The sequence below is a fragment of the Serinus canaria genome, chromosome 4A, assembly GCF_022539315.1.
Source record: "Serinus canaria isolate serCan28SL12 chromosome 4A, serCan2020, whole genome shotgun sequence".
In the NCBI taxonomy this organism is placed as follows: domain Eukaryota; kingdom Metazoa; phylum Chordata; class Aves; order Passeriformes; family Fringillidae; genus Serinus; species Serinus canaria.
Genome location: NC_066318.1, coordinates 15,687,926 through 15,824,792, shown reverse-complemented (window position 1 = coordinate 15,824,792; position 136,867 = coordinate 15,687,926). Strand labels below are relative to the sequence as shown.

The following is a 136,867-nucleotide window of genomic DNA, read 5'->3' as shown; positions in this document are numbered from 1 at the left end:
AAATTCCCAGACAGAGTCCCTTCCATATATCTCCATCCCAATCTTCTGGGGATGCAGCTAACTAATGGATCTTTATGGGACCTAATGGATCAGATCATAAATTCTAATTTGTCCTCCACTCTTTTTCCTCCCCCCCACCCCAGTTGTTTCTGCAATTGTTCTATTCACAGAGATAACAGCTCTTTTTGTCACTTTCTTTGTTCAAACTCCTCTTGTAACATTCTCATTTCCTTTTCTTTGTATTCCTTACAATGACACGCTGCTTCCAAACACATTTTACAACATCTTGCATATTATTCCTTTTTCTTCACCATTTTTCAGTTTCTCCCTCATGCAGTTTAACTGTTCCTCTGTCTTTACTCCAATTATGCCAATTTTTGGACACTCAATCCTCAAAAAGCCTTGGAGAAGATCTTATTCCATGCCAATAATTTAATCTGCCACTCTACTGACTGTGGCAGTTTTGTCACAGGAGAAGAGCCAGAGGCCACTCAGGTGGATCTGAGCTGGTGGTTAGTTTATGGAGTTCTAATCAGCAGATTTAGGTGTGCAAATCTCAGTCCTGCCTTCCACCTGCATGCAGCAGAGCAGCCTCAGAGGCTGGACCATGGCCACACCACCCAGTGACAGGAGGATTTTGTTCTTACCCAACCAGGCTTGTCATTACACTGGCAGCAACAGTCCAGGATGTCTCCAGAAGCTCTCTGGAGACAAAAACCAGGGGAAGAGGAGTGCAGAGGGCACCCCATCCCAAGTAAGGCTGTCCTTTCCTGCCCACACACATCCCCAGAACCCACAGCTGCTCCAGAATGGGATCTCCAGGTTTGGGACCTTCCCAGCCCCAACCATGGCCCAAGGAATGCAATCCCATTGCTGTGCTGATCCCAGAACTCTCACATTCCATAAAAGCAATGGGATTCACTCCCATCCAGACCCTGCAAAACAGAAGTACCTCCAGCCAGCCCTTTGCCATCCCCGAGGTTCCTCCAAGTTCTCCCCTGTAGAGAAGCCAAACTCAGCACTAAAACCAATCCAAAATCCCAGAATTCCAGCTGCCCTTACATCCTTCAAGGGATTGTGGATCATTCTTGCATCCCACTGGATAAGGAAGGGAAAACGGGAATTCCAAAATCAGGAAATAATTTAGAACCTCAGGACACCAATAAACCCCTAAAACAGGAGCCACACCTTGCTTGGAATTCCTTTCCATGGACACAACCTTTGGAAAATCCACCTGTGCCTCCCAAACCCCAGTGCTTGGAGGTTTGGGAATCCCTTCCAGGTGGCAGCAGCTCCACATCCCAAATCCCACCTCTTTTCCAGAGGATGGATTCCTCCCCAAAGCCACCTGGGACACCTCCCACCCCACAGAGAACACCAGGAGGTGACAAATGCTTCTTCTCTTTATTGGGATCATCGGGACATTCCCAGAGGACAGAGCCTTTTCCGGCACATCCACAGGAGCATTCCCAGGGATGTCAGGCTCAGCAGAGTGGCTACTGACAGCAGGAGCCCCTGGATCACCACAGGAATTCCACCAGCAGCACCTGGAAGGGACAAAACCCTCTCAGCACTCAGTCATTGGCTTCCCAGCCTCCAGCCAATCTTTGGGAAGGATCCCACCAGGCAGCTCTGGGGGATTTTTCCAGAAAAACCCTTTGTGAAATCCCTGGGAACTCACAGTGGGAACAACCCCTGGGTGAGGCCTGGAGACACAGCCCCACAAAGACCCCACAGAGACCCCCCCCCACCCTACCTTGGGGGGTGTTCCCAGCTGATCCTGGACTTCCAGAGGGGCTCATAAATCTCTGAGCAGGCTCCAGGATTAGGAGGGGTCCCACAGAGACATCAGCCTCAGTCAGCCCTGAGGGCCCACCTGGAAAAAATAGGAATGAGTACCCAGGAGAGGGAATCCCTGCTTTGGGCTGGAATTTGGGAATTATAGGAAGATGGACACCAGAAGAGCAGAATTCCAGGGGTTTTAAATTCAAGGACACAGTCGGGATAGAATCATGGAATGGTTTGGGATGGAAGGGGCCTCAAAGCCCATCCAGTGCCATGGGCAGGGACACCTCCCACTATCCCAGGTAGCTCCAGCCTGGCCTGGGATGCTTCCAGGGATGGACAACGGTGCCAGGACCTCCCCACCCACACTGAATTTTTTTCCCAATAACTCCCTCTTGCCGTTGAAACCCCTTCCCCTACGGACACACCAGAAAGGAGCCAGGATTGCCCTTAAACCGTACCAAAACCCCTCTGCCCCGGCCCGAGGGGCCCTGGGGACACATTGGGGACACACCTCTCTGGCCGGGACTGTCCCTCCTCAGGCGCCTGCCCATCCGTGCGGCCGGAGGGCGGAATTCCCGGGAATCTCCTCCTGGAGAGGGACAGCTGCCGGTGTCACAGCAGCTGCAGATGGCCGCGGTGCCCTCCAGAGGTGCCCACCTGGAACAGAGGCACCTGTGAGCCCTGCCGCGGGCTGGGGACGGTCCCCTCCCCGCGGCAGGGACACTCACAGCCCGCTGGCTCTGCTGAAGGAACAGGCTTTATTCCAGGAATTCGGGGCTTCACCCGCCGGGGACACCCGCAGGTGGCAGCTGATGTAGAGCTGGCAGGGGAAGGCAAGGAAAATTCAAGTTAAACAAGCTTGACTCATCCCCTATGAGTCAAATTAATCTTGGAGACTTTACGGCTTTTTTATTTTTCCATAGATAAACCGAGAAAGGAGGCGGGATGGCAACCTCACCAAATTCCCGGCGTCTCCGGCGAATTTAAAGGCATCCACCAGGAACCGCAGCGACTCCGGCCGGGGCCGCGGGGCCACGAAGGCTGAGGCGGTGTCCTCTGCCCTGCTGTCCACCAGGCACCTGGAGAAGAGCAGGGGAATCACCGGGATCCTCCCGAGGAGTGCGGGATCCCCAGGCAGCCCCGAGCCCGGCCTTACCCGCCCAGGTCGATGAAGGCGTAGCGGGGGGACGAGCTCCGGTCCGGGCTGGCGGTGGCCACGCACTGGTCCACGAAGAGCCGCAGGGGCATGTGGCCCTCCGAGGTGACATCGGCCTGGAAGCGGAGGCTGTCCCCAAGCTGGAAGCCATTGGAGAGCCTCTCCCTGCTCCAGCCGTCTGGAATGCAGATCCCAGGGAATGGGGTCACTTTGGGCAGTGTGGAACCTCTTAAACGCGCGGCAACCCCCGTGCGGTGGATTTGGCTCCATTGGGGCTCCCAGGGTGTCCCCGGGAGCCACCAGGAAGGGGGAGCTAAGGGACACGAGGCCACCAGGGCTGCACCCACCGTCCATGAGGCGCAGGGAGAACCGGAGCCGCTCCTCGGCCGCCACCGTGGAGCGGAATGGGGCCCACGTGGGGTGCACGGCACCGCTGCTCACGTTGCTCCTCCTAAAGGGAAGCGATGGGAATTGCCTGGGGTGGCACCGGCACCTCAGGGCCCTGGAAGCGCGGGGACAGCCGCCGCCACTCACCTGGGGTAGTGACACTCAATGGGGACCTCGGCGGGGGTGGCCCTCACGATAAGGGGGTTGCCAGAACGGGAGGGTTTGTAGAATAGGGTGGTTCTGTAGATCAGGGAGTCCGGGGTCACCTGAAAAGAGGATTTGGGAGAGGAAAAAAAAAAAAAAAAATCAGGAAAACCAACTCGGCACCAGTAGGGACTGTGCCATGACACAGAAGCCACATTCCCGATCATGCAGGACACCACGGAACCTTGTGCTGCCATCCCAACAAGGCTCCAACTTGAAGGAGGTCACAGAGCCTCCAGGATTTGGGCACAGCACCTCAGGACTCATCATCCTATCACTTCATTAGTGTGTGCCTCATCCAGGATATCCACACCCCAAAATCCACCTCTGCTCCAGGCACTCCTCACCCCAAACCCGCCAGCACCTGCACCAGGGCACCTCCAGGGCAGACCCTTTACCTGGCTCCGGTGCCACTCACCTGCAGGGTGCTGCCACACTCGTGCAGCGCGGCCACGAAGGTGACAAAGGCCTGGGCAGGGTTTGGGGACAGGGGCGGGCAGGAGGCCGTGCCCAGGCTCAGCTCCGCTGCCCGCACCGGGCGCCCGGTGCCAAAGAGATCCCTCCGCACGGTGACCGCCAGCTGCCCCTCCTGGCAGCGCACGGCCACCGCGGGGCGCGGGGACAGTGCCCGCAGCTGCGACAGATCCACCCGCGCCCAGGGCTGAGACCTGGGGGAGTCACCCCGCAGCCGCCACATCCCGGAATTCCGCGAGGGAAAACCCCAGGGATCGGAGGATGCGGCCAAAGCCAACACCCAGCAGAGCAGAGCGACCCCAAAGCGGCTCCCAAACCCCATCTCGACCCAAGGAAAAGCAGCGCATGGCAAAGGGGCTGCTCGGGAGCTTTTTATGGGAGCAGCCCGGGGGATTTCCCCGCCGGGATAACGGGATCCAGCTGGGCATTCCACTCGGGATAACGGGATCCAGCTGGGCATTCCACTCGGGATAACGGGATCCAGCTGGGTCCATCCCTCCCCCTGCAGCCGGGCATTGTCCCGTTTGTCCCATGTCCTGCTTGGCTGCGGTGTCACCAATGTCACCCGTGTCCCCCTCGCGCCCTAAGCCGGAGCCGATTTTGGTCAGCGAGGCGCTCTCGGACATTCCCAGGAATTCCCCAAAATGAAGGCGGTGCATTCAGAACTGGGGATGTGCCAACCGCTTTGGGATCGGCCCGTGCCCGATTTCCCTGGAATTGCGCCTGGCTAATGAGAGCACCATAACGAGTTCATTTGCATGGAAAGCAGCGGGGTAGAGCCGGTCAGGGACCGGCAGGCGGCATCCAGAGATTAATTAGCCTGCGGGTGTTAATTGCGCTGATTGGCACCGCCACTGGTGGGCACAGGAGGGTGACAATGGCCCTGGGCAGCTGCAGAAGGAGCTGGGGACACTGAGGACCCCGTGCCCTGCGGGCTTTCCCAGAGAATTCCCATTCCCCATTCACAGAGATAGGAGAACTGGGAGGGATTTTGCCCTCGGGATTTACTCCTGGTGGGGTTGTTTACCGGGAAACCAGGCTAGAGCATTTACCCTCCCTCTTCCAGGATCTGTGGGATGGGTTTGGGATGAGGGGACCCACTCGGGTCACTTGTAGGTGATGAGCCAAGCTCTCTCCCAGCCCGAATTCCTGGTGGAAATTCTCCTGCTGTCCCCTGCAGCATCTGTAATGTCACTCACACATTCCCACATCCCCCTCTGGCACCATGCCTGTGTCCCAGCATTGTCCCGGGTGCTTTTAGGGATGGTGAATAAATGGTGGGACACAGAAAACCTCTCCAGGCCTCTCCATGAATTCTGCAGCAATGGGGCAGCTCCCAGCCTGGCTCATCCTGAAGTTGCCCGGGATTGTTTTATCCAGGGGGATGGGCCTGCTTGGGGGACTCCAGAGGGATGGGAGGGGATGTTCCTGCATCCAGAGGTATTCATGGGGATGGGAGGGGATGTTCCTGCATCCAGAGGTATTCATGGGGATGAGAGGGGATGTTCCTGCTTCCCACAGCCCCACTCCCCATCCAAATACCAGGAATGGCCCTGGAAATCCAGGATTTGATCCACCCAACCTCTGTGGGACCCAGGTCTCCAGGGATGGGTGCCTGCTCCCAAAACCCCTCATGCTACTCCACAGGGGAGGATCCAGGATCCCAACGAGCCTCACACAGCCCCATCCCACACTTTCCCTCTCCAGCATGGATTTCTCAGCCCCTGGAACAGCTCAGCACTTTGCAGGTGAAGGTCCCAGCCCTGTGGCTCACTCTGTGGCCAGTGCAACAGCCCTGAGAGATCTCCCCCCTGACCGTGCCTCCAGAGCAGCCATCCCTGCACCGAGGGCTCACTGGGGTGGCTGCAGTGCAGGAGCAGTGCTCTGCCCTGCATGAAAACATCGCAGCCCTTTCATCTCCTGCAAACCCAGCTGAGCCCAGCAGGAGCCCAGCCCTCCCTGAGCCCTGCTGTCCTCCCAGCCCAGGGCGTTTCTGCCCCGCTGCTCCCGGCCCTGCACTGCCCAGTACTGAGTGCTCTTCCTTGTGGGTGTTACACTCGGCTGGCCCTCGGGAGCCCCACGAAGCCTCTGCACAGCTGCTCCTGGTGCAGAAGGCCGTGTGTGGGGCGGCAGTGAGGCAGGAGACCATATGCTCCAGCACGGGGACAATGAGCCACTCACTGAGACAGCGCGGCTGAGATGAGCCATTGTCATGACTGATGGCACCGGGACTCTGGGGGAGCAGATTTTCACAGCAGATGAGCCCTAATGAAGAGAGAAATAACTTCCCGTGATGAGGGAGATGTGCAGAGCTCCAAAAGCCACGGTCCTGCGGGGAAGGGAGCACTTGATTGCCAGCAAGGCCACGGAGCAACACCCAGTGCTGAGAAAGTGCATCTTCCTGCTGGCCTGGAGAGCAGGGGAACGGGCCAGCACTTCAGTGGAGGAGGAGGAATCAGAGCACAAGGGGTGGTAGTGGAGCAGAGCAGGCTCACAGGGCTGCCCTGCACACCTGCCCTGCTGCAGAGAGAGCCAGAAAACTGCAGCTAAAACACATCTCCTGCAGCACCCAGAGTCCCCTGCAGAGGGGAAACTGAGGCATAGAGCCAAGGAGTCATTCCTGCAGAGCTGGACACCCCTGCACTAGGGAAAAGAAAGCTTTGAAACTCAGTATTGGTCTCTGCAGCTCACAAGCTGCTTCCCAGAAGGAAACTCTGTCACCTAATATTGGCTTGGGCCCATGCCACAGCTTTCCTGGGAGGAAGCTTTGCCACAGGAACTGCTGCCTAGCCACCTTGTATTAGGATTTACTACAGCTCTGCCTGGAAGCCTGCCCTGTGCTTTCTATTTTTAGCTGCAGGCAGACCTATTCATATCAGTCAGTGCAGAAACTCAAATCCTTTCACAGCTCTGGTGCAGTAATTCAGGCACATGCATGAAGCCTGGGTCTCAGCTCTGAGGACAGCTCACCAGGATAAATAATAAACCCATGAGCTGAGTGGTCTCAAGGCTGGGGGAGACACAGGGTGTGCTTTGCTAAAGGCATTCTCATCACACACATTTATTCCACAGGATCACACCACTGCTTAGGTGAAGAGCAAAGCAGGGACTGGAATGTGATTTACCAGCTCATAAACTGCAAGGAAAGCAGGAGAAATGGCACGAGAGAAAGGAAAGGTCCAGGGGAAGTGGAAACAGCTCCACAAGGTTCCACACTGGTGGTGGTTTCCCTGCCTGTTAATTATTTTATCTTAAAATGCTTTTAGAAGGGAGGAACTTCATTAGTGCTCAACACAGGCCAAGTAAAAAATGTGTGCTTTTCCAGCTGGCCACAGTAACCATATGGAGGGTAAATCTCAGAGGTCTGCAATAAGTCAGGGTGATTTGAGTAAACCAGTGCAGCAGCAAGATACAGATGTTTGGGGATGGAGCTCCCAATCAGCCAGCCCTTGCTCTGATGACACTTCATCACGCTCCCTCCTTCACGTGCATGCCAGCACGTGCCAGATCTGCTCAGGTGACTGACAGTGTGCCACACAAAAGCTCTCAGCAGTGAGACTGGCACACACCTCCTCCCCGAGAGCCTGACGTTGCCCACTGACATCATCACTACACTCCATGGCAGCTAAACTCAACCTTGACAGGGGACACCTGAGCACACAGCCAGCCCCAGGGCAGGAGGAGAGGCACAGCCAGGCCCTGCCAGTCCAGCTGACAGCCATCTGTATGGGCAATACCTGGGGGTTTGAGCCCACCAGTTTGCACAAGAAGGAAGCTCCTCACAGAGCAGTTCAGTGGGATTCATCCTTCCTGCTGCAGTGCTGATTCCTGCTCCTGCCTGCAGCAAGCAGGGAGCATGAGGCCCTTCTGCAGGGTGCTGCAGAGGTGCCAGGAGGGTCTCTACCCTTGCACACACTGCTGGTGCCCGTGATTGCCCTTGGTCACTCAGTGTTGGAACCCAGGACATTCCTCTGGCTGCCCTGGATGGCTCAGGACCCTGGCAAGGGGCTCAGAGACCTTGGCACAGAGTCAAAGACACCTGTGCCTTTGATTTTAGCCCTTGGAAACAATTACCAACTTGGTGTGAGGAGTTACAAGCCACAAGGGTTTGAACAGAATGATAGTGAATTTGTCACAGGGTGGAAATGTAGAATTGAGGGGTTTTAGAATGGGGGTTCAGGAGGCAAGATGGAGGAATCTGGGCATGTCCTGTCCTTCTTCTTCCTCTTCTTCTTCTTCTTGGCCTCCATCTTCTGCTGTGATGGTGGCACTTTTGGATTGGATTAGAGTAGAGACAGACTGTCTGACATAGGTGATAGGTATTGGGAAGTTATTGTAAATAAAGCACACGTAGTTTTTAGTATAAAAGATAACACCACCCCAAGAGCAGGGATTGTGCCTCAATCAGACCTGCCAGACAGACTTCAGCAGGTCAGAGTAAGAATGTTATAGATAAGAAACAATAAACAACCTTGAGAATGAGAGCCAAGGAATCCTGACTCCTCCTTTGGTCTCAGGGCTGGGAAAAAGAGACTTTCTAACACCTCGGGGTCCTCTCGACCCCAGAGACCCCGTCAGCTCAGGATGGCCCTTGCTGAAGGCAGCCCCAGCCCTCCTGCCCGAGGTGTCAGCAGAGCCGGTGGAACACACGGGCAAACGCTGCTGCTCCCATCCACGCACTTTCCAAGAGAAGCATGTCAAATTAATGGACAGAAAGAGCCCAAAACAAAACAACAAGGTGTGTGCGAGCATATTAAGTCCTTTTCCATCCCCACTTTATGCTTGAGCTGCTACCTTGAGGCTGACACAGAAGCCAGTGTGCCATTTGCTTCACACAGCTCCTGGGATCTCCGTGGCACTGTTCACGCTCGGGTAACTCCACTTCTGGAGGCCATTAGGCAGGGTAATTTCACCAGTTCCTGAGCAAATGCCTGGAGGGGTCCTTGCAAAGAAAGTTCAGCACGGCTGAAATATGGAGGAAATGTTTGTTTGAATCCTAAGGAGAAATGTAATGACTGCTTTGTAGTAAAGCACATTCAAATCAGCCCCACTTTGGCTGATCACGGCACAATCTCATCAGCACTCTCCAAGAAGAAATACTTCTGATGCAGAAAGTGAGCTTAACATCTCTGTGGAAGAATTTCATCAACTGACAACACCTATTTTGGGAAAAGTTAGCTCACAGCATAACTCAGGTGCAGACTTTAAAACAAGGGCTTTTTTTCCCCCATTTTTCCCCTTTTTTCCTTTTTTTTTTTTTTCCTGTTTGAAAAGGCACTTTCCATTTGATGGGCCCACCTCCACTGAGATGCCAGCTGGCCAAACATATCTGGGGGCTGTGGCCTGTTTATTCATGGATGTGTTGGTGAAAACAGGGCTCTGCAGAGCAGCTTCCACATCTGTGTATGGGTGCTAACCAAGGTGGTTGGGACTGATTTTGGTTGCAGGGATCAGGAAATTGGGAGAAGCCCTTGAAAAACATGGAAGTAACAAGGCCCTGGGTCATCCCAGTGCAGCATGGAGGGCAAAACCATAGAGCAATCATTCTGGGACCAAGGAACCAGGGTAAGTGCCACTGGTGCCACCAGCTCAGCAGCACCTGGAGGAGGAACCGAGAGAGAAACCCAAAGGAAACACTCTGGGTTCACTGGCAACTTGTAAAGCAGGTGGGAGAAACAGTCCCAGGTGGGGTGTCTGTGCTGATGTCCCCAGAAGGACACAGGTGTCAGGAGGGATGGTCCCCAGCCCATGCTGGGTGACAAAGCAGCTCTGGAAGTGGCAGTAGCTGGAAATGTGTTGGCTCTCACTGTTTTGAGGTGCAGGTCCTCCTCAGCAATGTTTCACCCAGGAGGATGGGTGTGCTCCTCACTCTGCCTCAGAAAGGGGAAAACAGAAGCAGAGAGCTGCAGCAAGGGGTAAAAACAGCCAGGTTCATCCCATGGCTGATGGATCCAAGCCTGAGCCTGCAGGCTGCCTCCTCCAGCTCCATACCTGTTCCTGTGCCCAGCCAGGCACCTGCAAAGCCTGCTTTCCTCTAGTCCCACCTCTCCTTTCCCACCCTGGCTCTGCCACCTGTGCCAAGCAGGACAGGAGGCAGGTGGCTTGTTAGAAACTGTCCCTGCGCCATCCAAACATGTGACTATGCAGTGTGCATTGCATTTTAATAGATGGCAGGGACCTGACAGGATTAATTAAAAGAGGAGGAGGCAGGACGAGTATGAGAGGTGCCTGTGAAGAGCAGCAGGCCAGGGTGTACCAGCAAAGGCTGAGGGAGATGCAGGAAGAAAGCAGGGGGCTCTCAGTGCTGCCATTGCTGTCTTATCCAGGCACAGACTGGTACTTGGCCCTGGCAGCTGCCAGCACTTGCCTGCACTCCCCTGAGTGTGTTCCTGTGTGTGATGGCACACAGATGTTCAGAGTGTCAGTGCTGTGCCCTGGGCCTGCTCAGGCAGAAACACCTGCCAGCAGAGAGCAGGAAACAAACCCCAGTAATCCCAGTTTCCTCTGGCTGCAGGACAAAGTGGGGCTGACACACTGGGTCCTGCCCAGTGACCTTGGCTGAGTGTCCCTGCAGAGGAACCTGTTCAGGTGGAGGCATCACTCCAGGTATCTGTCCATGCCTTTGAACAAAGGGTTCTATAAAAAAAAAACCCTTCTATGCAAGTTTGGGTGGAACTCAGAAATCCCTGGTCCTCTCCAGAAAGGAGATCCTTTCACTGTCTGCCCCTGGCAAGCTCAAACCCCTGTCCCCTCCAGAAAGGGGATCCTTTGCCCCTGGCAAGCTCAAAGCCCTGGTCCCAAGCAGTGAGTGAGGAAGGAGGACTTGGCTCCTCACTTAGATCTCCTCTCCCAGGGGCTGTGCTGTCCCCAGCACAGAGGGGCTGCTGGTACTAGGTGGGGAGCTCAGCTCCCAGCTCCAGGGAAGGCACAGAGTGTGATTTGCCTTTGGTAACTCCTACCTACCTTCCCTGATGTTTAGGGGCTGCTTGATCTGCATGGGATTTTTTCATCTTCAGCACCGACAATCCTCTGATAGTGCCTGTGCTTTTCTTTGACTCTAACCAGAGCCCTGAAGTTGTTTCTCATATCAAACGCTCCCAGTCAATCTGATTTTTAGAAAACACAGCGTGTCTGGGGAGAAACCTGCAAAATATAGAGCACATTCCCCATTTGCATCCCAATGTTGAAAAACCCCATCACTCCTCTATGGCACATCATATCAGCACTACACCCGCCATGAAATATTCATGGCCATTTATTATGATGCTGTTTATTATCCTCATAAAACTCTCCAGCAATCAGTTTCTTTATTTGCTCAGCCTGCAGCATGGATGGGTGCTTTTTGTGTCTCCTTCAGTGTTTGAATTAATCCAGGGCCCCTCTCAGCATAAGAACAACACCACTGCTAACCCAAGCTCAGTCCATCCCAGGCTGCTTGTGGCATCCACAGAGCACTGATTAGGAAATGTAGGGTGACCATGATATACTCTGCCTGTATTAGGGTGCTGGAATGGAATGAGATTCAACCCAAGATTGACTTCTTGAGCCCAGTGGGACAGCACAGGGAGCAGAGGAAATAAACCCAGTCCTGCTTGGGTTGGGAGGGCAGTGGGACACGGCCCTGCTGTCACTGTCCCTGCATCCTCCCTGTGAGGTTAAAAAGGAGAAGGGAAGCACTCGGTGAGGACAGCTCCTGAAGGTTTTATGGCAGCTGCCAGATTAATGTTAATGGAAGCTGCTAAAAGATTTTCAAATGGATTAGTTCTCCATTTCCTCCTCGGCACCCTGAGGGTCTGGTGCTGGAAGAACAGACCTGGATCACCTCTGCAACCACAAAGTTCCCTCCTGGCAACACAGCAGAGGCCAGGGCTGGGCCTGGAGGGAGCCTGTGAGAAAGAGAGGGACACGTTCTGGAACAGATTCAGTTTCTTTATAGCACTTCTTCTTTATAGCAGGACACTTTGTAAGAGTGCCCATTCTGCAAACCTCTTATTCCTCCTGCCAGAGCTTGCGAGCCCTGCCCTTTCCGTGAGGAGGGGAGTAAAAAAATATCTCTGGGGACAGAGAGAGCAAGAACTCTCCTTTCACAGGGATTGCAAAGCTGAGTCTCAGTGGAGTGACCTTGATACAACCTCTTGCTTCAAGCACACAGCAAACATTTCTGTGTTGAACAAACTGCTGCGAGAGGATTCAGGCTCCTCTCTTGCCAATGCACTGGCACTGCTTTTCCCCAGAGCACAGTGTCTTCCAAAAGCAAACTGCATCAGGCTCAGAAAAATAAATAAATCTACTTTTCACATCATTTCATCTTCTGATAACAGTAATGAACTCAGTCTGAGGCATTACTGGGAATTAATGACTGCCTGCCTCCTGACTCACCAGCTCTTCCCAGGCTATCATAAATTCCCAGGAAACATTGTGAACGACATATCACCGGTAAGCTGAAAATAAAGACCTTGTCCAGAACCCTGGGGCCAATATCCAACGTGCCAGTGCCACCTGCAAGCCTGGGAATGGAGATGAGCTCCCAGATAAACACCCTGCTCTGCCCTGATGGCTGGCTGGGGCAAGCACCCTGAGCTGCTTCCTGGGCTCCCTGCAGGATCCCAGCCTTGGCTCTGCATCACTGCTGCCAGATCAGCCTGGCTGAGAGCAGCACACCACCCTTGGTGAGCACAGCAACCCTTGGGGAGCAGCACAGCACCCTTGGGGATCCCAGCCTTGGCTCTGCATCACTGCTGCCAGATCAGCCTGGCTGAGAGCAGCACACCACCCTCGGGGAGCTGCTCCTCTGGGTAATTAAACTCACACTGCATGCCTTGCCTTTAACCTTTTTTCCTGGCTAACTCTCACCATGCTCTTGTCTGAGAGGTGAAGGAGCCTCTCTGAAGCTGCCCCTGCACGCAGACACTTCCACACTGTTTCACTTCACCTCTAACCTGCTCTTAATAAACTAAAAGAAGATGCTTCATTACTGAAGCTAAGCTCTGCAGCTCACACCTGCTTGGCAGTAGAAACCATCATGTCACATACATCAAGCCTTTGGGACTTTGTGCCTTTCAGAACATGCAGCTTGCAGTGGGGAGAAGAAGAGCTGGTAAAATTGGCACATCTATGTATTTATTTAAATATTGAGATTTCCTGCTCTCGCAGTTGCAAATGTAAATTTTGTGTACTTAGATCCAGTAATTAGGGTTAATGACTAAAGAGCATTTGGAAATTGTGCAATTTGTGAAGTCCTCCATCAGAAAGGACCAATTAGGTTTGCTTCTCCTTTTGAAAAACACAAATTTCTGTCACCAGCTGTTCATGGGACATGGCTGTCTGGGCTGCTTGTCTCAAGAAATTTAATTAAATTGAGTTAAATTTAGTTAGATTTAGTTATCCTGTATTAATTACAGGCCATGCTCAGATTTCTGTGAGTTCCAGCATTCCAGTGGCAGAACAGGTCGAGGCATGGCCGAGAGTGGAATATGTTTTAATCTGGAGGAAATACAGCTGCTAGATCAAACCAGAAAGCTGAGCAGCTCCACTCCAGCCCATAGCTGAATTCATTTCCTCTTGGGTCTCACTTTTGCTGGAGTCATCCATCCAAACCATTTATTCTCCAAGGACAATTGCTGTGCAGCGCAGGCCAGTGCAGGAGAGAGATTTCTCTCCTGACAGATTATCCCCAGGGAGAAGCAGAGCAACGCTCCAGGGCCTTGGAGAAGATGAGGTCTGAAAAATAATTCCGCACTACAAACGTGTTCTTCTTCCCCTCCACAGGCACCAGCCCTGCCCTTGGGCCCCTCTGGGCAGAGCTGGGCACACAGGGGCTCCCAGAGCAGCTCCCACCCCTCTCTGGGAGCTGGGTCATGGGTGTTGGTCAGCCCAGGGGCTGTGGCTCTGTCCCTCCAGGTGTTTAATTAAGGCACTCGGGCTTCCCAAGCAGTGGGGTGTGAAAGCAGCACCTCATAAAAACGTCCCAGTCCCAATAACACTTCTAAATCAGCTCCTGGGATGCAGCTGTAAGAACCCCCCTGGAGGAGCTGTGGCAGCGCAGGGAAGGTTTTATTGGCCCTTAGTTATGAGCTTTGGCACCGAGGAGCACTCCAGCACTGCAGCTCCCACTGCTCCCACACCTGCCACACACCAGTGCAGACACTGCAACACCTGCAGCTCACTTTTAATTCTCCAGACACCCAGAAATCAAAAGTGTCAGCTCTTCCTCTGCTGTTTTCCTGGTGGTGACCTGTGTACAATTGATTGCAGCCTCCTGACACGCCAGCTGCTCCCAGGTTCCTTGCTGCAGCCTTCAGGGAAGTCCCACAGGTCAGGTCACACACCTAAGAGTTGCTGAGGTGAACAAGTCCCTGGAGGGGGAACCTCATGATTAACAGCTCTTTAAGCCAAGTGAAGCCCTGCAGGCTGGATATGTTCAGGAAGACATGGTTAATTGTGGGAGCAATTAGCCTCTGCAAGAATTCACCAGGTCCACGATGGATTCTCTGTGCCTGGAAGTGTTTAAATCTCAGTGGAGGCCTTTTGGAAAGATAAGCTTCTGTCTGACCAGGGCGGACAGGCTTCATACAGGAATAGCCAATTTTATGCAAGAAGAGATGAACAGAATGGTCTTTTGAGCTGGAAAATCTCTAAAATCTCTGAAACTATTAAGAGAGAGTGAGACATTTCTAGTGGGTTTGACAGCTAGATGACAAATCTGTGTTAAATTCCACAGGATCCAAAGAAACTACTCAGCCTCGTTTTCTGATATCCTCCAAGGGGTTTCCCAGTGGGGGATTTTAGCTTTCCATTTTTTAGCTCCAGAATAATTTTCTGAGTTGGAAAACTTCTCAACCTCCCCTCCTCTCACCTCCCCTGCTCCTCCATCCTCTCCTGTGTCTCGGAGTAGGTGCCAAGCTGTGCGTGGGTGCACCCCTGGGAGAGGCAGCAGCAGAGCCAGCCCACATGTGTGAGGAGCAGAGCAGTGGGCATGGGTGGGAGAAGCCAAACTTTGCACTTTCCCAGCCCAGAGTGATCTCAGAGCCTGGGCATCACCCCCTTGCCAGCCCTGGAGAAGCCCCACAGCACAAGGAGAGAGTGGCTGCACCCATTTTGCTTCTCCAGAATAGTTTGGGTTATCAATATTTCCCTTTTAACTCTGCCCTGAAGCCTGATCTTCCCAAATCTATCAGAGCACAGCAGCTGTGCTTGGGGCTGGCTCATCCCCCTCCAATAATGGAAGCAGTTGTGAAGCTCAAGGCATGCTGCAGGTGATTAAGAATTAATAATTGCTTCCAAGACCAATTGTTTCAGCTAAGACTGCTGAGTTTGGGATTTTATATGTGTTTGAAAAAGATGGCAGATAATTGAAGGTGCAGAGTAACTCCCAATCAGTCATCACCTTCTGTGGACTTCCATCCCCACCCAAATAGAAACCTCTCACTCAAACATGCTGCACCTTCCCTCCCAGCCTTGCTCTGCTGGGCTGGCTTAGCAGGGAGACTCTTCAGGAAAGCCTGAAATACAAGTTGTGACCCTCTCCAGTTGTTCCTTCTCTGTCTTCAACTCAGCAGCTCCCTAGCAAGATCAAGGAGGAAAAAAAACCAAGGGTCAATTGAAAGTGGAAGAAATGAATGAAAAGGTGGCTAGGCCCACCAATATTAATTTAAAAATATCAATATTTAGGCATTAAGTGTAAAAGCAGTCAGCCTCTGAATTTTGGTGGGTCTTCCTGACAGGCATGACAGCAGGAGCCTGTATTGGAAAAATCTGCTCTCTTCTGAGGCTGCCAGTCCTTCAGAGAGCAAAGAGGTTAATGAAATAGAGGCAGAAAAGATTGCAATGTTTCCTGCACTTCCTTGTAATTTAAATGTGTGGTAAGTACTGCATTCTTCCAGAAATCCCAAGTGGAAGAAGTAAAATAACAACCACTTGAAGGATTTAACCCAGAAGTCCCCAGCTGAATTCATATTTAAAATAGGGAGTTTGTATAAACCTGTGGAAAGCTTGGGGAAAAAAAAATACATAAGCAGCAGCCATTGCTGAAACTTCTGGAATGGAGTAATTTGCAGAAGAACCCAGGACTTGGTCAGGCCTTTTGAAGGTGACAGTCCCCCTCTTCTCAAGGGGATTGTGATCATCCTCTGTGCACAATTCACTGTGCAGCACAGCAGGGATGGTGGGAAAGGGGGCTGGGGACACGGAGCAGGATTTCAGAAGCCAGGAAGGATTTAGCCCTTGGATCCTGCTGTCCTGCCTGCCCTGAGCTACCCCAGGCTGGCTCAGGATGGGCAGGGCTGTGAGGGTGCTGAGCCAGGGAGGAGATCAGCTCAGGGAGGGCAGCCCAGCAGCCAGCCTGCTGCAGCAAAGGTCATGGAAATGATCTCAGCTTTGGGCCCTGCTGAGCTGCACTGGGAATGGGCACCCTGGGCATGCAGGAGTGAGCAGGCAAGTCCACAGGGCACATCAGGGGAAACATTGCTTCAGAGGCCATTAAAATCACCCCCTAACATCTCCACACGTGTCTTGAGGCATCTTGTGGGGCAGCCCAAGGTGAGAGAGGCTGAGAGGTGACCTCCTGCCTTAAGAGCACTGCAGAGCACCCCAAGGTCTCCTTGCCTGTCTGTGGTTGCCTTCTTTGTGCAGAGGGCACCCAGAGGGTGCTGTCACTGCCCATCTCCTCTCCCTGCCCAGCCCTGTGCAGCTGGCACACGCTGGAGCTGCCAGGCAGAAGCTGGCTCTGCCCACGAGCACAGCCAGCAGTGCTCTGGAAACCTTGCCTCCCCTCCTCAGGAGATGGGTGTTGTCAGTGCACTGACACAGCAGGGCCAGAGCTGCTCTCTCTTATTCCATGGGATCTGTTGCTGCCCCAAGAAAGAGCGGAGGTGAACACCCAGACACAGCAGGGCAGGAGGAGGCACTTGCACACACAGCTCCCAGAGAGACTGTCGTGCTCGAACTGCAGCTAAGATGTTGGTTTGTCCCCTGGCAACACACTGTCCCCTCCTGTCACCCCCTGTGCTGGCCCTGGCAGCCCTGTGGGATGCCTCTGCCAGGTTCTGAGTGCCACAAACACCCTGGGAATGCTGAGCCAGCCAAACAAACCCTGGCTGGGCTTCTGGCTTTGCCCACAAAGAAACTGGCTGATACTCACGGAGCTGCTCACAGGCAGCAAAGCTGTTCCATTTGGTTGGTTTTTCCTTCTCTTTTTGATTTGTATCTTGGTTCTTAACTGGTTCTGAGCACAACCAAGAGCCTGCAGGAGGGGCCAGGCTGCAGTGGGTGCATATCAACACAGCCTTGCTGATTCAGAGTGACCAAGCATCTGGCACAAATCCTCCCAAATCAGCAACGTGTACTTGGTGACCACTGGCACTGCAGAAGTGGAAAGCACGCAGAGAGACCCTCCAGATGTGATTTCTCATCCCTCTCTATACAGCCTGAGCCCCGGAGCCACAGTGACAGGCAGCCCTGCCCAGCACTCCCAGCCACATGGAGGCTGAGGTTAGGGAAAGGCAGGTGCTGTGCCATCTCCCTCTGTCCCAGCAGGAGCACAGGACCCTGTTTCAAAGACAGCAAGAGCTTTGGGATCCTTCAGGTCACTCTGGAAGTGGCATTTGCTTCCAGCTCAGCTGGTCCCTGCTGCCTCAGTGATGGAGCACTGCAAGGTTTGTAGGGCACTTTCCTCTGGACAGCCCAGACCTTCCTGTTCAGCTGCTCATGCCTTTCTGGAAGCTGTTCTTCCTTCCCCCAAGCTGAGTTATAAAGGATCCAACACCACAAAACCCTCCAGGTTCCTATAGCACTCTCAGTGATGCTCCTGGTCTAACAGAGCAGATTTCCTTTCTCCAGAGAAGGCTACAGAAAACATTGCTGTTCCATGTCCGTCTGTCTGCTCTCCCTCTTGCCCACTAGCTGTGAACAGCTTGCAAGGGAAAACATGCCTGAAAGCTCAGGTGTGCTCCTGACCTGTGGCTGTCCCTGTAAATCAGGGCTTTGCTCAGCAGATCCTTCTGGCCCTTCTTCTTCTCCTGCAACAGCAGCAGAGGCTTGGTTGTCACCACATTTCTCTTCACAGAGAAAAGCCAGGCACAATTCTTCCTAAGAATATTTCTGGGATTCACATTCTCTGAACCTCAGAGAAAGGAAAAACAATTCTTATCTCATTTTCTGTGCCTGTGTTTGTGCAAAGTAGAATGCAATATGGAGATTGTGTACCCAGAGTGATGGGGTTTTGTTTCCTTGGCCTGTCAGGGCCAGGTGTGTGTGTGTGTGTGTCAGGACTTTTGGGTGACAGTCACGAGATTCTGGGCAGTGTGTGCAGGGTTGGGTGCTTGGCAGATCCAGTTTAGATGTAATGTAATACAGTGTAATATAATATAGAATAACTTAGTATAATAAAGTAATTAATTAGCCCTCTGATAAGATGGAGTCCTCCTCATCATTCCTCCCTGCCACGGGGGTCCCTGCAAATACAATACTTGGTGGAGCTGTTGAGGCAGCAGACAGGAAACCCACAGGGCACTCCTTGCCTTGGGTGAAGATTCATGGCAGTGTTCTCTGAAGGTCAGCTTCATCTGCTGCAGGCAATTAGGGATAATCTATGGCTCCTGCTGCTGCTCCAGCCCTGGCCGTATGCTCCTTGTCAGCACCAGACCATTGGTCAAATAAAAGTCACAACTGGTCAGTGTCCTGGAGAGATGCTGTGCCCAGAGCAGGGAGTTCCTCAGGGATGGGCTCCCAGAGATCTTCCTTCTCTGAGCAGCTGAGGACTGGCAGAGAGGGACAGCACCCCACAGCTTCTGTCTCATCACAGAGCTCACAGGGCACCCTGTCTTGGTTTGGAAAGCCAGGTGTCTGCTAAGGAAGGCAGGAGCCTCCCCTGAAATGGAAATGTAAAGCCTCCCACCCCTCCAAACTGCTATAACTTTTAAATTAAGGGACTCTCAGGAAAAAAATATGGGAGCAGGAATAACAGTTCTTTAATAGGGAGAAAATAAAAAGACAAACTAAACAGTGCAGTGAACTAAACCAACACTGACAGAGCCAGAACCCAGCCTGACACCCTGTGGGTCAGGGGGCTGGCTGCAGTCCCACTGGAATTGTGGCTCAGCCCTCCTGCAGTGCCAGGGGTGGTTCTGCTGGAGCAGGGATCCTGGAGAAGGGTGCACTCTGCCTCTGAAGGTCCAGGGGAAGAGGCAGCTGCTGTTCCTCTGGGAAATCCAGTGGAGAAACCGTGCTGGTGTTCCAGAATCTCCAGATTATATCTGGGTAGGAATGCTTGGCTCCTCCCCCTGGGCTCACATCTCCAATGGGATGCTGTAGCTCTTATCAGTCAGACAGTGACATTCAATCCCTGTTATCAGCAGGTGTCTACTGGAGGGAGGAGTGGGCGTGGGAGAGATAAGGAAAACTGCCCACTGAGCAGAAGCCAACTGCCTATAGATGGCAAACAGAGCACAATTTGCTTGGCAATCCAGGACACACCCATGCCCTTTGCTCTCTCCATTGCTCTCTTATCTTTCTTATCTCCTTTATCCTTGAGACTGCATCACTTGCTCATCTTCCCTGCCCTGCCTGGTCCCTTTTAGTTTTTTTTCTTTTATATATTTTCTGTATTCTTTACACATATATCTTCAGCTCTGTAGCCTATTGTTGTACCTCTGGCTAGCTTTCCCAGTACTTATCCCCACCTTTTTCCTAAGCAGAAAGACAAAACACATTCCAGAGCCCCTATTTTCATCTACAAAGTTTAGTCCCATCTGAGAGAGGAAGGATTTAAAAGGGGCTTGAACTGGAGGAGGTGGAATTGCATCGCCACTTGTGCTCCTAACTGGTGATTTTTGTCAATTATGCTAATTTGCTAAACTTACAAAACTGTATTCCCCCTGTGAGGGGGTGGGCATTTAGTGGACATTTTCCATATCTGCCCCTGGAGGCCTCCAATAAAGACCAACCTTGATATTATCTCCTATACTAACATAATCTTGAAAGTGTGTTGTTGAATTTCTAAGTTCTTTAAGGCATCAATGCAATTCCCTCCTTGGCACACTGGACTTGGAGGACCTCAGGGTTTGGGGTGGCAGGAGGCAAAGAAAGGCTGCTCTGAAGTGGAGACACAGGGGCAGGGAGAGGTCCCAGATGCCTGACAGACCCCAGGGCCACACTGAGTATGCTAAAACCTGGATTTAGGAAATAACTTTGAAATCTGAGCCTGAAACCCTTGGCCTAAAGTTATTTTCTCATGGTTGCTCACACGGTGGCATCTCTAAGCATGATCTCTGCAGTCTGCAGAAGGGACCTTGGGATCCCACATCATTTATCCCACTGAAACCAGCATCAGAGACAAGGCTACAGCCCTGACCTGCTGACCCCCAGCTGGGACCAGAGTCTGAGAATGCCCTTCCAGGGACTTTGGGTTCTGGGATTGCAAAAATCATCACAAAACAGCATATCCTGCAAATGAAGCTCACATTAGATTTACAAGAGGTCTCTTAAGAAAGCAGCCCCAGGTGGTGCAGGCAGCTTTTCACCAGGGACTGGCAGCCAGGCCAGTGCAGGGGCAGTGGGAATGAGGTCCCTGCTGGGGCCACTGGCAGCAGGGGAATGTCACTGTCATATTTTCTGAAAAATCCTCTTTGCCCAGGATTTTCTTCTGGGAAGCTGAGAAGAAAAGGTTCTCCTGTGTTTGCTGCTCTGGAATGTGTTCTGGAGATTGCTTATCCAAACATGTGAATTGTTTTAACTGAATGGCCAATCACCATCAGCTCTGAGGAGTCAGTCACGAGTTTTTATTATTCATTCTTGTTAAGCCTTCTGTCTGTATCCTTTCTCTTTCTTTAGTATAGTTAGAATAGAATAGAATAGAATAGAATAGAATAGAATAGAATAGAATAGAATAGAATAGAATAGAATAGAATAGAATAGAATAGAATAGAATAGAATAGAATAGAATAGAATAGAATAGAAAATCAGCCTTCTAAGAACATGGAGTCAGACTCCTCATCTCTCACCTCATCCTGGGGACCCCTCACAACCACCACAGGGGAAGGATGAAGGGATGGCAGATATGGTGACCTAGGCCATGCCCCAGGAGCTGGTCCCTCCTCCCAGGCCCAGCAGGAAACAGGAGCATGTTCTCCCTCTAAGTTCTCTCTGTGGGAGGAGGAGGTGCAGAGTTTCCAGCCTCCCTGGCCCTGTCTCTCCCTGTTTGTCTGCTTTGGTTCTGAGCAGCCCTCAAGGCTGTGTTTTGGAGAGAGGGTTTCATCAGGCAAAGGAAAGGTACAAAGATGAGTTAATGAGAACGATTATTCAGTGACAGCTGCTGCCACTCACCTCCTAACGAGTGCAAGGCACAGCCTTGCAGAAACAAGCCTTTCTCTGATGCTTATGTTCAGGAGATTAATTTAGGAAACTCTGCTTAAGACCCGTGGTGATCTTATTTGAAATCTAGTCAATGAACAGGCAAGTGTAGGGGAAAAACATCCCTTGTTTAAGGTTCAATTGCTGGGAGCAGACATGCTGGGGCTTCTTCCTTCCCTTCCTTCCCTTCCTTCCCTTCCTTCCCTTCCTTCCCTTCCTTCTTCTCCTTCTTCTCCTTCTCATTTCCTTTCCTTCCCATTTCCTTTCCTTCTTTCTTTCTGGACTGGGGCAGAGCAGAGCTGTGCAGTCCTGTCTCTGCTGTCCCTGGCACGAGATGCCCAGGCTCAGCACGTGCTGCCTGCTATTTAATGTCCCCATCAAGGCACAGAGAAACCAAATGGACTGGAAAACTGGCCCAGGATCAGTGCTTGCCTTCCAAACTGGCACCCAGGGAAGGCAGGACTCCTTTCCTGGCATGCCCAGCAGCCCCCTGCCCAGCTGGCCACGGCCAGGGACAGCAGCACTGCCAGGGGCACTCTGCCCAAGCTGCAGAGGGTGGGACAGGGTGTCCCTGCTGCGGCCAGGGTGTCCCTGCTGTGTCCAGGGTGTCCCTGTGGCCTGGCACAGCTGGCTGGGGGGACTGTCCCTGCTGCCCAATGCAGGCACAGCTCTCAGCTCCTCTGGGGCTGGCATCAGAGCCCTGCCACCAGCTCAGACAGATGGAGAGCCAGCCCAGCTCCATCTCCTGGGGCTCTCTGGCCACTACAGAGAGCTGAATTGGGCTGGCAGGTGTCCAGACCCCAAATGCAGACATTTGGGCAGGAGTGGCTGTGAGCCCAGGGGATGAGACTCTGTTTCCCCCCGAGGCCAGGGAGGGAGGGCTGCCCCACAGCAGCTCCTGGGACTTCCTCACCTGGAGACACCAAATCTGATGCTCAGGAGCCTTCACAGGCTCCTCCTCAGCTGCATTTTGGGCATCCACACTTTCTGCCAGGGCTGGTCTCGCTCCCAGGGCAGTATCCCAAAGTATTGGCAGTAGAAATCTGCATTTCCCTTCTGGTCTCCCTTTGAAACCATTCTCTTTGATCTGTGGCTGTTCCCCCTCAGCTCCAGGGCCCTGATGTGCTCTGTAGGGAGCAGCCAGTGCCACTCAACCCCTGGTTCTTTTCATAAAGCTCTGGGGGTTTCCTGGTGTTTTCTAAGGGATGTCTTTCAATTCTGCCCCTTCAGTGCCCCCTTCACACCCTCTCTGTGGATGGAGGAGCACATGGAGGCTCTTGGAAGGGCTGCAGGGGTTTCACTGCTGTCTTTAATTCCCAAGGCTCAGGAAGTGAAACCAGTCTTTCCCTACACAAGTCTGTAATATTCTTTGCACATAGCCAGTGCCTGTGGCAGTAAAACTCCCATCACTAATCCATACTACTCCCTTCCTAGAGAAAAGAAAGGAGTGGGGTAACCATGCTCTCAAGGGATGATAAAACCCTTGTGGTCTTCTCTATAGACCCAAAAGAAACCTTTATCAGCCTGTGTTTTGGGCCAGAGGTCTGCAAAAAGCCATGCTCTTAAAAATGAAATAAGCCTTGAAGAATTTTTATTTGCTATCTCTGCTCACAGGGAATTAGAGGAGCAGGACGTGAGGTCTGGTTTTATGTGGAGTCCCTTTCTTTCTTTCTTTCTTTCTTTCTTTCTTTCTTTCTTTCTTTCTTTCTTTCTTTCTTTCTTTCTTTCTTCTTGCTTTCTTTCTTTCTTTCTTCTTTCTTCTCTTTCTTCTTTCTTCTTTCTTTCTTTCTTCTTTCTTCCTTCTTCTTTCTTCTTTCTTCTTTCTTCCTTTCTTTCTTTCTTTCTTCCTTTCTTCCTTTCTTTCTTCTTCCTTTCTTCCTTTCTTCCTTTCTTCCTTTCTTCCTTTCTTCCTTTCTTCCTTTCTTCTTTCTTTCTTTCTTCTCTTTCGTTCTTCTCTCTCTTCTCTTTCTCTCTTTCTTTCTTTCTTTCTTTCTCTTCTCTCTCTCTTCTCTCTCTCTCTCTCTTTCTCAGTTTGTTTTAATTGCATACCTCCTGTACCACAGAAATGTGTCTTGCATGAGAACTAAAGGCAGAAAGAACACTGCCTCCATAAAAAGTCCAATCAATACTGCTGGGCAGCCAGAGCCACAAACATGTCAAAAGTGAGCTGGGAATTCAAAGAAAGTAGCAGATGTCATTCAGAACCCCAGGGTGTGACAAAGGGCTGAGTCCTGCCCTGCCTGGCTGAGCAGCCCTGGCAGTCTGGGAGCTCTGGGACCAGGGAATCCCTGAGCTTTGGGCACCAGGGCCAAGGCTGGGGGAGCGATGGAAAGCACAGGAGCAGCAAGAGGGGGAACTGCCCAGCCAGCACTGGGAGTGACCCTGCAGCAGGAGAAACGGGAGGGATGGGACACCAAGGGCACCACTGTCAGTGGCACATGGAGGGGGGGACAGCAGGGATGTCAGGGACCACAGGGCGAGGGCAGCAGGGGGACATCACTGTTGGGGAAGATGAAACAGGAAAGCCTTATAAATACAATTGCCTGGCAAAAGATTTTGAGAATATGGAAGCTATAAGTGAGATTGGAATGAAAGCAGCTTTGAGATCCCTCAGTTACTGAACACCTGGAAAACAATGGTGTGGCCAGCTGAAGGTAATGCCCTTTGATGAAACAACACCCTCTGCTTGCAGACAGCTCCAAGGGGCAGAGCAGACCCTGCTGGCTTGGCAGAAGGGCCCAAAGAGGAGGTTTTGGGATTTAAAATGTAACACAGTGTGGTGATGTAATGATTCTTATAGGCTGGATGTAAATGCTATAGGATTTGTATCTTGTACTAGATTGGTTAGTGAGAATTAGAATATTCAACACAGGAGAAGATTTATGGTATTGGAACGGGAACTTCTCTCTCTTTTACTCTTTTGCTCTCTCTCATCCTCTTTACCACACTCTCGCCTTCTTTCTCTTTACCCCCCTCTCACCCTCTTTGGGGCTGCTCTGAGCTGTGGCTGGCAGCTCCCAGCAGGGCCCTGCACCCAGGCCCTTGGCAATAAACCCCAAATTCCAAGCCTTGGCTTCAGAGATCTCTGACTCTGTCCATCCTGAGCATCCCACCCCTGCCTCTCCTACACATCACCCAGTGCTGAGCCCAGAGTGGCCCTGCTGGGGGAGAGCACCGAAAGGGGAGAGCAGAAGGATTTATGGGCACAGCCATAATGAGAGCCAGGTATCCGTGACCATCCTAAATCTCGTCAGAGAGGGGATGAAGGGACGTCTCCAGCGGACAGGCTGGAAGATTTAACACCCCCGTTCCGTTTGTGTAACCACAAAATGAGTCCCCGTGCTGGCAGCTACACCGGGGGACAGGGACTGACTCCTCCCAGGGCCAGACAGGGCTGAGCCACACCTCAGACAGGAGAGAGGGAGGTTAAATAACGCCAGAGGCGCTGCAGAGAGGCACAGCATCTCTCCCTGACCCCAGGGAGGGTCAGGAGGCTGCCAGCATCTCTCCCTGACCCCAGGGAGGGTCAGGATGCTGCCAGCATCTCTCCCTGACCCCAGGGAGGGTCAGGATGCTGCCAGCATTTCTCCCAAAGCCCAGGGAGGGTCAGGATGCTGCCAACATCTCTCCCTGACCCCAGGGAGGGTCAGGAGGCTGCCAGCATCTCTCCCTGACCCCAGGGAGGGTCAGGATGCTGCCAGCATCTCTCCCTGACCCCAGGGAGGGTCAGGATGCTGCCAGCATCTCTCCCTGACCCCAGGGAGGGTCAGGATGCTGCCAGCCTGCTGCAGGTGCAGGATGCACTGAAAGGCTCAGGTCCCAGGGGCTCATGCTGGCCCTGCCCAGTGGCACACACCAGCAGAGCCACACAGCCATTCTCCCACAGTTTTTATTAATGACATTAATAAAACATTAATTACACATTAATGAACATTTATTACCACCTTTCCAGCCCAGCTGCTGCAGCTCCCCTTGTCCCAGGCACAGGAAAGAGGAGCCAGAGCAGAGAAACCCAGAGGCTGTCACCCTGGGTGACAAGCCTTCTGATGTTTACATTCTTGTAATGAACTTCCTCACACACTTTCTGTAAATAACTTACTGGCTTGCATTCTTTTATGGAGGAGGAGAAATTTGATGGACTGTTGGTTTGTCCAGTGTCATTGGAGAGGTGGCACTGTCACCCTGCAACCCACTGACACTTTTGGAAATCTATAAGTGCTGGAGTCAGAAATTAAAAAGTCTCTTTTACCTTGAAAAGGTAAAAAGCAGCGTGTCCATGTTGTGTTATTTTGTGTCCTGTAGTGACAGGGGCCTCCCCCCAGCCTGGGGACATGGGTCACTGCCACCTCCCATGGGACATGGGGCACAGGGGACATGGGGAGAGCAGTCACAGCCACTGCAGCCCCCAGACCCACAGAGGGAGGCCACGGGAGCTGCCTGCCTCCCCCTCTGCAATCAAGCAGCCTCATCATCTGTCCCCAAGGCAGAGAGAAATCAGGTAAGCAGTGTCTACGAGCCCATATGGATGGGCTGGGATGCTGCCCAAGCTTCAGCTCAAAAAAAAGTGCACATTTGATGGTATAAATATTTTGGTTTGCCTCCTCCTCGGCAGCCCACGGGCTCCAGCACAGGAAGCACAGCAGCAGCCCTCCACAGAGCAGTCTGGCAAGAGGCTGATCCCCACAGCTCCCAATGTGTGCCGCAACAAAAACCCACACACACTGACCTGCCTGCCCACATGCCTCCCAGGCACTGCCACCAAGGAGAGAGGCTTCTGGCAGAGTGAAGTGGGGCTTTCAGTCCCTGGAAGGTGCTGCTTCCCAAAGAACCTCAGTGGCTGGCACATTTAGGACCAAGGAGATGCCTCGTGACACCACCCAGCTCTCGTGGAGCTGTTTGGTACCTTTTGTTGCTCCCATGACAGAAAAGAGCTGATTCCCTTCCTGTCAGCAGCCTGAAATCACAGAATGGTTGGGCTGAAAGGGACCTTAAAGCTCATCTCATTTCACCCCCTGCCTTGGGCAGGGCCACCTTCCACTGTCACAGGTTGGTCCAAGCCCTGTCCAGCCTGGCCTTGGGCACTGCCAGGGATCCAGGGGCAGCTTGGGAAAATACAGTGGGAATTTGGTGCTGTGAAAATGTGTTCATTTGATTAAACAGGAGTGGAGAGGAAATCCATCAGGGCTTTTCTTCACCAAGTCCTCCGGGAACAAGAATAAGAGAGGGAAAGTGTGGGAGTGCCAGCTGTGGGATTCCCTGGGTCTGGACTGAAGGCACTTGAGGGGGTAGTTCATGTTGGGACTCAGGTGTTCATTATTTCTTATCAGTACAACAGTCTCACTGCTGGGAGTTCAGCAGCTTTTCATTGGAAGGCACAAAATGCCCAACAATCTCTTGTTCCAAGGTCTTTTAAGACTAAACTATCCTATTAGGAGCTGACACCTGGATTATTTTCCCTTTTAACCCAATAACTGATCCCACAGAGCCCACTATGGGACTTTTCTGCCCAATTACAAAATGCCACCCAAACCCATGGAGAAGGAGGAAGAAGAAGGATGAAGAAGAAACCCAGGACCACACCCTGTACCCTCCACCTTGCTTCCATCCACAACACACTAAAAATCCCAAAACCTCAATTTCTCACCCAGTGACACACCCACACTGCTCTCTGTAATCTATTTCACACTTTTGTGGGTTCCAGTCTGTCTTGGAGACTGGGAAACTTTCTCCATGGATGAGGGTCAGAGTCAGTGCTCCCCTGGAGGTCAGGGCACCCCAGAGCAGACACAGAAATATTCCCTGTGCTCTGGGTTTGCTCAAGAAGGAGAATTTGTCTAAGAGTATGAAAAGCAGTTTTTCAGCAGTGTGCACTCTATGGCTTTTAATTCTTGAGAAAGGGCTTTAAGTCCTGCCTCCCCCAGGCCAGCCTTGGTTGTGAGCACAGCTGGCCAGAGCCAGCCCCTCACCCTGCCCTGCTGGCCCTGCAGGTGCCCAGGGAGACCCTGGGAGCAGCTCCCCACTGCTGGATTGCTCTCAGACCCCCAGAGCAGGACAAGGAACCTGCAGCTCTCACTCAGACAGTGCCTCCCTGTGTGTGTGTGTGCTCCTCAGCCACACTCCCAGAGCCAAAGCTGAGCTGGGATCTGCACTTACCTGGGCAAACATTTGTTTTGTGCTCTAACAGCAAGGTGAGTGTGCTATTCCCCTGTGTAAACAGCAGCTCCTCAGACATAAGCACTGCTGAGCTGAGCTGCACTCCCCTCTTGAAACAGCCACTTTGCCCATGAAATCTGCTGCACTCTCCTGTGTCAACAGAGTCGGTGCTCCAGGCTGTGCTGGGCTCCTCTGAAATGCCTCTTGCCTTGCATGGGAGCAGTCCCAGGGTGTTTATTTATCCATCTGTGGATGCACTCTGCTCCCTGTGCCATCTCAGTGGGGGGGTCTGCAAGGCAGGAGCAGGGAGAAAGGGGCATCAGCAGCACAGACACAGGAGAAAAAGGGCTAAACACACTGGGTGTGTCCTGCCAGGGTAATGTGGGAGCTGGCTGAAAGGAAAGGCAAAGGGATAAAGCAGTTTTCCCTCTCTGGCCTGAGTGCTGGAGCTCCCTGGGAGATGGTTGTGACAATGTTCACAGGAGTCCCAGGATGAGGGAAGAGATGAGAAAGTTGACTCCCTGTTCAGAAGGTTTGGTTTATTATTTTATGATATATATTACGGTAAAACGATATTAAAAGAATAGAAGGAAGGATTTCATCAGAAGGTTTAGCTAAGAATAGAAAAGGAATGAATAACAAAGGTTTGTCTGTGACAGAGACAGTCTGGACAGCTGGGCTGGGATTGGCCATTAATTAGAAACAACCAGATGAGACTAATTACAGATTTACTTGTTGCATTCCACAGCAGCAGATAAGAAATTTTTTCTCAGGAGGAAAAAATTTTAAGGAAAGGATTTTTCATAGAACCTGTCGGTGACAATGGTGACCAAAGCAGGAACGTGTGGGGAGTGGGAGGACCCAAAAGCAGCCCCAAGAGAGTCCTGGAATGGGAAGACTGAGGCTGGAGGAAGGTGCCAGCAGAGCTCCCTGCAGGGCAGGTTTGTGACCCTCCCAGGGTCTCATCTGTGACCTGGTGCTGGTTTTGGAGCTGGTGTGGGGCCAGGAGGGGCAGAGGGAGCTGCACAGCCCAGCAGCCAGCCTGGGACAGCCTGGAGCCTGCTGGGAGGGGAATGAGGAGCACAACCTGCAGGGCTCAGGAGCTTGGGGAGGGAGCAGCTCCTTCCACTGCCCAGCAAGGGCTCATCCAAGGAAAGGGCCAAGCAAGAAAATTATCTGAGCCAATGAGCCCAGAAAAGCTTTGATAAGCCCTGAGTGTGACAGAACACCCGAGGAGAAAATGTCTGTGGGGTCCAAATGTCTTCTGAGACACTCAGGAAACCCCTTGGGGGCTTGTGTGGTGTCCCTTGTGTGGCACCACACAAGCCCCCAGCTGCTGTTTTCACTGGGAAACATTTTCACCACGACTTTTCCCCCTGGTTTGAGGCTCCTGTCAGGACATGTCTGGTGATGTGGGGGTGAGCTGTCCCCACCCAGCCCACTCTGGAGGCTCAGCTGGGTGCTCAGCTATTCTGAGCTGCCTGCAGTGGTCTGGGGCAGGACTGGTGGCTCCATATCTCTGCTGTTTATGTTTCTGTTGAGATGGAAATGCACAAAATACTGAAATGAGCCCACATGAGGAGCTGGGCTGGGAAGGGGAAATCTCCTGTACCTCCTACAGCACCTAACTCACCCCATGCCACAGGATGGGGGCTGTGTGGGTAGGGAAGCCAAAGCAGGAAAAGCAAAATGACCTGCCCAGGATCACTGATCAGAAGGCTCTGCACATTCAGGAGGGTTCAAAAGGAGCAGAGAAGGGCACCTGAGTGAGCTGGTGAATGGAGGACACATGGTATAAAAGCTTTGGAGAAGAACAGAGCTTTATTAGCCTTGATAAAGCAAACTGGCAGTGATGTGATTTTTTTCTCTATAAATACACCTGGAGGCCAAACACCAGGGAGGGGGGGAAGCTATTTAAGCTGAAGGACGATAGTGGCACATGAAAACATCCATATTTATGCCTGAGGAAGTGAAAGAGCAAGTCTGGGGAGAGGGAAGGGAGAAATGAATGGCCTGAAGGGTAGGCAGAGGAGATGCAGGCAGGGGCTGCCTCTCCCAGAGGAGGATTCCTGTGGGATCAATGGCCTTGCAGAGCTCAGGGTCCTCACCCTTCCTGCAGGATTAGACAAGGAATTAGGTGGGAGAAGGGAGGGGAAGCAGGAGCAGGGCTGTGGAGGAGAGGAAGGGATGTTCAGCCCTGTGTGGTGTTCAGGGAGTTTATCAGGGTGTGCATTCCCTTCCCATCTGTCAGAGCTGGGCAGCTCTCTGCTGTCCATGGGGCAGTTTGTTCTTTATCTCTCCCACAGCCCATCCTCCCTGCAGGAGATCTCTGCTGTCCATGGCCACTGAGTGTCCCTGCAGGGCTGATCAAATCCCACCATCCCATGGGGAGATGCTCTGCCCAGGGGAGGAGCCAAGCATTCCTACCTGGATCCAATCTGCCCTGGGAACAGCCCAGCAGCCTTTGCCCACTGCATTCCCAGAGGAGCAGCTTTCTGCTGCCCTGCATTCCCAGAGGGAGAGCAGGCCCATCTCCAGCAGCCCTGGAGCTGCAGAGGAAAACTCCCCCCTTGTGCAGGATCCCTGCTCCAGCAGAACCACAGCTGGCACTGCAGGAGGGCTGAGCCCCCCTGGATGGCCCTGGGATGGGACTGTGCCACCACCCTGAGCCCCCTGGGATGGGACTGTGCCACCACCCTGAGCCCCCCTGGGATGGGACTGTGCCACCACCCTGACACACAGGGGGACAGGGCATGATCTGACTCTGGCAGTGGTTTTGTTTCTTTGTTTGTACTATTGCATTTTTTTTTAATTTTATTTTTCCTAGTAAAGAACTGTTATTCCTATTTCAAAACTTTGCCTGAGAGCCCCTTAATTTCAAATTTGTAACAATTTGGAGGGAGGGGGTTTGCATTTTCCATTTCCAGGGAGGCTCCTGCCTTCCTTAGCAGACATCTACCTTTCCAAACCAAGACACCGGGGAAGAAGGTGACTGCCAAACTGCTCCCCAGCGTGAGCTTCAGGAAAACACCTGGCTGGGCTCACAGGAGGAGCTGGTGCTTCATCCTCTCATCCCCCAGGCTTTCCACACACACTTGGCAGGTGCTGGCAGGAGTCCTTACATCCCACGGGCCAGGAAGGGGTACAGACCCCCCCAAAATGTCCCCACACAGCAGCCCCAGCACAGCCCTGTGCTCTGCTGTCCTCCTGGCTCAGAAGCAGAGCCAGACACTGCTTCCTCACCCCTGCTTCCAGGAGCAAGCTGGGATTTCCATAACCATTAAAAACAAGCCTTTGTTATTAGCCCTGTGAATTATTTATCCTGTCATAATTAATGCAGGACTGTGAAGGGCCGTGGCAGAGCTCCCCTGGCAGCAAACACCAGCCCTGCTCAGCACTGGGGCATTAAATATGCATTGGGGCTGATAGATGGCTCCAGCTCCTGATCACTGCCAGGCTGTGAGCCAGCAAAGGGCCCTGGGCATGGACACTTCCCTTGGGAAGGGCTGGATGAGCTGGGGGTGGCAGGGGAGGCAGGCAGCTCCCAATTCATCCTGCCTTGCAGCTCTTCCACGAGCAGAGACACCTTCCTGGGGTGGGATCTGAGCCATCCTCAGACAAATCCCTCCCCTCAGGCTCTGGGTTCATTCTGGCCCCTCTGTTTTCAGGTGGGGTTTGGGGAGGATGAGCCCCTGCAAGTCCTCCTGGCTTTTCAGAGGTGCCAGCTGGGCTGCAGGGCACCAGGACACTGAGCCCAGAGGGAGATGCCCACCCTGCCTGGGCTCCCAGGACCATGCAGAGAAGGGGTGGGCTCCTCTGCCTTGGTGGTTCACAGGTTTTAATCAATTGCCTGCAAAGAAGGAGGGAGATGGGGAATAGCCTAATTAATAAAACAAGAGGAAATCAACAGCTGCTATGGAGCTGCTGAAGTCTTTTGCTCATTGCTCAGACCAGCCCTTAAGAGGAAAAGCAATTCCAGAGTCTGAGATTTCTCAAGCCCAGCAGGCTTTTAGGCAGAGAGCTGTGCTGGGAGCCTGGGGAGCAGGATCCCCTAAGGACAGGGACCGCAGGACACCAGAGGGGCTCTGTAACAAACTCACTGGCCAGCAGGCTGGTGAAAACAAACCAAATCCAGACCTAGTGCTACAAGTCAGGCTGCCAGGGATCAACACCTGGGTGCTGATACTCCTCACCCCACCAAAACCCCTCCCTTTAACTCCCCTCTGTCAGGCTGGGTCCTCCAGGACACTCTGTACCTCAGCACCCCAGTCCTGCTTGGTTCTACACCTTTTTCCTTTCCCAAAACTCCTTATGGATGACAGTGGCAGGGTCCAGAGAAAAGCTGGTCCCAATTACAGCTACATTGATTTAAATCCAATATATGATACAGAGCACATAGATTTGATCAAGAGATATATATGTCAGTGCTCAGGCATGTATAGCTGTAAGAGCAGCAGTTTTGCAGCCTGGCCCCATAAAATTGCTGAAAGCAGCCTTTCCCTGGCTATGGTGGTGCCTGAGAAAGGATTATTCCAAAATATTCAAGGAACTGACTCTGCCACACAGGTCTGAACCCACTGGCATGAGTGGAGATGCTCCCATCCCACCATTTAGGAGGTTTGAACCCAGGAGAGGAAAAAAAGGAGCATTAAAACTTATTGTGGGGGCTAATCCTGGCCCAGCAGTGAAGTGCACTCAAAATGACCCTTCTCTCATTTGGTGTTTCTCTTGTTCGAGGATCTTTCTGGCTCCAACATCTATTTCTCTGTCAACAGCCCTCAGTGCATCTCTCTTGCTATCTTTAGGCTCAGTTTATTGATCCCTCATTCCTATCTATCCATCTCATTCTTTTGTGCTCATTCCTGCCTGTCACTCCATTTACTGCAGGACGCCTGTCCTGGTTTACAATGTGCAGCTCGTTTCAGCCCCTTTTTTCCACATTTCCCCTTCCCTGGTGAGGAGATCCATGAGGCAGGGACCTGCTGGGCAGCCTGCAGTGCCCACCCAGCTGGGAGATGAGCAGACAGAGCTGCTTTCTGTGCAGGAGCAACCCCCTTTGGCAGGGCTGGAGCATCCCCTCGACCTCTCCTGGGAGGGAGTTAAATATAAACCAAGCACCAGAGCTGTGGTGTCAGACCTTCTGCCCTGCAACTCCTGCTGTGACACTCCTTATCTGAGGAGATTAGTCAGAACTCTGTCCTAAAGCTGCCTCTGCATCCCAAACACCAGCCATACCCTTGGAGATAAGGGCATCAGTGTCAGCAGCCTCAGTGCTGCACATGCCGGATCACAGCAGAGCAAGGAACAGGGAAAGGCAGGGGAATGGAGGGGAAAAAAAGGCTGAGAAGAGGGGAAGGATGAAGGTGTGCCCTCAGAGCTGCTCTGGTTTTGTTTTCTTCTTTCATGTCTGGAAAGGTGAGCTGGGGAAAAGAGAGGCCAAGAACAAAGCCCTGTCACTTAGCCTGGCTGGTTAACTCATTGTCCCTAAGGTGTGCCATGCTGTGGCAGGCAGAACGAGGTGAAGGAGAAGGGTTTTCTGTCTCAGAGCAGGGAAGTGAAGTCCCTCCCTACCCAGCAGACAGCCACTTTTCAGAGGGATGAGCTGAGGGATGCCCAGAGTGGGCAGACACCCCTCCCCAGGGCTTGGCAGGGCTGAGAGCCTCCCGAGGAAACCCAGCTTCCCCAAGGATGGTGAGGAACTAAAAGCACCCTGCCCTGCAAGAGGGACACACAGAGAGTGGAACCACCTGGAAAACCAGCTGAGAGGCCATGCCTCAGTCTGAATGAGACTGAGACCTCAGAAAGTGTCAGGGAATCCCCAAATCCTGAGCTCACCAGGAGTACAGCGTGGAGCAGCGAGAGGGGCTGAGGGGGAACAGCAGCTCCATCAAAACCATGAAAACAGGGCAAACCTGACCCCTCTCAGGGGATACAGGGCAGTCATTGCCATCAAAGCTCAGGGGTTTGCACTGAGGGTTGTGTCCACGGGGGCACAGCCCTGCAGATGATCCTGAGTCACAAAAGCCTCGTGCAGCAGAAATCTCAGGGCTGAGCCCCATGGCCCAAAGCAGCTGAGGGGCAGAAAAGCTGCTCCCTCCCTCTCTCTGCCTGAACCACCACACTGCCCCTGCTTGGGCAAGCAACATGCAGACACTGCTGCACAAACCAGGTGTTGTCCTCCTGACAAAGCCACAAAAGAGAGAGATGGGGGAACAGCCATCCATGGCAGACAGACACTGAAGAAGATTCATGCCCCCAGTAAAAACTGTCTCCACATTGTAGTCCCAGCAATTCAAATGGAAATTGTTTTTACAGAAAAAGGACAGTAACAGGGAGGCTGCAAGGGCACATCCTTGTTTAAGGAGTCCTGTTGGGTTCTGGGGGAGAAAAGGAAAAAGGGATGGGATGCTCTGGCTCTGGGTAAGACTGCAGTCCAGAGCCTCACAGCCAGGAGTTCAGATTACTCCCAAGCTCTTGGCAAGCTGGTGGCATTTGAAGGTGCATGCTTGCACTTCCCAAGCAGGAGTGTCCCCCCAGTGTTGAGTTTGTGAGGGCCCCAGGATGAGGTGAGAGATGAGGAATCTGACTCCATGTTCTCAGAAGGCTGATTATATTATATTATATTATATTATATTATATTATATTATATTATATTATATTATATTATATTATATTAATAATTATTTATATTATATTATATTATATTATATTATATTATATTTATATTATATTATATTATATTATATTATATTATATTATCTTAATAATGATGCTGTACTAAAACTATACTAGGGAAAGAGAAGGATACAGACAGAAGGTTTAACAAGAATGATGATGAAAAACTCATAACTGACTCCTCAGAGTCTGACACAGCTGATGGTGATTGGTCATTAAATTAGAACAATTCACATTTAAAAAATCAAACATACACGTGTTGAGAAAAGGATCTCCAGGCCACATTCCAAAGCAGCAAACACAGGAGTAGCAATCAGATATTTATTGTTTTCATTTCTCTGTGAGGCTTCTCAGCTTCCCAGGAGAAGAAATCCTGGTGAAGGGATTTTCCAGAAAATGTGACAGTGGCAGTGCTGGAGGCAGGTGTGAGCCATGCCTGGGCCCAGGCAGCCCAGATTTATCTCACTGAAGGGAAGGGACTCAGCCTTAATTCATCTGGTGCTTCCTCTGAATTTACAGAGAACATTAGCAGTATGAATACAACTCATTTGCTGCACAGCACAGCCATGAGCTGCCATGGCAGAAGGCAGTGCAGAGCATCCTGGCTGGAGCCAGAGGATGAGCCCAGTGGGTCAGTGCCCAGAGCTCCATCAGCAGCTGGAGTGCTCCCCAGCCCAGGCAGGGCTGGGTTTGGAGCTGGCAGCTGAGAAGTTTCCTGTGCTCAGGAGACAGCACAGCCTGTGCTGGTGAGCAGGCAGCAACACCTCAGCCTGAGGGGTGCCAGCAGCAGAGCCCCACCGTCCTCCTGGTGCAGGGCTGAGGCTGCAGGAGGGAACAGGAACAGCCTCCATGCAAACAGGTCTGTCAGGCTGAGCTCTCCCAGCAGCACAAGCTCTCTGTGTGTGACAGAAAGCAATCTAGCCAAGGCCAGCTTACAGGCAACCTTTGCCATTGCTTTGCAGTGGAAAGATTTCCATAAACTGCTGCTTTGGTTGTTCTTTTCATGAGCCATTTTGTCTCAATCTGTCTTTCCCTAAAGGTCATTCTCACAGACAGCAGCCCACTGGCGCCCATCAGTCAGGGGCTCTGACAAGCCACAGGATCTGTCAGACCACAGTTTGCCTCCCAGCCACATTCAAGGTTTTACATTCAACATTTTTAATTCCCCTAATGGAGTTTTCCCTCCAAGGCTAGCACACTATCAGAAAGCAGGGAGCAGCAGCACGAGGCAGGAGCTGGCACAGGAGAACCCTTAAAATGCACTTTACTGCCAGGGAAATGCAGGCTGCCACAGCAGGAGAGCTCCAAGCAGACTTTAGGTAGGAGGGCACAGAACAGCCCCAGGTTTGGGAGCATCCAGGTGAAGGTGAGCTGCACAGGGACCCCAGCAGCTGGAAGAGAGTCAGACTCTGTGTGCCAGGTGAGCAGGCTGGGGAGGGCATCAGGAGGTGGCAAAGCCTTGTCTGGAGCAGGGCATGCCTCTGTGTCACCTGCTGGCTGCAGAGCTGGCAGGAGACCCTGTCACAGGGTGTGGGCTCCTCCTCCAGCCATGAGAGTGGTGAGGGGACTCCACAAGAGACTTGTCCTGCCCCTGCCAGTCCTTCTGGAGGGCAGCATTTAGGCAGGGGCTGCAGCTGGATGCCCAAAAACCACACACATGGAAGCACCAGCTCCAAGAAGAGCTGTGTCACACAGCATGAAGTGTGACCATTTCCACTCCCTTCTGGGGAGGTGCTGTGTGGTGTTTCAGGGGTTTTCATGATGAGGTGAGATGTGGTGCTGTTCACAGGGGTCCCAGGGTAAGGGAAGAGATGAGAATCTTGACTCCATGTTTCAGAAGGCTGATTCATTATTTTATGATATATATTATATTAAAACCATACTAAAGAATAGAAGAAAGGATTTCATCAGAAGGCTAGAAAGGAAAGGAATGAAATGGAATGATAATAAAAACTTGTGACTGACCTGAGAGTCTGGACTGTCATTGGCCATTAATTAGAAACAACCAGATGAGACCAATCCAAGATGCACCTGTTGCATTTCACAGCATCAGATAATCATTGTTTACATTTTGTTCCTGAGGCCTCTCAGCTTCTCAGGAGAAAAAATCCTAAGGAAAGGATTTTTCATAAAATGTGTCTGTGACAGTGAGAGATGAGTGACTCTGACTCCATGTTCTTAGAGGGCTGATTTATTATTTTATGATATTATATTAAAGAATACTATACTAAAAATATACTATAGAATAGAGAAAGGACACAGACAGAAGGCTTAACAAGAATGAGAATGAAAAACTTGTAACTCTCCAGAGCCTTGACACAGCTTGCTGTGATTGGCCATTAAGTTAAAACAATTCACATGAAACCAATCAAACATGCACCTGTTGGTAAACAATCTCCAGACCACATTCCAAAGCAGCAAACACAGGAGCAGCAATCAGATATTTATTGGTTTCATTTCTCTCTGAGGCTTCTCAGCTTCCCAGGAGAAGAAATCCTGGTGAAGGGATTTTCCAGAAAATATGTCATTGGCAGTGCTGGAGGCAGCTGTGAGCCATGCCTGGGCTCAGGCAGCCCAGATTTATTTCACTGAGGGTGGCAAGGGTGGCTCTGGATACCTCAGGACAGCGACCTGGACCTGGTGGGAGGGACAATGTCTCACTGTGGGGTTCAGCACCAGACAGTTCAAAATCATGATGTAAATAAATGATTTAAAAGCTGAGGCAGGGTGAACCCCCTAAGCCCCACAGTAAGCTGCAGAGGCAGCATTATGAGCTGAGTCTTGAAGATGTGGGCAGAGATGGTGTGGGACCCCCACGGCTCAGGGATGGCCATGCACACCTGAGAGCTGGGCAGAATTCCCCTCAGGGTAACAGGAGCTGTCCCCTGGATGTGCAGGGATCAGGTTTAGTCAGATGCCACGAGAACCTGCAGACCAGTGGAGAGGGAGAGAGCATAAATCCTGTTGAAAAATAATAACACCTGTCCCAGGTGGATTCCAGGAGGAAGAAGAAGCCCCCATGGTGAGTGGCCCAGTGCTCCTGGCTAAGAGCAGAGGAGGGTGATGGCTTCTGGTCCCTTCTGGACCCCAGGGCACCTGGGGGAGCCCAGTGCCAGGGCACAGGGGAAATGCTGGCTCTGAGCTGCCCAGCACTCTGACTGCAGCACTGCTGCTGGCATTTGTTTGGCATTGACTGCACAATCAATAGGCTGTCAGCGTTAGTAACATTTTAACTGGACTGATAATAACAACAACTTTTCGTTGCATTTTTGGTTATATTGTTAGAACTTCTAATTAGACTAACAATGAATTTTGGGCTTGGCAGAGGACAGTGTGTTTGGCTCCTGGTAGGTAGAGTCCCCCCCCAGCTGGGCTGACACAACTCTGTCCTGCCCTGCCTCCCAGGGGATGAGCTCAGGGTCTCTGACTGCAAGGAAAGCTCAGCCCCACACCCACCTGCTGCAGGGTCCATCCCTGTCTGCTTCACCTCCTGCAGCCTTCCCCAGGCTGCTTCTGGGGACAGATGTGACAGGCACCCTCCTGAAGACTGGCACGAGCCTGACAGCCCCCAAATTCTGCCCCAGTATGGGGCTGTCCAGCCCTGGCAAAGCCCCTCTGAGAGCCCGTGACAGCTTCACCTTCTCAGTCCAGAGGGTTTTCCCACCATGAAGGCACAGAGGAGACTGGCCAGCCAGCACAGAGCTGGTGAGCCCCACGTCCCTCATCTCAAGTGGAGACTAAGCAGGAATTTCTCCATCTCCCAGATAATCCAGGCCTTTCTCCATCCCCCAAATAAGCCAGGCATTTCTCTATTCTCCCAAATAATCCAGGCATTTATCTATTCTTCCAATTAATACAGGCATTTCCCCATCTCCCAGATAAGCCAGGCATTTCCCCATCTCCCCTTGCCACTCCTCTGACCCCTGTCCCAGTGACTGGCAGCATCTCAGGGCTCCCAAGGGCAAGGAACAGCCCCTGCTCACAGCCCACCCAAGGTAACAGCTCGCCACAGCATGCTCACTGTGAATTTGCTTGTCCAAGCAATGAAGCAGAAATGAGGAATGGCAGCTAATTAAAAGTATTGATTGATGTGGCATTGAAAAGCACCCGGACCAAGTCAGGGTGGGGAAGGAGGGGTGAGGAGCCTGGAACAGAGCAGGGCACAGCAGGGCTGCAGTCTAGTGTCTTCTTGCTCCCTACACAGGGAAAACTCTGCTCTAACAACCCTCTCCTCCAAGGCACCATCCCTGAGACACTGGGTCTTTTACTTAGCAGAGTGTAGGAATGTGCCCCCTGTTCCCAGAGTGACAAAACTCTCCTTTGTCCCCTCAAAAAGGAAAAGAGCCCAGAAGTTTCTCTCCTCAATTAGGTGAAAAGACACCTCATAGCACCTGGGGGGCTTCACCTCAAACTTAAGGATGGACAATTGGACAGAAGCCAAAAAGTCCCGCCTGAGCAATTCACTAGAAAAAGAAGAGAACAAAGAAAGTAATTGCTTTTGTGAGGTGTTTTACCAGGAGCAAGAGCCTCTTGCACCTGGCTCAGTTTTCCTCTGTAAAGAATTTTGATATTTTGCCTTTTATTAAAACTTTTTTGTTTCTGACACTACCACAGGAAGCCATCCTGCTGATTTTATGCCATCTGAGGCTGCTGAGCTATCTTGGGTGTGAAACAGATCTCCAAGAGCTTATGAGAGCTGGCTGGAGGAGACCCCTGTTTCACCAGGGGAATCTCCAAGGTTCCCATTCCCCCAGCTCCCTGTGCATCCTTGTTTGACTTGCCCCCAGGTATTTTTAAGGCTGGCTGACAGCAGGCAGGCAGGCACCCAGAAAGGGGGGGAGCACAGTCAGGATGTGTTTCTGCAGTGAGGCTCTCAAAGGTCACTGCTTGCAGAGCCCTCTGCCCTTCACATCAGGAGAGCAGCACACAGGAGATGTTTGTGTCTGTGACTCAGGTACAGGCAGGGCTCCCAGCATGCCTGGGGACAGCAAATCCAGACAACTTCCAGCTCACCTGCTCTGCACACCAGTTGCACAAGGTGGTTTTTAAAGCCAGTGTCTGTCACTGACATGGGAATGGGAGTGGGAGAGGTGGGGGCCAGCACCGGGGTCTCAGGTGCCTGCTGTGCCCAGGTGTCTCTTAGCAGAGAGCTCTCTGTGACAGACTTTATCTGGCTCCCAGAAGGATAAACCTAAATTTATTTTCCTGTATTTTCCCCCCACTCTCCAGTCCAGAGGATGAAATGTGATGTGCGGCCAAGACCAAAAGGCAACGTTTAGGAGCAGGCAGGGCTGGGCTGAGGAGAGCACCAGGGAGAGCCCTATGATGGTACAAGGAAGCCTTGACCCTCAGGAGCCCCAGACTGCTGGGTCAGGGGCTGAAGGGCTCTTGGGAAGGCACCCCAGGATCTTCCATTCCATCCCTCCAAGGGAGGTGGTTGAGATGGCTTCACCTCCTGCTCACCCATCACCCTGAGCTGCTGTCATGGCAACACATGCTTGGATTCAGGAAGGAACAGGTACTTCAGCTTGTTTACCCAAGAAGCAGGCAGCATCCTGGTATTCTGAGCAGGAGAGAAGGAGGGGAGGGAGCCAGCAGGCAGCTCCCAGACCTGGACCTGCTTGGTGTGCAGATCTGCAGCCTCCTGCCAGCCCCAAGAGGAGTGCAGCCTCCATCCACTCTGGTCCTGCTGCTCGTGGCTGGCAGATGTGCTCGTGGGGGTGGTGACAGTCCCCACACCTCCCTGGGACCCCACATGAACATGGGCTGATAGAGGGTTTAACTGCACAGGACAGAACTGGGACATGCTGGGCACTCAGCACCAGCCTTGCCCTCCAAAGGGGGGACCACAGCTCAGAAAAGTCCTTTAGTGCTCAAAGAAACCACAGACTGCAGCCCCCCAGGGCTCAGGCAGGGGCTCCTGCTTCTCCAGCCATGTATTTCCCAAGAGCAGCCCCAGCACATGGCACATCCAGCACCACCCAAGGACCATGGGAACAAGCTGAGGGCAGAGCCTTTCCTTTGGAACCTCGCTCTCCCTGCAGGAGAAGCAGGCAGTGCTTTGATCTCAGAGCTCCTGAACCCAGAGGAGCCTGAGCAAGACATTTCCCCCTGCAGGAACCAGCTGCATGAGAGGCTGGTGACCACCTCCACCACCTCCAGGTGCCAGCCCCTTGGGAAGGGATGGAATCTCACTTGCAGCAGCCCCCTGCATTCAGTGCCTCACTCCTGGGAGAGCAGCTCCAGCACCAGCAGCAGTCCTGGCTCCCCTGGGTGCAGAGGAGGCAGGAGCTGGGGGAAGAAAAGCTGTCTGGGAAGCTCTAAAAGAGGCCCATGCTGGAGGGTTTGGAGCTGCCTCCAAACTTTCCTGATTTTCAAGAGATTTGTGTGCAACCAGCCCATAGGAGCGACAGAGCGTGGTCAGGATGATAGAGCAAGATGGGAGCTTGCCCCACCATCCCCCTGGCACACACATCTTCTCACCAGGCTGGGCCTGCTGTGCTTCAGGCTTCCTGCCAGACCCTCTCTGCAATCCCTAAATCCACTGCTCCGACCTTGTTTGCAGCTGGCTGACCTAACTGAGCTCTGGAGAAGGGGCAAAGCCAGATGGCCTCCTGTGCTGCAGCCCTGCTGCTCCGCAGCCTGAGCAGAGGTTATTTTGGGGTTTGCTCACTGTCACCAAATGGCCTCTTCATGAACACCTTAAGAAAACAAAGAGCAGGCAGCTGGGAGGCAGCAGTTATCACCTGGTGTCCTGGCAGGCTCCCTCCTTTTCCCCAGCTGTGAAATGGGGACCTGCACTCCCAGAGGTCGGTGAGAGTTTTTTCTGGGTGTCATCCAGTGACATCCATTTCATTCCACAGGGGAGGGAAACCCAGCGTGGCACAACGCAGTTATGGCTGATTCACCTGAGCATCCCAGGCCTTTTCCTGCAGCTCTGGTGCAGGCAGACCAGTCTGAAGATGCATCCTTTGATAGCAGAAAACATCTGCTGCAGATGTAAGGGGTGGTCTGATGGGTGGCTGCCTGGTGGAGTACATGATTCCCCCTGGCATGACCTCTCCCAAAGTCAATCTATTTGCTCCATATTTGATGTCTCCCATCCACAACACACAGCTGAGAGACCCCCCTGTACAACAGAAGCTATCTTTGGAGAGAGCTAAAAGGAGGCAATGATTAATAATATATGGACAAGGCAGCTCAGTGCTTTGTGTCTCTGCAGGGCGCTGAGCAGAGCCTTACAGTGGGGTTTTCCTCCTGGATGCCTTTGGCAGCTCTCTGCTCCCCATCTCCAGGAGAGCCTCGGGGAAACCACCTGTAAAATGGGCAGCAGCCAAAGCTGGATCTGCTGAGCCCCATGTCTGCTCTGCCGGGAATTGAGGCAGCCTGCAAGTGCAGCTGTGCCACTGTGTGCTTCCCTCCAACATCTGCCCATCCTGCTCACTGAAAAAAATCATGGAGCTGCTGCTAATTTCATTAGCAGGCCCGTCAAGCGGTTCATCAATCCATGATTTCCTGGCTTGCCGCCTTGAGGAAACAAGCGGGATCTGCTCTGAATTCACAAAGCCATCCCCTGGGGTCATTTGTCTGAAGGCTTAAAATTTCCCGAGTGCATTATTATCTCGGATTAAAACTGGGGGAGGGAGGGGCTTTGATTGGTTTTTCTGCCCATCCTCGGGAGTGAAGCAGACCTCCCTCAGCCGCCAGCAGCTCCCGACCCGGGGCAGGAGCTGCCCCGTGCCGGGCCGGGCAGGGGCACAGACGGGCAGAGCCCACGGGCGGTGGAGGGGACATCGAGAAACACCCGTGGCGGTGTTGCCAAAGGCTCGGCTCTCCGTCCCCACGGGCTGCGAGCCCGCACCGAGGGTCCCTCAGGCAGGGTCCCACCCGCTCGCAAGGAGGGTCCCGCACAGGGAGTCCTGCTGCCCGCATGGAGCATCCCGCCCGCAAAGACGGCCGCGCCTGGATGGTCCTGCTGCCCGCAAGGAGAGTCCCGCACAGAGTCCACCCTCCCGCCCGAGGATGTCGCACTGAGGGTCCCCTCTTGTCGCACGGGGATGTCGCACTGAGGGTCCCCTCTCCGGCACAGGAATGTCGCACTGAGGCTCCCGTCTGTCGCACTAAGGGCACCCTCTCCCACACCTGAGGGTCCCCCTTTCCCGCCCGAGGATGTCTCACAGCGGGTCCCCATCCCTCACGGGTTATGTCGCACTCAGGGTCCCCATCTCGCCCGGGGATGTCGCACTGCGGGTCCCCTCTGTCTCGCTCAGGGTCCCCATCCCGCCCGGGGATGTCGCACTGTGGGTCCCCTCTGTCTCGCTCAGGGTCCCCATCCCGCCCGGGGATGTCGCACTGTGGGTCCCCTCTGTCTCGCTCAGGGTCCCCATCCCGCACGGTCGGTCCGGCCCGGAGAGTCCCGCGCGGCGCGGCGGTTCCGCGGCCCACAGCGCCCTCTGCCGCCCGCCCGCAGCACCGCAGCGCCGGCTGGGGAACGGGGAATGGAGAACGGGGAGAGGGGAACGGGCGGTGCGGGGAGGGAACGGGCGGTGCGGGGATGGAACGGGAGGTGCGGGGATGGAACGGGAGGTGCGGGAGGGAGAAGGGGCGGTGCGGGAGGGAGAACGGGCAGTGCGGGAGGGAGAACGGGCGGTGCGGGGCGGGCTCTGCAAAGTGCTAGCTGCAAATCCATGACCGATCCTCCCAGGAAAGGGGGAATTTGGGAGCCGTGGCTCGTGGCGTTATAAGGATCAGGAACTGCAACTACACCGACTTCAGCCAAAAGCGTCTTGATCATAAAAGAAAGAAAAAAAAAAAAACAACAAACGCAGAACTGCCACAGTTTAATTCAGAGATGATGAAAAACTTTAATTCTTACTCCAACTTCTAATTTTGGTAACGTAACCATTCCTACCACCACAATCCCAAAAAGCTAGGCCGTTATTTTTTAAATGGAAAAAATAATATGAAATGCAGAGAGGCAGTTTTAGATTGGAGGAAAAAAAAAAGAACAAAGGAAGCACCCTCAGTTTTACACTATGAACCCTTCTAGGTTGATATTTTCCCGTGTGTCCTCCCATCATTTTAACCAAACTCTTGGCTCAATTTGACCCAGAACATGAATTCCCTTCTGCACCAAATATTCCCCTGCTTGGAAACCAGCCCAGCCCACCCCATGGCTGCAGTGGGATCACAGGTCCATAACCAAGAAGTGAGGTGTCATCCTCCAGTGCCATGCCCTGAGGCATGGGTGACACTGCTGCTTGCATGGGTGCTGCTGCTGCTTGCAGGGTTTGGGGCTATTTCTGCACTGTCACTGTCCCCCTCTCCATCAAGCTACTGGAGCTCCCATGGCTGCAGCACAGCCTGGCAGAGCAATGGTGCCACGTTTCCACCCTCACACGTGTCCCTGTGGCTCTGCCACTCATCTCTCCTCCAGAAGGCAGGGGCCTCTGCAGCCTGCAAAGCCCCAAAACTCCCACTGAGTACAAGAAAACCCCCTGCCTAAAAAAATGTGTTCTGTGCTCTCCCTCAGCTACCCACAGCCAAGCAAATATGGGCATGGTTGGCTTCCACCACGCCTTTGCTCCTTTAAAACATGTCCTTTCAGTCAGACCTGTCCTGGCACATCTGGCTGTCATTAGACAGAGGAGAGAAATGCTCTCTGTCTGTCTCCTGCTCTCTGTCTGACTCTAGCACTGCCAGCACTGCACCTCTGCATTGCACTTGTCATGCAAAGCATCCACAGCCCCAGTGGGAATCACACTGCTTCCACAGTGGCAGGGCTTGGGAACGCTGTCCTCAGGAAGGTGCAGTGCTCAGGGCACCAAGCCACCTGCACCAGGAACCCCCTGACAGCAACAAACAACAGGAGAGAGAGGCAGCAGCTGCAGGCCCTGCCAGCTCAGTGACCAGGGCAGTGACAGTGACCCAGACAAGCCTCTCCATCTGCAGATGTCAGAGGCACAGTTTGGCCTGTCTGAGCTGAGTTTGGGGATCTTGAGGGTAAAGAGTTTCTGGGTGCAGAGCAGGCAGTGTTTGCAGACACTCACTGAGGACTGATTACCTGGAGTGAGTTATGAAGGCTGAAGCCAAAAGGCAATGAAAAAAGTGAGAGGTCAGAGGAGGAGGTGGGACAACCCCCTGATTTGGAGCCACCTCAGGGGCTGCCATCAAGGCAGTGCCAGCAGCAGTGCTAAGGACCTGAGAAAAGGCCCTGGCAAGGCAGCCTCAGGATCTGCCTTGTGAAACCGCAAACACTGCCTCAGCACCAGGTCAGACATCATCCAGCTGACTCTGTTCCCCTCACTGCATCCCCCCACCAGGTGAAGCTTTCTCCTCATCCTCAAACAGACTGTCTGAGCTGTCAGAGAAGAAATCCTCCAGTTCCTCCTGCCTCATCTTGGACTCCAGAGCAGTGATGCGCTGCTTGAGCTTCATCTGGGCATCGTTGTACTCGGTCAGGAGCCGGCCAAAGCGGGTGTGCAGCGTGTCCAGGTTCGAGGCCACCCTGTCCAGCCTCTCCTCCATGCTCTTCCCTTCTGTGCTTTCCTCTGCAGCTGACTCATCCAGCAGCCCTTCCTTCATAAGGATCTCCCTGCCACGCTCCTCCAAGATCCTTTTGGCATCGGGATACTCTGTGACTGCTTCCATGAGATCTTCCTTAGACAGGCAGAAGAGATCAGAGTAGCCCAAGCTGCGGATGTTGGCCGTGCGCCTGTTGCCCATCTTGCTCCCTTTGATGTTGAGGATGCTGATCTCACCAAAGCAGCCCCCTGCAGTGAGCAAAGCATACTGTGTCACGCCATCGTCCCCCACCACGGCCAGCTTGCCCTCCTTGATGATGTACATCTCCTTCCCGATGTCCCCTTTCCGGCACACGAAGTCCCCTGGGCTGAACACCTGAGGGCGAAGCTTCAGCACCAGCTCCACCAGCAGCCCCGCCTCGCAATTCTGGAAAATCCTCACCTTCTTCAGGGTCTCCAGGTGAACGTTGATGGCAATCTCTGCCCTCAGCTTATCAGGGAGGTTCTTGAGGACCTCCCGTTCGTCCACTGCCTTCTTGTTGGCCCACAGGTAGTCGAACCACTTGATGACTTTGGTTTCCAGGTCTTTGCTCACCTTGCGGAACTGCATGTAGTGTTTGACGGCGTCGATCTTGGCCTGGAACTCCGCCCTGGTGGCGTTCATGTTGGAGATCATGGAGCCCACGTTGCCCACGATGGTGGCAAAGATGAGGACGCCGACGAGGAAGTCGAAGATCACGAAGAGGTACTCTTCATCCCGCACGGGGGGAGGCGTCTCCCCGATGGTGGTCAGCGTCAGCGTGGACCAGTAGAGGCAGTAGATGTACTCGCGGGTCAGAGAGCCGAACTCGGGCTCTGTGACGTTGGGGTAGACCCAGCTGTCCTCCCCGAAGCCGATGGCCTTGGAGATGGCGTAGTAAATGCAGGCGTTCCAGTGGATGATGACCAGGATGTAGAGAACCAGGTTGCTGATGCGGAAAAGGTTGGGGTGGCTGGTTCTGGTCTCGGTCCTGTCAAAGAACTCGAACATGCGGGAGAAGCGCAGCAGCCTGTTGAAACGCAGCTCGGGGCAGTGCAATCCCACCCAAAAATAGGCCAGGTCTGTGGGCAGGCTGGAGAGAACATCCAGCTTGAACTGCAGCGTGGGGATGTAGTTATCCCGTAACTTCTTCAGGTCCTTAACCAGGAGGCCCTGCTCCAAGAACCCTAAAGAGAAGCCAATCATAAAATTATCTCAGTCAAAGTTGGATCTTTCTGCAGGTTTTGTGAGCACCTGGGCAATAGTCTATGGTATGCCATGGATTTGTGTGCATAAATACAGAGGGTCACCCAAATATCACCAGTTCCTGCTCTACTCAGTTTGTTATCACTCGAGGCCGTCATCTGGCAAAAGCCACCCAAAGATATTTCCCAAGGATTTAGTCTCTTGCCATGAAGAAAAAGGAGCACAAAGGTTTCCATCCTCCAGATCATGAATTATTGCAGTTCTGACAGAAAACGTTCAGCCAAGTGCTGCCTTCCGAGAACATTAAATTCTACCATTTTTCCATGCAGATAATTCATTAGCTGAACTGATGCAAAATCAGAGATACAGACCTTCAACTGTGCCCGAATACTAATAGTAATGCAGGTAATTTTGTACAATTATTCAAAGGTGAAGTTGAAAGCTGGGATGATTAATCTTTCATATTGAAACTTGCTCCATCTCTCAGATCTTCTAATTAGATTCTTTCTCTGGAGACTGTTTCATACTAGCGAACGCCAAGGTAGGCAAAACCCTCCTTCTAATGGAACTGTGGGTTGGGCCTGTCCCTTGCAGCTCATCTCCACTTGTGGGGGATTAAAGGGAAGCCAGGATGCTGCTCCTGCTCACCTGTGTGCAGGCGGATCACTGTGTCCCCGAGGTAGAGAGCATCTGAGATGTAATCCAACACCAGCCACAGCACAAAATAGGTCTTCTGCAGGTCAGTGAAGCAAGCCCTGGTGGAGGAAGGTCATCAAACAGGGTGTGAGACCACAAATCCCCACATCTTCTAAACTATTACAGCTGAATGTTGGCTGATCCTGAGGCACCCAGCTCTGCAACAGAGCTTGGTTTTAATTCCTCTTCCAGGAATTAAAACTCCCTGCTCTAAAAAATCTGCCCTCCCTTGGTGGAGGTGAAGCAACACCTTGAAACAACCTCTCAGATGACCCTGAAACCAAGGTCCTCTCCAGCTGGGCCAGAACTGACAGTGATGGGAAGGGTCTCTTTCCTTTCAGTGCCCACCAGTGTCAGTTTGGTCCTGGTTGAACCACAACCAGCAGGTGACCAGGATGGTCAGAGGCAGCAGGAACCCCCCAACCTCCCAGCTCACCTGGCTACGAGCAGGCACCAGTTATAGAGGACAGGAACTGCAATCACAGCCAGCCAGTGGTAATAGCAGTCCCCCGCAGGGTCCACCACAAAGAACAGCCATTTCCCCTGGAAACAGAGAGAAGAGCCAGAGCTGGCAGTGTATGTGGAAAACAGGGTTGGAACAAACCATGTGAGCCACATCCTTCATCCCTTGCACCACACAGGCTCCAGCAGAGCTGCAGCTTGGTGCCAGCCTGTGAGCCAGGAGCAGTCCCAGCTGTGCAGAACCCCAGCACTGTTCAAGTTCCTTTATCCCTAAAACTGAGCCAAGAGTGCAGCAGAAGAGGAACCTGTGGGATGGTGAGGCAAAGCACACGGCCCACATGACACAGCACCCCAGTGGCAGAGCCAGGAACAGATGCATGGAAGGGGGGGATCAGAAAAGTTCTCCTGAAGTACATGACACTGCTTCTCCCAGGTGAGGCAGGGACCGGTGCCAGGCGGATCTGAAGAGAAGAGTAACTGCAGCAGGAAGGAAAGTGTGCTGCAGATCAGTGGCTGCACAGGAGGGGCTGCCCAAGCCCCAGAGCAGTGGCCCTGGGGGCAGCTGGCACGGCAGGGCTGCCTCCTGTGCCTCCTGCAGGCTGCACAGCCCGGGCTCCAGCCTTTGAACTGCTCCCAAGTGTTTGATCCTGCTCGCCCTGGGACTCTGAGATAAGAAGTGTGTGCTCCACTTGCCAGATTCACTGGAGAAGCTGGGGAAGAGAAACTCTGTGGCTGGGTTGATAGGCTTACAGCAGCCTGGTGGGGCAAAACACCCTCTCCCTCCTTCCCTCCCTCCCAGCTTTTGAACACACAAAACTCCCTCCAATGATAGAAAAACTCAACCCACTTGCCAACAGACTTCCCATGCCCACCCCATTACTTCTGGCAGCTTCAGAGGCAGAAGCCCTGCTTGGAAGTCTCCTTTCCCTGGAGTACAGGCAGTGCCCAGAGTGTGGGGACTGGCACTTGGCTCAAGGCCAGCCCCAGTCCCTCCTGCTCACCCTCTGTGCATCCACAGACAAGTGGTGATCCAGCCTCCCCATAAAAGGGCTTATTTTTAACAGAAAGTGCAGCTTGAACATCTGTTTTTTGAGTCAGGGACTCTGCTCCCCAGGACAGACAGCAGTGCCACAAGGGAAGGACTCAGCTGCAGCCAGCACCCACAACCACCAAAACCTCAGTGATGCTGTTCATGGTGTTGGTAATTTCAGCTTTAAACCACCAGTGCTGCCGTGACAGGAGGCCAGAGTCACTGATATTACACTGGCAGCAGGGTCAGGGCTGGAAAACAGAGCTAACCCAGGAGGAGGGAATCACCATCTGCCTCTCCCCAAAGGCTTTGGAGCCATGGAGCCCGACACTGCCACAAGCAGCTCACGTGTGGGATTGCCAGACCTGGGGCTCTTCTTACCTGTGGAAATGAGCACCCAGAAAACCCCAGCAGCTCCCACTGGATCCCCAGAACCCGGTGGCACTGAGCAGCCCCTTCCCAGCACACTTCAGCTCCTTCCAGCCATGAACAAGCCCCCCTTAGCCTCACAGGGCTGAACAGTCTTTTCTTCCATTACTAGCAAAGACCCAGATACAAGGCTCAGATTATTTTTCTCCTAGAGAAAACAATTATTTCTTGGTGTTTTAATTACCATGTATAATGGTAGGGTCCAGAGTAGGCTGTGAGTTTTGCCCTCTAATTAGCCAGCAGAAGAAAAGCCAGGTTATTGCTTCTCACCAGGAGTGTGAGCTGAGGAGATGAAAGGGCTGGATTTGAAAGAGCCTTTTCACAAAGCTGCTCTTTGTGGGGACACAGGCAGCAAACACAGTCCCTTCATCCTGCAGATGATGAATGGGACTGGCAAATCCCAGGTCTGTGGCTCCTGGGTGGGATGCAGTGGCTGCTGGGTGGAGTCCTGCATCCCTTGGCCTCTGTCCAGCCCCTCACATGCACAAGCTGCAGGAGCATCTTTTTACAGACCCAGGGCTGGCTCCAAAAACAACCCTAGGGTGGGACTGGTATGAAACTGGGGAGGTCTGATGTGTTTCCCACCAGGGCATGAACCAGGAGGGATGGTCCCCATGGCTGAGGGACAGTCCAGCTCCTGTGTGCCAGCAAAACAGCTCAGCAGAGCCAGGCTGGCTGCCAAGACTGGGGCTGGAGAGGGCAGGAGGGACCCTTCCCACCACCCCACCCCAGTTCCTTCTTTCCCACCCCCATGGGAGCCCCCGAGCTCCACACACAACTGATCCCCAGCCAGGGACAGCAGGAAAGGGACCCTACTTTTTGTTTAACTTCTCAGTCTCCTCATCCTGAAGCTCATCACCAGCTCCTGCAGGCACTGTCAGGAGCTCAGGGCCTTGGAAGCGCTCCAGGAAGGGGTCTGGCCTCTGCTGCTCCTCATGCAGGCTCTTGTTGGCCCAGTCCCTGAGCACCAGCACCAGCCGGACTATCCTGCACAGGGAGGGAGACAGGCACACCAGGGGTTAACCACAGAGCAAGGACAAAGAAAAGCTTCAACAGAGTCATCAAGGGAGCTGCAGCTGAGGAGAAAACTCTCGCACAGAATTTGTGTTTTACCCCTTTTAGTGAGGATGTGGGACCAAAAAGATACAAGCAGTAGAGACCACCCTGATAGAGTCCCACAACTCCTACCCCAGTCCTGCTGTCACTCCCACAGGAATATGAGGGATCTGTGGGGCACTGAGGCACAGGGAGGCTGCCTGCAGGGAAAGGAGCCTCTGAGCCCAGTGGGGGTGAAGCCATCCCCCACCAAAACCCTCTCCACAGGCACTGGGGCACAAGGAGCAGCCTTCACAGACTCTCATCCCATGAATTCCATAGAGCAGAAGGGGATCCTCACCCCACAGAAGGCCCCAGGGCACAAGGGGCTCACCCCATACACAGCAGTACCTGGCCAAGGCTCCCTGGCCTTGGAAAGCATGGTCAGCCCTCTGCTCCCCCCCAGGCAGGCTGGCTCCTCTCTGCAGCTCTGAGCTGGTGCCATCCTGGGTTGAGCAGGTCCTGCCAGGGGAAAAAGGGGGATTATTGTAGTAGAGAACCCCAGAATAATGAGTATTGACTCCATGATTGTAGAAGGCTTATTAAATGTTTTATTAAGTTACACTATATTAACACTATACTAGAAAGAAAAATCTGTGACCCTTACAGACAGTCGGGACAGTTTTGACCTAACTGGTTAATAAATTAAAACACTATCACCAAAGTCTAATTAAGAAATCCCTTTTGGTCAATAATCTCCATTCCACAGTGTCAAACAACAGATGTAGCAAGTGAAGATAAGAATTGTTTTTCTTCTTTCTCTGAGTTTTCCCACAGCCTCCCCCAGGAAATCCTGGGAAAGACTGGGTCTCTCTCTGTTATGTGATCCCACAGGGGATCACACCCACTCTGTGCCACCATGGCATTGCCAGGCTCACTGGAGGCAGCTGGCAGCAGAGATTGGGCACCACAGCCCTGCCCTGTGGTGGTGTTCACAGGGGTCCCAGGAGGAGGGAAGAGATGAGAATCTTGACTCTCTGTTTCAGAAGGCTGATTTGTTATTTTATTACATATATTATATTAAAAGAAAATTATATACTAAAACTATACTAAAAGAGTAGAAGAAAGGATTTCATCAGAAGGCTAGCAAGGAAAGGGATGGAATGATAATAAAATCTTATGACTGACCAGAGAGTCCAAGACAGCTGGACTGTGATTGACCATTACTTAAAAACAACCAGAGGAGACCCATCACAGATCCACCTGTTGCATTCCACAGCAGCAGATAATTATTGTTCACATTTTGTTCCTGAGGCCTCCCAGCTTCTCAGGAGGAAAAAAACCTAGCAAAAATGTGTCTGTGACACTGCCCATGCCAGGCCTTTCCCTCCCCTGCCCACCAGGACCCCCTGCCCCAAAGCAGGGAGCAGCTGACCTGCTGGCGCTGAGCCCTGTCCCCTCCGTGTCACCCCCGGGCTGGTGGTTTGCTGGGGAGCTGTGCACACCATTGCTCCTCGCTGGCATCCTCAGGCTGAGGGCACCACGGGCACACCCTGCCCCAGGGACCTGCAACGAGCACGGGACAGCCACAGGGAAACACAGGCAGGACACATCACAGGTTTGAACTCAGGAATCCAGCACAGCTTGGGAAGAGAGGGTCCGACACCATGGCAGGGGCTCGCACCATGTTCCCCAGGAGTCCTCCAAGAGATCCCACAGCTGCCTGGAGCCATGAGAGATGCTCTCCTCATCGTTCAGGCTCCTCATTCATTGCCAGAGGAACACCTCTGTTTCCTTCTCTTCCCTGTTCTGCCCACCTCACCTTTGCCTCTCCTGACCTTCTGTTCCCTGGCCTTGCCTGCCCCTCCCCTTCCCATTCCTTGCCTTGTGCACTCCTCCTTTTCCCTGCCCTGCCTATCCTTTGCCTTGCCTTTCCCACTCCAGCCCTTCCTTTACCCTGCTTGCTTACCCCTCCCTTTCCTTCCCTTTCCCTTTCCCTTTCCCTTTCCCTTTCCCTTTCCCTCTCCCTCTCCCTCTCCACAGGTGCAGCCACCATCGTCCACTTGGGAGCCCGGTATTCCTGGAGCGCTGCCTCAGAGCTGCCAGGGCAGCATCCCTGCCCCCGGAGCTTCCTCGGGCTTTTCAAACACGAAGGCAGGGCAGGAGCAGCGGAGGTACGGGCGCGGTGACCAGCGGTGGCAGGGGGACAGTGCCCACCCCGTGTGGCTGTCCCCGCAGCCCCGGTGCCCTGAGCAGCAAGGCGCAGGCAGCCGTGTGTGGGGAATGAAAGGGGAAGAGGGAAATGGCTGCTCGGGGATGCTCCATTTCCCAATGCACGTGTTCCCTTCTCCCCCCAGCCGTCAGCTCCTCGGGGGCTGGAGGGACCCCAAAACTCCAGGACAGTGCCCAGCTGGAGATCCCAGCCATGCCCAGCGAGCCCTGGGTCACTGTGCAGCCAGGGACAGGCACAGCCAGCAGCCCCAGCTGGGCTCAGGTGCTGCCACACCAGGGGATGCACCTGGATTGCTGCCCAGGGTTCTGCTCCCACTCCCCTCCCAGCCCCTGCCCTGGGGAAGAGCAAAATGGTGATTATTTCCCTGCTTCAGAGGTGTGCCACAGCTACTGCTAGGATGGAAAACTGGGAAAAGTAGACACATTTAACACCCTCACATCCACTTACCTCCTCCTGCTGGCAGAGCAGGGGACCAAAAGTGCTGCTCTAGAGTCCCAGCCAAGAGAGCTGCAGAGTTTGAAGGCGATCATGAAATGAACCTTTCACCAATTTCTGCCCTCTTATTTTGCTCAGGAAGTCATTCTAATGCCCAGTTAGCAAAAAAATCTGCATCCCAAGGCAATCAAAAGAGGTCAGCTTTTCTCCTCTCCCTCAGGATGTAACCATTAGCAGTGGCTGAGGCTGGATCCATCCCCAGCAGGCACACGGAGTCCTGCACCTTGTACAGGGCTGATCTGAAAGCACCAGCACCTGGAGTCTCTTTTATCTTTGCTATCAAAGGTTTACCTTCTCCTTTCCCCTTCAAAGCTTTAAATTCCACTTGTTCTGATCTCCCTGAGCACCCACGCAGCAGGCAGTCCAAAGGAATAAAGAGAATTTCCCAGCCTTGGCTGGGACTGGGGCTCCTGGGCGAGCACCCAGCAGCACAGGATGTCACCCTGCTCTTGTCCCCACATCACAGACTCCAGATGACAGCTCACCAGGAGCACTGGCAGCAACGTGCCCCCCTTCCAATTCTCTTTTTGCTCCCTGCTGCAGCTGCCTCCAAAAGGAACACAGGAACTCCAGAGCTGCTCCCTCGAGCACCATCGTGCACAAAACACTTTATTTGCTGTGCACGTCGTCGTGGCAGTGACCCCTGGGGACACCCAGCCCTGCCACGTGTGCTGCCTTGGGACAAAGCAGCCAGGAGGAGGAGAAAAAAGGAAATAAAAGCATCACACCCCAACAGGGGCAGCATTAACCAGAAGCTTTTCTACTCAAGATTCTCCCTCAGCCAGGGCTGAGACACCCACGGGCAGGTGACAGTCCTGCTGCCAAGGGAATAAACCTTACCTGTACCCACATACTGGGACATCAGCACCAGACTCCACAGAAAATAAACACATCCAGAACACAGAGAGTTTATTAAAATATGCCTTTTGTGGTCAGTGTTTCCAGATTTATAACCAGCATTTATGCCTTACATAGAAGTCATATTGTATCTATCTTCCACAACCTGACAGCTACTAGCCCATGAGAACACATCCAGTTTGGCCACCTCTCCTCCAAACACCTTCAAGCCACACTTTGAAGGTGGTTGTGCCTTCCCAAAGTCATCCCTTCTCACCCAAAAATAAACCCCAAACACAAGCTTCCTCCAAAACACATTAACACCTCTCAAAGGAGAGAAACCAGACAATTTACCTCATTTCCTGGCCCCACTCACAGCCCCTTACACAGAACAGCAGTGCAAGGTCCTCTGGTGACCCTGGCACAGGAGCCACCCACCCTGCACACCCCCTGCCACAGCACAGCACGCAGCACAGCACCCTGGCTCTGGTGGAAATCCCAGCACTCTCCTCAGCTCAGCAATCAGCCCCAGGCTCAGAGCTGCAGTTTCTTGGGGACAGATATTTATCAGTCCCTGTCCAGCTGCCAGATTTACAGTCACGGCCACTCGGTGCAGTGTCAAGCAGAAAACACCCGAGCACTGATGTCTGTAAATAAGCTATTGGGACATCTGGATGACATGTAGATCCAGCTATAATTAGGTACAGGTGACACAGAGAGGTCCTGTTAAGCCTTGCCAAAACCTGCCCCCAGGGCCTGCGTGCACAACTCTAGCAGATGTGCTGGATGAACCACCAAAAACATCTCAAAGTCACCTCAGAATCAAGTGTTAATAAACTCTGGAGAAGGGAACAAACAGAAAAGCTGTTAAACTGAGCTTGTTCACAGCTGAAGAGCATCTGGGTCAGGAATTCCCCTCACCCATGTTCTGACACCATCACTGAAGTGGCAGCTTGGCAGCAAGACCTGGGAGAGACACTGTTCCACTCCCCTCAGCCACGGGGAGCCTAACAAATATCTATTTTCCCTGACCTGTTTGGTGCTATTGCTGTTGCTCTGAGGTTTTATAACCCAGAGAGTCACCATGGGCAGGTTTCCCATGTAAATCTCTGGGAAAGAGCCAAGCCCCTGGATAAGCCCAGATGTCAGCAAGGCTCTCACATCTGAACACCTGCAAACCTGCTGTGGCTGCAGGGATGGGAGCTCCTGGCCCCTCCAGCTCCACTCCTGGAAGAGGGGCTGTGGCACAGGAGACTGGCAGCACCGCCTGCACCAAGCAAGAGAAAGAAAAGAAAACCCAGCAGAAGTTTAGAAGCACTCAGTCACTCTACAGAAGGTGAGGAATAGACCACAGCAGCTGGCTGAGAACTTTGATGGGGTCAGAGTTGAGATCTCCAAGGTGGGACGTGGCCAGGCTGTGACTGTAGCAGGACCCCACACCCACAAACACCCAGCTCCTGGGTTTGCATCTCCTCTGGCAGCCTGAGGGCAACTGCACAGGACAGACCCCTCCTGTGCCAGCCACCAGCTCTTCGGAGACCTCAGCTCTTTACAGCAGCTTCTCACACCCTCACTGTCACCAAGGCCTGAAGGACACACATTCTTGAGGGCCCACAGTGCAGAAAGCAGTCCTAGTCAAGAAAAAAAGAGTTTCACTGCTGGCAAGTACTCGAGAAATGCTCCTCTCCCTGCCCTCACCCCCCTGCCAGGTGAGCAGGGGAGCTGGGCTCGGGCTGTCATCTTCTGAGCCAGAGCCAGGTGTTGAAGAGGCAAGCAGAGATCATCACAGAGTACACCAGGGCCTCCTTCTGCCTCCAGGCGTGGCACTGCTCCTCCAGCACACGCAGCCTCCCCGAGATCCTGGCCAGCTGCAAGGGAAGCAGAGGGGCACTGTCAGCACCCAGGGGCACGGCACAGCAAGGGAGGCACAGCTGGGAGCTCTGCTCCTTCAGTAGGAGGGGCAGGGGTAGGATGGTCAGGATGGACAGAGACAGAGATCTCTGAACCAGCTCTTTGAACTGGTGGGTTATTGCCAAGGGCCTGGGTGCAGGGCCCTGCTGGGAGCTGCCAGCCACAGCTCAGAGCAGCCCCAAAGAGGGTGAGAGGGGGGTAAAGAGAGGGGTAAAGAGAAAGAAGGCAAGAGTGTGGTAAAGAGGATGAGAGAGAGCAAAAGAGAGAGGACAAAAGAGTAAAAGAGAGAGAAGTTCCCATTCCAATATCATAAATCTTCTTCTGTGTTGAATATTCTAATTCTCACTAACACAAGATACAAATCCTACAGCATTTACATACAGCCTGTAAGAATCATTACATCACCATACTGTGTTACATTTTAAATCCCAAAAACTCCTCTTTGGGCCCTTCTGCCAAGCCAGCAGGGTCTGCTCTGCCCCTTGGAGCTGTCTGCAAGCAGAGGGTGTTGTTTCAACAATGGCCACACCATTGTTTTCCAGGTGTTCAGTAACTGAGGGATCTCAAAGCTGCTTTCATTTCAATCTCATAGTTTCCATATTCTCAAAATCTTTTGCCAGGCAATCATATTTATAAAGCTTTCCTGTTTCACCTTCCCCAACACTTCAGGCCCTCCGTCTCTAAAGCAGAAGCTACCTTTGTGTGGGAGGGGTGGCAGCAGCACCTCGGGTCTGCAGCAGACGCTTCAGGAAGATCCTTCCCATCAGAGAGCACCTGAGCCCCTCTCACTGCCACCAGAGGGGTCTGGCTGGGTCCTGCAGCCCCCTGGGGCAGGAGCTCGATGGATAACACACATGAAAGCCCTCTCCTGAAGGCAGGACCAGGGTGACAGCAACAGCCCACCAGGACTGAGCAGCTGCCCCTGCAGCCTCCTCACCCCTCCCCTGTGGCTTTCCCAGCAGGCATTCACAGCCCTTCCCCCATCTCACCTGCCTTCTCATTGCTGCCACCTCTGTCACACCCGCCTCCTCCGAGGTGCTCTCTGCAGCTGGGGTGGGCTCCTGGGAGCTGGGGAGGAAAGCAGAGATGCAGCAGGGCCAGAGCTGCTCGTGGGGTGCAGTGACCCCCACAAATGCAGCACTGCCACAGGGAGCCGAGCCAGGCAGTGTCACCATCATATCTTCTGAAAAATCCCTTCACCAGAATTGCTTCTCCTGGGAAGCTGAGAGGCCTCAGAAAAGAATGAAAACAATAATTATCTGATTGCTTGGGAACGGGGTCTGGAGATCCTTTCCCAGCAGGTGCATCTTTGATTGATTCCATGTGAATTGTTTTTAATTAATGGCCAATCACCATCACCTGTGTCAGACTCTGAGGAGTCAGTCACGAGCTGTCATTATCATTCTTTTCTAGCCCTCTGATGTGTCCTTTTTCTTTAGAATAGTTTTAGAATGTAATATAATTAATATAATAAAATTTATATTATATTATATTATATTATATTATATTATATTATATTATATTATATTATATTATATTATATTATATTATATTATATTATATTATATTATATATTTTATTATATTATATATATTACATTATATTACATTATATTGCCTTCTGAGAACATGGAGTCCAATTCTCCTCTCTCACCTCACAACCCCACAATGCAGGGAGTGTGTGCCCAGGCTGTGCTGCACCAGGAGAAAGCAAACAGCCCCTGCACAGCATGCACTCATCTCTCCTGAAGTCCCCCATGCACATTGGTACCCCTCCAGCATGCACCCAAAGGGGCCAGACAGACAGACAGCACGTGCCAGGACAGGTAACAGGAAACACATGCTTGTATTTCTTCAGAGGTGCAACAGAGAGAAAACATTTCTGCTAAGCACCCATCCTCTGTAGTGCCAGGAGTCCACTGAGGGCTGAGTAAAACATCCCTAGAGCCAGCCAGGTAAGCAGGTGACACAGGACAGGGCTGAAATGGAGGGGTGACCCTGTCTGCATCAGCAGGTGAGGAAGCTGCCATCAGCTGGAGGGAACTACCACTTTTTGCTCTTTTAGCACATTTTACCTGCAATTTGAAACATAAACAAGCAACCCCAATGTTCAGGACTTTCTTGCCTCCCTGGAAACACAGGGGCCCTGCTGGAATGAGCTGCTGCACTGGCAGAGGCAGCACAGAGCACTGATCTCCAGGGCAGCCCCTGGAGGCACACCCTCACCACTGAATCACAAAATAAAGCAGATCCACAGTGAGAAAAATACAAATTCCTGAAATCACAAGCTAGCTCAAAGTCAGCTGTTCTATCACCAAAACTCCCCGGTGCACACCAATAACTCACACAGGCACTCACTGATCCCCCAGGGGTTAACAAGCCCCTAACCCCACTCCTTGGAGCCCTGGGGAGGAGAGGGTGTTTATCTCTCTTTGCTACATGATGCTGATCTCACTGAAGACAAGCCAGAAGAGCGTGTGGAGATTCTCTGAATCCCTGTCTGAAACTCCATTTGTGAGATAATACCTGCACAAAGTGTAGCTGCAGTCAAAATGACAGTCACAACAGAAAGAAAATGCAATTTTCCCCAGTAGAGAACCATGAAAAAAGGACACATCCTGCAGCTTTTCACTCAAAATCCCAGTTGATACAGGTAGACACCCTTTAAAGTAGAGACTAGAAATTGCCTTCTGGTGACTCATACCCTTCAAGAGGTCACTGTCAGCCAGATATTCCAGGCTCTGTCTGAAACCAGACTTTGCTAAAATTTCAGGACAAACAAGTCAGCACAGCCTTTTTGGTTTTTTTACTGTTGCACAGGGGTACAAAGCTGTCATACCAAAGGGATGTCTGCATCTGAAGGGATGTAAAGCACTAAGAAGAGGTGCTTGAGGGTGGCTGCTTTCAAAGGGAGATCAAGGCCTGGGGAGAAGCCCCAGAGTGACCCCACTGCATCACAGCAGCTCTGCAGGCTACCATGGCCCCACTGCTGGAGGGAGAAGGGAAGAGGTCTTTTGCAGCCACTAACCAGATCTCTTGGTCACTAAGAAATGAAAATGATGTTTGAAGACAGCCTCAGCCTCCAGTTTTTAAGAGCAGAGACATCACTTTGGATCCTCAGCAAGCAGCAGGCAGCTGGGGAGGGAAGGCAGGACGTGCCCCCGAGGATGGATGTGATGATGGATGCTGGTTCTCCTCCCTTTCTGCCTGGAGGCTTTGCTCAAGGAGAATGAGGAGTATTTAGATGTTCCTCCAGGTGCTCAGCAGCCTTAGAGCAGTGGGGACACCTTAAGGCTGCAAGGATGTCTCTGAGCAAAGAGAATTCACTGCAGCAGCACAGATGAGGCTGGTGGAGATGGTTCCTCCAGCACATCTGGAGGGACTGAGGCCACTGCACATCTGCTCCAGGGAGCACAGAGGGACACCACAGCCTGGCTAGGGCGCTGGCTGTGGGATGAGTTCATGGAAAGGCTGATTAACAGTGACCAAGACACAGCCCAAGGTGCCTCTCCTGCAGGGTGTCCTCCTGTCTCAGGGACAGCCCCTGGGTCAGGCCATCTGCTCTGGGTTTTCATTTCCTTCACACACCCCTCTCCAAAGCACACAGAAAAATCAGTCCTTGCTCAGCAGCCACCACCCAGCAATGCCACAGCAGCACAGGGGCACTCAGGGTGCCCAGGGACTGGGGTTAAGCTGAGCAGCAGACTCAAGGCTGGGTTAGTGAGGCTCACCAAGGCCTGGCACCCAGAGCTGGCACACAGGACACGTGAGAAAGGAAGTGCAAGGCAGCCATGCAGGAGCATCCTGCAGCCCAGAGCTTACAGAGCCCCAGCAAGGCCAAGGCCAGCCCCTGCAGAGTGGCAGAGAGCTGGCTCAGGACAAGTCACCTGCATGGCGCCGGGTCCCGCAGGGAGTCCTGGACACGGTGGAAGAGCACCTGGCCCAGGAGGTACATGGTCTGGAAGATGTTCTGCATGGAGTAGATCCTGCCTGCCTCTGTGAAGAGGGGCAGTGGGGCACTGGGAGCAGGCAGGGGACAGGAGTCTGGCCTGGGTGCACACAGAATCACGCCTGTCACTCCCTGTCTCGCACAGCAGGGCACAGCCTGGCACGAGGCACTGCCCCTCATCCCTTCAGCAGCTCCAAAATCCCTGGGCAATGCCACTGGCACCCAGATGGCATCAGCTGGGAGAGCCCTCTCCAGCAGCCCCCAGGCTCAGAGGGCCACCTGACTGCTGCAAAGCCAAGCACAGCTGTGTGCCACACTGCTCTCCTGCCACCCAGGGCAGCTCTGGGCTTCAAGTGGGACAGGAGTTCCTGCTCCAGGACCAGCTCAGAGACAATTTCCCCACTGCAGAGGCTCTGGAGCCCAAGGTCATGAGCAGAGGCCTGGGGAACAGCACAGCTGCCTTCTGGCACCAAAGGCCATGTTCCTCTCATGGATGAGCAGGACCTGCCAGGCACTGCATTGCTCTGATTGGGATCCCCCCTGCCCCTCCCAGGACACCCACACCAGGGAGCTCCAAAACAGCCCAGTGAGAGGAGATGCTGCCCCCCACCCGCCCTGGGTGACTCTGGGCCCGTGCTCACCCCTCATGGTGCTGTCCTGGGCTGTGCAAGGCCAGCTGGGCACTGTCACTCGGGGTCCTGTCCCTCCGTGCCCTGCTGCTGTGGTGGCCCTGTGGGAATGGAACACAACCACATCAGCACAGGGCTGAGCCCAGCCTGGTGCCCTGGGTGGGCTGCAGGGGCCCTTCAGCACGGGGAGAGCACTCAGTGGGAGCTCTACAGGAGCCTGGTGATGCTGCTGCAGGTGGGGAGATGTGTCCAGAGCAGAGAGAGGGTCCCCAGCATGAGCCTGCTGAGCTGAACTCTAGCCAGATCAAAAACCCTGAACCTAACCCACCCAGGAGCAGCTCTCAGATTTCAGGGAGGTTGAAGCACTTGAGGAGGCAGAAGAGCAGCTCCAGCAGCCAAACCAAGTCTTGGCCTGCCCATGCCTGGGACCTCTCTTTGAAAGGTTCTCACACAAGGCTAAAATCTGCTTTTGGCTCTGACCCCAGAACCCTTTACACTGCTGTAATGAACCAGCCCTGCCTCATACTTCATCAGTAAGGAAAACAGGACTTAAAAAGTAGCAGCAGCAGCAGCCAGTGGTGGGACTGCAGCCACCCCAGCCCACCCCAACCTACAAAATGCAGCAGGAGGAGATGTGGCTGGATCAAGGTCCCAGCACACAGGTGTGCACTGGCCCTGGGTCAGAAAGAGATCCCACCATCCCCAGCCCCTCACTCCTAGGGCCTCCTGGAAGATGAATCCTGGCTTGGGGTGATACCAGCTCTCTGGAGAACCCCAAATTTGGGACTGCTCCCCTTCCCACCCCAGCAGCCCGTCCCTGCCCCCACGGTACCGATCGCTTGCGTCGCTGGGTGCTGGCTCTGCTGGCTGGGGGCAGGAAAGGGACGTCCCCACAGGGGTCTGGGGACACGTGCACCACAACAGAGGGGACCTTCCTTGGCTGGGTCAACAGCACTGGCCTCAAACCGGTGTCTGATACCTCTACAGGAAGGAGAGAGGGAAGAATTAAGCCAACCTGAATGGCCTCAGGAGAGGGAAGAGAGATGCACCCACGTGGAGAGCCAAGGCTGTGTTCAGTGCCAGATGAACACCATGCCCTGGGATTTTTGGGCAGCCCAGAGAGGCAGAGCCACTGCTTCAGGACAGCAAGGTTTCAGAGCTGTCTGCCAAAGACAGGGTCAAACATCCTGCATCCCAAAGGCCAAGAGGGAACTGCAAGAGACATGGAGGGAGATGCCTCCACATTTTGCTCCTCCCCTGCTGGAATTAAGGCCCCTCCAGACTTTTGTAGGTGACCTTTGCCCACCTCTCCCCGAGCCATCCACCACCCTGCCCTGCATTCCTGAAGAGAACTGCCTACATTATCTGCCCCCATCCTCTCCTCTAGCAAAGCAAAGGGGGGTTTATGAAGGGGTTCTACTCCCTAGGATGTTGTGCCCCACCCCAAAAGACAACCCAGGGCTTTACCTGCCAGAGAAATCCTCTCAGGGATGTGCATCCGCAAGGACGCAGGGACATCCTCTGCCACTGTCCCCCTGTCCCCAGGGCTGCAGCTCTCTGCCACCTTCAGCCTGCTGGGAACCTGCATCCTCTGGTTGATGGCCTCTGTGAAGAGCAGGTCACACCGCACCCGGTTCAGGTCCAGTCCCCAGAGGGGCCACATCTGGGGGTGAAGAAGGAGGGATTACAAGGGACTTCACCTCTGGAAAGTCACAGCTGGACTAATTCCCAAAGAACAGCCTTGCCCTGAATGGGTCACAGCTGTGATTAATACAGAGGAGGGTGATAAAAGGGTGGGTGGGATGGTTAGGGAGAGCCTGGAGGAAGAGGGCCTTGAGGACGAAGGAATAATCCAGAGAGACACAAAGAAGAGCAAAACAAAGAAGAGAGTTGATGCTACAGAAGATCTGCTGTGAGGTCAGTCTGGGTCTGATAAAATTAGAGCCTGCAGTCACAGTTGAGCCAGGTGAAAGCCTGTGGTCAGAGGCAGCAAGGAAACACTTGCAGTCATATTCCAGCAGGAACAGCCAGCAGAGTCTGTCAGAGAAACCAACAGCAGGAGTTTGCTGTAGTCACTCAGGATGGCTAAGCTGTGGAGAAAAACAAACTGGGCCCCTTTTCATGTTTTTAAGTGAGAGTCTGTGCCTTGGCTCATTTCTACCCCTAAGGAGAGGTCTGCTGCAGCACACATCATTGCAGGTGTCCTCCGGTGTCCTGAGGTTTCACACAGAGGGAAAGAAAGCTGCAAAGTGGCAACAGGAGCAGCACTTCCAAAAGTGACAACAGGGACAGCTCTTCCTGCACCTGCACAGGGACAACACAACATGCTGCAGGACAGCTGAAACACAGGCAGAAACAAGTCAAAAGACAGACTTGCAGGAGTGGTCTGGGACAAGGGGATGTCCCACGGTGCCCAGCTGGCAGGACAAGGAGTCACCCACTGCCTCCACTGATAGCAAAGAGAAGGCTCAGCACACAGTTCAGTGTTAGTGGAAAACAATTATTTTCCATCCAGAAGTAACATCTTCTGGAGGGCTGGGATCACATTTTTGTGTTCATATACACCTTTGACAAAAAAAATGAGGTTTTCTAAAAGCAAAGCACACTTTTTTTGGTGATGGGCTTCCAGGTTACCACAGGAAAGGCTTTGGTGCTCAGTTTTTCTCTCCACACACGTTCACTGCAGTATCCTCAGGGCCATACCCCATTCCCTCCCTGATCCAGCACTCCTCACCCACATCCAGTAAGGATGGACTCTGCCCTGAGCACAGCTGCCAGATGCTGAACCACCCTCCCAGCGGGGAAGAAAACCACACATCCCCTTCCTCAGCTTGGAGCAGAGCCCCCAACTCAGCCTTCTTCAGACAGGGACCAAGCAGGGACACAGCTCCAGTTCTCCTGGGAGCAGCTGACAGCAGGACCAGGACATGAGATGTTGGATTATTTTATTTTTTTTTTTAATTTAGATGGGGCAACTGAGAGGTGTTTTAAAACTTTTATTCTATTTTTAGTCTTATGTGAAGGGTGAGACAATACAGATGTTATAATTTATGCTATTATAATCAAAAGTTAACTATTTCTTAACTACAATAAATCTTAAGTTGTCCCTGTATGATGGGTAAATCTTTTTACTCTACATTTTGTTTGGATGGTTTTTCTTAACACTAGGTGTTATCACAGTGAGCTTTAAGAATTTTCTATAAATCCGCTTCCCACAATGGGACACAGACACTACCTGGAGCTTTCTGCAAACTCAGTGGCCCCGTGCCTCAGTTTCCCTTTGGCCAACTCCCAGGGTTTTGAGAGGTGCTCTGGGGCCACAATGTCCCAAGACTTTCACTGAGCCACACAAGCAGAGGGCAATCAATGTACACTTTTGGGAGAGGAGCCCCAAAAGTCACCTTCCTGGCTCCCAGCACATGCACTCTTTATTCTTTCCCAAAAAGCTGCAGCTGAGGAGAAAACCCCAACAAGCAAGAGCTGCTGAGGCTGGAAGACCCCAGCCTAATCCAAGTGCTACTCCAGACATGCATGAACAGCATCCTGCACCCTCCTCTCTGACACCTTTTGATCTCAGCGTGCCCAAAAAGGTCCTCCTTTGCTTCTAGAAAAAAAATATCCACTGTGAGAGGGGCCAGCAGCAGCCAGGGCTGCCCACCACACCCCTCACTGCTGCTCCTCAGGGCACTTTGGACCCCCTCACCTTCCCCAGCCCCCTGCAACCCTTTAGGATTTCACCCAGGGTAGAAGAGCAGAAGGAAAGCAGGAGGGGCAGGATATGGGACCTGTCCCCTGCAGCTGCCAGGCCTAGACACTCTGGGTACAGGAGGGTGGCAGAACCAGCTCTGCACTACCACAACCAGCACTTCCAGTGATCACTCACCTCGTGCTGCTCCCTCCTCCTCTGCCATTACAAACCTTTTAATTACACAGGGATTTTCCCAGCACCAGCAGTGGTGATTCCCTCCTTGCAGACACTGCATCCCTGTCCTGCACTGGGTCCATCCAGGAGGCACTGTGGGGGCCCCACACCATCCCCACCACCCTGGCCAGCCCCAGCCCATGGGTCTCATCTCACATATGCTCCCAAAACCCCAAAGAAACTTTTTCTGCTTCTCCCAAAACTCCAAAGAAACTGGATTTTTGCAGGCACCCCCTATTCAGAAACAGGACAGTAATTCCTGGGATGGTCCCACAATGTGTCAGTCCCACAGGAGACACCTGCCTCAGACCCCAGCCAGGGTACACAGCCATGGAGAGCACCAGGAATTTCCTTCACATCTGTGGTGCTGCATTCCCAGCCTGTTCTCTGGGAAACCAGCTCATATTAATAACAGTAAATCTGGAGAGGGCAGAGCTGTTCATTTTCTAATCACCTGTGAAACCACTGCAGCTCCCAAGGAACAGAGGGATGGGAGGGGGTGAGAAGCAGGCTCTGAGACTAAGCTATTAAGAAAGGGGAAAAAAAAATCAGCTGTCAAAACTCATAAGAACGAAATGCTTAAGTGCTGGATTTTCTCCTTTAACTTTCTTTAGGGCATTTCCAAGCTCTTGGCAAGCACGCCCCACTCGCCTGGAGAGGCTCAGCCTCTCCTTTGGCACTTCTGCTTGGATTTGCAGCGACAGGGAATTTCCGGCTCACTAAACCAGAACAGCTTTAAATCCTGCAAGCCAGGAAAACCTGTCCTGGGGAGGGAAACCCCACAACCTCCCTCTCTCTGTCCCTCTCCAGCCCGGGACACCCCAAACCAGCCAGGCGGGGGCCAGCCTGGTGCAGCACGCCCCGTTCGGGCTGGGGAGCTGGAGGGGGCTGGGGGTTTGCTCCCAGCTCTGCCCTGCGGCTCGGGGATACCCCTGTCCCGGCAGAGAGGGGCACGGGCACGGCAGGGCTCTCACCCGCCTCTGGGGGAGCCCTCTGCCCCTGCATGGCTCCGGGGACACACGGCACAGGGGGGTCCCACGCCCTCCCGGCCCTGGGGACATCCCGGCCCTGCTCCGGGGTCGCTGCAGCCGCCCGCAGAGCCCCGTGAGAGCGGACAAGGGGGACCGTGCGGGCCGGGGAGGGACACGGGACACTTACTGTGTAGCGCAGTCCGACGCAACGTGTCGGACCTGTAAACAGCCGGGACGGGACGGGGCGGTGCCGGCGGGGGCAGCCCGGCCCCCCGGTAATGAGCCCAGCCCCCAGTGTCCGGCCCTGCCCCCGGTGTCCAGGCCGGCCCCCCCGGTGTCCAGCCCTGCCCCCCCGGTAATCAACCCTGCCCCCGGTGTCCAGGCCAGCCCCCGGTGTCCAGCCCTGCCCCCGGTAATCAGCCCAGCCCCCGGTGTCCAGCCCAGCCCCCGGTGTCCAGCCCTGCCCCCGGTAATCAGCCCAGCCCCCGGTGTCCAGCCGCTTCCTCCTCGCTTAAAGCCGCAGCCGGTGATTAACACGTTGCGACTCCTCCTGTGCCACCGGCCCCGGCAGCTCTCCTGTCCCCAGCCCTGCACAGCCGCGTGGTAGAACGCAGGGATTGCTGTCGCCAGGGGCAGAAGCAAACCCAGGACCTTTCCCCATGTCCCTATCCCCGGGCAAAGCCCGCTCCCCGCAGCCCCCGGCCCAGCACAGCCCCGGACCGCCCTGTGCCGGAGCTAATCTCTGCCCTCCGCAGCGATAAATGATCCCTTCGGCATTAACGGCAGTTTTACACACTTCTGAATGGGGACAGGGCCCAAGACCTGACCGTAAAATCTCGGTTTGAAAGGATTTAAAATAAATCCCCCACTGCCCTAGTCTTGCTATTTAAAGGGGATTATCTAAGGAGTTTAGGAGCGCACAGAGGACGGCAGGACAACCTGTGCACCTCAATCCCCTCAAAGACCCTCAGAAAACCTTTCTGCATCTCACCTGCCGGCAGCTCAGGGCTCGCAGGACACTCTTTCAGGTTTCTCAGAGCTCACCACATGGCCAGGTGAAGTTCAGGGCTCCAGCTGGATGTGCGGAGTTCACTCCTGGACGCTCCCATCCTCACTGGGGACAGTCAAGCAGCTGTGGTGGGGGTTTTTGGTGTCACTGTCCCCCACAACACCCTTTGTGGGAAAAAGCCACCCTGTGCCACTCAGACTGTGAGGGTTTTTTAATAAATACCTTTTTTTTTTTTTTTTTTTTTTTTGCACAGAAATATACCAAGTTTTACAGAATACAAACTGCAGGGATAATGACCGAGCATCAAAGACAGAGGATGCAGAGCACCCCTGTGTCTCCCTCTGCTGTTCTCTAGCTCTGGCCCTGAGCTGTCAGCTCTCCCCATAACCCCACCCTGCTAAGGCTGGGGAGGGGACAGACGAGGTGCCAGCATGTCCCGCCCCAGGAGCAGCCACGCTGGGCAAGCCCCAGCTCTGGGCTGAGGGCACCAGCTGCAAGGGCATCACTGGGGCCGGCCGGGATGCAGGCCACTGATGGATGGACAATAGCCTTTTGGTGCTGGTGGAGAGGCTGCTGCTGGGTGAACACCGGGTAGTGGCAGTGCTGGGAGCTTCTGGGCTGCTTCTGGGGGGTTGAAGCACAACCCTTGTATTAATCCATTAGACATGACTGGGGAAGGACAGCCCCGTTGCCTGGACCCTACAGGCAGCTGCCCAGGGAAAGGGGACACTGATCCCACAGCAAAGCATCCTACTCTGCCCTGCCCTGGCAACCCAACCACCTGAGCAGGGCTTGGCCCTGCTCCTGACTGTCTTGTGGCTCCTGCCCCTGTCAGCAGGGCTTCCAGGCCACAGCCCTGGACACTCAGCCCACCTGAGAGGTCAGGAGGAGAGTGGAGTCCTGCATTCCACTGTACCTGCTCTGGAGGACAGAGCCCCAAAGAGAGGAGCCAGGCAGGGCAGAGAGGTTTGGGGTAGGGAGAGTGGAGGTTTGGCCTGTCTGCAGGCTCTCACCTCAGGGGCAGACCCCAGACAGGCCACGCTCCAGGAGAGAGTTGAATCCCCATCACTTAAAGCCATGAGATCACAGTTGGCCTGGGGACAGAGAGGACCCCCTTGGCCAGCTCTGCAGCAGCCAGATCTCCAGCTGTTTAGCACCCACAGCAGAGAGCATCAGGAAAAGTCCCTGCTACTCCAAAGTCACTTACCTCAAGTACAAGACCACCACGAGCCCTTTCTCCCTTTCCAAAGAGATCTAGGAGATCAGAGAGCACCTTCTAGCTGCTTCCTCCCTGATCTCCACACAGCAAATATCCCTACAGGCACCACAGTGTGGCCCGGGGCTCCCCACTCCCACTCGGCAACAAATCCACCTGGGGGAATCACCATCTCCCCACAGAGCTGGCCCCACCAACTGCAGGGATGGACAAAAATTTGCCACACCAATCCTGCATCTCCATCACCTAATCAGAGCCCTGAGCAGTAGAACAGGGCCCAGAACATGGGGTGAGGCTGAGCAGCAGCCCAGAGAGGCAGCAAGGCTGCTGTGATCATGGGAAATGTTATGTCTGTTTGAGGGGGAAGTGAGGAAATCAAATGCACCATGGGGAGACCCCCCGCATTGAGCCAGGAACAGGCTGCTGCTCTGCTCTGGCTGCTACAGCACTTACGTGAGTGGGGAGTGAGGGGCAGGGGATGGCTCCAGAGCCATCTCACAGCCCTGCCTCACCCCACCTGGGGACAGCCATTTTTGGTTAGGAGGGTAAGGCTATTGTGTGATGGCACCAGATTGTACAGGTGAGATGGGGGCCTGACGAACACCTGAAGGGGGTCCCAGGCATGGCGAAGGGATGGTGGCTGGGTGAGTGTGAGAGTGTGAAGAGGCAGCGGGGAGGCACACCCGCTATTTGCCCGCGGCAGGGGCCGTGGCCACGATCTCCTCGTACTTGGGCGGAGGCTCGTTGTAAGAGACGCTGGTCTCCTCGCCGCTGCTGCTGCTCTCCGGGTGGCCCGTCACCTCCTCGTAGGAAGGCGGGGGCGTGGCACTGGACAGTCTGGAGAGGACGGAGACAGAATGCTCGGGCGGGCACAGGGTGCCGTCTGGCTGGGGGGTGCCCCCGGCTCGGGCATCCGCGGCTCCCCGGCTGCTGGCCTCCCGCTGGTACTGGGTCTCCCCTTGGCTCTGCGAGCGCTCCCGGTACACCATGACCCTGGGCAGGCTGCGGCCCGTCCGGCTGGCCAGGTAACGGTTCTGGGCGTAGGAGGGGCGGTGGCGGGTGGCCTTCTGCAGCTGGCACCTCCAGATGATGAAGAGGGCGATGACTATGAGAAGAGCCACTCCCAAGAGGGGCACCACCACGTACATAGCGTCAGAGCGCTCCGTGCTGTGCCCGGGGTCCTTGACAGAGTACACAGAGCTGGTGTAGCCTTTCCAGAACTCCATCTGTGACGGGAACAGAGAAACAACCATCACGTGCTGTAGGTGGGAGAAGGACACCAACCACCATCAGCAATAACCACTGCCCTCCCCAGGCCCACAAAAGGAGCAGTGTTTTGGATGTCCCCCACCCCTGAGGTGCTGTGGGAACCACTGCAGAAGGTCCTTGAAACATCCCTCAACATCTCACAACGAGCAGGGAAAAATTTATTCCACACCAAGCCCAGCCTAGAGCATCATGGACAACAGCAGAGATTTGCCACACGTGCCATGGGAGCACCAGCTCAACCTGCAGCTGTGGGCAGGGAGTCCTGGCAAAAGCAAGGTGAGGTCATTGCCTGGGAAGGGAAAGCCATGCTGGGAAGTGAGGCCACAACATGCTGCCTGCAGCCAGAATAGGACAAAAGGGACAGGAGAGGCTGTTCCCCTTGTGCTTTCCCTCTGTCTCCAGCCTGCTGAGGGTGAACCCTCCCACATGGCCTGGGACACACATGCAGGACACACGCACCGTCTTCTCCTTGTTCTCAAACACCTCCTTGACCTCCTCATAGCTGCAGACCTCCTCGATGCACTCCCGCTCGATGGTGCCCTGCCGGATCTCCTCCAGGAAGCCATTGGCTCTGGGAAAGCGTCTCAGGAGCGAGTGGGCATTCCTGGCCCCCAAGAACACTGCAACACACAAGGCAGAGATACTCTGAGCAGGGACAGATACCCATACCCCATGGCTGGCCTCTGCCCAGCCAAGCTTTCCAACCCAGATTCCTGACACCACATGCATCCCCAACACCAAAAACCCAGGGCTACAATCACGGTAGGACAGCCAAAGGGGCACAGGACTCTCGGGGTCTGCCCAGAGAAATATGGCACCAGGAGCCCTCCTGTCAGGGCTGAGGTGCTAGAGACACAAGAAGCGGCAGCTGCAGCCACACAGGGCAACTGAAGAAGCGACAAAAGGCTCCAAAAATATTTGTTTCCAAACTTCTGCTCCTGATGGATTTCATCTTTCTGCCCCTTTGCTGTAGGGCAAGGGATATCCCACCAGGAGAGCAAGACCCCACAGGGCTGGGACACAGAGCTGTGCCAGCACTGAGAGGGACTCAGCCCACAGTTCAACACGACAGCCTGTTGGGAGCTGGTGTCCCTGCTGCCAGCTGCTCAGAGTCATGCAAGCTCAGGTGGCATCAAGGACTCTGCTCAGGCCCCAGAGAAACCACTTTCTCCCAGGCCCAGGACAACAAGGGCAAACATCCCCAAAACACAGGGACAGCACAGGGGGATATGAGTCAGGGGCCTGAGCAGCCTCTCCTCACATAGCAGCACATTCTCATCCCCACTGTGTTTTGATGCAGAGGCCTCACAAACCTTCCTCTGCTCCCAAAGCCTGGGAGACTCCTCAAGTCTTCCCACAGCACATGCAATCCTGAAGCCAAACAGAGCAGGAACAGCACCTTCCTGCCTGCATGAGAGACATCAAAGCCTCTCCCCATATCCTGCAGGAGGGACACCTCCAGGGGGTGCAGGAGGCCAGCTCCTGCCAGGACCTACAGCAGCACAGGAGGCAAAGAAGCTGTTTGCTCAAGAGAGCAGAAACTTCACACATGATCCTTCCAGGATCCAAACACACATTTCATGAATGTTTCCACAGTGCAGCTCAACACACTCAGCTGCAGGCTGCTTCCAGCTCTTCCCACCAAGCCACAAAATTCTGCTGCTTCCCTTGGGAAGATGAATCAGTTCAGCCGAGTGATCCACAGGAACCAGTTACCTCCTTCACCCTCAGGTTGTCTTCCACTGGATCAACAAGGTGAACCCATTCACACAGCAGCAGGAGGATCAAAGGAGGCAGGGGGACACAATCTCCCATCTGACCAGCTTGGTGCTAACAAAATACTGGCTCCACAAGCAAAACAGTCAGTGAAAAGCCACCAACTTCTTTCCTTGGGAGCCTTTTGCCAGGGAGAAAGGCAAGTTTCATTCTGCTTTACCTTCCATGTATCCTGCTGCTGAAACAATACAGCAAGGTATTTGTGAGAGTATTTGGAAATATCAATAGGGACAAGATCGTGGTGTAAGAAACAGCTACTACTGTGCTACACCAGCCTGGGCTTGGAGGCACTGAGCTGTTTTTGTGCTGTGTAGGTGCATTTTCTCCTCGTGATTTATTAATGCCTTGCTTCTGTGAGAGTTTGCAGAGGGCTGAACCACTGAGGTGTGAATGAAAAGCAGCATGAATGATGTGAGTCACAGATCTTCCCTCAGAATCGACTTTATTATGCAAACCATTTTTTTTTTTTTTTACAAGGACAACCGAAAAAGCATTTTCAAGAGGCACAGAAGGCATCTTGCAGAAGGGCAGGGATCAGCTTGCCTTGGCTTTCACAGTTGAGGAGGGCTATCCTGGCTGGAGAGGGAACAAGCTGACAGGCTGACCTTGTCTTGAGCCTTTCCAGAAGGAGATGAAATTTTACAAAGACAACATTCATTCTGCAAATGTCCTGTACTCTGCTGGAGAAGTCTGGCCTCACCTCCTTTGCCTCCCACCTTGATCAGGCCGTGGTATAAACTCTCCCCTCCTTGGCACTTGAGCCTGAGACTTGGATTTCAACTTCCTCAGCACATCTTAGAGCAACAAGCTTGGCTGCAGATCTCACTGTCAAGGTTTTCCATCCCTGCAGAAAGCAGTCACTGGGCCCCTTCCCTGCTTTGCCATGCTGAGCTGGCCACTAAGGTAGGAAATAAAAACAGACACACAGGCAGGCAGGTATCAAAAGCACTGTCCCAACTGCAAACATGCTGTGACAGAGGTTTGTGTTTTTCCCCACATGCAATTTCCCTCAGGGACATAGAAATGGCAGGAGAGCAGAAACTGAGTCACTGCTCCCTCCCCTTGAAAGTGCAAAGTGGCTCAGGACCAGAGCAGGAAAACCACTGGCCCTCAGGAAATGAGCCTCTCATCTCTGCTGGATCCTCAGCTGACATGAAGAGCAGACAGCCAAGCAGGTCCTGTCCCCAAACCACGAGGCTGAGGGCACCTGCCAATGCCCAGCAGGCTCAGTGCTGATCCCCTGTGCCTCTCCAAGCCTCCCCACACCAGCTGGAGAACCGGTGCTCAGGAAAGATCAGAGCTTTTAGGCAGGGGAAGCAGGAGCAAGGGCTGGGTTCACCTCAGCCCTGCTGGCTTTCCTGGGGTGCTGCTGGCCTCTGGTGGACACCACCCTATGTCTCAGCTGTCCTGCTTGGGGGGGACACCCTGGGGCTGCTTCTCTGGGGAAGGACTGTGGCTCTGCCTGCAGAGGGACAGCCAGGGATGACAGGGAGGGTGTGGTGGAGAACCTGCCCATCACCACATCCCCCCCTGCAGATCAGGGTCACCATGAAGGGGACACTGCCACCACAGGGGACACCTTCCACCAGCAGGACATGCTGGCAAGCCAGCACCTGAGCTCTGGGAAGGAGAAAAGGCAGCAGTGGAGGAAGGCAGGGACCCAGCTGGGCACCCTCCTCATTAACTGAAGATTAAAGCAGCCTTTTAAAAACACTGTCTGAAGATCTCTGCTCCCTCCCGCACCAGCACAGCAAAGATAATGAAAGAAGGCATACCTGTCATCCCTGGGGTCCTCCTCCTCCCCAGCGTGGCTACTGCCTCCACATTCACAGCTGGCTCTGGTGACACTCCGAGCAAATCCCGAGATCCCAGACAGATCTCTCCATCTCCCCTTCACTACTGCTGTCCTCCTTATGCTCCCATCACACTGGGGTACGCAGCCTCCGTGCAGGCTGCCCAGGAGAGCGAGAGGGAGGCTTGAGCCCAGCTCTGGACAGGCCACACACCTCTCTGCAGCCTTGCCAGGCTTAGCCCATCTTTAGTGCTGGCCCAGCAGTGCTCTGGGTGTGCCACAGTGAGCTCGGGGTGGGGCTGAGCTCGGCAGCTTGCCCAGAACACAGAGCCCCGGTGCCACCGGGCACACAGGGCAGTGTGGCCCCCAGGGTGGGCATGGGCATGAAGAGCACTGCTGATGAGGGATGTAAGAGCAGACAGGCAGCCCAGAGAGCCCTGGGGGGCCCGTCCTGCACAGCAAGCAGCACACAGAGACAGAAATGCTGCAGCTCCGGGTAGTCCCGGAGAGGTCGGACCTTCAGCATCTCCTCTCGACTCCCACCTTGCAGAGGGGAGAGAGAAGCACAAGTCAGGCCGGACCTCAGACCTCACTCAGGGCCAACAGCTGATGGCAGCTGCTCCCCAGAGAGAATAACACTCCCCAAAATGCACAGGCACCCCTTTCATGAGAGCTGGCTGTCAAACATCCCCCTTCTCTCTGACACCACCAGCACCTCTCCGCCTTGCCTGGGAGCACTTACTTGCCATGCTGCCTCACTCGGCCAAGGAGGGCTCCTGCCTACCTGCAGGGAAGAAAACAGGAGAGTCACTGACAGCTTGAATTTCCAACCCAGTTTCAAAGCCCAAACCTCCATCACTCAGGATCAGATTCATGCAGTAAGCATGGTGCTAAGCAGTGGACCCACAAGAGATCCCGCCCAGCAGTGCCCTAGCAGAGAGCCAAGGATTCCCGCTGCCTCCCTGCTCTTCACCTGCCTGGAGGGGATGCAGGGGCTCAGGGCACCCTCAGCTCCCAGAGTGCTGGGGCAGGTCCCAGGGAGAAGCAGGGCCCTTGCAGACCAGCAAAGTAGGAAGGGAAAGACTGGATGAAGGATAGACCCCATTTCTCACCAGCAGATGAGACGACCTGCATGTCAGAGACTGCTGGGAGCAGCCTGGTGCTCTTCCCTTCCACAAGAGATTGATGGATACAGGTGAAGCAATCATCTTATTTTAGAACAACTTCACAGACGTGCCAGTTCTCACTTCTGCAACTCCTACCCACAATCTGGTTGTTGGGCCAAGCTAAGGGCAGCAGCAAGAGTGACAGAGCTCCCTGCACACCCAGGACAACAGCTCTCCAGCAATTTTTGTGCTCAAAAACAAAACTGAACAGAACCCCACAGAAGTTAAATGAAACCCTGCAGAAGGCAGAGGATATCTGCTTGTTTTCCATGCTTTGTCATCTCCCTGTGCTCAATGCCCCATGGATTAGACTGCCCTGGGCTGACTACTGCTGTGTGTGACACTTGCTGTGGCAAAGCCACAACTCTGTCAGGAGACAGAGGGGACAGGACTGCCCAGCTCCTGCAGGGATTTATTGCAGATGAAGGAGCAAGCATGGTTAGAAACAGCAGGAACTAAACCACACGCTGGTCCAGGCCCAGGACTTTAGATATGCAGTTATTCCAAAAGCACTTGGATCTGCTCTGCTGGAGTGAGGTCAGGTACAGCACAGAGCTGCTCACAGGGTCAGCAGGGCTGGAAACACAGTTCTCCTTTCACATAGAAGGCAGGCACCCAGAAGGGCTGATGCTGCACACAGCCACCTTTCAGTAAATGGAGCACCTCTCCCTGCCATCAGGTTTGCTGTGCTTCACAAGGCTCCTCCACCCCAGTGCCAAGAGGGCATGCAAGCCTGGAGCTGTGTCCAGAGAGAGAAAGCAGCTTCTTCCCAATAGTTTGGGAAGCTCAGATTGCAAACCTCAGTCTGGAGTTGAAGCAAGAGCAGCACCAAAAGTACACAGCAGATGTCTGCTGCCTCCAGAGCCCCACAGCCCAATCCTGCTTCTCTGAGCCCTTCTGGAGGATGTGAGAGGCCTCTGGATTCATGAATTCCCCACAGGCTCTGAGCGGGGACCACCTGACCCAATTCTGCTGTCATCAGTTTTTACAAAGAGACCCAAAGCCCCAGGATAAAAGAAAGCACAGCACAGAGCACATGCCACAGTTTCCACACAAACCCTCCTTGTTACAGGCATCCTCCCCCTCTGATGGACAGGAGAACAAAGACACAGAAAGAAGGATATTCTCACATCACACACCAGGCAACAAATTTAATGCAGTTTAATTTAATTTACACTCTTTTACTTTCTTCCACGTATCTGTGTCAATGCACCCAGTGCCACAATCAGGGAGCTGCACACAAGCCTCCAAGCACAAACAATGCCGATGAGAAGGGCAGACGTCCCAGATGCTTATTTTTATTTCCACATACAAATTCCTGGCCACCTCCCCTGGCTCCAGCGAGCAGGATAGCTGGAGCAGTGCACACGCTGACGCCAAGGGGAGCAGCATCCCTCCTGCCCCCACGCAAGCCGAGAGAAGCCTGAAGCTGGAGGCTGACCTAGCAGACGCCCACCCATTCCCGATCCCCCCCCTCCGGCTTCCCATCCTCTATAAATACCCCATCGATAGGAGGTTGCTAAGGCAACCGTGAGGAGGCGCGAGGGATGCAGCCATGGGAGTGAGGATGCTGCAGTCGCACATTTGTGTCTCCCCCAGGCTCCCCCCATCTCCGCCCCCGCTCCCGTCACTGCTGCCAAAGGAGGAAATCGTGCCGGGAAAACACGGAGCGCGCCTGGAGCCGGCTCCCCGCGGACCCCGAGAGGACCCGGGGGTCCACACTGGGAGGTTGCACCTCCTCGACAGGCTGGGGGTGGCCCAGGTACAGGTCGGGGGGACCCAGAGCCCCCAGTGCCGCGCCACGGCGTGCAGGGAGGGTGCAGACTGTGCCAGCATCACGTAGACGCGGTGCCAGCTGGATGCCAGCAATATTGGGGCTTTTCCGTGCCAAGATCCACGGCGAGGAGAAGAGGCTACGCCGACTACGCTTGACAGGGCAGGAAGCCTCGCTCTCCCAAAACAGCCGTCACACCCCACCCTGCTCCCTGGCTGGTGCTCACGCTGCCCTGGCAGCGCCAGCCCGGCCCCCCTGTGCCCAAACCCAGCTCCCAATGATCCCCACTGCGCTCAGCTCCCAGAGCCACCCCAGGGCAGGGACCCCCCAGCCCATCTGTCAACCTGCAGCAGGGACCCCCAGCCCACCTGCCCAGGGGCTTTCCAGCCCCCCCTCAGCCTTCAGTGAGTGCCACCCCACGGCAGAGCCCTCAAGCCTAAGTGTCACCCCAAAGCCGAGACCCCCAGCTCACCTGTGACCCCACAACGGGGACCCTCAGCTTACCTGCCACCCCATGGCAGAGCCATCCTGCCTAACTCATCCCACAGGAGGGTCCCCTAGCTTACCTATCACCCTATAGAAGGGTCCCCTAGCTTACCTATCACCCTATAGCAGGATCCCCCAGCTCACCTGTCACCCTATAGCAGGGTACCCTAGCTCACCTGCCACTCCATAGTGGGGTACCCTAGCTTATCTGCCACCCCACAGTGGAGTCCCCCAGCTCACCTGCCGCCCCACAGTGGGGTCCCCTTCTTCACCTGTCACCATATAGCGGGGCTCCCTAGCTTACCTGCCACCCCATAGCGGAATTCCCTAGCTCACGTGTCACCCTACAACAGTGACCCCTATGTCACCTCTCACTCCACAGCGGGGTCCCCAGCCCCACCTCCCCGGCTGTGCGGGGTCCTTCCAGCCCCACCCTCCGCCCCACCGACACGTCCTCCTCGTCTCCGGGCTCTGCTGGTCGCCGCGCGCCCGGACACGCCGCGCCAGTCCCAGGGCTCCCGGCTCCGCGGCACCAGCCCCTTTATCCCCGCTCGAGCCCCGCAGCCGCGGTCCCACGGCTCCGCTGTCCTCCCCCCGGCCCCGCAGCCGCACCCCGCGCCCCGCCGGTACCTCATGGCGGCCCCGCGCCCGCCGCAGCCGCTCCCTCCCGCCGACGGGCAGGGGAGGGGAGGCCCCGCCCCAGACACGCCCCCTCCCGCCCCATGGCCAATCGTATCCCTCCGCTACCCGCGCGCGCCGCCTTCCTCTTACAATGGGGATGTAGGGCGGGGCCACACGCTCCTCCCCCTGGTCGGGATAGGTCTACAGCCAATCAGAGTGGGCTGCGGCTGCTGGGCAGTGCCGCGGTGGCCGCTGGGAGCAGTAGTCCTGAGCCCCGCCGTGGTCCCGCGGAGCGCGGGCGCGGCCCGGGGGCGGCCCCGGGGGTTGGCCGGGCCTCCGGGCGGGTCTGGCCCCGCTGCCGCATGCGGCGCTGTCTGCCTTTCCCTGCCTGTTGCCTCACGCCGGCCCGCTGGGGCCGAGGCTGTCAGCATTCCGCGGGTGCCCCGCGGTCACATCCCCTGTCGCCTCCACCTCTTCATCCTCTCTCTCTTCTTCTTCCTCCTCGTCCTCCTCCTCCTCGCTGCCCGAGTCCTCATAAAAGAAGAGGGTGGCCTGCACCGGGAAGTTTTCCAGCAGCTTCTCCCCCACGCTGTACAGGTGGTCAAAGGCCTTGGACTTGGGCCAGAGGAGCCTGTGTGGGGAGAGCCGGGGTGAGCCCCTGCCCGCCGCGCCCCCGCGCCCGCCCGCGGCCCCGGGGCCAGGGCACGTACCTGACCGGGTGCTGGAAGAACGCCAGCGCTTTGCTGGGACCGCCGTGCCCCTCCGCTGCCCGAGCCCGAGCCTGGGGAGACACAGCCAGGTGGTACCGAGCTCCCGCTGCACGGGCTGGCACCGGGGTGCCACAGACCCAGCAACTCCCCCCTCCCCTGCCCCTCAGCTGAGGCGCTCACAGCAGCGCAGGGAAGCTGGCATCTACCCCCCACACCCTCCTGACGGGCTTTTTGCCAGTGTAATCTCTCCCCCGTGCTCCAGAGCGGGTGCCCAGGCATGCCGCTAACGCCCTAAGGAATGCCCGCCCGGCTGGGAACAGGCGGCCCCCTCAGAGCTGCTGCGGCCGTGTCCCCTCAGGGGCTCAGCCTGGCCCGGCCCCAGGCGCGGCTGGTGCTCCAGGGCAGCTGGGCACAGCCGTGGGACAAAGTGACTGAGAGGCCGGTTTTGTGCCAGCAGGGACCCCACGGGCATGGGGACAGTGCCAAACTCACAGCGTCCATCTCCTCCTGCCGCGGCGCGGGTCCCTCCTGGGCTCGGGGCAGCCAAGGTCTCCAGAGAGGAAGGGTTCTAGGAGAGAGAGAGAGCAGCTTCAGCGCCACAGCCGCCCACCCTGGCCCGCTCCCCTTTGCCTTGCTCGGGTGAGGCAGCACCACAGCCTGACCCGCCCGGCCAGCCCTGCCCGGGTGCCAGCACCCTCTGTGCCAACTACAGCCACTGGCATCAAAGGTGTCCCCAGCACCGCAGCCTTCACCCAAACCCAGCTGGAGCTCCCCCATCCCACCTTCCTCACCCTCCTGCCAGCCCCACTCCCACCGGTACCTTGCCCCTTGCTCCAGCCCCTGGGGTGGGCAGGCACTGGCCACCGGCACCCGGAGCCCGTGGGCAGTCAGGCAACAGGCAGCAGCTTGCATGGTGGCAGGAGACGCTGTCCCTTGTGACACTGCAGACCCTTGGTGGGCACACATTTATAGCTCTGCCTCGGCCGTGACTCACAAATTCTTTGGGGCAGGGGAGCGAGGGGCTGGGGCTGTGGGGACAGCGGTGTGAAATTTGTCCCAGTTGTGTAAACAGAGGGCTGGGGGGAGGCTGGGGGCGGAGGGGCTGCGATCTCTGGTGGAAAAGCAAAACACAAAAGGGAAAATTTGGACACCATTTGTGAGAAAATCCCCGGGGGTGAACAGGGGAGGGTAGAGACAATTAACAAGGATGATTAAGTGCTCTTTGTAGCCATTTGCATAAGCGAGGTTGGGGAGATGGGAAAGGGATGGGAAATGGTGGGGCAGCATGATGGGTATGGGATTGGGATAGTGCAGTGGGCATGGGATGGGACTGCGTGTAAGGCATGCCATGGGCACAATGTGGTGGGCTTGTGTTGGGGACAGCACAAAGGGCATGCCGAGGACGCTGATGGGCTACAGTGGTGGCAAGCACAGGAGGCAGCTGATGGCTTGAGAGAGGCTCAAAAGTAGACAGGGAGGGAGGACACATGGCAGGGATGGACCCCAGGCACTATCAGGGCAATGGTCTTGCTCAGGCACCCATGGCCCATCACCACAGGGAGCTGCAAGATCCCATTTCCACAGATGGGAGAGCAAGCACTGGTCAGTGTTCCCTGCCCTCTCCTTTGTTTTTGAGATGTGGACCACAGCAGGAGGGACAGAAAAACTCCTCAGTGTGAGGGTGCAAGGCTGATGCAGCCCCTGGTTCCAACAGGGCCACTTGACACCATCCCTGCCCGCTGCTCCTGCCCAAGCACTCGAAGAAAAGTGCCACTGGCAGAGATCACCTCCCGCTCCTGGGAGAGCTTCAGTTTGAGACAAGGAAAGAAAATAGCAAATGGTCCCTGCTGTAGCTCTGCTATCAGCATCCAAACACCGCTGTCCAAACGCTGGCCAGACCCTGCTCAGCTCCCAGCACAATTTGTCACCAGAGGCCCTCCCTGCCCTTCTCCATCTGTGGCAGCCAGTGAGCAGGAGGGGGCACGGGGCCAGCACAGCTCTCATTACCTTCCCCATTTGCTCCTCATTTGGGCCAGTAGTCTTACAACAACAAACCCCGTGGAGGACAAGCAGGGCCAAGAAGAGTAAACCAAAAGTTCAGACTGGCTCTGAGGAGTGGGGAGCTCAACCTGCTGGTGTTTCACTGCCCCTCGAACCCCAATACAGGCAGCACAGCCCAGAGTGGGCACATGGATGGTGGCACAGTCACTTGCCAGCCACTAAGGATGTCAGGTCCAGAAGGATGACAGCAAGCCTCAAAGCTGAACCCATTAGGTGAACCTACCCCGATAATTCATAGACAACCAGCAAAGCGTTGGGCATCCCAGCTCCCCAATCCTTCCCAATACGCAAAGAAAGAGTTTAATTCTGATCTGCAATAAGACTCTGATCCAGGAGATTTGCAGGTGGATTGTGCAAAGCTCAACATTTGTAGCTGGATTGTAGCTGAACAACTGCAGCCCCTGATCCCCTAGGCTGGGGCCCTGGCTGCTCACCCTGTCCTGAGCAGCTGCCTCCAGTCCTGGGTGACCCCCGGCTGCAGCCACCCTAGGTCCCATCCTGCACCTCCAGCCACCTCCGTAAGTACCTCAGAGCTCCCTCCCTCGCCTTTCTGCCAGCACCTTGAGCACTCTGAGCACCCAGGTGAGGCGGTGTGGGAGATCTTCGTTAGAGCACAGGAGAGCAGACAGAAAGCTGGCAAACTTTGGTGCCAAGCATTTGAGGTGGTGGGGGAGGACGGGAGCAGGGGCAGGCCCTGAGTGCTGGCAGCAGGCTCAGCCAGGAGCGTTCCCTGGGGGAGGGAGGCCACTGGCCGTGGTGCCGGGCTCAGCCCGGTTTCGCAAGGCACCACAGTAGGAGGAATTTTTAAACAAAGCAGAGGGAAAACAAACCAACCCTCTCCACCACTTCTGCCTACCCCCCCCCAGTCCCTGTGTACAGGGCTGTGGGTGGGAGGTGGCACCGGCACAAAATCCCAGCATGAGCTGCACCCGAACTGCTCACCCCTCCACAGGACAGGTCACCCTGCTTGGCTGGCATGCTTCCAGGAAGCATCCCAAAGGAGATGCCAGCCCTGATGTAATTCTGCCCCCTGTGAGCCTCCAGGCTCTCCTGGGGATGCAGGTGTCACTGTCACATGCATCCCTCTCCATCCTTGTCCCCAGCAGCACAGAAAGGCTGATATCCATGGTTCAGTCTCAGGTGGCTGTGTCTCTTTGTCCCAAAGGAGTCTCAGCAGCTCGGGGTGGGTCGTGGGTGGCTGCAGATGCCTCAGGTGAGCCCCATGCAGACGGGGATGAGGTGCCATCCCATTTCCTCAGATGGGGGAGCTTTGGCTCCACCACCTGCAGTCACCTCCAGCAGGTCCCAAATAAGATGGTGCAGCCATAGCTTTTTGGCTTCCTCAGCTCGAGGTGTCACAGAAGACAAGGGGCCTCGAGGAAGGCAGTGGGCACTTTCCCCACAGCAGTAGCTGGCTCTCCATCCCTGCCCGCGGCGTCAGTGCAGGGGAGGGCTTTGGCGTCCTTCCTGGGCAGCGCTGCTCTGCCTCTGGAGCCTGCCTGGGGAGATAGCGGAGGTGAAAGGGCGCCTGGCGCTCCTCCGAGCGCCTGGCTCGGGTCAATCGTTAATCGGGAGGGATTGCTTTCCGCTCTCTCAGGTAACCTCCCCGCGGCCCCCACCCCGCACAAAATCGGCACCCCGGCAGCGGGGTGGAGCTGCAGCGCTGCGAGCAGAGCCTCTCGCAGGGCCATGGGAACGTGAACACACGGGAGGGACCTGGGCCACAAGCTGCGAGCCTCGGCTAGCGACAGAGGTGACAGCCAGCCCCCACCATGGTGTCCATGGGGCTCCAGCTGCTGGGCTACACCGTGGCCTTCCTGGGCTATATCGGCACGCTGACGGCCACGCTGCTGCCCAGCTGGAAGACCAGCTCCTACATCGGCTCCAGCATCGTGACAGCCGTCAGCTTCACCAAGGGGCTGTGGATGGAGTGCGCCACGTACAGCACGGGCATCACCCAGTGCGACATCTACAGCTCCCTGCTCAACCTGCCCGCCGACATCCAGGCGGCCCAAGCGCTCATGGTGAGCTCCTGCGCCGTGTCCTCGCTGGCCTGCCTGCTTTCTGTCTTCGGCATGAGGTGCACCGTCTTCAGCCAGGGCTCGCCGGGCAAGGACCGCGTGGCGGTGGCGGGCGGCGCAGTCTTCGTCCTCGGGGGGCTGCTGTGCTTCATCCCGCTGGTGTGGAACATCCACGTGGTGCTGCGGGATTTCCGCAACCCCGTCATCCCCGACAGCATGAAGTTCGAGCTCGGGGAGGCTCTTTACCTCGGCATCATCTCCTCCCTCCTCTCCCTCGTCGGCGGCTTCATCCTCTGCACCTCCTGCCCTCCCCGGGACACCACGACCGCCTACTCCAGCGCCTACCAGCCCCAGCTGCTGGCGAGCAAGAGCCCCCAGCCCTCTGTCAGCCAGGTGCAGAAGACCAAGAGTGAAGTCAATTCCTACAACCTGACAGGATACGTGTAGTGGCTGCAGGGGGAACCAGGCTGGCACCTCTCCCGGCTCCCAGAGCGTCCGGGCTGGCACGGAGGGAGCGCGGTAAGAGCAGTGGGCGCGGGCATCACCGCGTGCTTGGGGGGGTTGATCCCGCTCTCTCCCTGGCATTCTGAGAGCCTTGTGACTGCTCGGAGATCCCAGCTGGTGGCTTACACTGCTGAAGGACCCTGAATCCGGCTCCTGTTCTTTACTCCGTCCTGCCAGCTCGCAGGCAGCTCCTGGCGTGGCGGGACCCCAGCCTGCAGCCCCAATGAGCCTGACTGGAAAGGGGAGTGGGCTTGTGGCCCCAGGGACCGGCCCGCTGGCCATGGAGGCATCGCAGCAGGGTCAAAGGCATGTGCGTGGGTCTGGAGGTGCTGCCGGGGGAGGGGGGGTGAGTGCTGGTTGCAAACCGATGTCGCAATAAATACGTCTTTCTAGCCACACTGTATCCGAGCTTTTCTCTGACACCGAGGGGCTGGCACGGGGCTGTGAAGAGGGCCAAGATGTGAAAGGTGCCCCGGCCCTTGCTCTAGCCTGCCTCCCCCCCCTCCACGGCTGATGGCTTTGTCACCCGGGAGGCCAGGCAGGTGGGAGCACTGCTGAGGGGGAGGAGGGCCACTCCCTGGCACAGTTTGTCCCTGGGCACTACGCTGGGAGGTTGCCATGCACCGCTACTGCCAGGGTGCCAGCAGGGACATGCAGAGCTCCCTGCGGGATAATAGCAGGCAGCACCTTCCCTCTGTCCCCCCAGCCCTTCTTGCTTCTGGGAGTGCAGGTGTGATGAAACTGGGGTGCCCACAGGGGGATTCATTGCCCCTGTGTGTGGCACACCAAGTCCCCAGGTGGTGGGCAGCCCTGACATTCCCACATCCCCAGTCCAGTGAGCACTGGCACCCTGGGCAAACATGATCCCAAGGACCAGGGGCAGCTCCTGTCTATGGTAGAGTCTGAGCAGCCCAGCTCAGCTGCAGAGAGGCCTCACAAACAGGTCCTGAGCCCTGAGGTCCTTAAAGGGTCTGTTTTGGGAGAAAAATGCCACCAGTGAGACACTGGAAAGCTGCAAGGGATGGACAGGCAGGAGCCAAGCGTGTAGAGGGACAGGCTGTGTGGCTGCAGCCCTGTGGGGGAACAGCAGCAGGACATCCACACAGGCTGCTGGTGGCACTGGGGGTGCTGGCACATGCCAGGCCATGGCAGGAGAGGAGGTGCAGGCAGCCCAGCCCCACAGCCCACCAGGGAGCAAGAGCATTTTAATCCATCTGCTGTACCACTGCCCAGGTGAGAGAACCCCTGCTCTGCTGTGCCACAGATCAGGGCCACCCAGAGACCACCATGTCCCCCAGGGAGCAGCAGGCCTAGGTCTACCTGCTGACCCCTCATAAAACAATTTATATTAGGCCATGGAGAGGAAGGGACCATGTTCTGCACTCGAACGTCACCGCTGTCACCCTTGCACCAGTGAAATCATGTTTGCTGTGGGGTTAGCATGCTCCTGATAACGTTGGGTCATGCTTTCTCCCCTCCTCAGAGGGCAGGGAGCTACACAGGGACCCATCCCCTGGGTGACACTCACTGAAGGGGACCAAGGTGGATCTCCAGGCAAAGGCCAGTGGCCCATTTCCATGGCCAAGGGACAAAACAAGCGCAGCATCAACCCTGGACCAGCTGAGTTATCTATTCCTGCCCTGGGGAAAAGAGTGCCCTGGGGCATGCAAGAGGCTTAACCTGCTGCTGCAGCCCCCCAGGAGATGTTGCAAGTTCTGAGGGTCCTTTGGCCATAAATGGTATTTTTCTGGGCAGCTGGTGGAGAGAGTGGGAGAGAAAATAGTTGGCACAAAACGTCACACCTTAAAGAGGAGGAATTCCTGGGCACTGGGTCCTTGCCCCTCGCCTCCCACCCCTGTCTGGAGGCAGAGGCTGTGCTAATTAAACAAAGGGGCATTTGAAACGCTCAGAGCTTGATTGGTGCTGGGCTTATTAATGCTTTAATTCAAGGAGCAGAAGGGAAGCTTTCCCCAGAAGGAGAAAGGCAGCTGGCACGGGCAGAGGCAGGCAGAGCTCAGAGCTGGGGTACAGAAACACCATCACACTGGAACAGGGACCAGTTCCCCGAGCCCCTGGGCCACCAGCCCTGCCACAGGGGAGCCCCTGCATTAAGCAATGGGTGGATTCAGGGAGGGGAACGTTTCTCCCCTCCAGCTTTCCTGGCCTTCAATGTGAATGCACCAAAATATGTGAAACCTGCCTACAGGGCAGGGCAGGTTGACACAGATTTTCCACTTGGGAAGGAGGATGGGGAAGGGGAGGGGAGGACACTGGGTGCACAGCTGAGGTGGCAATGGTTATCTCTGCATCATGCAATAGCCATGTTCTCATTATTGATAAAGCAGGTTCTTGAGGGCAGCCTGGATGTCACCCAGCCTAGGGACAGAGAGAACAGGAGCCCAGACTGCCCCAGGGGCAGCTCTGCTGGTGGTGAGTGTGAGGCAAGGGATGGAGCCCAGCCAGCCAGCACAGACCCAGCCCCTCAGAAGGCTCTTGCCCCTCACCAGCTCAGTGGCAAAAGCTGAGGGTGCTCCAGGATTCCTGCAGGAAAGGCACAGGGGAGCACAGCCAAGTTCAGGACAAGATGGGGGAAACAGGGGTGAGCAGAGGGATGGGTGGGGAAGGGCTCTCTCCATCTCAAGCCCCCACCTTGCAGACTGGTGTGGTGGAGTGGAGAGCCTTGCAGCCCTCACTGAAGGGCCAGGCTGCAGTGATTAATCCCCTGCCATAAGGAAATTAGTCCTTCCCCTCTTTCCCATCTGGATGATGCCTCAATGGAAGGAACGGGGCAATAAAATAATGTGCCCTTATCTTCAAAAGTGATAGAGGCACTATAAACACTCAGTACACCCCAACCCAGGATCAGGGACTGCAACCTCATCAGCTGGTCATGAGAAATGTGCAGAAAGTCACAACTTCTTCTTCCAAAGAGGGAGCAACCCAGCCCATCTGCAAGGCCCCTGCATCCCGCCCTTGACCACCAAGCACTGTCCCAGGGGCAAGCAGAGCCTCTTCTCATGCAGGGCACTGGGCAGGAATGCCCAGGTAAAAAAGGACACAGGTTTGCCCTAGAGCCACCAGGATCACACACCTCCTGCCTCCCTGGAGCCCTCCAGGCAAGCAGAGCTCCTTCTGGCATTCCCAACCCACTGCTCATCTCTGCCTGGCACAGCTGACCTGAAGCAGCAGCAAATAATCCATGCAAGCTCTCTGGGGAATATCAGGTCACATGCTGGGAGGGCCCATCTCTGCCCACAGCCCCCAGGAATTGCTCAGATAGGAGAGATGGGAGGGGGAAGGAGGTTCAGGCCAGGTCCCTGATGGGCTGAGGCACTTGGAAAGGACCAGCACATTCCTCCACCCTCTCCCCAGCCACAGCACACTCCCAGCTGCCTCCCACGCTGTGTCAGAGCCTCCTGGTCCCTCAGCAAGCCAGGGCTGAAATGGAAGATTGCTCATGGCTCTGCAGCAGCCTTTTCAGGAGCAGCAGAGGGTACACAACCAAAAGGGGCTGCTCCGGACACCCCAAATCCTGACTGCCAGGCTAGGCTCAAGTCCCAGTGGCAGGAGTGGGAGAGGCATTCCCTGCCCCAGCCATGCCCCTGAGCCCGGGAAAGAGCCTCATGTGTTCACCGCTGGTATCTGTGGTGCTCAGCTGGCAATTGCAGTCACATTTCACCTCCAAAGGCTGCCTGCCCTCCTGGGGCCGTGCGGATGGCCCTGGTGAGTCAGGGCACACAACACAGGCTGCTGGTGCCCAGCTCTTCTGGTCCTGCTGGGAGACCTGGCATTGGAGGTGAGGAACAAGCTCCTCTTTGGGAAACACATTCCATCAAGGGAATAACTGGTGCACAAACTCATGGCTGTCCACAGCCTCCCAGGTGAGACCTGTTTAAAGGCACCTTAAAGGATCTTTTGGTCTTGAAGGAAAGATATGAGGGCAGAATGAACTCCATGACACTGCAGGGGACAGAGGCCTTTGGAGATTGCTAGAAAGCACCTTCCTGTTTGAACAACAGCTCAGAAATCTATCAGGAGGGTTATAAAAGGCATTTATCTCAGAAAAGCTGATACCCGTTGAGAGGACACGGATGTTTGATCTTCCAGGCGTTGCATTAACATCACAATCAGATTGTTCCATAATAATTAGAGTCTAATCTCTATTGGAGGAGCTTCAGGTTAGTGATCTCAGCAAGCCTCACGTACATGCAATCTGTAGCAGTAAAAAAGGCTTTGTAGTAGAACTCACATCAATTCAGTGAGCAAGGCATACTTTTATAGTGGTACAAACATAAGGTCTTCCACAGATTTTACAGAAGTATCGGGAAAAACATAGTCCATCTCCAAAATCTGCCAAAATCTGCTTTGGAGAACTGGTTTAGAGAATTGCAGATAAATTGTGATGGTTCCACAGCACCACACTGGACAGAAGAGAGGAAGACCAGAGGATCCCAAACACCTTTGCATGGACAAATAGAGCTGCAACCCCCTTAGCAAGTCTAGAGAGTCCTCCCAAGCAATCCCTGCCATCCTGTCACCTCCATGCCTGAAGGCACCAACATTTTGGCAGCTGCTAACAAAGGTTCATACCTAGAAGATGCTCAGACCCCAGGTACAGCTGAGCCCTCCAGGCTCTCTACTAAGCACTACGAGTCTGGAAGGAGCAGATCTCCCCATAAGCAGAGAAACCAGTCAGCTTTGGGGCTGCCTTTTATCTCTGCTCAGGAAATGAGGGTGTGCTTTGAATGAAGTTTTTCCCACACTGGCAAGCTAATCTTTTCCCAAGTCAGGTGTCTTTTTTCACAGAACTTACAACACCCTTTATTTCTGGGATGTCCAGCCTGCTAAAAAAGGCTGAGAGCAGAACAAGACTCACGTCAGAAGCAGCATGATTACCTCAAACTTGCTTTCCCAGAAAAGCTGTCTCTCTAGGTTTCTCAGGTCACTGGAGCAAAGTCCCACAGCACCAGCTCTACCTGGCAGGTGCTTCTAAGATTTTTAGCCCTTTTCTTTTGAGGCAGTGGGCACAATCTCAGCCTTCAGTATTTTTCAGGGCATAGAAAAGCCCAGAGACTCTGCAGGCATTACAGAGCTAAGGGCTGATCTCAGCTATCCCTGGATGCACCACTGTGATGCTGACATGCCCTTTGAACAATTCCAGTACACTTTTACAGGAATGAGGGCACTGCTCTTTGGTTCTTCCCCACTGCCAGAGAAGGCAGGCACACATCTCACCGACCGCTGGGGCCTCTGATCCTCCCACGACTGAGCACCTCCTCCTCACCCTTCTGCCCTTCCCAAACACCCTTTATTTTAATGTTCCCAGATTGTGAACTGGCAGGATGTCTCACCCCAGGCCTGGCTGCTGGCCGGGGCAAGGCTGGCTCCACCTCTGTGCTGCTGGGGAGGTGGCAGGGGAGAGATATCAGGGAGAAAAACAATTAGCTCCTTGTTTCAAGGCAAGGAGAGCAGGCTTTGGGTTTAGGGACATCCTCAGCAAAGGGAAGGACCTCCCTGTTGCAAGGCAAAGCCCCTGGAAGTGGCTCCCAGAGCAAAGTCCCCATAGCCCAGCCCAGGGAGCTGCCAGGACCCTGCTAGCACACAATAAATTTCCACCTGCCTGGGCAGACCTGTCCCTGTAGCTGACACCCCAGGGCCAGCTCACAGTTAAGGGTCTTGCTGTGGGTTATGGCCTCCTTCCCAAAGCTCAGGGAGCCCCATCTCCCTGCTGTGCTGGGTGACCAGTGTGCCAAGGGCTAATTCCTGCCTTGGGATTCTGCAGCTGAAAGCTCTTTTACCTCACAGGTCACAGGTGCAGCTAATCCACCCAACTTCAGTACTGGGTAAAATCCTCATAGGGAATAAAAGGGAAAAAGCAGTGCCCAACACAGTGCAAAGGCAGCCCAGTCCTGTGTGAGGAGACAAGGTTCCCTCAGCAGTCCCCGAGTGCAGCTGCCCTTTCCCATGGAAGATCTTTGCAAAGCAGAGGGAGGCTGCCCAGGAAATGCAGGACTAAAGCTCCCAGCTCAGTGATGGGATAAAGGGAGCCACAGTGCCTTCAGCAGAGTGGGCTGAGGGGAAACACTCCACTGCTCTTCCCTGGCTCCTTGCACTGCTGCTTGCTCCTGCACACCCCTGTGCAATGCTGGGACCAAGGGCAGGACAGGCTGGGTCCCCCCAGGCCTTACCAGGGCTGCTGGCTGCAGCCCCAGGACTTCCTGGGACACAGCATGGTGCTGGCACAGTGGGCACTGGGAGGAGAAGGCTTTACCAAACATCCTTATCTCTGAAGATGCCCTTCTGACCTCCTCACCTCCACTATGTGTTTATCTCCAGTACACAATCCCCCCAAACTACTCTGGCAGCAGCTCCTGGCACAGGCATCCTCGAGAGAGTTTTGAAAGATGCAGAAGAGAAGTGCCAAGTTTCAAACTCAGCTACTCTGATACCAGCTTATCCAAGGAAAATTAATAGCTGCAGCTTGCCAAGCTACATCCATTTAGGAAACGCTCCATCACAGAACTGCTTTGTGTGTTATTTCCTCACACTGGGGAAAACAAATCAGCTCAAGAAATGCCAGAAGACCCATGTATTGCTGTAAGGAGCATATATTTTTATCTTGCTGCTGATGTCAGACACAGAGAGGTGAGAATATGAAGCCTGCTAGCTGTTCACAGGCTGCTGAACGCTTCCGTAGGCTCAGGGATCTCTGCTGATGGATGCTTGCATCAAAGCTGCCCTTTGCTCACCACCCCCTCATTCAGCACAGCCCATTCCTCTCACTAACTCCTCAGGGTCTGTTTTCTGCACATCACCGTGGGCTTGGCTGGGCAGACTGAATTTCCTTCACAGCAGCTGCTGTGGGGCTGGGTTTGGTTCTGTGCTGGGAGCAGGGCTGATAACCCAGGCATGTTTGAGCTCTCCCTGAGCAGGGATTGCACACAGCCAGGGCCTGTCCTGCTCCTCACCCTCACCCCTGAGGAGCTGGGGGGCACAGCCAGGACAGCTGATCCCAGCTGACCCCAGGGACATCCCAGACCTTATGGCATCACCCTCAGCACACAAAGCTGGGGGAGAAGGAGGAAGGGGGAACATTCTGAGTTTGTCTTCCCAAGTAATTGATGGAGCCCTGCCTTCCTGGAGCACCTGCCTGCCATGGGAGGCAGTGGATGAATTCCCTGTTTTGCTTTGCTTGCATACACGACTTTTGCTTTAGTTATTAAACTGTCTTTATGTCAGCCCACAGGTTTTCTCACTTTTACTTTCCCAATTCTCTCCCCCATCCCACCGGCAGGGAGGGAGTGAGTGGCTGCGTGGGGCTGAGTTGCCAGCTGGGGTTAAACCATGACAATCACTCAACCACGTTCTCCTTTCCCTGGGTGGCAGGAATAAACCAGGAGACAGGTTTTAGCCCAAGGGCTTGACACACGCCATGAAAAACTCTGGGGATGTCTGTGAATAATCTGCTGAAAAATAAGGTCAAGTATGTTAGGGATAAAGTTCAGATCACAGAGCTACTTAAATGGGAGGGAATAAAAAAAGATGCAAAGAGGAGGAGCAGCAGCAGCTGAGATTACGCATATGTGCCGTGAAGAACATTGAGATCAAGTCTGAAGGAGGTGTGGACATTTCCTGCTTTAGAAGCAGCTTTGGAGAATAAAATAAAGGTCTGTCTTTTCACCCACCCAGGGTAGATGCTTCAAAGCATGATTGGCTTTGGGGATAAAACTTCACAGAATGGTCAGAAGCATGGATGCTCCCAAGATCATTGGCTATTTTGTACTTCAGAAAATATATTTCATGCAACCATGAAAACTGGTGCAAGCATCCCAAACACTGCTAAAGTAAAACTTCAGCTCATTGCAATATCCTGGTACAGATTCAATCTCCTCAACAGCTCTACTGAAAGTGGAATATGATTGGGGTGTAGTTTGAGGACTGGCTGGAGAAATGACAGAAGCAAAACACCAAACAATGAATGAAGGTGAGAAATGCCACTTTCAAACCATGAATGGAGGGAGACAAGGGCATACCTTCAATCTCAAGTGTTCCCACCTGCAGCACTGACCTGGAAACACAGTAAACAACACAATCTGAGAAAGTCAAGAGAGGTCACAGAAACAGCTCTGAAATCTCAAAAGGTGATCTGGAAATGAAACAGGATTCAACCAAGCAGGAGATCAGGAATGCTAGACACAGACACAGGTCCTACAGACTGCAAAAACCCCACAGCCATATAGACCTGGCCTTTCTGCCTGCAGTAGCAATAGAGAAAGTCCCTTCTGTGGTAAGTTATAAATGCAGCCCTTTCAAGGAGGAAATGATGTGGCACAACCCTCACCATGCAGGATGGGGGATCTCTGTCCACATCACTGCGTTGCTCAACTCTGACTCTCAGGCAACGCACACAGCACGCGTTTGGTGATATCACCTAAGCACTGGTTTCTGTCACATGGTCTCATGCCTTTCCAGGAAAAATGAAGAGTTTCAGTCAAAGGAGGGATGCTGGGCTGGCCACCCACGCACCCTGTCCTGCACACCCATGGCCTGGGTGAGAGAATGCACTTCAGGAATGTCTGACTGTAGGGGTGAGCTCTCCTCAGCTCCTTGGAGCCAGTCATTTCAAGGTATAAAGGAGGAAATCAGGTTTTAAGATGCTTCTGCTCTGGAAACCAGCACAGGCTTGAACAATATTGAACTACTTGCACCTTGTTTTCTACCCACCATATCCTGCAGGCAGCACAGGGACTTGCAGCATCTTTTGGATGCAGCTTCTCCCCTTTGTCACATCTGGCTGCTCCCAAACCCCTCATCTTCCTCAAACTCCCCATCTTCCTCAACATTTCCAAGTTTAAAGTACAGCCATGTGTCACTGCGATATTTTATGAACAATCCCTTCACCAGGATTTCTTCTCCTGGCAAGATGAGAAGCCTTAGCTTCTCCATGTTTTGCTCCTCTGGAATGTGATTTGGAGAACTGTTTACCCAGCATGTGAATAGTTTTTAATTAGTGGCCAATCACAGCCAGCTGTGTTGGACTCTCTGAGTCAGTCACGAGTTTTTATTATTCATTCTTGTTAAGCCTTCTGATGTCTCCTTTCTCTTTCTTTAATATAGTTTGAGAATATAGTTTTCATATACTATGATATGATATTATATTGTTAATATAATAATATATAATAATGTAGAATAGAATAGAATAGAATAGAATAGAATAGAATAGAATAGAATAGAATAGAATAGAATAGAATAGAATAATATCAGCCTTCTGAGAACTTGGAGGCAATTCTCATCTCTCACCTCGTCCTGGGGACCCTCACAACACCACGACAATTGGTGACCACAGCCATGCTGCTGGCTGAAGAAGAGTCTAAGAAGACAAGCCTAAACAAGGGAAGCTGCCAGGCAGGACAGCATCAGCTGGAGAAGGGGGGAGCAGGGCTCAGGCAGGCTCCCCCAGAGCCTTGCAGCAGATCTGAGGCAAGCCCGGCATCAGCACCCACCGGCTGTTCCCATGGCTACCCGGGAAGAGAAATTGACTTCAAGGAACCTCGTGTCGCTGCATTATTTAACAAACAGACAGTGATGCTCGGGAGGAAAACACAGGCAGGGACCCAGTTTAGCAGCTGCATGGGCTGGACAGACTGATGGATGCCCTCATGGCATGGAAGGGCCCAAATCCAGCTCAGCCCGAGCCAGGCAGGGTGTTAGCCACAAGGAGAGTCCAGCATGGCCACAGCAGAGCCGTGCTGGCCCTGCAATCCACAGCTGTTTGTCCAGAAACACAGCCAGACCGGGCACCTGACAGAGCCCAGGATGCCTGAGCCGTTCGTGCAAGAATCCAAAGCCTGACTTCAGGAAAGGGAGGGCCTGACCCCACCTGGCAGCAGAGCTGCTCAAAGGCAGCACTGGGCAAAGAGGAAAGGGATGTGGGCACGAAGGAAAGCTCAGGAGGGAAAAAGAGCATGGAGGAGTATTGCAATGCTGTGATGGCCCTGACAAGGGGAGAGAATGATGCATCTGACCCCACCTTATCAGAGAGCTAATTACTTTATTATGCTATATTATTTTATAACTCTAAAACTGGATCTGCCAAGCACTCAACCCTGCACACACTGCACAGAATCTCGTGACTGTCACCCAACAGTCCTGACACACATACACACACACCTGGCCCTGATAGGCCAAGGAAACAAAACCCCATCACTCTGGGTGATCTCCATCTTGCATTCTACTTTGCACAAACACAGGCACAGCAAATGATAAGAATTGTTTTTCCTTTCTCTGAGGTTCAGAGAATGTGAAACCCAGAAATATTCTTGGGAAGAATTGTGCCTTGCTTTTCTCTGTGGAGAAAAGTGTGGGGCTACAGAGGAGTTATAGGGATGCTGGGAGAGATGAGCAGGCTTTGAGGGAAAAAGCATTGATGGGGCTTACATTGGAAAAGTGGCTCAGCATGGCAGCAGTGAGGAGAAACAAGAGGGGCCTGGGGGGAAGCTGGGGCAGGGAAAACAGGAGCAGCAGGAGGGGTTTGGCCCCATGGGTGTCCCGAGCCAGCGAGGCATGAGCAGGATGAGCAGGACTACTCTCACCACACCATGTTTTCAGTGCTGGTGTAACCCAGCCTTTCCCCTTCCCAAAAATCCGGCAAGGAGGAGCAGAAGGGTGACCCAGATCGCTGGGATTCACCAGCCAGCTGCAGAAGGCCACGACCCTGGGGTTCTGTGAGATGCCAGGGTCCACCGGGCCATTCCGAGGACCCTTCAGGGCAGGCAGGGGACACGTGCGGGACACAGGCAGGCCAGCAGTGCCACCGTGTGGGAGCAGGTCACCTCCTGCTGCAGGACACGGGCAGCCAGGGCTCTGCAGCGTGAGAGAAAATGCAAACACACATACATCTATAAATAAACTCAGCTCTCACCCTCCCCCCGTCCCGAAACTTTAAAAGAATGAGAGGTTTATCCAGAGACATTTTCTCAGCCAGAAACCTGCTCCTTGCTGGAAGCCAAAAGACTGTGTTGTCTCTCAAGTGATTTTCAATAACACCCAGAAAAATAACTATTTTACCAGGCACTGAAGTGAGACTGACAGGACTGTAAATACCAGGGTCTTCCTTCTTGCTCATCTTGAAAACTAGGACTTTGGCCAGCTTCCAGTGTGCAGGGACCTCTCCAGGCTCCAAGGCTTGAAAAGTAATGGAGAGAGATCCTGTGATGACAGCCCAAGCATTTTCAGTACCCTGGGATGAGCCCCATCATGCCCCATAGATTTGTGTGCATCCAGCTGGAGCAGCAAGCCTCACACACGTTCAGTTTTGGCTGGGAGTTTATCCTACCCCAATCACAGCTCCAGGGCTCCCAGGGCCCATCTGATGTTAATGACCTCATCAAGTACAGACCAGTGTGATCTCTGAGCCTCCTTTTGCTGTTAACATGTTTTAACAAGTCCTTTTTGCTGTCTTTCACTGCACTGGCAAGCTTGAACACTAATCAAGCTCTGGCCACATGAGCTGTTGAACAGCACCCCCCTCATTTTCCTGTGTAGCCTGTCCTTGCTTCCCATGGCCATACACTGGGACTTCTATTACCCCCAGAAACGAGTCCCTGTGACAATAACCTGTCTTTTTTTTCTCCACAGGAGTGATTCTGACATGGAATGCAGGTCAGCTTGACCTTGTTGATGCCTCCAACCTCAATGGAGCATAGTCCTCAGCACTGGTTCTGGTATCTCTGACCCAAGGGCACCTGAGAAGGTGGGGTGATCCCAGAGGAGCACACAGAGAAATGCAGTTTAACCCCTGTGTGCAGCACAGAGCACTGGGCACAGCTGATTCCAAGGGAAGGCACCAGCACAGTCAGGAGTTACAAGGAAACAGTGTTAGGAGAAGTTCTTTCTAGGCACCACTGTCTGTGTTGGTTTCCTGAAGCACAAGGTTAAAATCCGGCATGTAGGGGTTTAGAACAGAAATGTAACTATCATTTTTCTGGCAGCCACAAGTACTGCACAGGTGTTTTCACTGATTTTTCCAACACATTCTCGGGTCTCCATCCTCAGACAGTGCTGCTAACTTTGACATTGCTTCCTTCTCTGTTGAAAAGGGCCTTTATTATCTGGTTTCTAAGGTATAAAAATTTACTTCTTGGCCTCCAGAGCCAGCTGGTTTCCTTTCTACTTAATGATAAAGGCTATCTTATCTGGCTTTATGGAATGCTGAACTTCAACAGCTAACAGCCATTGAGCCATATGAACTGGTTGCACCCTGGAATTTGTTGATCAGAGAAAATAATTTGCCTTCAGTAACATCCAGATAATAGTCCAAACTCTAGCAGTTCTTTCCACTTAGCATTTGAGCTGAAATTTTTGGTAAGGAAGTAAAGCTTCTTGTTCTGCAACAAGTCAGGAGTTCTCAACAGGGAATTAATTTTGTTATTAGATGTTTTGCCATTGGAATGTACCTCAATCAGCACACTTAACTAAAACCCACCCAATTCTGTTTAAATTATCTCATTGAAATGGACAGATTCCTCTGGAATGAAAGGCTGTTATTCTAAACAAGAAAAAAGAGGTCAGACAGTAATAAAAAAAAGCAGGCTGTGGAAAAAGCTCCCGATTTAATGTCGCCTGTTTGAATGAGATCTGTGTTGACAGGTAGGTGTCCCTGTCCCGCACCCCGGCCCGCTGTCCCCTGTCCCTCAATCTGCTCTGTCTCTCCCCTGTCCTGCTGTCCCCTGTCCCTCTCTCCGCTCTGTCTCTCCCCTGTCCCTCACTCCGCTCTGTCTCTTCCCTGTCCCGCTGTCCCCTGTCCCTCTCTCCGCTCTGTCTCTCCCCTGTCCTGCTGTCCCCTGTCCCTCTCTCCGCTCTGTCTCTCCCCTGTCCCTCACTCCGCTCTGTCTCTTCCCTGTCCCGCTGTCCCCTGTCCCTCACTCCGCTCTGTCTCTCCCTGTCCCGCACTCCGGTCCCGCAGCCGCGTCCCCCGTCCCCACAGCAACGCCGACACGCCCCGCCCCTCACGCCCCAACAGCAAATCAGAACCCACATCCCGCGAGTGGCGGCCATCTCGACCAATGGCCGTGGAGGGCGGGAAGGTGCGGGGGCGGGCCAGGGCGGGGCGCGGTGACGCCATCGCGGCGCGCGCGGTCGCGGAGCCGCCGGGCGCAGCCGGAGCTCGGCCCGCGCCGCCGCCGCCGCCGCCGCGCCATGAGCCAGTTCAGCTTCGGGGCGGCCGCTCCCGGCGGCGCCTTCGGCCTGGGCGCGCCCCGAGCCGCCGCCACCACGGCCACCAGCGGCTTCTCCTTCTCCGCGCCGGCGCCCGCCACCGCCTCCACCGGCTTCAGCTTCGGCAGCGCGGCGCCGGCGGCGGGCGGCGGCCAGCCCGCCGGGCTCTTCTCCTTCAGCAGGCCGGGCCCGGCCGCGCAGCCCTCCGGCTTCAGCTTCGGCTCGGCCAGCGCGGCCCCCGCCGCCCCGGCAGCCGCCGCCTTCCCGCTGGGGTGAGAGCCGGGGCCGGCCGGGGACGGAGGGACAGAGGGAGGGACAGAGGGACGGACGGAGAGAAGGAGCGGGGTCCTGTGGGTGCTGGGCGAGAGCTCTGCGGGGAAAGCTGCTCGGGCCGAGCCTTGGCCCTTGTGCCGGCTCTTACCAGCGCCCCGCAGGGCTCGGCGAGCCCCGGCCCCGGCCGCTGTTGGCACGGGGAGCCCCTGCACGCTGGGGAAGATGTTCCGCGATTGCGGCCGGAACGGGGCTGGAGACGCGTGCACGCAGAAAGGCTGAAGCTCAGCTGCCGAATATCAAACGTCACGCTCTGACCCGGATCCGGGGTGCTCTGAATGTTTTCCCGGCAGTTTGGGAGGCATTTGCCGTTCAGGAAAGGCTGCGAGCTCTGGAGCGGTTCTGCAGAACTGCTGCTGGCAAAGCTTGCCAGATGGGAGCTGTGGGAAGGGAGCTCAAATGGGGACGAGCAGACAAAACCAGCCTTGCGTAGAGGCAGTGGAAACGGTGAGCAGAGAGAAGGAGCAGCTTCAGTGCGCTGCCATAAACTGCCCTGTGGTACCTGGGTGGGTGGAGGTAATGAAGGGACAGGCAGTAAGAAGAGCCCTAAGGGGGATGGCAAGAGACAGCAGCTGGATGGAGTCAGAATTGGGACACAGCCTGGCCAGGTGTGCATCTCTTTGAAAGGAGGTTTGTGCTGTCAGCAAATGGTCAGGGAGAAAGCCAGCTGTGGACTTGGGTGGATGTGTGTCTCAAGCAGAATGGCTTCCTTTCTTTTCTTCCCCAGGACAAACACCCCAAAAGTGACCTTTGGAGCCAGCACTGCCACTCCAGCTGCTGGAATCACGGGGGGCTTCTCTTTTGGTGCCCCTGCGGCAACCAGCACCCCCTCGAGTCAGGCAGCAGCCCCGTCTGGCTTTGCCTTTGGCTCTGCTGGCACCAGCAGCAGCAGCACGGCTCCCTCTGGGACAACAGGAGGCTTCACCTTCTCCAGTGGCACCACGAGCCAGGCGGGCACGGCCGGGTTCAGCATCGGCACCGCGGCTGCGCCCGTGACGTCGGCAGGGCTGAGCTTTGGCACGGCCCCTGCGGCTGCTGCCAGCACCAGCACGGCCACCCTGGCAGCTGCCAACCCAGTAGCAACGCCCTTCAGCCTCGGGGGGCAGCCTGCAGGTGGGTGAGCAGCCTGGGGGTTGTGGTGAGTCAAACTGGGGCACAGACACACGGTTTGGGGTCGCTGGGATGGGGCTGTGCTGCAGGCAGTTTGGGGTCCCTGGGATGGGGCTGTGCTGCAGGCACACAGTTTGGGGTCCCTGGGATGGGGCTGTGCTGCAGGCACACAGTTTGGGGTCCCTGGGATGGGGCTGTGCTGCAGGCACACAGTTTGGGGTCGCTGGGATGGGGCTGTGCTGCAGGCACACAGTTTGGGGTCCCTGGGATGGGGCTGTGCTGCAGGCACACAGTTTGGGGTCACTGGGATGGGGCTGTGCTGCCGGCACAGTTTGGGGTCCCTGGGGTAGGGCTGGCCCAGCCTCATCCTCAGTGGGCACAGCTGTGAGCAGCAGGTGAGCAGCACTGACAGCAATGAGCCATGGAGTGCCCAGGTGTGCTGAGCAACCACCAAAGGGAACAGAGGGCTCACAGGTGCAGTGCATCAACATGAGGGGTGTAAAAGACTGGGCTAAAGAACAAGAAGGGCAGATGCTTGCAGCCTGCTGTGGTGGTTTGGTGTCACTCTGTGTGGGTTGAAGCCCTCTGAAATTGTGTGGTGACACTCGGTGTAATGTGGCCTTCTCACTTGTGCCCTGAGCTGTGACACAGCCTTGGAGGCAGCTGGAGGCTGGGAGCCTTTGGCACGGGGGTATCTGAGGGTTGCAGATTCTGCAGCCTCTGGCTTGTGCTGGGGCAGAGTGGAGTGAGAGGCTGAGCCAGAGGTGTTTCTGACAGGCCTGTCCAGGGGCTGCAGTGCTGGGGAGCAATTGCTCTTTAGCCTCTAGGAAGGGAATCCATCTTTTCCTTTTGCTCCTGGTTCCAGGTCTGACCTTTGGGGCTCAGCCTTCGACAGCAGCCACCAGTACAAGCACAGCAACACTGACCACAAGCACCAGCCAGGCACCCACCCTGACCTTTGGAACCAAGCTGGGAGGTAGGAAGCTGTTCTAGAAAACAATTCCTGAAGGCTTTGAGGAGTCTGTTCTCCTCCTGGCTATAGTTGTCTGTTGGAAGTAGACAAATATCTTATACTGGGGTGTGGGAAGGGGTCACAAGTGTTTGTTTCTGTGGGTTTCCCTGGCAGGGGGGATCTATGACAGCTCCTAGAGCCATTGCACAGTGTGTCCTGTGGTTCTGATAGTGTCCCACATGCCATATTCTGTTCTGTGCTTCTTTGGAGAGCACAAGGGAAGGGAGGCACAATCTTAAAGGGGCAGATGCTGAAACAGAGGGAGTGGAGGGAGAAGAAGAGGAAAAGGAGGTTTCACATGCTGACATGCCTAAGAAGCAGGTGTGGCTGGGCAGGTGGTGTCACCCTCCCAGCAGGTTGTTGTGCAGGGGGTGGGTGGGTGCTCAGTGTGCTCTGCTTGTACAGCTGGAGCTGTTTGTCCCTGCAGTCACATCCACAGCTGCCAGCACAGCCTCCACCACCAGCACCACCTCAGTGCTGGGCTCCACAGGGCCCTCCTTGTTTGCATCTGTGGCAACATCTTCAGCCCCAGCCTCCTCCAGCACTACAGGCCTCTCACGTGAGTCTCTGCAGGCAGGGTTGGCCCTGGGCCAGTCAAGGGGCAGCCAGGCTGCTGCTGCTCCCTGGGGCTGCTGCTGCAGTGGCAGGGGAGCAGGCTGGGCACAGCTTCTCCAAGGGCCCTGCATTCCATGGCTCCTGCAACCTGGTAATGGTGTCTTCTCTTCACAGTGGGTGCCACCTCCACTGGTTCCACTGGGACAGCCAGTCTGGGGACACTTGGCTTTGGATTAAAGGTTCCTGGAACCACAGCTGCCACCACCAGCACTGCCACTGGTAGGAACAGGATGCTGAAAGTCACTGAAGAGAAGGGAGGCTGAGTTCAGTGCTCTGTGCAGGTGTAAAGGGCCATGTCAGAGTAGCAGCTCAGCAGCTGTGATTTGTAAAGCCCTCAAGTAACTGAAACCTGCACACTCTGTCTTTCTCTGATCCTTTTCCATCTCTTTGTGAAAACACAGAAGTTCTCTCTCATCCACTGCAGAGGTGCAGGGGAGGAGCTGGGTGTGCTGGCAGTTATTGGTTCTAGCAGTAAAACTTGGGCATATTGACAGGGGTTGGGCTGGGGATGCTTTCATTCCCTCCTTGGCAGATGTAGCATTTGCTGTTGTTCCCTTCAGAGGGATCTGCTGCAGCTCCTACAGCCATGGGCAGTGCACCCTGGAGCTGCTCTCTCTCTGACAGGTGCCAGCTGTGTCCCCTTCTGCTGCTTGACTTGAATCTCTTCCTGCAGGGACAACTTCTGCTTCTGGCTTTCCCTTGAACCTGAAGCCATTGACTACCACTGGTGCCACTGGAGCTGTGACCTCCACAGCTGCCACCACCACAGCCACCACAGCCAGGTGGGTCTTGTTGCCACTGACCCTTTCCTGCCCGGGCAGGAGCAGCTGCAGGGCTCAGGCTGGGCTCTGCAGGAGGAAGGGGAAATCACTGAGACTTGTGGTGTTTGTCCCTCCTGACCTTGTGTCCTGTGCTGCCCTCGCTCCCTCTCAGTGCCCCCCCAGTGATGACTTATGCCCAGCTGGAGAGTTTGATCAACAAGTGGAGCCTGGAACTGGAAGACCAAGAGAAGCACTTCCTGCATCAGGCCACACAAGTCAATGCCTGGGACCGCATGCTGATCGAGAACGGGGAGAAGGTGAGGAGCCCTCACCTCATTCTGCTTGCTCAGCTCCTCCAAGGGCTCTGTTACAGGTGCAACAGGCAGCTATAGCATGGTACACGTAGCTCTGAGCTCCCCCTGGCTGCTTTTCACAGTCTGTGTGTCTGTTCTGGCCTTTAGCCTTGGAGCTGGAAATCTGGTCTGTGCCTTTGCTCTCTGATACCAATTTCTCCTATGGGGGTCATTCCAAGTTTATTCCATCACTGGGATTGGAATAGGGAGGAAAAATAAGGGAGGATCATTCCTCCCTTACTCCATCTTGGGTCTGTAGATCTTTGTGACCATCTCTTGTTTCCAGTAGAACTTGCATGGTGCTGCTTTCTCCCTCCCACCTCTCTTTGGACAGCTGACTTCTTGGTTTCCAAGGTGTAAGGAAATGTCTTCTGTTTCCAGATTACTTCGTTACACAGAGAAGTAGAGAAGGTGAAGGTTGACCAGAAGAGGTAGGAGACCAGGAGCACCTGAAATTATTTTATTCCTTCTCTCCATTGTCCTGCCTGGTTGTGGGACAGCTCTGCAATATCTGTAACATGAAAGGGAAGCGTTTGGCATTTCTCTTTGCAGACTGGATCAGGAACTGGACTTCATTCTGTCCCAGCAGAAGGAGCTGGAGGACTTGCTGACCCCTCTGGAGGAGTCTGTGAAGGAGCAGAGCGGGACCATCTACCTGCAGCACGCGGATGAGGAACGGGAGAGGACGTGAGGCACAGACCTGCTGGCCATGGGGATGGGCACTGTGCTGTGCTCACAGCAGCCAGCAGCACGTGGAGCTGGCATGGGTGACAGGATTGAACAAGCAGTGGCTCCTGTCAGATATTTAGTCCTGTTTTATGCATGGCAACCTTAGATTTTACTATTTAGAAAATAGAACAGTGTGTGGATGCCCTTGAATCAGCATGAAAAGCACTTTGGATGTTGGTGTATTCAGCAGTCTGGGAAGTGGTTACTAATTTTGGCATAATATTGGAAAGTTAATGGTTCTTCAGTGCCCACAGTGGTGTGAGTAGAGAACTCTGTGTGGCACAAGTCCCCTTGTAAGGCTTTAGTGATGCATCATGGCTGGGTAATTAAAGGCAGTGTTTGTCTGCTTCAAGAGATAAGGAATCCTGAATCCAGGCTTGCTCCTTCCTTCAGTCCCCCTAAGCCTTGCAGAAAGTCCTCCACTCTCCTTCTTGTCTGTAGATCAAGGGAGGCAGGGGTTTGGATTCCCTTCATGTGGGTGTGGAGCCTGTCTGGCTGCTATTCCCAGGTCTCTACCAGTCTTGGCTGCAGATGTGGAAGCTGATTCTTATGGCCCACAGTTGCTGTGACTGGTGTTCAGAGTTTTCTTTAACCATTCTGACCTTGTTTCCTGTGTGCTCTGCAGCTACAAACTGGCTGAAAACATCGATGCTCAGCTGAAGCGCATGGCACAAGATCTGAAGGACATCACTGAGCACCTGAACACATCAAGGGGCCCAGCAGACACAAGTGACCCTGTAAGTGCAAGCTTCTTTCTTTATGATTTATATTAATTTGATCCTAATGTTCCTTATGGCTGTACTCAGCAGCTTTTTTTTCACTAAAAGTTTCACTTCAGTATTGCAGACTGAGTTTTTCCATGTTCATTTTGAATTTTGCCTCCTCAAGCCTAAGGTGAGGAATGTTCTGCTGGTTCTTAGGGCTAAATTAAAATAAGCCAATGTCACAGACATATCATCTGAACTGTGCAGTTTTCCTGCTGGTATGGAGAAGCAAAGTAGCAGCATTGCTGCACACACCTCCCTGGCCAAGTGGCTGCTGCCTTAGGGAAGCTGGGCAAGGAGAAACTTGCCTTTGACTCCTCTTGCTGTTGATGCAGTCTCACAGCTGACTTGCACCTTCTCTCTCTGCTCAGCTTCAGCAGATCTGTAAAATTTTGAATGCACACATGGATTCCCTGCAGTGGATTGACCAGAATTCAGGTGAGCTTTGTCCTGCAGCCTTTTGGGACTGTGAATGGGAAGCAGGAGCATGTGTGTGAGTGTTTGTTCATCCCTGAATTCCTGAGGATGCCTGAGGAGTCTTCCTCCTTATCTTCAGTGGCACTGTCCCTTCTGGGCTTGAATTCTCCTGCTGTGCCTGATTAGTGGCCTCTGCTGAGAAGTTACTCCTGAAAACTGCTGGTGTTTTACCAAAAAAGCCTTCCTAAAGTGTTTTTCTTCCTCCTGCACGCAGAACCGTGCAGGGTTGTGTTCTGGGCTGACTGTGACATTAATCCCTTGTTTCTGCCACAGCTGTGCTGCAGAGGAAGGTGGAAGAGGTGACCAAGGTTTGTGAGAGCCGCCGCAAGGAGCAGGAGCGCAGCTTTCGGATCACCTTTGATTGAAACATTCTCATGTTCAAAGGATGGACATAAACACCTCTGTTTTCTGTGCAGGTTTTGAGATCCAACATGATGACCCGGTTTTTGTTTCCTTTTCTTGCAATAAAATGTGTTGTTTGTTCCCAAAGGTGATCTTTGTTGTGTTGGACAGGAGTAGCTGCCTGAAGTTTGTGGGGATGTGTGGTCTCTGTGCTTTAGCTGTGCCTGCAGACTGGTGAGATACACAAATGCTGCTTTGGAGGGCTTGGGGCAGTCTCTGTGTCCAGGGGAGGCAGCAGAGCAGGGAGGCTCCCAGGAGTGAGGTGTGGACACAGTCCTGCAGCAGCACAGTGCAGCACACTTGGCTCTGGAAGGCTTAGGACCATAAACATCAATAAGCACACACTAAGGAAATACCACAATAAGTGCATTTATTTACCTGGCCTCTTCCCTCCCTCCTTGCCACCACAGTGAGTGGGCACTGCCCAGCTCTCAAGAAGAGCCCAGTCCCCAGCTCTCCTTTCCCCACTCTGAGATTGCTGCTCCTGCATTGTCCCAGGTTCAACCACAGCTTTCCCACAGCTCACTGAACTCCACAAGGCTGCTGGTTCTCCATCCCTCATGTGGCAGGAGCGTTCTCTGCAGCAGAGGAGCTGGGGATGGCAGAGTCAGCCTCTGGCAAATGCTTCCTGCTTTTCCCAAAGGCGATGACCAGGGGCTTCCCCTGCAGCTTGTACCCATTCAGCAGCTGCAGGGCTCTCTGGGCTGACTCTGTGTCTGCAAGGAGAGGGCACAGTGGGCACAGGCACCTGCTGGCACAGGGACACAGGCTGATCCTAGGGGTGGTCCCAGCTGATGGCCACTCAGCCTGCTCTGACGTGCTGAATGAGCACTGCACACATCACTTCTGCCCTGCTAAATCCCCTTCCAAGCCAGGGAAAGGACCATGGCACACCAGGAAGATAAAGGAGTGAATTGCCCTGCGTCTCCTTGGAAAGCAGGGATGGCAGCAGTGCCCTGCAGGAGGCTGTGACACCTTTGGGAGTCAGGGAAGAACTGGGAGGCACAAGCAGCAACTCACCAGGGAAGGTGATGAAGGCCTGATCCCTCATGCGGCCGCTCAGGAGGCGGAACTGGATCAGGGGCTGTCCTCCCTCTGGAACCGAGCAAACAGGGACACCAGGTCCTTCACTCTCACTCGGGGGCCCAGGTTCTTCAAATACAGCACCTGTAGCAGGAACACAGAGGGTCAGCCAGCTCTGGCCATGCAAAGACACCTTTCAGCCTGTCCCAAGTCTGTACAGCTCAAGGTGTGAATTAGCTCAACCCTCACCCACATGCTAACGATGGCATTTAGAGGACACGTGGGTGTACAGAGAAAGGCAGCTCTGAACTCAAGGCATCACCCTGCTTGCCTGCATGACAGTTGCAGTCTATTATAAAACAGTTCAGGTTATTTAGTTCAGTTTATTTATAAAACAGTCTATTCAGTTCCTTCTGTTTATTTATAAAATGCAATAATCTCCAGCTACCAGACAGGAACAGTCTGAGTAAGGTGACAGCAGGACTCAGCCAGGCCCAAACAGACAGAGCACATCTTGACAGGTGAGCTGCTGGAGCCAGGGAGGGCTGAGCTCACAGGTACAACTCTTGGCCAGGCTGGTGCCTTCCCATCAGAGCCCAAGGTCCCTTTTCCCCCTTGAGTGGAGGCTCCTCTCCCCCTTGGCCTGCAGGATCAGCCCAGCAACTTCAAGCAAAGAGGAGCCTTTGCCTACTCACAAGGCTTCAGGGCATCCTGCTGAGCAGGGATAAATCCTGGGTCATGTCAGCTTACCCTGCTGGGCTCCCCTGGATGGTAGGATGAGAACCTGGGAATTTTCCGGAGTTCTTCCTCTGAGAGGCGGTTCCTGAGGATCTCCTCTTCTGGGACAAACTCAACTGGCTCTTTGATAACCACAGGCCTTGGAGGAGACTGGTGGGGCTCTGTTGCAGAAACACTGGGACTTGCTGCCTGTTCTGCGTGCTCCTCCTGCTCTAGAAGTGATGACCCCTCAGTCCTAGACCCCTGTGGGGTCGGGGACAAGCAGGGGTCACTTGCAGCAGACTGGACTTTTTCAGGGCACTTCTTGCTCAGCAGCTCTTGGTAAACACTCTCCAGATGAACCATGGGGTCCTTTTCATCTGTCCCCCTCTTCTGAGTGTCATCTAATTCATAACAGAGATACGTGGTAACTACCACCAATAACCTGGAAAACACACAGACTGCAGGAAGAGACACAGAAAGGAGAAACCCTGCTTCTCCCCAGCCTCTGTGCCCAGGTCCTGCAGGCTGTTCGAAACAAGAGCAGCCTCAGCAACTGCTGGTTCCCCAGCTCAGGATGAACCTGCAGAGAGCAGCAGCTCCACCTGGGCTAGATCAGAGCTCTTTTCAGAGATGCCCTCACTTGCCTATCTGCAGCCACATTTCAGCACTTTCTAGTGACTCCTTCAACACACCTTCCTGCATGTGCAGCAAGGATGAGCCATGCTGCCTTCCTGTACCACTACCTGGAATAGAAACATTTGGCTTTCAAGGACATCAGATTAAGCTCCGGGATTTAAAGAAGGTCCATGACATGGGCTGATCAATGATCTCTTTCAATTCTCTCTAATGGAAATGAGGACAAATATGAGAGCAGAATCTCCCAGCCTTCATCTGGACCAAATTCCCTTTCAGGGATGGGACTTTAACAATCTTTCCTCCTCTCACCTGCTCTGTGGCTTTGCTTCCTTCCCCCCCTGCAGAGCAGGAACAATCTCCAGTCCCACCCAGGCACTTTGTGTCACTCAGACCTTGAGGCTCTACCAAAGCACCACCCCAGCTCCTCTCCCACACCCCGAGCTGCTCTGCACTACATGCAACACCTCAAGGAGCTCCAGAAATGCACTTTAAAAGCCTCTAAGTTCTCTTAAAAGAGAACCAACTCTGCCTGCTCCTGGAAGAGAGGAAAACATCTCCTCCCACACAGCGCCAAAGCAGAACCTCATCTCCAGGGACAGGCAGCCAGACAGGAACTGTCACGGGCTGGCTGTGTGTGCAGGGAGAGCCCTGGGGGCAGCACCTTGGTGGTAGAGGGCCCTGAGGAAGGAGTGGCGGTCCGTGCCCTGGAAGAGAGCCTGCTCGATCTCCATCTCCCGCCGGCTCAGCTGCTTGCTGCCCGCAAACCTCTGCGGCAGCGCCAGGATGCGCCGCCGCTCCTCCAGCTTCTCCCGGATGGCATCCAGCCGCTCCTGCGTGGCCTCGGGGGCTGCCCCCAGCCCCGAGCCCTGCAAAACCACCACACACAGCTGGGATCAGTAACAGCACGGGCCTCCTCCCCAGAGCCAGCCAAACGGCACAGCCCCGAGCCTGCAAAACAAGCACGGCTGGGCTCAGCAGCTCCGGTATTTTCTGAGAGCCCCGTCGTTGGAAGGAATGAATAAATGTGACTCCACGTTCTTAGAGGCTAATTTATTATTTCATGATGTGTTGTAGTGTGTTTTTAGGCTTTATAACTGTTGGAACCCAGGAAATTCCTCTGGCTGCCCTGGAGGACTCAAGCCCCTGCCCAGGGGGCTCAGAGACCCTGGCACAGAGCCCAAGACCCCTGTGACTTTGATTCAGCCCTTGGAAAAAACAATTACCAGCCTTATATGAAGAGTTACAAGCCAGAAAATTTTAAGTAGAACGATAGTGAATTTATCACAGGGTGAAAAATAGATTTTATGAGGTTTTTAGAATGAGGGTTTAGGAGGCAAGATGGAGGAATCTGGGCATGTCCTGCCTTTCTCCTTCTCCTTGGCCTCCATCTTCTGCTGTGATGGTGGCACTTTTGGATTGGTTTAAGGTAGAAGCTCATTGTCTAACACAGGTGATGGGTATTGGGAAGTTATGGCAAATAATGCACACGTAGCTTTTAGTATAAAAAGATAACTCTGCCCTGAGGGGGTCAGAGTGCCTCTGTCTGACCTGCTGGACAGACCTCGGCAGGCCAGACACAGAATGTTAGAGACAAGAAACAATAACAACCTTGAGAATGAGAATGAAAGAGTTCTGACTCCTTTGACAGCTGCAAGCAGGGAGCATCCCTGGGCAAACAAACCTCACTGCAAGGGCCACTCCCTGCTGCCAAAGCACACCCAGCTGCTGGAAGGGCACCTCTGCCCCCCATCCACCTCCATCACAACACCCTCCTATGGGGCTGTGGGTGGATTTGCCTATCTCAAACTCACTTTGAGAATTACTGTGGCAGATCCTTCTGCCTCGGGCAAGAAACAAACCAGGCTTTCCCCCGGCACTGAGCACAACCCAGCAGAGCTTCCCCTGGTACCTCTGCCCCACATCTGCACAGCTTCTGCCACTCACCACCTCACAGCTGCCCCCAGGCACAAAAGGCTGTTTATACGGAAAAGCAATTCCCGGAAATCATTTGTTGTACTTTGTTTTCCAAAAAGCTGCCACTTAGCAGCTGAAAATAACAGAAATCTGCACTCAGTATTTTGCCAAGAGCTCCCCAGGCAATCTGAAGTTCTCTCTGTCTCAGCTGACATTATTCATCACTCATGGTGCAATCTTTCACTCAGGGCCTCCACCTCCAAAGCTGCACATCACTACCTGACTTGGGCTTTCTCCCTAAACATTCTCCTCTCAGAACCTGTAGAAGACATACCCTGATGTCACCCTTTATTTCTATCAGAGGATTGTTTTCCATACAAACAATTTTTTCAGAACGTCCCAGAACACATTTCATACTAAATATAACAGCTGGTACTGACGACATTGATTTTCATTCTTAAATTAACACCACTCCTCTCTGCACCAAGCTTTAATCAGGCCACACCAGGGCTGGATTTGCATTTAAACACCAAAGCAAGTAATGACTTCAGCTGAAAAGAGGCAAGCCCCTGGTTACCACAGACAGCTCTCTCCTGCACACAGCTATCACTCAGGAAGAGGAGACAAAGGCAAGCCAAGGATCAGCCCAAGTTTTGCATTTTCTAATTTGGCAAATTAAGAGCAGGACACTCCAGTGCACCTGACATAGGACAACCACAAAAGCCTCCTGTCTCTGGAATGTGAAAAAATAAGGGTGAAGGTGGAGGAAGAGGAAAAACCTGCTGGAAGAGCACCCAGGGAGGAGCCAAGGCACTGCCACCACACACTTGGTCTGAGAGCTCTGCACTATTTTCTTGTGGCTGTCCCAGGGCCCCTGAAGGACCTGCAAGCCCCTAAGGAGAGCATTCCTTATAAACAGCCATCCCAAATCAGCAATGGGATCCAGGGATCTACCAGGATAGTCAAAGGAGGATGTCGAGGTGTTTTGAAATATTTTCTCCTTCTCTTCTAGCATTTAAATCCTTCACACACAGGTACAAATGGGTGAAATTATCTGAGGCAGGAATATCCTCACGTCCTGCTGTGCTCCTGCCTCCACCACAGCTTTTAACACGGATCATTCCACCAAAGAAAAGAGGCCAGAAGGAATGTAGGATAGTGCTGGGCTAAAGGCAAGGGATACAGGAGTGGCCATTCTTTACCAATGGCTTACAAAGGACTGGAATTTTCTACCAGAGTGCCACAGGCTCAGAGGAAGCTGACCACCCTCAGATGAGAGCAGAGCATGCCCACCTGTCACTGCCACATTTTCTGAAAAATCCCTTCACCAGGATTTCTCCTCCTGGGAAGCTGAGAAGCCTCAGAGAGAAATGAAAACAATAATTATCTGATTGCTCCTGTGTTTGCTGCTTTGGAATGTGGCCTGGAGATGGTTTACCAACTGGCCATTGTTTGACTGGTCTCATGTGAATTGTTTTTACCTAATGACCAATCACCATCAGCTGTGTCAGGACTCTGAGGAGACAGTCCCAAGTTTTTCAAGATCATTCTTGTTAAGCCTTCTGTCTGTATCCTTTCTCTTTCTTTAGTATAGTTTTAGTATAATATCATATAATATGTAATATAATATCATATAACATGTAATATAATATCAGCCATCTGAGAACATGGAGTCAGATTCTCAATTCCTCCTTTATCCTGGGGACCCCAGAAAACACCACACCGACCTTCCTTGCTGAATCCTGGTTCTTCCAGAGCAGGATCTCCGAGTCAGAGAGCCCCAGCTCCCGGAGAGAGGAGGTTTCTTTGTCACTCTCCTGCAGGGCCTGGAACTGTGAGAGGGTCAAAGCCCCCGCAGCCTCCTCCCCAAAGGGTTTGTAAAAAGCTGCAGGGGCAAAGCATCTCCGCTTTGACTTGCACCTGTGAGCCAAAGGAACACAAGAGCACAGACAGCACTGAGAACGGGGGGCAGCAAGGGGCTGCTCTCTCCAAAACCACACCAGGCCAGGACTTACTGCTCGATGGAGACACTGGTGTCCAGCTGGTGGTGAAGGAGGCTCTTCAGCTGCCTCTCTCCTTCTGTCTCCAGGTCTTCCAGGAGGAGCTCATCGCTGGACAGGCTGCTGTTCACCCTGGCGCACACAAGCACAGCACGGGCAGTAAGGGGAAACACTGCTCAGAACACATCCCTGCTACAGCTCCTCCGCCTCTTGGGCTGTTTTTACAGGATTTAAAAAAACAGGGAAGCAAAACTACTTGACCACAGCTCCCTTTAACACTGCCAGAAAAGTCAACAGATTTGGGACTCCTTTGAGAACATTAAAGTACCCCAAGGGGCCTTCGGGTGTTTTTGTATCGTTGGGGGGCTGTTCGTTCACTTTAAAATCGCATGCCATCATTTTTATTGACAGAAATGGTCTTGCATCAGCATCTAGCCAGGCACAGCCAGTTTCAAACCAGTTGGGGAAGAAAGAAGTGAAACTGCGAGGCCGAAATAAAACTGAATTTCAGCAGCGCTTTTCCCTTTCCGGGGTCAGCTGCTCGGGAGCAGACAGACCCCAAACCCGCCCCAAACCCAGCCCGGACCGTGCCGCGCTGCCGCTCCCGCTCCGCCCGCTCCGGGCCCGGCGCCGCTCCGGCCGCAGCACCGAGGGGTGGCACCGGGCCCGGGCCGTGCCCGGCAGCCCGTGGGGGCTCTCTGGACACCCGGGAGCCCTGGCTGCCCCGCTCACCGGCGCATGGCCCCGCCGCTCCGCTCCGCTCAGCCAGCCCTGGCAGCGCCCGCGGGGAGCGCCGGGAGCCGCCCCGGAAGGAGCGGCCGGGCCGGGCGGCGGCACCGAGCGGAGCCGGGCACGGAGCGGAGCCAGGGCGCTGCACCGAGCGCTGCCCTGCCGTGCCGTGAGCCGGGACAGGGGACAGAGACACCCCCTAAAAACACCCGCCCCGCTCTGCCCCTGAACGGTGGAGAGAATATTTAATGCAGGGTTGAGAGGAGCACCGGAAGAGATCTCTGGTCAGATGTCGTCACGGGCTAAACAAGCTCAGCGTAGAGATATTAAATAAGGTTATTGCTAACAAAACAGAGCAGGATAAAGGGAAGTAAAATCAAACCTTAGAAACACCTTCCCTCCCCCGCCCCGTCCCTCCTACTCCAGCAGCACAGGGAGACAGGAATGGGGGTCATGGTCAGTTCCTAGGGAGAGGGAATGGGGGGGGGGGGTCACAGTCAGTTCCTAGGGAAATGGGAATGGGGGTCGTGGTCAGTTCACAGGGACACAGGAATGGGGGTCATGGTCAGTTTGTAGGGAGATGGGAATGGGGGTCATGGTCAGTTTGTAGGGAGATGGGAATGGGGGTCATGGTCAGTTCCTAGGGAGAGGGAATGGGGGTTATGGTCAATTCATAGGGAGATGGGAATGGGGGTCGTAGTCAGTTCATCACCCCTGGTTTGGGGTCTTGGGGTTGCTCCCACAGGAGACAGTTCTCAGTGAACTTCTCTGGTATGAGTCCAGCCCACAGGCAACAGCCCCCCTCAAACTGCTGCAGTGTGGGTCACTCTGCCATGGAGTCCTTCTAGGACAGGCTGATGGAGCCTGGGAGCAGGGCACCTTAGCCACGGGCTCACAGCCTCCTTCCCAGGAATGCCCCTGCTCTGCCCTGGGGCTCCTCCATGGGCTGCAGGACACAGCTGCTTCACCATGAAACCACAGGCTGCAGAACAATCTCAGCTCTAGTACCTCTTCCCCTCCCTCCTTTTCCACTGACCTTGGTGGCTGGAGAATTGTTCCCCTCCCAGGTTTTGACCCTGCTCTTCTCTGGCCACAATTACAACTGAGCCACAACTTTGTTTTTCATCTTCTTAATTCTGTTTCACAGAGGCATTAACACCATATCTAACTGGCCCACCAGCATCTCTTCCATCTTATGGGGCCACCAGGGACTGGCTCTGTTGGACAGGGTGGAAGCTTCTGGCAGCTTCTCACAGAAGCCCCCCCCTGCAGCCTCCTCCCAAAACTAGGCAGAGCCCTCCAAGGCAGCATTTCTGTTATCTCACCAGTCTGCAGGCACAGCTAAAGCACAAAGAGCACAAACTTCATCCAGTTTCTGATGGGAGCAGGTGAAATCCAGTCCAACTCCATAAAGACTGACTTTGAACAAACAATATATTTTATTATAAAAAAGAAAACAAAGCCAGGTCATTATTTCAGTCCTTTGCTCCCAAACACCTCTGCTTTCTATGGAGGTGTTTATGTCCATCCTTTGAACTTGGGAATGTTTCAATCAAAGGTGATCCGAAAGCTGCGCTCCTGCTCCTTGCGGCGGCTCTCACAAACCTTGGTCACCTCTTCCACCTTCCTCTGCAGCACAGCTGTGGCAGAAACAAGGGATTAATGTCACAGTCACCCCAGAAAACAACCCTGTTGAACAGTTTAGCCTGCAGAACGAAAAATATTTTCTTGTTGACAGTCACTCAGATTTGACAGTGGACAAAGCAGGAGGAAAACACAACCCAAAGCACTGCCAAATAAGAAAACTTCTTCATTATTGAATGCCAGAGGAAAAAATGGGTCTCCTTTCTAGGAAAATTTAAAGGAAGAAGATAGCTATTTTCACACACATTCTGTAAAGAATTCAGGTGGCACAGGAGCTGTACCACGTTTCCTAAAAAAGGCTTCTTTGGAATGTGGAGCTTAGCAGAAGTGTTTTGAAAGAAAACACCTAATTAGACCCTGACCTAAGCCAATAATTCAGTGTAAACACGGAGAACAGCAGGCCTGCTTTCACACAAGCAGTTACAGCAGGTGAGAGCATTTCTCAGCACTGCAGCCAGGCAGTGCACTCGGGCTGCTGAAAGGAGAGCTGCTTTATTCTGGCGTGCCCCCGTGTGGCTACTATCAGTTTAACTCCAAACGGCACAGAATTCCAGAATCCCTCGCCAGGAGGCACTCTCCCAGGGAAAAAAGTTCCATTTTAATGTCTTGTGTTAGTAAGACTCCACTGTCAAATGTTCACTCCTGAGTGCATCTCTCTGTGCACTGGATCTCAAGCTACTGAGGCTGTGAAATTCCTAGATTATTCCTCCAGTTACCCCACCTGCAGATCAAGGCAGGCTGCTCCATCTTACCTGCATGTGGCTTCCTGTTTTCAGAGTGGGAGGGATGATTACACTCAACACACACACGTCCCCTCACCAATTTCCCTGCACCACAGGCAACCCCAAACTCTTTCAGAAGTTGAACTATTTAACAATAGTCTGACAGAATGAACAATAAGGTCTTCAAGTTCTCTGCCTCAAGTTCCTTGCTTTGCACTGACGCATTTCCAGGAGGGCTTTTTGGGTAAAAAAATACCAGTTTTTAGGAGTAACTTCTCAGCAGAGGCCACTAACAGGCACAGCAGGAGAATTCAAGCCCAGAAGGGACAGTGCCACTGAAGGTGAGGAGGAAGACTCCTCAGGCATCCTCAGGAATTCAGGGATGAACAAACACTCACACACATGCTCCTGCTTCCCATTCACAGTCCCAAAAGGCTGCAGGACAAAGCTCACCTGAATTCTGGTCAATCCACTGCAGGGAATCCATGTGTGCATTCAAAATTTTACAGATCTGCTGAAGCTGAGCAGAGAGAGAAGGTGCAAGTCAGCTGTGAGACTGCATCAACAGCAAGAGGAGTCAAAGGCAAGTTTCTCCTTGCCCAGCTTCCCTAAGGCAGCAGCCACTTGGCCAGGGAGGTGTGTGCAGCAATGCTGCTACTTTGCTTCTCCATACCAGCAGGAAAACTGCACAGTTCAGATGATATGTCTGTGACATTGGCTTATTTTAATTTAGCCCTAGGAACCAGCAGAACATTCCTCACCTTAGGCTTGAGGAGGCAAAATTCAAAATGAACATGGAAAAACTCAGTCTGCAATACTGAAGTGAAACTTTTCTAAAAAAAAGCCTCCCAAAGCCATAAGGAACATCAAAATCAATTTAATAGATATCAGAAGGAGCTGGGTATTCAGATCTTGTTTTATGAGGATATAAAAATTGTATAGAGTGGAGTATCCACATGGGGACAAATTAAGAGTTAGAGCTATTTCAATATCCTTTGCCTCTTCAGCAATATAAACTCAAAGCTTGCACTTACAGGGTCACTCGTGTCTGCTGGGCCTCCTGATGTGTTCAAGTGATCAATGATGTCCTTCAGATCTTGTGCCATGCGCTTCAGCTGAGCATCAATGTTTTCAGCCAGTTTGTAGCTGCAGAGCACACAGGAAACAAGGTCAGAATGGTTAAAGAAAACTCTGAAGACCTGCTGGCAGTCACACCAAGTATGGGCCTTGAGAATGAGCTTTCTGCAGCCAAGACTGGTAGACACCTGGGAATAGCAGCCAGACAGGCTCCACACCCACATGAAGGGACTCCAAACCCCTGCCTCCCTTGATTAACACATAGAGACAGACAAGGAGGGAGAGGAGACCCATGAGTAAAATCTAAGGTTGCCATGCATAAAACAGGACTAAATATCTGACAGGAGCCACTGCTTGTTCAATCCTGTCACCCATGCCAGCTCCACGTGCTGCTGGCTGCTGTGAGCACAGCACAGTGCCCATCCCCATGGCCAGCAGGTCTGTGCCTCACGTCCTCTCCCGTTCCTCATCCGCGTGCTGCAGGTAGATGGTCCCGCTCTGCTCCTTCACAGACTCCTCCAGAGGGGTCAGCAAGTCCTCCAGCTCCTTCTGCTGGGACAGAATGAAGTCCAGTTCCTGATCCAGTCTGCAAAGAGAAATGCCAAACGCTTCCCTTTCATGTTACAGATATTGCAGAGCTGTCCCACAACCAGGCAGGACAATGGAGAGAAGGAATAAAATAATTTCAAGTGCTCCTGGTGTCCTACCTCTTCTGGTCAACCTTCACCTTCTCTACTTCTCTGTGTAACGAAGTAATCTGGAAACAGAAGACATTTCCTTACACCTTGGAAACCAAGAAGTCAGCTGTCCAAAGAAGAGAGGTGGGAGGGAGTAAGCACCACCATGCAAGTTCTACTGGAAACAAGAGATGGTCACAAAGATCTACAGACCCAAAAGGGAATAAGGTAGAAATGATCCTCCCTTATTTTTCCTCCCTATTCCATCCCAATGATGGAATAAACTTGGAATGACCCCCATAGGAGAAATTGGTATCAGAGAGCAAAGGCACAGACCAGATTTCCAGCTCCAAGGCTAAAGGCCAGAACAGACACACAGACTGTGAAAAGCAGCCAGGGGGAGCTCAGAGCTACGTGTACCATGCTATAGCTGCCTGTTGCACCTGTAACAGAGCCCTTGGAGGAGCTGAGCAAGCAGAATGAGGTGAGGGCTCCTCACCTTCTCCCCGTTCTCGATCAGCATGCGGTCCCAGGCATTGACTTGTGTGGCCTGATGCAGGAAGTGCTTCTCTTGGTCTTCCAGTTCCAGGCTCCACTTGTTGATCAAACTCTCCAGCTGGGCATAAGTCATCACTGGGGGGGCACTGAGAGGGAGCGAGGGCAGCACAGGACACAAGGTCAGGAGGGACAAACACCACAAGTCTCAGTGATTTCCCCTTCCTCCTGCAGAGCCCAGCCTGAGCCCTGCAGCTGCTCCTGCCCGGGCAGGAAAGGGTCAGTGGCAACAAGACCCACCTGGCTGTGGTGGCTGTGGTGGTGGCAGCTGTGGAGGTCACAGCTCCAGTGGCACCAGTGGTAGTCAATGGCTTCAGGTTCAAGGGAAAGCCAGAAGCAGAAGTTGTCCCTGCAGGAAGAGATTCAAGTCAAGCAGCAGAAGGGGACACAGCTGGCACCTGTCAGAGAGAGAGCAGCTCCAGGGTGCACTGCCCATGGCTGTAGGAGCTGCAGCAGATCCCTCTGAAGGGAACAACAGCAAATGCTACATCTGCCAAGGAGGGAATGAAAGCATCCCCAGCCCAACCCCTGTCAATATGCCCAAGTTTTACTGCTAGAACCAATAACTGCCAGCACACCCAGCTCCTCCCCTGCACCTCTGCAGTGGATGAGAGAGAACTTCTGTGTTTTCACAAAGAGATGGAAAAGGATCAGAGAAAGACAGAGTGTGCAGGTTTCAGTTACTTGAGGGCTTTACAAATCACAGCTGCTGAGCTGCTACTCTGACATGGCCCTTTACACCTGCACAGAGCACTGAACTCAGCCTCCCTTCTCTTCAGTGACTTTCAGCATCCTGTTCCTACCAGTGGCAGTGCTGGTGGTGGCAGCTGTGGTTCCAGGAACCTTTAATCCAAAGCCAAGTGTCCCCAGACTGGCTGTCCCAGTGGAACCAGTGGAGGTGGCACCCACTGTGAAGAGAAGACACCATTACCAGGTTGCAGGAGCCATGGAATGCAGGGCCCTTGGAGAAGCTGTGCCCAGCCTGCTCCCCTGCCACTGCAGCAGCAGCCCCAGGGAGCAGCAGCAGCCTGGCTGCCCCTTGACTGGCCCAGGGCCAACCCTGCCTGCAGAGACTCACGTGAGAGGCCTGTGGTGCTGGAGGAGGCTGGGGCTGAAGAAGTTGCCACAGATGCAAACAAGGAGGGCCCCGTGGAGCCCAGCACTGAGGTGGTGCTGGTGGTGGAGGCTGTGCTGGCAGCTGTGGATGTGACTGCAGGGACAAACAGCTCCAGCTGTACAAGCAGAGCACACTGAGCACCCACCCACCCCCTGCACAACAACCTGCTGGGAGGGTGACACCACCTGCCCAGCCACACCTGGTTCTTAGGCATGTCAGCATGTGAAACCTCCTTTTCCTCTTCTTCTCCCTCCACTCCCTCTGTTTCAGCATCTGCCCCTTTAAGATTGTGCCTCCCTTCCCCTGTGCTCTCCAAACAAGCACAGAACAGAATGTGGCATGTGGGACACTATCAGAACCACAGGACACACTGTGCAATGGCTCTAGGAGCTGTCATAGATCCCCCCTGCCAGGGAAACCCACAGAAACAAACACTTGTGACCCCTTCCCACACCCCAGTATAAGATATTTGTCTACTTCCAACAGACAACTATAGCCAGGAGGAGAGCAGATTCCCCAAAGCCTTCAGGAATTGTTTTCTAGAACAGCTTCCTACCTCCCAGCTTGGTTCCAAAGGTCAGGGTGGGTGCCTGGCTGGTGCTTGTGGTCAGTGTTGCTGTGCTTGTACTGGTGGCTGCTGTCGAAGGCTGAGCCCCAAAGGTCAGACCTGGAACCAGGAGCAAAAGGAAAAGATGGATTCCCTTCCTAGAGGCTAAAGAGCAATTGCTCCCCAGCACTGCAGCCCCTGGACAGGCCTGTCAGAAACACCTCTGGCTCAGCCCCTCACTCCACTCTGCCCCAGCACAAGCCAGAGGCTGCAGAATCTGCAACCCTCAGATACCCCCGTGCCAAAGGCTCCCAGCCTCCAGCTGCCTCCAAGGCTGTGTCACAGCTCAGGGCACAAGTGAGAAGGCCACATTACACAGAGTGTCACCACACAATTTCAGAGGGCTTCAACCCACACAGAGTGACACCAAACCACACCAGCAGGCTGTAAGCATCTGCCCTTCTTGTTCTTTAGCCCAGCCTTTTACACCCCTCATGTTGATGCACTGCACCTGTGAGCCCTCTGTTCCCTTTGGTGGTTGCTCAGCACACCTGGGCACTCCATGGCTCATTGCTGTCAGTGCTGCTCACCTGCTGCTCACAGCTGTGCCCACTGGGGATGAGGCTGGGCCAGCCCTACCCCAGGGACCCCAAACTGTGCCTGCAGCACAGCCCCATCCCAGGGACCCCAAACTGTGTGCCTGCAGCACAGCCCCATCCCAGCGACCCCAAACAGTGCCTGCAGCACAGCCCCATCCCAGTGACCCCAAACTGTGCCTGCAGCACAGCCCCATCCCAGGGACCCCAAACTGTGTGCCTGCAGCACAGCCCCATCCCAGCGACCCCAAACCGTGTGTCTGTGCCCCAGTTTGACTCACCACAACCCCCAGGCTGCTCACCCACCTGCAGGCTGCCCCCCGAGGCTGAAGGGCGTTGCTACTGGGTTGGCAGCTGCCAGGGTGGCCGTGCTGGTGCTGGCAGCAGCCGCAGGGGCCGTGCCAAAGCTCAGCCCTGCCGACGTCACGGGCGCAGCCGCGGTGCCGATGCTGAACCCGGCCGTGCCCGCCTGGCTCGTGGTGCCACTGGAGAAGGTGAAGCCTCCTGTTGTCCCAGAGGGAGCCGTGCTGCTGCTGCTGCTGGTGCCAGCAGAGCCAAAGGCAAAGCCAGACGGGGCTGCTGCCTGACTCGAGGGGGTGCTGGTTGCCGCAGGGGCACCAAAAGAGAAGCCCCCCGTGATTCCAGCAGCTGGAGTGGCAGTGCTGGCTCCAAAGGTCACTTTTGGGGTGTTTGTCCTGGGGAGGAAAAGAAAGGAAGCCATTCTGCTTGAGACACACATCCACCCAAGTCCACAGCTGGCTTTCTCCCTGACCATTTGCTGACAGCACAAACCTCCTTTCAAAGAGATGCACACCTGGCCAGGCTGTGTCCCAATTCTGACTCCATCCAGCTGCTGTCTCTTGCCATCCCCCTTAGGGCACTTCCCACTGCCTGTCCCTTCATTACCTCCACCCACCCAGGTACCACAGGGCAGTTTATGGCAGCACACTGAAGCTGCTCCTTCTCTCTGCTCACCGTTTCCACTGCCTCTACGCAAGGCTGGTTTTGTCTGCTCGTCCCCATTGAGCTCCCTTCCCACAGCTCCCATCTGGCAAGCTTTGCCAGCAGCAGTTCTGCAGAACCGCTCCAGAGCTCGCAGCCTTTCCTGAACGGCAAATGCCTCCTAAACTGCCGGGAAAACATTCAGAGCACCCCGGATCCGGGTCAGAGCGAGACGTTTGATATTCGGCAGCTGAGCTTCAGCCTTTCTGCGTGCACGCGTCTCCAGCCCCGTTCCGGCCGCAATCGCGGAACATCTTCCCCAGCGTGCAGGGGCTCCCCGTGCCAACAGCGGCCGGGGCCGGGACTCGCCGAGCCCTGCGGGGCGCTGGTAAGAGCCGGCACAAGGGCCAAGGCTCGGCCCGAGCAGCTTTCCCCGCAGAGCTCTCGCCCAGCACCCACAGGACCCCGCTCCTTCTCTCCGTCCGTCCCTCTGTCCCTCCCTCTGTCCCTCCGTCCCCGGCCGGCTCCGGCTCTCACCCCAGCGGGAAGGCGGCGGCTGCCGGGGCGGCGGGGGCCGCGCTGGCCGAGCCGAAGCTGAAGCCGGAGGGCTGCGCGGCCGGGCCCGGCCTGCTGAAGGAGAAGAGCCCGGCGGGCTGGCCGCCGCCCGCCGCCGGCGCCGCGCTGCCGAAGCTGAAGCCGGTGGAGGCGGTGGCGGGCGCCGGCGCGGAGAAGGAGAAGCCGCTGGTGGCCGTGGTGGCGGCGGCTCGGGGCGCGCCCAGGCCGAAGGCGCCGCCGGGAGCGGCCGCCCCGAAGCTGAACTGGCTCATGGCGCGGCGGCGGCGGCGGCGGCGCGGGCCGAGCTCCGGCTGCGCCCGGCGGCTCCGCGACCGCGCGCGCCGCGATGGCGTCACCGCGCCCCGCCCTGGCCCGCCCCCGCACCTTCCCGCCCTCCACGGCCATTGGTCGAGATGGCCGCCACTCGCGGGATGTGGGTTCTGATTTGCTGTTGGGGCGTGAGGGGCGGGGCGTGTCGGCGTTGCTGTGGGGACGGGGGACGCGGCTGCGGGACCGGAGTGCGGGACAGGGAGAGACAGAGCGGAGTGAGGGACAGGGGAGAGACAGAGCGGAGAGAGGGACAGGGGACAGCGGGACAGGGAAGAGACAGAGCGGAGTGAGGGACAGGGGAGAGACAGAGCGGAGAGAGGGACAGGGGACACCGGACCGGGCTCCGGGGCAGGGGACAGCGGGCTGGGGTGCGGGATAGGAGACACCGGGCCGGGGTGCGGGACACGGCGTGCGGGACAGAGGACACCGAGATCCGAGGGAACAGCTGGAGCTCCCACAGGGGAGGGTTAGGTTGGGTATCTGGAATAGTTCTTCCCCCAGAGGTGGTCGGGCACGGGAACAGGATCCCAGGGAGTGGTCACAGCCCCCAGGCTGCCGGAGCGTAAGGAGCATTTGGACAGCACTCCCAGGTGTAGTATTATTTTTGCCCCCGACGAGGGGAGAGAATGATGCATCTGACCGCATCTTATCAGAGGGCTAATTAATTACTTTATTATACTATATATTATTCTATAACTCTTAAACTGGATCTGCCAAGCACTCAACCCTGCACACACTGCACAGAATCTCATGACTGTCACCCAACAGTCCTGACACACACACACACACACACACACCTGGCCCTGACAGGCCAAGGAAACAAAACCCCATCACTCTGGGTGATCTCCATATTGCATTCTACTTTGGCACAAACAAAAGCACAGCAAATGAGATAAAAGTTGTTTTTTCTTTCTCTGAGGTTCAGACCATGTGAAACACAGAAATGTTCTTGGGAAGAATTGTGCCTGGCTTTTCTCTTTTAAGATAAATGTGGTGACACCCAGGCACGTGGTGGGGCTCAGGCTGTCCTGCACAGGGCCAGGAGCTGGACTCACCAATCCTGATGGGTCCCATCCCACTCAGCATATTCTTTGATTTTATGTTCCATTTTACATGTTTTGTCATCACTCACACAGGAACTTGGCTAAACTTTTCCTTCCCAAACACACAGCAGGAAAATTGAGCTTTACAGGCTGTTCCAAGCACAGTTGGTTCCTGCTTCATCTGCCACTTGTTTTTCCTGCCCAGGTGAGCAGTGGGTATGGATTTGGACAGCATGTTCTCAGGCTCTTCTCTGCAGAGCCTTGCCAGACTGCTGCGTGATGCTCCAGAGGAGGAGGAGGAGGATGATGATGTGGTGAGCCTTTCATGAGAGTTTCTGCTTCTTTTACATATTGTACCATAGCCTTATGTTGTTAATCAAGGAGAAGAAAATCTCTTTTTCTTCAGAGTGAGTAAAAGCAGAATGAAAACTGTGGTGGTGTTCACAGGGGTCCCAGGACGAGGGAAGAGATGAGAATCTTGACTCCGTGTTTCAGAAGGCTGATTTGTTATTTTATTATATCTATTATATTAAACTATAATAAAATAATAGAAGAAAGGATTTCATCAGAAGGCTAGCAAGGAAAGGAATGGAATGGAATGATAATAAAATCTTGTGACTGACCAGAGAGTCCCAGACAGCTGGACTGTGATTGGCCATTAATTAAAAACAACCAGATGAGACCAATCCAAGATGCACCTGTTGCATTCCACAGCAGCAGATAATTATTGTTCACATTTCGTTTCTGAGGCCTCTCAGCTTCTCAGGAGAAATAATCCTAAGGAAAGGATTTTTCATAAAATGTGTCTGTGACAGAAAACCTCAGAATGTTTTGGTCTGACTGAAAGAGCTCAAGGATCCTTTCAGAGTAACAAGCTCTTGAGAATGAGCAAAATGCCCCAGGAAAACAAGGAGACATTGTGAGCACAACATATGAGGGGGGGTTTAGTTTTTCAGCCTGAAGGAAAAGAGAACATGGACTTGAAAGAGCTTTAGATACTTCAGGCTTCCCCCTACTTTTCCCTGAACTCTGCTGGGGATGAAGGCAGTTACAACCAGATATGAGAGGAAAAATTTGCTGCTCAGCTTCTGAGTAAGGACCAAAATATCCAGAGGCAACTGAGTGTGTTAATTGCATATGTCAGGCATTGAAGAGCTGCAGAGATAACTGATCACTGAAGTACAACAGGTATTTGGTGGTTGTAAATAGAGAAAGGTGAACAGTCATTCTAAGGTGCATAATCTGAATGAATAATGAGAGAAACATCTGAATTTGTTCTTCTGTATCAATTCCTCTCAGGAGCAGATGAAAATCACAGCGTTTGGAGAACATGCATTATTCCTGCAACATGCAACACCTGCTTTTATCCAGGCCTGCCTGTGTGCTGGGAAGAAATATTCCCAGGAGCCTCAAAGGTGCCAGCAATGTAGGAGGCCTCTGTGAAGGCTCAAAACTTTGCCAAGTCTCTCAAAATTTTGAGCAGATCATATTATGATAAGGATAACACAAAAAAAAAAACAAACAAACAAACCCAAAAAAAAAAAAAACCCACAAAAAACAAAACTAAAAGAAACCCAAAAACAAACAAATAAACAAAAAACCCACAAACCCCCAAAAAACAAACAAAAAACCCCAAAGAAACAAAAAACAGATAACAAAAAAAGAAAAACAAAACAAGAATGGCAAATGCTTGAGTGTTCCTCCAAATCATTCCTCCACAAAGAGCTGACCAGCCCCAGTAGTGGCAATGCAGGTGATATTTGGGATAAAAGGGGTGCATATCCCTTGATGTTTTCTTTCAGTGGGTTACAGATGTGGTCCTTCACACGCCAACTGTCCTCCAGCTGTTTAGTGCCTGCCTTTTAAACCCTGCATTATTGCTGTACATCTCTGCAGTAAACATCCTGATTTTAAAAAGAATTTGTTTACATCTTATTAATGAAATGAATGACACTTCAGAGACAGAAATGGAAAGTTGCCACAAGAGATGTCAATTAAGTCTGAGTCAATCTGGGTAAATTGAAATCTTTATTTTGATTTAATTTAATGCTCTGTGCATATGAGGCACTTTTATTGAACCAAGGAATCTTCATATATAGAGAAATGCCTCACATTGGCCTATTAGCACTAAATTGATTCATAATTAGAGGAAAATGTTCTTGCCTCATGATCTCTACAGTAAAAAGGAATCTAAATGCTGTGATGGGGCTTTCATGTAGCACCCTTGGCTTCCTGTAATATTTTCATGGCAGGCAAAGCATGGAAATTTTGCCAAAATGCCATGGAAACCAAAACTCACAAAGCACATCTGTCTGTATGACTGGGCTTCTGGGAGTCCTGCTCCAACCCAGTGTCAAGGTCACTTTCTGCTGTGTGAGAGGGAAGAAAAGAGAATTTTGAGTGGTTCACTCATGAAACTGTGGGATAATGTTTTTTCAATTCCATCAGGGACTTGTTTGACCTTAGAAGATGTGTTGTATTTACTGACATCATGGCTGTAACCAAGCTTGGCTCTATAAAAATTGATTTAAGATGCTCTTGCCTTTCTTTGCAGCCACGCTGTTCTGTTGGTGCCATGACTCCTGGGAGTGTTGGACCAGTCAAGAAGGAGACCACCAGTAAGGAGGAGCATTTGTGTGGTTTGGCACTCAGTCTCATTTACAGTTCAGCTTTTTTAAAATTTTAATTTAAAATTTAATTTTGAATTCTGCTGAATTTACAATTCAGTTACAGCAGGCTGTAACAGCTGATAGCACTGCAATTAAAGAGGGGTCAGTGATGTTTGACATGGGCATAGCATGACATTCCTTAACATTACACTGTAAAATTACTCCTTTCCTGAAAGCTGAACTCTAAAACATGCAAAGAGGAGCAGAAAGGGTAATGCCAGAGCAGCTTCCAGTGCACAGCCTGGTCAGGGGCTGCAGGGAACATAACTGAGCAACAAAAGCTCTATATAAGTACTCAGGAAAGACAGGAAGGCAGTTTTGCTAAAGCCTTGGCAAAGTTAGTGTTAAGTTTTTTGGAGCTGAGGCTATCACATTATTGAGCAATTTCATTAAAAGCCATAAGAAATGCCAACAAGAGCCAGGGTGAGTTTTGCAGGAAAGGAACTGTGGCTAATAAAAAGATTATTTTTGCTTTTATTGCTATCCAACAATAACCAGAGATTCTACTCTAAAATCCTCAAGTTTCACATTTATCAGCTTACTAAAAGAATGTTTTTCCATGCAGCACAGACATAAACCATACTATTCTGCCCCAAAACTTCCATGTGTCTTCAGCACTTTGTCTGGACTGTGCCCAGTAATTAATGGGAAGAACTGGATTTCTGTGTGAGGAGGTGATCCTCTTGTGAATGACTCTGCTCACTGAAAAGCTCATGTCAGGGGGCTTGTGGAAGATTAGTATTTCATCCCTCTACACTTTACTGATTTTGAAGAGCTAGATATTATATGCCAGAAAGGAGGATTTCCAGGAAATAAAGGTTGGGTAAAGAAGGTTTAAGTGAAAGGAAAACATCCTCCCTCTGCAAATCCTCATTCATAAGAGAGTAAGGTGAAGAAGACTGTAATCATTACCTAGAATGCTTTTAATGCAAAGATTTTTCTAAAGCCTAGAAATACTTTTCTAAGCTTTACAAAAGGGTTTTCTTTTTTTTTCTTTTTTTTTTTTTTCATTCTTGAAAAATATTCTAAGCTTTCAGCAAACCTTGAGGAACAGAGACATTTCATAAATGTGTCACTGAGATTTTTCTCCTCACTTACAGGTACTTTTCAAGTGAAATCTGAAAACAAGAAATCCATTTGGAATACAGAGGAGGTCCCAGAAGGATCTGAATTTGATGATACATGGGACCCTAGAGAAAAGCCAGAGTAAGAGAGCTGAGACTGCCTGTGTGGGCTTTACATAGCATTAATGGAAATGAGAGTTAAACTGCATCTACAGCCAGCTGAAAAGATTGTGTTGTGCAAAAAGAAAGGAAAGATATCAGTGCTGCATCTAAAGCAATATGTGAAGAATGGTTTTAACCCCTCTTTTGAAATCTTCAGATCTCAGAACAGAAACTCAGTGTTGGTTTTTCCAACATAAGTTTAGTGCAGTGTCAGTTACTTGTATAAAGTGGGATTGGGAGGGGAAGTAGGTCAGAAAAATGATTTATTAATTTTAAAATATGCCATTTGTGTGAAATACCTGCTTTTTCCTGCTGCAACTGAGATGCATCCATTTTTCCATACTCATAAATTCATAAAGTACTCCAATGTATATTTGCATTTCAAAGATTTAAGCTCTTTAGAGACAAATAGTTCTGCAGAAGAAAAGCTGAGTGCAGGCAATTTTGAGCTCTTAAATCTTGTCATTCAATCTTAGTCTGTCAAAGCACAACTTGGAACCAGAGCCTTTTCCCTTGCTCATAGAAAAACAGTAGCAAAAAATATTCTTGAAATGAGGAATGTGAGTTGGAGTTTGTAGAGGTCAGAAAGCCCTGAGGATCAGTCCATAAAGCAACTTTTGCATTTCCAATCATTGTCTCAATGTCCTGAAGTGTTAAATGCTGGAGCACATGGGCTGGAGCCCGTGAAGCTGCACATTGTGCACCAGAATCTTCACCTTTTCCTGCATGTAAGTCAGGACATGAGGAGTCCAATTTCCCAGTTAAACACAGGAGCTGAGACCCACCTTCCTGAAAATGGGGTTTTCAACTTCCCAGCTAAACACAGGAGCTGAGACCCACCTGAGCAGGTACTCAGCCTTTCTGAAAATGATTTGTAATTCACCCTCACGCACAGTTGTCCCTGGAGTGGTCACCTGTCAGGTGCAGAACACACTGTCTGTATTGTGGGCACAAAGAAGATTTTCTTGTGCTGTTCTTTGACCCTTCCCCTCTGCAGTGCTTCTCCAGCCTCAAGCACTTCTGACCCATGTTGCACAGATGAAGAGAGAGAATATAAGTCTTTACAATAGTTCATCAGATGAAGCAAAGAAAATGTGCTGAAAGGAAAACGGATGGCTACAGAGGTGCATCCAGAGCTATTAGACACATTTGTCATTGACTTAGGAATTATTACATATGCAGATGCACACTGGAGATGTGAAAGACTTTCTAACAGCTCAGACAAGTGATCCACCCCAGTAATTTTGCTGAACTTAGTAGGAGTAGCATGTGTTATAAATACAAATTCAGTTTTCCTTTCCTCATTCATTAATTACCAAGAGCAAGGGAATACGTGATCCTACATTTTTTAGATGTGAAGGAGAAGAAAATAAATGTTGGCTGAATGCAAAACTACAGTCTGGCTTAAGAGTGCTATGCTCAGGCTGCAAGAATGTGCTAAAGGACAGAACAGAACACATGTAAATTGTGGTATCCCCCTTTTCAAATCCATTCCCCAGGGGTTTGTGGTGTTTGACTGCTGATCAGCATTAGGAAGCATTTCTTGGTCCTTCCAAGGCTGGTTAGGGGAGCAGAGGCAGCACAGGGAGTGCTTTGGGAGGTGGAGTAAATGATTTTCACCTGTCTTCCAGCTGTCCCAGTCATGGCTCTGAACAGAAACCCAGTGCTGATGGATTGGAGCCTTGAAGGGAGGCTGCAAAGGAGGAGAGACAGTGTGAGGGGGATTTACAGCCCTCTGAGAATTACAGTCTCCTTCAGCCTCCTGCTCCAGTATTCTCAGGCAATGGCTTCTCTTTGGCAGGTATGAGATTTCATTCAAGCAGCACGTGGGAACAGAGGATGTCTTCTTTGGGATGACTGGCAAAGACCCCTCCACTGCCTGCTGTGAAGAGATCGTGGTGAGCTGAGCCTGGAGCTCCCGTCCCTTCTCTGTGTCCTTTCTCTGCCTTTTCCACCTCCCCATCTTTCTGAGGGGCAGAATGCAAACACCAAGCTCCACTGCTGCCTCTGACCTCCTGCAGCATTTTCTCGTGGTTCTCCAAGCATTTCTAGATGACATTTACACTTGCTAACCCGAGGAACTTGTGTATCCCCTCAAGGACCAAGCGTGCTCAAGGCAATCTCTGCAAATGATATGCCCCATATAAACTTAAAGGGAATAAATGTAGCTCTAAGATGAAGTTTCATCTTGGACACAGTTTGGAGAGGAGAGGGGCTGGGAAGGAGATTATTTTTCATCTTCCTGCATTTTTTACAAGGTGTGTGGGCTAGCAAAATGCTACAATGCTGACAGCCTTTAAAGTTCCAGCCATCAGATCCTGCCTCATCATTACATAATCAAAGACCTCTCTGGTTTCTGAGCTCCAGGACAGGTAGAACTGCTGTGTTATCTTTCTAGCAGAAGCAAACTGTCCCTGCAATGCACAAAGCCTGAGGCTTTTCTGGGTGTTGAACACCTGTCAAGCACATTAGCAGCTCAGGAACTGGAAGAGAATAGGATATCAATACACATCACTAAGCTATTGAAAGCAGTCATTATCACTGTCGGATTTTCTCTGATACAAATTACCTACTCAAAACGTTGCTCTTTGATACTAGCATTGAAATATTCATGAAAATGAGCTCTTTTATGGCTTTTAGGGCAACATATGTAATCACAGCTTTACCTCTGCCCATCATTTCAGATTAAAATCAAGCTGCCAGAGACAAAGTACTCAGACATCACCTTAGACATCCAGGACAAGGTTCTTGACCTTCGAACTCCCAAAAAGTAAGTGCAGCACAATTGATAGAAGTACAGTTAATATCCTGTTTGAAATGCGGTTTAGCCAAGCTTTTAACTGCAGTCTGGGTGGAAAGCAAAGCTAAAGATTGTACTATTAATAATTGCTTGTGAAAAATAAATACAGAAAAACCACCCATTGTCCATCCATAGGTGCACAATCTGCTGGCTTTGAATCTGTGATACTGTCCAGTAAAAAGCTTTGGGACAGATTTTGGCTACTTAAACACCAAGTATCAGGGGCTCAAAACATCTGGCAAAAAGCTGCCCAAGGTTTTGAAAGACTTAGTCTAGTATTCCTAAGCACTAATTTGTACAAATACGTATGAATGAAAGTGGTAAACAAAGTGCAGATAAATTTTCAGTAGCTGAAAGTCAAATTATGGACATATCCAAGCACAAATGCAGAGATGGAAATGTTACAAGGTTTTTCTAAAGAGATTTCCTTTGATTTTTTTTAAATAAGGCTATTTCAAGCCTACAAAAATAATCAGCTATCTGATACACTCCTGGATTTCTCAGTCTTCCTCCCTCTTTCCCTCAGTGTGCAATTGCCCTGCCTGAGATTTCCAGATAATTCCCATGTCTGTTTTGCTCAAAGTCCTTCTTCACAAAGACTGCTTTTATAAGAAACCTTAATCCTCTCTGGGCTGACTTGCTGCACTGAATGGGGTGTGGGAAGATCTATATGAGAATAGCTTTCTGCAGATAAATTCCAGGTGCAGGCCATGGATTAAGGCCTAAATAAGTCCCCAGCAGACTAACTATAGAAAAGCCATTTTTCTCTGCCAAAAACCAGGCAAAATCAGTTACCCTGTGCTTGGTTTTAACCCAAGGATGCAACAGGAGTGGAAGGAGGTTTGGGAATGTTAGTTTTGAAACTGGAAAATTGGGAAGAATAATTGTTCAGCTAATGACTTGCTGAACCTATGGGCAGTAAAAGAAGTAGCTTAATGCAATGCTGCAGATGTAGAAAACCCCAGCATCCTTTTTCTTTTGCAATTCTACCTTTTGGTGACTCAGATCTGCCATTATCTTCTCAGTACCCAGCTGTCTCTAGTCACAAGCCTAGCAAATAAAAAGTTCACCATAAATCTGATGGTTGCTTGGGTACAGCCTGAACCAGTGCTGCTTTCACAAATACAAGTGCAAGTCTTCTCAGTATGGAGGAAACAATCAAGATGTCAAGTTCTACATGCTGAAAAACTTTGTTCTCCCACAGATGGGTAGAAAGCAACTGCTTCCAGCTCTGCAGTTCTGGGGCTGCTCCTAAGCCAAGCTGCTTTTAAGTGATAGAAATATTTCAATAGTTCTATCAATGTCCAGTTTTGCTGTGCCTGAGGTGTTGCAGGAACCCCACAACCCATCAAGATAAGGAGATCTATTGGGATAACATTCCCTGGCACACTGACTGAGGAATTGCAGGGGTGACTGGCAATGACACCTCAGCTGCTCCCCTGGTCTGAGACACTGACATCCCCTGTGTCCTCTTTTACAGCAAGCTGCTGCTGCACCTCCCCTACCCTGTGAATAGCAAGGAGGGGAGAGCTCGTTTTCTCTCTGAAGAGGAGATCCTGGAAGTCACCTTGAGAGTATCAAGGAAGTTGGATTTCATAAATTTTTCTGATGGGTAGAAAGATAGAGAAAGCTTGCAAAAACTGATGTTCTAGTTTAAAGTCTTTTGGAAACCCAACTTGTTCTGAAATAGTAGAAGGCTTCCCTTGCACAGTCCAGGGGAATGTCCCTGGAGAAATGAGTCAGGAGGAGCACAGCACCCACAGCTTCTAACAGCCCTCTGGTTAACTTTCTGCTTCCTTCAGTCTGGAACAGACCCTGTGAATCAGAAAGTGGGAGATTTCAGTTCAAAAGCCACAGAAAGCCTTTTGTGTGGTCATGGCTGAAAGGTAGCACAGTGAGGCTCTGGACAATGCCTGCTGCTTTGGTACCATCCCAAGCCTTGCAAGTGCTAATGTCCTTGCTTGGTCTCCAGTGCTGGGGCTGGGGCAAGTTCAGAATCTTCTCTTGCCTATTTCTTGGTGAGAAGATCATTCTGCAGGGATCCATATCCACATCTGAGGCTCCTTTGCACTGGAAGAACAAGTTAACCAGCTATAGTTGGGTTGCTGAACATCTCAGCTCTTTTGAACAGTTTTTTGACAATTTATGGTTCAGTGTTGTCATCTGCTGTCCCTCCACCTATTTTTCTGATCTTTCTTGATTAATAAAATAATAGGTTCTAAGGAACAGTTCCAGTTATCTTTGAGTTATGAGAGACCTCATAAAAGTTGAGATAAGAGGAATTTTGCATAACAAAGCTTCTCTCAAGGGGCTGAAATGCTGCAAAATCTGTTTTTTGGCCTTCAGGTCCAATCTGGAGATACAGAGTTGGCTAACCAGGGGGTTTCTCTCAGTAGCTGCTGGGCAAATATATTAATTTAACATTGCTAGTCCTGCAGGAAGCAAAGGTACTTGCTCAATGATCAAAGTGGAGAGGACAAGCAGGCTCTGGCATGTTAATGGCACACTCAACCAAAAGCCTGTGAGTACTTTCAGAGCAAAATGGCTTTGAGTCCTGCAGTCTTCTGGGGGTGGAAGTAGAGGAAAACAATTGACCAGCTAGGCTGCAGACAGCACCCATGCAGCTACACTTGTGGCAGGCTGTAATGAGAGGATGGATACTCCATGATGGACTGCAGGCACTGACAGTGAGTTTAAAGGTGCAGTCCCTGTATATTAGTAATACACTGCATTGATGTCTGGGCATCTCAACCCCTTCTCTGAAAAGTGAACCATTGCTTGGGTCAGAATAATCCTAATCAACTTCTGCTTTAGCCTTAATGCACTGGAAAGCAGATACTTCATTTATGATTCATCACAAGCTATGAAATATGCTGATAACACTCAGGGGCTACTCCAATTGGTCTCTGCTTTAGCTTCCATAAATTAGAGCTGAATGTCTCTTATTCCAAAGCTGTGGTTGAGCAGGACAATGTAGATGTATGAGAAAAGGCTGACATCATTCCTCCTGACTCAGTTTTTCCCTCCTGTGCTTGCCAAACAAGCTGTTTCTTGGAAAAAAGGACGTCTTTGTGGTCCCTAGACAATATGTTGCCTAATTTTTTCATTCCTTATACACGTTCCAAGAAAAGTGGAAATTGACCAGTATTTATATGCATGTGAAGGTAACATTTGTCCAAAGTAATTCAGTATATCCATGGCAGGGTACAACTCTTCTGAGCCCTACTCCAGTGCTCTATCCACAAGGTTATGTTGCCTTTATAATTGGCAGTAGTAATTTACTAAGCCTTAAATCATCAGGCTCTGCTTAATTTAATGTCAGTGTCTGATACTGAAAACAGTGATGAGTCTGGCTCATTGTGCCTCCCTCCAGTGTTAGTTTCTTATGGAAATGAGCATATGCCACACTGGTATCCATATCATAATTTATCTCCAAATATTTTTTAACCTGAGGGAATTTTATCAGCATTCAGGAGACAAAAACCTGAGAGGTATGTTCTGTGAGAAAAAGAAAAGGGAAATACAAATTTGTACTGCCTAGGAGGGAGGTTGTAATGTGATTTCTTGTACCTGCTGGGCACTCTCTCTGTGCATCCCCCTCCAGGCTCCTGTAGGTCACCCCTGAGGGGGAGCTGGCAGGAAAAGGGTGATATCCTGGCAGGGGGAGGCTGAAATCACAGAGGGAGGATAGAGGAACACAGGGGATAAACTCCTAAGCAACCAGGCTTTGTGTGTTCCACTCAGGATGAGCTCTGCTGCCCTTTTCACTGGAGCAGGGACAATGCTCTGGGGGTGGGCAGTTGGCTGGGCTGGTTGGATCCACTGCCTGAAAGCACCATCATCACCTGGAGAGCCTCTCACATCCTCACCTTCTTCCTATCTAGGACACAGAGGTTGCCCTAGGCAAAAGTTTAAGGTTTGGGGTTTGGATTTTTTCCATATCTCCTCCCCAAATGATTCACAAGTTGTCAAAATTCCCAGAAGTCTGGAGGCTACTGCCAACTACAAGGGTTGAGTTTTTTGCACAGTTTTGAGGGCAGCTTTGCTTTGCTGAAGTAGCACTGGCAGAAATCCTCCAGGAGGGGAACCCCCTTTGCCTCTGAACATCAACACGGATGTGGAAGTGCCTCTCCAACACCTGCAAGCATCTTAATTAATCAAAATTATGAGCCCAGTTAAACAAGCCAGGCATTAAGCCCCAGCCATTAAGCATCATCAAGCTTTATTTGGTTCCCATAAGAAGCAGCTTGATTAAATGTATTGCAGTTAAGTGGAGGGTACTGCAGATGTGGAACTGAGATAGAGGCTTGTTTGCAGCAGCATCCCAATAAACTGCAGGTTCTCATCTCACCTTGTTCACACATTCTGTCCTCCAGTTGTGGTTGCAGAGCCACCATTCCCATATTGACTTGTTCCTGCTTTCTCTCAGAATGATGGTGGTGTGCTAAAATACCTGGCCCAACTCACTCTCTGAATTTCACCTCTCTTCATATTCCCCTTTGTCCACTTACTGCCCTGGGGCCAAGACACTTGCCTCATTCTATAGCTGGAGGAAGAGAAAACCCAGATGAGTTGCTCCATATAAACACCTGAGACAGAGCAAGAACTTACATTTAGATTTTTTTCCTTTAAACCTGCAAGCTCTCCTTCTTATCTTCCTCCAGGTCTGCTGTTGATACCATCATTTACCCCTTCTGTTTGTCTTAGAAGACTACTTCATTTTTCTGCTGTTCAGTTTGAAGTTTGTATCCAAACTCTGTGTATTTCTTGCACTGTGTGAAACACTGCTTTATCAGTATATCCTTCCCTCCAGACAAAGTTTATCTAAAATGACTAAGCTGTCCCTACGTGTACAGACACATCTGTCTCCCTCATGCTGGAGCAGCTCCTTTTCAACCTGCTGGTGTTGCTGTGGACCTTCACCCTCTGCTCTGCAGCACCTGCAGCTTGGATTCCTCCTTGTTCCCTGGGATTCCCTTCAGGAGCTGCTGCCACAGACAGACAGACAGACAGTGATTGTCTGCCCGTGGTCCTGGCTCCAGGGAAGGTGCCTGGAATATGCTGGGGGCTGGTTTGTTTTTTTCCTGTGATCTTCACAAACAGGAGATGATTTTTCTCTCAGTGTCTGTCTCTGCTGTCTTGGTGTCTCTCTTCATTCTGTTTTCTCCTTCGGGCAAAATTGACTTTCAGACTGTGATGAATTCATCAGGGAATGGTGAGCAGCAACTCTGTTTTTCCCTTCCCATCACGGTTGTTTGTTCTGTGCTCTTTTCAGGAGACTCTGATCTCTTCTCTCCTTCCCTAAGTGCTTTATCTCCCCTGATTGTTCTCCCATTAGGACATTTCTCAGCAGAGCCTCCTGGCAGGTTGCAGTTGGCATATCTGACCCTTGCTGGATGTGCCTGATGTGGGTGAAGTGTGTGATTCATTTCCTCTCACTCAGACCAGTGCTGGGTGAAGAGCTCTGTCCTCCCTTGATGTGTGTCCTTCTGTGTGGGTGGGAAGGGGACACAAGCAGGAGCACCACAGGCAGAACCTGGAGGGTGTTAAGGCACTCCTAGTGAAGGACCATGGCACAAAAGCAGCAGCTGCTGCAGGCTGTGAGGAGTGTTGACAGAACTGAGAGGCCTCTTGAGCCCTTGCTTCAAAGGTACCCAGTGCCACACGTCCCCAGTGGATCTGGTTATAGAGAAATGCACCAATTCAGAAAAAGTCAGAGTCATTCAGAATTTCAGCCTTCCCCAAGGCCTGAAAAGTTTCTCTCTGCTTCCTGATGTGTGTCCCCACATCCCAGGTGAATGCTTAGAGAAGGTTTTGAAATCCACTCCAGGGCGACAGTGACACAGAGGAATGCCTTTGGTTTTGGAGTACTGCTCGCAATCCATGGGAATTTTTGATCATTTGGGGCTTTCTCATCTCAAGGCCTCCCTTTCATGTTTTTCTCTGCCTCCACACACTCATTTCTGAAGAGAAGATCATAGGAAGCTGCCAGAACGATAGCAGCTACTGTCCACCTCCAGTCCTTAGAGACCATCTCTCTTTAATTGGGTGTCTCCTTTGTGCACCTCAGCAGACTGGAAACTCACTTCTGATGCTGATCAATATTTTTTTTTTAACCATGCCATTTTAACCTGATGGTATCACAACCCAGCAAACAATTCCAAGAGTGCTGTGTTGTATTTACTGAAACAACTCTCTGATTCTGTTTGGCAGCCTGTCTCCTGCAGCTGCTGAGCAGAGAGAAAAAGAGCCACACACCTCCTCTGGAGAACTCTTGTCATGTCAGAAAGCTGTGTAAAAAGGAACAGGATAGGAATGGAGATGGACACAGCTGATTTTGTTAACACATCAGATGATGTGGGCAAGGCAGACATTTGCCAAACAGTGGCAGATTAGGAAATGTAAGCCCCAATACTGTGAGCTCTGGGTGGGCTCCAGACCTGACAGGGACCAGGTAATGAGAGTTTAACACCCCTGGGGATTTCTGTGCCTGGGAGCTGGTGATGGGATCTCCTGAGCCAGATTCCTGTAGTTATATCCCCAGGGCTCCTCTTGGGGGGCACTGGGGCAGGCTGGCAAGTAAATAGAGGGGGATGAGGGATTGACTTCACCTGGGATAGTCAGCCACACCTTTTCTCACCTGAGCTGAGCCCAAGGACTCCATCCGGGATGAAGTAAATGGTGAGGAGCAGCACTGAGAGAGACTAGATGAGCAGGGGCTGTGCTTAAGGCAAACTAAATGGTGGGTGTGGATTGAGAAGCTGAAAGTGAGGGAGTGATGTGAACTGGGCAAAAGCACAAGTGGGAGAAGAAAGACATTATCAAAGCTTCTTTAAAGCCACTGTGTTGAAAGGGAAGTTCGGAGCAGCCAGCCACCCTGAGCTTAGGGCTGATGAGATACCTTTGTTAGGATGTCACCAACACTGAAAATCCTGTGCCAAAAGAAGCTGTGGGAAGGGGACTGTGCCTGGAATAGCTATGAGGTCTCCAAGAGGGCCTGAGAACTTGAGTCATGGAGATTTATTGGGCTGGGAGCCTTGTCTCACTCTGGGGGTCAGGCTAAGGTGGCCCATTGCAATTACTTTTATCAACAGCAGATGAAAGGGGAATTGGTGTTGGGAGTTCATGTGCCCTCTCAAATGCTCCCAACAGCCTGAGTCTCTGTGCTGTCCCTGCAGCACCTATTTCTGGCTAAGCAGAGCTGTGTGTGCAGTGCCTGGGTGACAGATTGCTGTGCCCTGACCTGGAGCAGGGGATGTCACATCTAGTTTTAGGCCTACATGCATATGCATGCTTGCCTCTATCTTTTTCCCTATTTAGAGCAGCCCATGTTTATTTTTAAAATTTTTTTAAAAATAACCCACCCACAAAAATAAACACAAATAAATACCACAAAGTTCTGCTCTAAGATCAGGAGGTAAAGAGATAAAAGAGGGTACTGGAATTGTTCTTACTGTGGAGCCAGGTGCTACCTTCAGACCAGGGGAAGGCATCTCCCAGATGGAGGGAAGAGTTTCACAAAGATTCTGCAAGGTTGTCTTGAGCTGGTGCTTGGATAGGAGAGCTGAAGGTGATTAACTACTTGCAGTGATACAGATGCTGAATGAAAAGAATGCCTGAAGTAATAGAAAACCCCATTTCTGTTCTCTTGCATCACGGGTTCCCAAGTTTATGCTCAGTGAGTTTATTTAGATTGGACCACTGCTTCTCTTTGGAACTAATATTTTTGTTTTCTTGAATAAAATGTGCTTTCCAATGTTGTTGCCCTTCCCCAAACCACAGCCAAGCAGCATCTCAGCCTACTTTCTTAAATCAAGAGAATTGTTTATGTCCTTGGGAGCTGGCATAATAACATCTGAAGGAAGCCATGAGACACTACAGGAATTCTTTCATAAGTTAATGAAAGCTGTGCAGTGCAGCATAAGGGTGGCCAGGGCAGGTCTTGGGGCAGCATTTGTCAAGCTAAATTCCTTTCTGTTGAAATTGTTTTCCTTGGAGGATCAGGGACCAGCTTAAATACTGCTTCTATACAAGTTTGTTATATAGCATTTCTTGGTACCAAAACGTGTAATAGAACAGGGTACAGCACAGAAAGAGAAGAAAGTTGGTATGGATCAAAAAAGAAAGATAAAATTGCTTAAATGTCCTACCAAAGGTGGGGGGAAAGACCCATCTGGGTAGTGTGGCATATTTTCCATGGAATTGTCACCTGGAAGCAGGATGTTTTGGTACTCACTGGAGGGAACTGGAGCTGGGGCTGATGCCAAACACCTGATAAAACCAAAGCACACAGAGCCTGAAGCCATCTGAAGAAGCTCTGAAAGAGCTGGGTTGGATGAGTTTGTGTGCAAGATCTTAAGCAGAAAATGAGCTGCTGGAGTGAGCAATGGTCAACTCTCCCCCCTTGATTTGGGATTGCTCTTGTGGTGGGAAAATGAGGTCCTGGAGTAAATATGGACTTGAATGCTAAAGCTCTGCCTCAGTGCTCAGAGCAGGTGGACAGAGCAGGCCAGGGGTGCAATATCACAGCATCTCCTGGGCTGTGAGTCAGAGCAGACTCGTCACCATCACGCGCCTCTCCCGTCACAAGGACATGTTTGTTTGTTCCCTTGCATTGCCGTGTGCCTTCAAGGAAAAGGAGCCACTGCTCAGCTCTGTGCCCTACTCTGCCACAGGTCTGCAGCAGGACACTGTGCCCAAAGGAACTGACCTGCTTCTGCCTCCTCTTGCTGCAAATCCAAGTGGGAGTGTGGGAGTGGAGATGCCCATGGCTGTACTGGGCACTGGTGAGGGCACACCCTGAGTGCTGTGTCCAGCTCTGGTCCCTCAGCTTGGGAAGGACCTTGGGACACTGAGCACATCCAGAGGGGACAGCGAGGCTGGAGAGGGGCTGGGAACACAAACCCTGAGAGGAACCCCTGAGGGAGCTGGGGGTGCTCAGCCTGGAGAAAAGGAGACTCAGGGGTGCCCCCATACCTCTGCAGCTCCAGAAAGGTGCCTGTGCTCAGCTGGGGCTGGGCTCTTCCTCCAGGGACTGACAGACCCAGGGCACACAGCCTCCAGCTGTGCCAAGGGAAATACAGGCTGGATAGCAGGGAAAAGGTTTTTTACAGAAAGGGTGATGAAGTTCTGGAATGTTCTGCCCAGGGACGTGGAGGAGTCCCCATCCCTGGGTGTGTTTACCAAAGCCTGGATGTGGCACTGGGTGCCAGGGTTTGGGTGAGGGGTTGGGCATGGGTTGGACTCGATGGTCTTAAAGGTCTCTTCCAACCTGGTCATTCTGTGATTCTGTGAAGGTCTCTTCCAGCCCAGTCATTCTGTGAATTCTGTGAAAGTGCCCTCCTGAGGCACGGGCTGGAAGAGAAGCTGGGGGTGTTAGCCCTCTCCCACATGGAGATGGTCCCGTGCTTGACCTGCCTGGGAAAAGTTCAACAGAGTCCATTTTGCATGTGTGAACAACCTCTGTCAAATGAGAGCAAGGAGCTGAGTTACCAAAGCCTGTTTTCAATGGATCTGTCCTGCAGTGCACACAGGAGGATCAGACAGTGAGCAGAGCTCTGGTGCAGGGCAGGATGTGCCTGTCATCCACGTGGATTGAGATGCCTGAATCAGCACACTCATTTCCCCAACAGTGGGAGCACCAGTAGGTTTATTTTCCATCTAGATGCTTGTTGACATGCATGGTGTAAAGCCATCATTCCAGCTAACACTGACACAGGCAGAGAGGTCTCACAGTAATTAACCACCAAGCTCAGATGTTGCTGAGAGTGGGAGGGGAGAGGAGCTGCAAACAGCATGCTGGCATCAGCTGCCTCTTTCTTAAAAAAAAAAATAAATCTGCCAAACAAGTTTAAAATGCTTAGAAAGCTTTGAGAGTTGGAAATAAATAAATTTTAAAAAATTTACAAACCAACTGCAATTGCTCTGGGGAAGGAAGAGAGAGGCAGATTTGTGGTACTCTAACAAAGCTGCCAAGAGCCTAGCTCAGAATAGCTGGAGAAGATAGACATCATGCTTGCAGTGACTTCTCAGGCTGGAAAGGGTTAACCAAGCTGTTAATTTTTCCATTCCCAGCACCTCAGGCTAGCAGATAAAGTTGAGTTCCCAGGAAAGACCCCATCCCCAAATATTGACAAGCTGTGAGCTACAGCTGGGGTTTGCTGAGACTGATCCTTGAAAGCCCAGCTGTCTGTGTTCCCCAAGGCTGCTCATCAGGCTGAGCCTCAAGGGAATGGTGTGCCCAGCAGGAGCAGGGAGCTGATCCTGTCCCTGTCCTTGGCACTGGTGAGGGCACACCCTGAGTGCTGTGCCCAGCTCTGGCCCCTCAGTTTGGGAAGGACCTTGGGACACTGAGCACATCCAGAAGGGACAGCGAGGCTGGAGAGGGGCTGGGAACACAAACCCTGAGAGGAACCCCTGAGGGAGCTGGGGGTGCTCAGCCTGGAGAAAAGGAGACTCAGGGGTGCCCCCATCACTCTCACAGCTCCAGAAAGGTGCCTGTGCTCAGCTGGGGCTGGGCTCTTCCTCCAGGAACTGACAGACCCAGGGCACACAGCCTCCAGCTGTGCCAAGGGAAATACAGGCTGGATAGCAGGGAAAAGGTTTTTTACAGAAAGGGTGATGAAGTTCTGGAATGTTCTGCCCAGGGACGTGGAGGAGTCCCCATCCCTGGGTGTGTTTACCAAAGCCTGGATGTGGCACTGGGGGCCAGGGTTTGGGTGAGGGGTTGGGCATGGGTTGGACTGAATGATCCTGAAGGTCTCTTCCAACCTGGTGGTTCTGTGATTCTGTGAAAGATCCACCTGCAGCCCCTGTACTCACAGGTAAGTGGAGGCAGTGGCTTTTTCATTTGCTGCAGTACTGCTTCAGCTTTGTAGGGAAAGAAGAGCTACTGGATAGTGGAGCAGGAATTTTGGACACCTCTCAGACTGGGCTGCAGTGCAAGAGGGGTGCCAGGGGTGGAATTTACCTGCCCTCCTCCGTGGCCCAGAGCCACTCCTGCTCTCTGCTCTGTGCAATCTCGGGATGCAGCTACACCAGCACGAGTGAGGCAGCCCCAAATCTCTGGTTTATTTTCCTGTCTCTGCTTTATCTCACTGAGATCTGTCTGCTGCCTCCTGGCCCGAGCTCTGCAGGCTCATTCAGTTGCCAGGGGAAGCAGACATTCCTCCCCAGGTCTCGGCACTTGCTGCTGATGTCTGAGCTGGATGGAGATCAGGCTCAGTGGGCAGGGACACGGCTGCCCTCTTGCTGATGCAATGTCAAGCGGGCTGGGAGCTTTCAATAAAAAGTAATTAATGGTAAAGCAGACTCCTGCAATCCTGCAGTCTCTTCTATTTCTGTTACTTAGGCTTTTAAAGGCAACGGCATCGCAGTGGTTTGACTTCCTTCCCTGGCCAAAAAAAAGGAAGCACGCTTACTCTGGTGACCTCACATCCATCTCCTGCCCTTTATTAGCACCATCTGTCTCCTTCTGCCTGCTGAAAGGAGACTCTGCCTATCCTCATGGCTGGGACAATACAAATATTGCTCAATTACAGCCATGCTCCAAATGCAATTACTCAATTGCAGTGTTAATTGAATTATTTGAGTTTAATTATTCCATTAGGACTTTTGTCAGTCCAGTCTAAGCTGCTTGCTTTCTCTCTGGGCTAGCATCACCATGCAGCATCTGGCTGCACAGGGAAGGACTGATTTCACTCTCTCACACCCAGTTAGGCTGAGGGAAGTCTGGCACTGCTCAGGAATGGTGCTCTCAGGTTCAAGGAGAGGTGTCAAGGCTGCAGGGACCTTCTTTTCTCCAGTCCAAGCACAACACTTGCAAGCAGAGAGCAGGGGCTATTTATGCAGAAATAATTTTGTCTGAAGAGTCAGTGACAAAAATACCTGTGAGGGCTTTGTAAGTGAAGGGATCAGTCCTAAAAGATGCTTGGCAGAAATCAAAAGGAGCAGTTGCACAACATGGGCAATATATAGTCAGAGAGAAGCTGCTAGGGGCTGCTCACAGCCCACAGAGAGGGGCTGAGGTGGGAACTTCTCCAGTTCTTGTGGTAAATTCACCTGGGCAAACAGAAAACTACTTGGAATTTATTTCTAATCCTATTCCAACATCCTGCCACTACCCCCAAGTCCCAGAGTTGTTAGGGTGGGAAGGGACCTCTGGAGATCATCTAACCCAACCCATCACTGGGTTTTCCTCACTCTTACCATCATGCAGAGCCCTTGACTCATGGTGTACACTCTTATTAAAAAGGGTACTCAAATCTTTCCCTCCCTCCAGCCAAATGAGCTGCCCTGGTAGGTGTCAGTCCTGCAGCACCAGTTTGGAGCTGTGACAGTGCACTGGAGAGAGCCCTGCCTACCTCAGAAGGAGCTTTTCAGCCAGGGGCTGTCCTGTGAGCAGAGCCCAGGCTGTGACCCCTCTGCTCTGCATTAGCCCTGGGCTCTGTTCTGGATGTGTGTGCTGTGCTTTGGAAATCCTTCACTTGCCCTAAAGCCACTGCCCTTGCAGCTCTGGGGGCAGAAGTTCCTGAAGTTTGCAGGTGCAGGCATCACCCTGCCAAGAGCCAGCAGCATGTGAGGCAGGATCTCCAGGGTGGGGACACCTCTGGTGCTGTGGGGCTTTTTGGGGCCAGGTATCAGA

The 136,867-nt window shown here is 52.9% G+C and overlaps 10 protein-coding genes across 14 annotated transcripts; 3 read left to right on the top strand and 7 right to left on the bottom strand.

Annotated features, from left to right (window-relative positions):
• Positions 1-1,413: 1,413 nt before the first annotated feature.
• LOC103824270 (zona pellucida sperm-binding protein 3-like) lies at positions 1,414-4,331 on the bottom strand. The gene is made up of 9 exons (XM_030228878.2): positions 3,954-4,331; positions 3,479-3,597; positions 3,292-3,395; positions 2,945-3,122; positions 2,747-2,867; positions 2,517-2,608; positions 2,300-2,445; positions 1,757-1,876; positions 1,414-1,547 (listed from the first exon to the last, which is right to left on the bottom strand). Exons 1-9 carry the CDS (start codon positions 4,329-4,331, stop codon positions 1,414-1,416), a joined length of 1,392 nt encoding a protein of 463 aa, XP_030084738.2.
• Positions 4,332-43,096: 38,765 nt separating this feature from the next.
• Positions 43,097-51,122, bottom strand: CNGA2 (cyclic nucleotide gated channel subunit alpha 2). The gene is made up of 7 exons (XM_050974508.1): positions 51,019-51,122; positions 49,995-50,105; positions 49,365-49,535; position 49,259; positions 47,064-47,170; positions 46,580-46,686; positions 43,097-45,912 (listed from the first exon to the last, which is right to left on the bottom strand). Exons 1-7 carry the CDS (start codon positions 51,105-51,107, stop codon positions 44,486-44,488), a joined length of 2,013 nt encoding a protein of 670 aa, XP_050830465.1. The 5' UTR covers positions 51,108-51,122; the 3' UTR covers positions 43,097-44,485.
• Positions 51,123-53,203: 2,081 nt separating this feature from the next.
• Positions 53,204-64,928, bottom strand: LOC103824242 (mitochondrial fission factor homolog A). The gene is made up of 7 exons (XM_009099482.4): positions 64,717-64,928; positions 61,104-61,299; positions 60,469-60,617; positions 59,649-59,737; positions 58,946-59,107; positions 56,049-56,127; positions 53,204-55,016 (listed from the first exon to the last, which is right to left on the bottom strand). Exons 2-7 carry the CDS (start codon positions 61,297-61,299, stop codon positions 54,885-54,887), a joined length of 807 nt encoding a protein of 268 aa, XP_009097730.1. The 5' UTR covers positions 64,717-64,928; the 3' UTR covers positions 53,204-54,884.
• An 800-nt stretch (positions 64,929-65,728) lies between these two features.
• On the bottom strand, positions 65,729-75,724 carry PRRG3 (proline rich and Gla domain 3). Of its 3 annotated transcripts, XR_007777626.1 has the most exons (5): positions 75,648-75,713; positions 72,334-72,375; positions 71,575-72,134; positions 70,516-70,697; positions 70,224-70,416 (listed from the first exon to the last, which is right to left on the bottom strand). XR_007777626.1 is itself a non-coding variant. In XM_030228883.2 (4 exons), exons 2-4 carry the CDS (start codon positions 72,338-72,340, stop codon positions 67,441-67,443), a joined length of 708 nt encoding a protein of 235 aa, XP_030084743.1. In that variant the 5' UTR covers positions 72,341-72,375; positions 75,648-75,724; the 3' UTR covers positions 65,729-67,440. The 3 variants fall into 3 exon arrangements, 1 of the variants encoding a protein (XP_030084743.1); XM_030228883.2 differs by lacking the exons at positions 70,224-70,416; positions 70,516-70,697; positions 71,575-72,134 and adding exons at positions 65,729-67,980; positions 68,483-68,643 and having other exon boundaries at positions 75,648-75,724; XR_003944937.2 differs by having other exon boundaries at positions 70,224-70,697.
• Positions 75,725-76,018: 294 nt separating this feature from the next.
• Positions 76,019-77,260, bottom strand: RIPPLY1 (ripply transcriptional repressor 1). The gene is made up of 4 exons (XM_050974586.1): positions 77,169-77,260; positions 76,841-76,916; positions 76,349-76,515; positions 76,019-76,269 (listed from the first exon to the last, which is right to left on the bottom strand). The coding sequence occupies exons 1-4, from the start codon at positions 77,258-77,260 to the stop codon at positions 76,035-76,037; spliced, it is 570 nt and encodes a 189-aa protein (XP_050830543.1). The 3' UTR covers positions 76,019-76,034.
• Positions 77,261-79,996: 2,736 nt separating this feature from the next.
• CLDN2 (claudin 2) lies at positions 79,997-81,330 on the top strand. Its single transcript, XM_009099481.4, has one exon. It carries the CDS (start codon positions 80,182-80,184, stop codon positions 80,875-80,877), a length of 696 nt encoding a protein of 231 aa, XP_009097729.1. The 5' UTR covers positions 79,997-80,181; the 3' UTR covers positions 80,878-81,330.
• A 12,786-nt stretch (positions 81,331-94,116) lies between these two features.
• On the top strand, positions 94,117-100,789 carry LOC103824266 (nuclear pore glycoprotein p62-like). 2 transcript variants are annotated; one of them, XM_050974501.1, is made up of 12 exons: positions 94,117-94,421; positions 95,207-95,592; positions 96,455-96,565; positions 97,029-97,160; positions 97,331-97,435; positions 97,890-97,998; positions 98,150-98,294; positions 98,712-98,761; positions 98,883-99,017; positions 99,685-99,796; positions 100,195-100,261; positions 100,574-100,789. In XM_050974501.1, the coding sequence occupies exons 1-12, from the start codon at positions 94,132-94,134 to the stop codon at positions 100,663-100,665; spliced, it is 1,734 nt and encodes a 577-aa protein (XP_050830458.1). In that variant the 5' UTR covers positions 94,117-94,131; the 3' UTR covers positions 100,666-100,789. The 2 variants fall into 2 exon arrangements, with proteins under 2 accessions (XP_050830458.1, XP_050830459.1); XM_050974502.1 differs by lacking the exon at positions 97,029-97,160.
• Positions 100,790-101,051: 262 nt separating this feature from the next.
• Positions 101,052-107,798, bottom strand: RBM41 (RNA binding motif protein 41). Its single transcript, XM_050974503.1, is given in 8 exon segments — positions 101,052-101,418; positions 101,723-101,782; positions 101,785-101,869; positions 102,476-102,846; positions 103,743-103,947; positions 106,723-106,915; positions 107,011-107,127; positions 107,728-107,798. Coding segments are annotated over 8 exon segments (1,197 nt in total). The 5' UTR covers positions 107,736-107,798; the 3' UTR covers positions 101,052-101,260.
• Positions 107,799-109,140: 1,342 nt separating this feature from the next.
• LOC103824264 (nuclear pore glycoprotein p62) lies at positions 109,141-116,443 on the bottom strand. 2 transcript variants are annotated; one of them, XM_050974499.1, is made up of 12 exons: positions 116,139-116,443; positions 114,966-115,354; positions 114,073-114,183; positions 113,478-113,609; positions 113,203-113,307; positions 112,640-112,748; positions 112,344-112,488; positions 111,875-111,924; positions 111,619-111,753; positions 111,125-111,236; positions 110,544-110,610; positions 109,141-109,364 (listed from the first exon to the last, which is right to left on the bottom strand). In XM_050974499.1, exons 1-12 carry the CDS (start codon positions 116,426-116,428, stop codon positions 109,273-109,275), a joined length of 1,737 nt encoding a protein of 578 aa, XP_050830456.1. In that variant the 5' UTR covers positions 116,429-116,443; the 3' UTR covers positions 109,141-109,272. The 2 variants fall into 2 exon arrangements, with proteins under 2 accessions (XP_050830456.1, XP_050830457.1); XM_050974500.1 differs by lacking the exon at positions 113,478-113,609.
• A 513-nt stretch (positions 116,444-116,956) lies between these two features.
• On the top strand, positions 116,957-125,840 carry DNAAF6 (dynein axonemal assembly factor 6). The gene is made up of 7 exons (XM_030228888.2): positions 116,957-117,076; positions 117,735-117,843; positions 120,084-120,147; positions 121,299-121,404; positions 123,226-123,322; positions 124,109-124,194; positions 125,705-125,840. Exons 2-7 carry the CDS (start codon positions 117,748-117,750, stop codon positions 125,838-125,840), a joined length of 585 nt encoding a protein of 194 aa, XP_030084748.1. The 5' UTR covers positions 116,957-117,076; positions 117,735-117,747.
• The last annotated feature ends 11,027 nt before the right edge of the window (positions 125,841-136,867 follow it).

Coding starts and splice junctions, on each gene's coding strand:
- LOC103824266 (XM_050974501.1), top strand. CDS start 94,132: ATGAGCCAGTTCAGCTTCGGGGCGGCCGCTCCCGGCGGCGCCTTCGGC. Junction 97,161..97,330: donor CAGCACTACAGGCCTCTCAC/GTGAGTCTCTGC, acceptor TTCTCTTCACAG/TGGGTGCCACCTCCACTGGT. Junction 99,018..99,684: donor GATGAGGAACGGGAGAGGAC/GTGAGGCACAGA, acceptor TGTGCTCTGCAG/CTACAAACTGGCTGAAAACA.
- LOC103824270 (XM_030228878.2), bottom strand. CDS start 4,331: ATGGGGTTTGGGAGCCGCTTTGGGGTCGCTCTGCTCTGCTGGGTGTTG. Junction 3,396..3,478: donor ATTGAGTGTCACTACCCCAG/GTGAGTGGCGGC, acceptor GCTTCCCTTTAG/GAGGAGCAACGTGAGCAGCG. Junction 1,877..2,299: donor GGACAGTCCCGGCCAGAGAG/GTGTGTCCCCAA, acceptor TATTTTTTCCAG/GTGGGCCCTCAGGGCTGACT.
- LOC103824242 (XM_009099482.4), bottom strand. CDS start 61,299: ATGTGGCCCCTCTGGGGACTGGACCTGAACCGGGTGCGGTGTGACCTG. Junction 60,618..61,103: donor TGAGAGGATTTCTCTGGCAG/GTAAAGCCCTGG, acceptor TCCTTCCTGTAG/AGGTATCAGACACCGGTTTG. Junction 59,738..60,468: donor CCCAGCGACGCAAGCGATCG/GTACCGTGGGGG, acceptor CCATTCCCACAG/GGCCACCACAGCAGCAGGGC.
- CLDN2 (XM_009099481.4), top strand. CDS start 80,182: ATGGTGTCCATGGGGCTCCAGCTGCTGGGCTACACCGTGGCCTTCCTG.
- RIPPLY1 (XM_050974586.1), bottom strand. CDS start 77,260: ATGCAAGCTGCTGCCTGTTGCCTGACTGCCCACGGGCTCCGGGTGCCG. Junction 76,917..77,168: donor GGGCTGGAGCAAGGGGCAAG/GTACCGGTGGGA, acceptor TCTCTCTCCTAG/AACCCTTCCTCTCTGGAGAC. Junction 76,270..76,348: donor TTCTTCCAGCACCCGGTCAG/GTACGTGCCCTG, acceptor CTCCCCACACAG/GCTCCTCTGGCCCAAGTCCA.
- LOC103824264 (XM_050974499.1), bottom strand. CDS start 116,428: ATGAGCCAGTTCAGCTTCGGGGCGGCCGCTCCCGGCGGCGCCTTCGGC. Junction 113,308..113,477: donor CAGCACCACAGGCCTCTCAC/GTGAGTCTCTGC, acceptor TTCTCTTCACAG/TGGGTGCCACCTCCACTGGT. Junction 111,925..112,343: donor TGATCGAGAACGGGGAGAAG/GTGAGGAGCCCT, acceptor TTCTGTTTCCAG/ATTACTTCGTTACACAGAGA.
- PRRG3 (XM_030228883.2), bottom strand. Junction 67,981..68,482: donor TTGAGAACAAGGAGAAGACG/GTGCGTGTGTCC, acceptor TTCCCGTCACAG/ATGGAGTTCTGGAAAGGCTA.
- CNGA2 (XM_050974508.1), bottom strand. CDS start 51,107: ATGCCAGCGAGGAGCAATGGTGTGCACAGCTCCCCAGCAAACCACCAG. Junction 50,106..51,018: donor ACAGGGCTCAGCGCCAGCAG/GTCAGCTGCTCC, acceptor TTCCCCTGGCAG/GACCTGCTCAACCCAGGATG. Junction 49,536..49,994: donor GGCCAGGGAGCCTTGGCCAG/GTACTGCTGTGT, acceptor CTCCCTGTGCAG/GATAGTCCGGCTGGTGCTGG.
- DNAAF6 (XM_030228888.2), top strand. CDS start 117,748: ATGGATTTGGACAGCATGTTCTCAGGCTCTTCTCTGCAGAGCCTTGCC. Junction 123,323..124,108: donor CCTGCTGTGAAGAGATCGTG/GTGAGCTGAGCC, acceptor CCATCATTTCAG/ATTAAAATCAAGCTGCCAGA. Junction 124,195..125,704: donor GACCTTCGAACTCCCAAAAA/GTAAGTGCAGCA, acceptor CCTCTTTTACAG/CAAGCTGCTGCTGCACCTCC.